The sequence below is a fragment of the Schistocerca gregaria genome, chromosome 2 (genome assembly GCF_023897955.1).
Source record: "Schistocerca gregaria isolate iqSchGreg1 chromosome 2, iqSchGreg1.2, whole genome shotgun sequence".
Taxonomy (NCBI): domain Eukaryota; kingdom Metazoa; phylum Arthropoda; class Insecta; order Orthoptera; family Acrididae; genus Schistocerca; species Schistocerca gregaria.
In genome coordinates this window covers 884,440,137-884,579,579 of record NC_064921.1, presented here as the reverse complement: position 1 = coordinate 884,579,579, position 139,443 = coordinate 884,440,137, and the positions used below count along the sequence as shown (strand labels likewise).

At 42.3% G+C, this 139,443-nt stretch overlaps 1 protein-coding gene across 3 annotated transcripts; it reads left to right on the top strand.

Annotated features, from left to right (window-relative positions):
- Positions 1 to 75,882: 75,882 nt before the first annotated feature.
- Positions 75,883 to 137,333, top strand: LOC126335309 (acyl-CoA Delta-9 desaturase-like). 3 transcript variants are annotated; one of them, XM_049998449.1, is made up of 6 exons: positions 75,883 to 75,990; positions 131,896 to 132,134; positions 132,254 to 132,384; positions 132,510 to 132,715; positions 133,373 to 133,558; positions 135,810 to 137,333. In XM_049998449.1, exons 2-6 carry the CDS (start codon positions 131,909 to 131,911, stop codon positions 136,324 to 136,326), a joined length of 1,266 nt encoding a protein of 421 aa, XP_049854406.1. In that variant the 5' UTR covers positions 75,883 to 75,990; positions 131,896 to 131,908; the 3' UTR covers positions 136,327 to 137,333. The 3 variants fall into 3 exon arrangements, with proteins under 3 accessions (XP_049854406.1, XP_049854404.1, XP_049854407.1); XM_049998447.1 differs by lacking the exon at positions 75,883 to 75,990 and adding an exon at positions 76,596 to 78,481; XM_049998450.1 differs by lacking the exon at positions 75,883 to 75,990 and adding an exon at positions 131,808 to 131,823.
- The last annotated feature ends 2,110 nt before the right edge of the window (positions 137,334 to 139,443 follow it).

Genomic DNA, 139,443 nt, shown 5'->3' with positions numbered 1-139,443 from the left:
GATCTCTCTGGGGTATCCAGAGGCCAATAGCGTGAGCCTCGATTGGCCGCTTTTCTCCGGGTCTGAACATATGTGAATTCTTTTTGTGGGGCTATACTAAAGACAAGGTGTATATCAATAACCCCAGAACCATTTCTGAGAAGAACACAGCCATTCAGGAGGTTATTGATAGCATCGATGTTCCGACACTTTAGCAGGTCACGCAGAACTTCGATATTCGTCTGCACCACATCTTCGCCAATGGTGTCAAGCATATTGAACTTGTTAGAACCTAAATCTGGATTCTGTAGCGAGGTTTACATGTTGAATGAAGTTTGTGCACGCCGTAAATTGTAACTAATTGACGTTTTTTTCATACACTTAAATAAGTATCAGCCTGTAATTTCATTTCGGATATTTACAATACACAGTTGAGCGCCAGGTCCTGGTTCCCATATGTCTCTCCCGCAATTTATGGGCTTAGGCCCATCGTTTTCTTCGTCCAGGGTCACTTGGAAATCTAAACACGCGAAAACGATTTTTACAATAGTTAGTGCACTTCACAGCTGAGCGACCACCTACATTTACGACAAATTCTTCAATACGTTTAATTTAAAATCTCCACGCCCATCGTGACTCATGTTATACAAACAAGAAAGAATATTCTATACTTTGGAGAAAACATAGCGGACAGTTCAGCTAGGGGTTTTGGAGTCTTAAGGATACAGGGTACTTATAAATGGTGCAAAAATCGAATTTTTTATGACTTTATTAAATACTATAGTCTTCCTGATTACATTGATACATACATTATAGGGTTTCAAATGAAAAATTATCTAAATATACAAAATTTTAAAGTTACGATCATGTGTGCCACCACGCCCCCTTTATTTCTGTTATTTCGAAAAGAATTGTGCGATTATACGTATGATACACTGTATATGTTGGTAACAGTGCAGGTTTATAGTGTCTGTAAATGATTATCTTTGCTAGTATTTACTTTTGTTTCGCTGAAGCAGTTTGTTCACATGTTACTGAATGTTTGTTGCCCTAGAGCTACATATATTTGTGGAAGTACACATCCTTTAGTGTGCAATAAATACAAACTACGCCACGCATCAAGAGACTCAATAAAAGGAAATTCCTTGGTAACCAGTTCACAAACAAAGCAAGCCACACTGTTGAAAGCAACCTATGTATCAGTTTTACAGGGAAGAAACTCCCACATGGCACGTCTCCTGGTGATTCAAATTTTTGCGCTAACAATGACGCTGTTTGTAGTGGAGTTGTTGTTGTTGATGTGGACATCCTATCTTCTTTGATAAAGGAAGTGGCGAAATGTAAACAATGTGATGGTGTAGGCTGTGTGGAAATAACAGAACGCCGGCCGCTGTGGACGAGCGGTTCTAGGCGTTTCAGTCCGGGACCGCGCTGCTGCTACGGTCGCAGGTTCGAATCTTGCCTCGGGTATGGATGTGTGTGATGTCCTTAGGTTAGTTAGGTTTACGTAGTTCTAAGTCTAGGGGGCTGATGACTTCAGATATTTAAGTCCCATAGTTCTTAGAGCTATTTGAACCATCTGAAATAACTGAACAACAAAGTAGCAGGAAGGTTTTGGCTCAAAATTAGTTGTTCTATGTAGATCCTGCAATAAATATACCTCAAAAATGACTTCGAACATTGTACATTATTCATGTGATGTGAATTTGAAGTTAGTGTATGCAATGCGAGCAGTAGGAAAAGGAAAAAAAGGCTGCCCAAACGTTTTGTGGTTTGATGAACTTTCCTCCTCCTCCCAGTAGGTTCAACAAGTACATAAAAATACTTTTAGGTGACTTACTATTGCACTTGAAGGGACATGGCAACGTCGAGGCCATCGTTCCTTGAATGGTGTTGTAAGTGCTACTTCTCTGGAGAATGGAAAAGATGTTGATGTTGAGTACTTATCTAAGTATTTCCACACCTCTCGTGGTAATACTGAAGGACATACTGAACATCAGTGTTCTAAGCATTATGATGGGTACAGCAGAGGAATGGAGTGAGATGGAGCTCTAAAAATATTTCTGATGCCGGTGTCCGTTTGTTGTTATTGTGGTCTTCAGTCCAGAGACTGGTTTGATGCAACTCTCCATGCCACTCTATCCTGTGCAAGCCTCTTTATCTCCAAGTATCTACTGCAGCCTACATCCTTCTGAATCTGCTTAGTGTATTCATCTCTTGGTCTCCCTCTACGATTTTTACCTCCACGCTGCCCTCCAATCCTAAATTGGTGATCCCTTGATGCCTCAAAATATGTTCTACCAAGCGGTCCCTTCCCCTAGTCAAGTTGTGCCACAAATTTCACTTCTCCCCAATTCTATTCAATACCTCCTCATTAGTTATGTAATCTACCCATCTAATCTTTAGCATTCTTCTGTAGCACCACATTTCGAAAGCTTCTATTCTCTTCTTGTCTAAACTATTTATCGTCCACGTTTCACTCCCATATATGGCTACACTCCATACAAATACTTTCAGAAACGACTTGCTGACACTTAAATCCATACTCGATGTTAACAAATTTCTCTTCTTCCGAAACGCTTTCCTTGCCATTACCAGTCTACATTTTAAATCCTCTCTACTTCGACCATCATCAGTTATTTTGCTCCCCAAATAGCAAAACTCATTTACTGCTTTAAGCGTCTCATTTCCTAATCTAATTCCCTCAGCATCACCCGACTTAATTCGACTACATTCCATTATCCGCGTTTTGCTTTTGTTGATGTTCATCTTACATCCTCCTTTCAAGACACTGTCCATTCCGATCAGCTGCTCTTCCAGTCCTTTGCTGTCTCTGACAGAATTACGATGTCATCGGCGAACCTCAAAGTTTTTATTTCTTTTCCATGGATTTTAATTCCTACTCCGAATTTTTCTTTTGTTTCCTTTACTGCTGGCTGAATACACAGATTGAATAACATCAGGGAGAGCCTACAACCCTGTCTCACTCCCTTCCCAACCACTGCTTCCCTTTCATGCCCCTCGACTCTTATAACTGCCGTCTGGTTTCTGTACAAATTGTAAATAGCCTTTCGCTCTCTGTATTTTACCTCTGCCACCTTCAGAATTTGAAAGAGAGTATTCCAGTAAACATTGTCAAAAGCTTTCTCGAAGGTTGCAAATGCTAGAAACGTAGGTTTGCCTTTTCTTAATCTATTTTCTAAGATAAGTCGTAGAGTCAGTATTGCCTTGCGTGTTCCAACATTTCTATGGAATCCAAACTGATCTTCCCCGAGGTCTGCTTCTACCAGTTTTTCCATCCATCTGTAAAGAACTGGTGTTAGTATATTGCAGCCGTGGCTTATTAAACTGATAGTTCGGTAATTTTCACATCTGTCAACACATGCTTTCTTTGGGATTGGAATTATTATATTCTTCTTGAAGTCTGAGAGAATTTCACCTGTCTCATACATCTTGCTCACCAGATGGTAGAGTTTTTTTAGGCCTGGCTCTCCCAAAGCTGTCAGTAGTTCTAATGGAATGTTGTTTACCCCCAGGGCCTTGTTTCGACTTAGGTCTTTCAGTGCTGTGTCAAACTCTTTATGTATTATCATATCTCCCATTTCATCTTCTACATCCGTTAGATATACGAAGTACCTAGGCGATGGGGAATCGAAATCTTTCAATAAAATTAATGAGTTCAATGTTTATGGTTATACCTTGATAACAAAACTGAAGTGTTGTGGACATGTGCAAAAGAAGATGGGTGCTAGATTGAGGAAACTACGAAGAGAAATGAAAGGAAAGTTGGTATCTGATGGAAAATCTCTGTCTGGCCGAGGCAGATTGACAGAAACTGAAACAGACCTTCTTCAGAGTTATCATGGACTGGCCATTAGACGAACTGCTCCTCTTAATGATGTTACAGCAATGAGAAAAGCTGTATGGGCCACCTACTTTCATAAGTTGTCCAAAGATGACCACCCTGTTCACGGACTTTGCCCTGAAGAAGCAGATTCTTGGTGTGGGTACCAAAAAGCAAAAGAAAGTGGTCAAATATACCATCATACGCATTCTCTTACTGAGGCTGTTATGAATGAAATAAAACCAATTTTTAGAGACCTAAGTGACCCTATTTTGCTTAGTAAATGTCTTCGTGGTGGCACGCAGAATACAAATGAGAGTTTCAACCATGGCATTGGGAAAGATTGGCCAAGAATGTTTTTGTAGGACTTAATACATTAAAAGTTGGTCCACTAGATGCAGTGATATGTTTAATGATAGAGTGATAGGAAGGTTGGAAGTTCTGAGAAATTTAGGCATACAATGTGGCTCTAATATGGAAGATCATCTGCTTGCACGTGGCAGACGATGGGCTAGTCAAGTTACCAAAGAAGCAAGAAGTGCGAAAAGGAATGCCAAGAGGAAGCTTGAAGATGAAGAAATGCTGCAGAATGATGACTATACTTCAGAAATGTTCTGAAGCACAACTTAATTGGATTCATATCTTCATTCACGATTTCCCGCAAGTTGTATTTTCCGGAATTCAGGTACAAGTATTTCTTAAGTTTATAAAGCGTTGCTCTAATTTTTTTCTGTAACTTGCTATAGTCCATACCCATGTAGTAGACCTAAGCTTTATTGCAGAATCAACTAAATTATAGAACAATAACATTTTTATTAGAAAAAAATTTATAAAAATTAAAATGTAAGATGAGAATTTTTTGTGCTTCTAATATACATAATAGGAGGAATTACATAGGTCTAGAACCTCAGCCATCATGTCATGCATATCTGGTAAAAATTTGGTCTCCTTCGAGTGTATAACAACGGATTAAATGGTACCCCAATTTGAGCAAGAATTTTGAAAAAAAATTGCATCAATTTCTTTGTTTTTATTAATAACCCTAAGCAGGTTCAAAAATATTCAAAATACTTCTAATTTGTTTATAAAGTGTACTGCATATCAACAAAAAATCTGTAAAAGATATACATTATAAACAGTGCCTGAAAGAAGTAGGTGTTGATTTTTACGTAATACGAGAGTAATTCCAAAAGTAAGATCTAATTTTTTATAAGTACAGAACTCTGTTTGTGTGGCAGTTGGTCACACTGTTATGAAGAGTGCTTCACGCGCTTTGTGTAAACACGCACACGCCGCACCGAGGCTTGGCAGCCGTTGAGAATGGAGCTCCCGTTGGATGTTACCGCCAAGTGCGAATTGCGCGCAGTTATTTGGTTTTTGAACGCAAAGGGCACTGCGCTGATTGAAATTCATCGCCAATTGACGGAAGTGTATGGTGAGTCGTGTATGGATTCAAAAATGTTCGTAAGTGGTGTAGAGAGTTTGCAGCTGGTCGGACAGAAATTCACGACGAACAAAGGAGCGGGAGACCGTCAATTTCTGAGGAGACAATGTTGAAGGTTGACCAAAGCATGCGTGAAGATCGGCGGATCACCCTGGATGATCTCTGCACGTTGGTTCGTGAGGTTTCCCGAAGCACCGCTCACAGAATTTAACGGAAACATTGAACTAACGGAAGGTGTGCGCAAGATGGGTGCCACTCATGCTGACTGAGAACCACATGCGGCAACGAGGTGATGCCTCCCGCGCATTTCTTCACCGCCTTGCAGCCGAACAGGACAAATTTCTGGACTCAATTGTCACGGGTGACGAAGCCTGGGCGTACCAGTTTACACCTGAGACCAAGCAACAATCACGCCAATGGCGGCATCCTTCTTCTTGAAATTAGCAGAAATTCAAATAAACAGAGTCTGCCGGTAAAGTCACGACAACCGTTTTTTGGGATCGGAAAGGGGTATTGTTGGTCGACTTTATGCCCACTGGGACCACAATTAATGCTGACAGGTACTGCGAGACTCTGAAAAAACTCAAACGGGCAATTCAGAAACGGAGAAGAGGAATTTTGAACAAGGGCGTATACATTCTCCATGACAACGCTCGCCCACACATCGCTCGGCAAACCTTTGATCTCCCATAACAGTTTCAGTGGAACATAGTCACCCTATAGTCCTGACTTGGCGCCCAGTGACTACCCGTTCCCTAGGTTAAAAGAACATTTGGCCGGAAAGCGATTCAGCTTCGACGACGAGGTGAAACGAGAGGTTCATAACTTTCTGAACAGCATGGCGGCGAGTTGGTATGACATGGCCATCCAAAACTGCCACAGCGTCTACAAAAATGCATCAACAGAAATGGTGATTATGTCGAAAAATAGCTAAATGTTCAGGCTGTAAACTGGTGTAACCGTTGTAGAAATAAACAGGTCTATGGAGACCTTACTTTTGGGATTACCCTCGTATTGAGCCGGAAAAGTAGTCTGTATCCGTAACTCAGGCTGTGACGTCACCAGAGGCAATGCCGCCGGCCCAATCCCGTCTGGCGTGGCGTGGCGTGACCCGACCACGCCAGCAAAGAACCCCCCCTCCCCCCCCCCCCCCTCCCTCTTGGCCATCTGCTCGCCCCGCCACGGCCGCTGCACTCACGCCACGCCAGGTGGGACCAGCACCTGCTAATCAACTGCGACTACCCCAGGCCGGGCTTCTAAGCGCAGGCCACCAGCGGAAAGAGCAAATCAAATCTTTTGTTGCCTCAGAAATGACGCTACTGATGAAATCGTCATCGCCAGCACCCTCCTAACATTAGTTTATCGTATGTCACTGGACCACCGAAGGGTAGCTAACAATTGAAAAAACAGCGCTGATTTTGAGCGCTTCCGCATCCGGATGGTTAGAGACGCGGCTTTCGGTGTGGAAGGACCCGAGTTTGAATCCCGGTACCTCCTCAGAGTTTTTTGGGGTAATGAGGTCTGGAACTGGGTGCACTCAACTTGCATTCCTAGGATTCATCTACTTGCAATAAGGGCCAGAGGGTCGGGCGAAATGCTGATCTCATGTCTCTCGATGATGGATCACTCCACGTACTGTCTTGTAGGCAGCAGTCATCCAGTAGGAACAGGTGTGTGACGTAATCCCTGAGTGATGTTCACGTTTACTTCACTCCCGTTCCCAATAAGTGTCAAGGAGTGGTGGTCCTCCAGAATTGGGAAGACTATCTAAAACAACTATATGATACAAATAGCAAACCAGAAATTCTGGAACTTGAATCACACAACAGTGTAAGTGATGACGAGAAAGGACCAACCACCATAATGCCATAGCTGCAACGAAAAATGGCAAAGCCGTAGGTACAGATACGATACCGGGAGAAATATTAAAATGCTCGAACCAAGATAGAATAAGAGAAATATTGAGGTTATGTAATAAAATACATGACAGTGGTGAAATGTCGCTTCCCGCGCCCGGGTTCCCGGGTTCGATTCCCGGCGGGGTCAGGGATTTTCTCTGCCTCGTGATGACTTGGTGTTGTGGGATGTCCTTATGTTAGTTAGGTTTAACGAATCTTGGGAGAAAGGTTTATTGAAAAAGGAAGAGACCTATATATGTGCATCATCGATCTAGAAAAGGCATTTACCAATGTGGTTTGGGACAAGCTGGCGACTATAATGAGGGAAAAGAGAGTGGACTGGAAAACCAGAAGACATGTAAACTCATTATATCTTCATCAAAAATCCTCAAGTAAAGTGAGAGGAGAAAGTACAAACTGGATCGGACTAGGAAAAGGAGTGAGACAAGGATCCTGTCTATCACCTACTCTTGGAAAATATGATTGACCAATGCTCATTAGATGACAAAGGAATAGAAATTGGAGGAAGAAGAGAAGAGTGTCTGAGGTTTGCTGATGACATGGTCGTTCTAGCCACAGGGGAAAAAGAATTACAGGATTTGGTGGACACCATTTAAACTAACGGAAAAAATATGGAATGAAAATTAACACAAATAAAACAAAAGTATTGACACTAGGAGGAAATAAGGAAATAAACATTACGCTGAATGGAGAAATACTAGAATAGGTGCAAAATTTTAAGTATATTGGAAGCAGGATAGACACTGACTGGAGGTGCACCACAGAAATGAAAACAAGGATAGCAATGACAAAAGAGGCGTTCTATAAGAAAAAGAGAGCTTTCTGCAGCGGTCTGGACAGAGAACTCAGGAAGAGACTCATAAAATGTCTTGTATGGAGTGTTCTTCTATATGGAGCTGAAACATGGTCTATGAGGAAGAAAGACAGAGAAAAGCTGAAGGCTTTTGAGATCTGGACATGGCTGTGGATGGAGAGAATAAGTTGGGTGCACAGAGTAAAAAATGAAGAGGTACTGAGAAGAGTGGGAGAGAAAAGACAGTTACTAGATGTAATAAAGAGAAAAAAAAAAAAGAAATTGGATTGGACATACATTGAGAAAGAATGACGGACTGATAAAAACAGTTTTAGAAGGTTATGTAGAAGGGAATAGGAAGCGAGGAAGGAAGATATTCCAGATACTGGGTGACATGGTGGACGATACAACATACAGCAGCCTTAAGAAGGAAGTAATGGATAGCAGAAAATGGAGAGGCAAAAGACCTGCTAATATAGCAGATAACTGATGATGAGTGGTGGTTAATGGAGTTATCATCAATAATATCAAATATACTGATGACATTGTCTTCATTGTAATCACGCTGGAAGGTCTGCAAGAACTACTAAACACGATTATTAAAGAGAAGCTATCTTTAAATGTCAAGCCGGCCGAAGTGACAGATCGGTTCTAGGCGCTACATACTGGAACAGCGCGACCGCGAGTAAAACCACTTTGCAACACTACCAGTGACGCCATAATATTTTAATTTACTTAAAAGAATGCTGTGATTCACACAGTCAAATGTCTTTGACAGGTGACAGAATATGACAGTTGCCTCTAATTTGTTGTCCAATGAATTAAGGACATTTTCGCTGTAAGTGTAAAATAGCTTTCTCAATATCAGAACCCTGAAGAAACCCAAACTGAGACTTTGACAGAATCACTAAGGTGCTCTCTCTCTCTCTCTCTCTCTCTCTCTCTCTCTCTCTCACACACACACACACACACACACACACACACATACACAAACACACACACACACATTCAGGCTCAGCCTATGTGCATATGTTCGTTTTTTATTTGTTTGTGTTGTCTTTCTTGGCCGGCCAGGGTGGCCGAGCGGTTCTAGGCGCTACAGTCTGGAACCGCGCGACCGCTACGATCGCAGGTTCGTATCCTGCCTCGGGCATGGATGTGTGTGATGTCCTTAGGTTAGTTAGGTTTAAGTAGTTCTAAGTTCTAGGGGACTGATGACCTCAGCAGTTAAGTCCCATAGTGCTCAGAACCATTTTAAAAGTCAAGAAAATAGAAGTGATTCCGAATATGATTACGAAGTCTTTCGCGACGGAGTCCTTGCCCCGACGAAGATGACGGAGGTGGTCATCGAAAGCTTTGATTTTATCCAAATTTGACGCGGCAAGTTAACCGAGAACTCTTATGGAACAGAAGGGATAGTGGTTAGGAGAAACCGAGGTGAAATTCAGCGCACTCAGCAAGAGATAGATCTCAAAATGGTTCAAATGGCTCTGAGCACTATGGGACTTAACTTCTGAGGTCATCAGTCCCCTAGAACGTAGAACTACTTAAACCTAACTAACCTAATGACATCGCACACATCCATGACCGAGGCAGGATTCGAACCTGCGACCGTAGCGGTCGCTCGGTTCCAGACTGTAGCGCCTAGAACCGCTCGGCCACTCCGGCCAACTAGATAGATCTCAGACGCTGTCGTTCCATTAGAAGATGGATGTAAGCAAATGTATTTTTTTTATCCTTGAGGATCAAGTGAATGAATTTTTTTTTAGTCAGGAATAAAACTGTTGATTTCCGTAAGAAATGTATGGCTCTTCAGGATGCGACTACCCTGTATGACGGACGGCGGTGGCGGCTTGAATGGTCTGCTACTATTGCTATATACATTCGCGTCTTGTGCAGTCGTTCCTTCACTAGTCAGCCACCTGCAAGGTTGTCTGCTGATCCCTGATGCTACAGCCTTATTCCCTGTGGGGGTGTCGCTTCGCGTCGAGTATCCAAGCAGACAAGTGCAAAAGACGGTTACTTGCTATATCGTCTTTTTTATTTCATGCAGGTGTGAGTATACGCTTCCTTGATCGTTTTGAATAAAGACGCGTAGGTTGAGCAGACAATGAAGGTCCTACAGAATAGATAAGATGCGAGAAATTAGGGCTCATATGGAGGCATATAAACAGTGGTTTTTCCCCTAGTTCTGTCTGCGAGTGGCGCAAGAACGCAAATGACTAGCAGTGCTACGGGGTACACTCCCCCTCGCGCCACAAGGTAGAGTGTGAAGTATCGATGTAGATATACGTGTAGATGTACTAGTTATCCTTCCTCTACTAAGTGTATTTTGTAATCCGTACAAATCTACAGTTTTTCTCCAAACTTGATGGAAGTTTGGACACTGTACCTTCAAGCTAAGAGGGGATCACTGTTTACAAAAGACATACGTAAAACCAAAGGGGAAAGGTTCTTACCAAACTTCTTTAGAGTCCTTGGCCGATTTACTTCATATGAACATTTGGGCGGACATAGGCCATGTATTGCACTACTGGCCATAAAAATTGCTACACCACGAAGATGACGTACTACAGAAATGAAATTTAAGCGACAGGAAGAAGATGCTGTGATATGCAAATGATTAGCTTTTCAGATCATTCACACAAGGTTGGCGCCGGTGGGGACACCTACAACGTGCTGACACGAGGAAAGCTTCCAATCGATTTCTCATACACAAACAGCAGTTGACCGGCGTTGCCTAGTGAAACGTTGTTGTGATGCCTCGTGTAAGGAGGAGAAATGCGTACCATCACGTTTCCGACATAGATAAAGGTCGGATTGTAACCTATCGCGATTTCGGTTTATGGTATCGCTACATTGCTGCTCGCGTTGGTCGAGATCCAATGACTGTTAGCAGAATATGGAATCGGTGGGTTCAGGAGGGTAATACGGAACGCCGTGCTGGGTCCCAACGGCCTCGTATCACTAGAAGTCGAGATGACAGGCATCTTATCCGCATGGCTGTAACGGATCGTGCAGCCACGTCTCGATCCCTGAGTCAGCAGATGGGGACGTTTGGAAGACAACAACCATCTGCCCGAACAGTTCGACGACGTTTGCAGCAGCATGGACTATCAGCTCGGAGAGCATGGCTGCGGTTACCCTTGACGCTGCATCACAGACAGGAGCGCTTGCGATGGTGTACTCAACGACGAACCTGGGTGCACGAATGGCGAAACGTCATTTTATCGGATGAATCCAGGTTCTGTTTACAGCATCATGATGGTCGCATCCGTGTTTGGCGACATCGCGGTGAACACACATTGGAAGCGTGTATTCGTCATCGTCATACTGGCGTATCACCAGGCGTGATGGTATGGGTTGCCATTGGTTACACGTCTGGGTCACCTCTTGTTCGCATTGACGGCACTTTGAACAGTGGACGTTACATTTCAGATGTGTTACGACCTGTGCCTCTACCCTTCATTCGATCCCTGCGAAACCCTACATTTCAGCAGGATAATGCACGACCGCATGTTGCAGATCCTGTACGGGAGTTACTGGGTACAGAAAATGTTCGACTGCTGCCGTGGCCAGCACATTCTCCAGATCTCTCACCAACTGAAAACGTCTGGTCAATGGTGAGCGAGCAACTGGCTCGTCTCAGTTCACCAGTCACTACTCTTGATGAACTGTGGTATCGTGTTGAAGCTGCATAGGCAGCTGTACCTGTACACGCCATCCAAGCTCTGTTTGATTCAATGCCCAGGCGTATCAAGGCCGTTATTACGGCCAGAGGTGGTTGTTCTGGGTAGTAATTTCTCAGGATCTATGCACCCAAATTACGCGAAAATGTAATCACATGTCTGTTCTAGTATTACCAAACATCTCGAAAAGTACTTGACCGATTTACTTCAAAATTTTTCGCCGATTTGCTTCAAATTTCTAGATTCAGATGCAGCAGTGAAGAGAACTGTTGAAAAACTAAATGCCTAACAAACGAAATATTTCATGGTAAGTTAACTGAATTCGTATCGCTATTGTAAATTGTATGGGAAATATTCGTCTTGAAGTAAGTCACTAGATCGCGGGACGTGGGAAAGCTCGATAATTTGACAGAAACGTTATTGCAAACTCTTATTTATTGATTAAAGTCCGTTGTTCCATATGACACATACCCTACATGATATTTTAGTCCGCCTTTCACAGTTACTTTTGTTATTAAAATCCATAATGCCATACAAACGCTAAGGCAGTTCGTCACAAGATTGCGGACCGATCAAAAGATCGAAGAGAACCTGAGATTTGCGGAACTGTTCGAACAGTTCGACTCGTGCTCAAACATCGCACTAATCAGAACAGTAAAAACTGGGCTGAAACAACAGAAGACGAATTCTCCAACGACACAATGAGATACAGCAAATGGCGCATCTAATCATCTTTTCATACAGGTGAAGACGTATTCATTCGTCGTATTCCGTTGACAACCAGTAATTCAAATATGCACTTCGATTTAAAGCGACTGCAGTTTCCCATGCGGCTTGCATTCGCTATGAGCATCATCAATAAAGCACAGTGCCCAGTTATACTGTGTGACAGGTATTACACATCCGGGGTAACATCGGGCAGTGCATCTAGAATGATAGATTGATTGCCTTTTGCTGCAACATAATGTTTCTGTAAAGATGGTTCGCCAGTTGGCTGCGTCACTTTATCTTTAACGGTAATTTTACTGCGTGAAAGAATTTTGCGACAGTATTTGTCGCACGTCTTTTCCTTAACTACATGCTCAGCATTTCGAGAAATAGGCACAGAAATATGATATATGTTTATTAATGACCAGCCCTAACAAATTATACTATTGCACTCTCAATACATGATGTTTATACTTCTGCTGTTCGCTCGCACTATTGATGTTTAATTGTTTCCCTGCTCGTTCTGGCACCTCATTTCAACTTTGCGTACTTACCTTTAATTTCCCACATACTCTCTCTCTCTCTTTCTCTCTCTCTCTCTCTCTCTCTCTCTCTTTCTCTCTCTCTCTCTCTCTCTCTCTCTAGATTAGATTAGATTAATTATTCTTTCCATAGACCCATAAAAGAGGGAATCCTCGTGGGTGTGGAACATGCCAGCCAGATAAACACATTACAAAAATGGAAATTAGGAAAACTTGAGTTTCATTAATTTTAATGTTCCTCAGTTCAATAAACAGTAAAATTACGTACATGAATTAAATTTAAACTTCTAATATTTACAGGTTTAGTACTTACATCTGCTTTCATTAAATCCATCATTCAGACATTTGCTAGTTTCTTGGCCATTACAACCAAGTATTGTCAAAAATTAAAGTAAATTATTTATTTCAGTGATCCTCAGTCAAGAACAGTCAGATTATGTACAAGATTTAAAATTAAACTTCAACTATTTAAGACTTACATCTGCTTTCCATACATCCATCATTCACACAGTAGGTAGTTACTTGGCTGTTAAACCAAGTATTGTCAAAAATTAAAGTATAATAAATTTTCATTAAAATGGTCTACTGCACTTGTTGAGAAACTCATGGATGGAATAGAAGGAGTTGGCCACCAAAAATTCTTTTAAATTATGTGTAAATTGTGTCTTGTCTGAAACTAAACTCTTAATGGTTGCTGGTAACTTATTGAAAATATGCGTTGCTGTTTACTGGTTTCCTTTCTGGGCAAGAGTAAGTGATTTTAAATCTTTATGTATATTGTTCTTATTCCTAGTATTGATAGTGTGTACTAAGCAGTTAGTTGGAAAAAAGACGTGTTATTTACAACAAACTTCATTGAGGAATAAATATACTGAGAAGCTGTGGTTACTATGCCCAACTCTTTGAATAGGTCCTGACATGATGTTCTTGGATTTACACTACTCATTACTCGTATTATACGCTTCTGTACTCTAAAAATTTTTTCTTTGTTTGTGGAGTTACCCCAAAATATGATACCGTACGACATAATGGAGTGAAAATAAGCGAAAAATGCCAGTTTTTTAATATTTATATCTCTTTAAGTCTGACATCATTCGCATTGCAAACACAGATTTGTTTAGGCGCTTTAGCAGTTCGTCAGTATGTTGCTCCAAACTGAATTTATTATCAAGTTGTAATCTGAAGAATTTTACACTCTCAACTTCTCCTACTTCCATGTCGTCATATTTTATACACACACCAGAAGAAAATCTCTTTGAAGTTCTGAACTGCATATAGTGGGTCTTTTCAAAGTTTAATGACAGTGAATTGGCTATGAATCACTTATTAATATCAGTAAAAATTTGATTAGCTGCCCTTTCCAAATTTTTATTTGATTTACTATTTATTGCAATGTTTGGATCATCTGCAAATAATACAAACTTGGCATCTAGTAACGTAACAGATGACAGGTCATTAATATACACAAGAAACAGCAGTGGACCTAGTATGGAACCTTGGGGAGCACCACATGTAATTTCTTCCCAGTCAGATGATGTCTGATTGCCTACAGCTTAAGTATTACATAATGACACCCTTTGTTTTCGATTAGTAACATATGAGTGAAATCACTTTGCAACACTACCAGTGACGCCATAATATTTTAATTTACTTAAAAGAATGCTGTGATTCACACAGTCAAATGCCTTTGACAGGTGACGGAATATGACAGTTGCCTCTAATTTGTTGTCCAATGAATTAAGGACATTTTCGCTGTAAGTGTAAATAGCTTTCTCAATATCAGAACCCTGAAGAAAACCAAACTAAGACTTTGACAGAATGTTATTTTCACTAAGGTGCTCTCTCTCTGTGTCTCTCTCTCTCTCTCTCTCTCTCTCTCTTTCTCTCTCTCTCTCTCTCTCTCTCTCACACACACACACACACACACACACACACACACACACACATACATTCAGGCTCAGCCTATGTGTATATGTTCGTTTTTTATTTGTTTGTGTTGTCTCTTTTGGCCGGCCGGGATGGCCGAACGGTTCTACGCGCTACAGTCTGGAACCGCGCGACCGGTACGGTCGCAGGTTCGTATCCTGCCTTGGGCATGGATGTGTGTGATGTCCTTAGGTTAGTTAGGTTTAAGTAGTTCTAAGTTCTAGGGGACTGATGACCTCAGAAGCTAAGTCCCGTAGTGCTCAGAACCCTTTGAGCCATTTGTCTTTTTTGTGTTATTCTTTTAATGTGCTGCACAGCGTCCCACAGCATACTGTAATTAGACGTTTATAATCTGTTTTGCTTCTGCTGTTGTCCTTTTCATATGGAATATTTCCTCTATAGTAAGCTCTTGACCTAACCTGTAGCTGAATTTTAGTATCTTTAAATCTATATCAATTTTAGTTAGGAAATGGTTGTGGACTGTAAGTTGTCGGCAAATGTGCCATGTGAGTTTCTGCTGTTTAGGACGCTGAGGTGTTCAGAATATCTTGGTTTGAAAGATCAGCAGTTCTGTCTGGAGCATCTCGAGACAAGCCTTCGACTTGGAATCTCATTGGTTGGGGTAAAATTGTCTTCGGTGATGAGTCCCCGTTCGAACTGGGCCCCGACAACTAACGAAGAAGTATTTTGAGACGTTATAATAATAGATAATAACAATTAAACAAATAATCAATCAAAAGGAAAACTACTAAGTGAAAAGCAAAATGAACCTAAATATTTCACACGCACACACACATTACTTTACGCACAATACATCGAGATTACATTTGCTCCAGCAGGGCGGACAAACTTTCGAAATTACATTAGTTACAATTTTCAACAACAGATGGCGCTGCAAGTGATGTGAAAGATATAGAAGACAACGCAGTCTGTGGGTGCGCCATTCTGTACGCCGTCTTTCTGCTGTAAGCGTGTGCTGTTCACAACGTGCAAGTGTGCTGTGGACAACGTGGTTTATTCCTTAGAACAGAGGAATTTTCTGGTGTTGGAATTCCACCGCTTAGAACACAGTATTGTTGCAACAAGACGAAGTTTTCAACGGAGGTTTAATGTAACCAAAGGACCGAAAAGCGATACAATAAAGGATCTGTTTGAAAAATTTCAACGGACTGGGAACGTGACGGATGAATGTGCTGGAAAGGTAGGGCGACCGCGTGCGGCAACCCCAGAGGGCAATGCACAGCTAGTGCAGCAGGTGATCCAACAGCGGCCTCGGGTTTCCATTCGCCGTGTTGCAGCTGCGGTCCAAATGACAGCAACGTCCACGTATCATCTCATGCGCCAGAGTTTACACCTCTATCCATACAAAATTCAAATGCGGCAACCCCTCAGCGCCGCTACCATTGCTGCACAAGAGACATTCGCTAACGATATAGTGCACAGGATTTATTACGGCGATATGCATGTGGGCAGCATTTGGTTTACTGACGAAGCTTATTTTTACCTGGACGGCTTCGTCAATAAACAGAACTGGCGCATATAGGGAAGCGAAAAGCCCCATGTTGCAGTCCCATCGTCCCTGCATCCTCAAAAAGTACTGGTCTGGGACACCATTTCTTCCAAAGGAATCATTGGCCCATTTTTCAGATCCGAAACGATTATTGCATCGCGCTATCTGGACATTCTTCGTGAATTTGTGGCGGTACAAACAGCCTTAGACGACATTGCGAACACCTTGTGGTTTATGCAAGATGGTGCCCGGCCACATCGCACGGCCGACGTCTTTAATTTCCTGGATGAATATTTCGATGATCGTGTGATTGCTTTGGGCTATCCGAAACATACAGGAGGCGGCGTGGGTTGGCCTCCCTATTCGCCAGACATGAACCCCTGTGACTTCTTTCTGTGGGGACACGTGAAAGACCAGGTGTACCGCCAGAATCCAGAAACAATTGAACAGCTGAAGCAGTGTATCTCATCTGCATGTGAAGCCATTCCGCCAGACACGTTGTCAAAGGTTTCGGGTAATTTCATTCAGAGACTGCGCCATATTATTGCTACGCATGGTGGATATGTGGAAAATATCGTACTATAGAGTTTCCCAGACCTCAGCGCCATCTGTTGTTGACAATTGTAACTTCTGTAATTTCGAAAGTTTGCCTGAAAATGTACTGTTGTCCCAAGCATATTGCAACAAACGGTGTATTTTTTTCGCTGCTCGTTTAGTTTGTATTGCCGTTTCAAATATACCGGTCATTTTTGAAACACCCTGTAGGTTCCGGTTGGACACGTCTGGTAGCGACAAGGGCGGACGTCAAGCACATCGTAGCCCCTTCACATCTGCGCATGCCATCCCAGGAAAAGTAATGGGCTCCTGCAGCTTTCTGTGTTACCTCACACCAACTGCCGGAGACTCTTTCTTGAAACTGTTGCCGTATTTTTGTGGCTGACTGCCTAATATCTTATTGCCGGCTGTTTAAGTATCTTAGCCGCTGTGCATGACAGTGAGAACTGAGGTCATTCCCGTTCCAAACTGCCACGTGCACGTTTGCCCATCCCCAGCCACGGGTAGGACATTCATATTCTGTTTTTTACGCAGCATTTATACTTAAGTTAACAAATATGTACAATTATAATTGTTTTCTTAAGGGAAAAAGTAGAGAATACGATAGAGTACGGAACAGAAATTTGTACAGCCACCTTGGCATCTGGAGGTGAAAGCTTAGGAATGTTTCATCGAGCCACTGACGTCCGGTCGCCTTTAATTTTCATATGTTGTTCTGTTTAGCCTACAAAGTGTTGTAGCCTAACTGTGTTAGCCTTTTTAGTTGTAATACGTACAATCTTAAGTGAATCGTGATTACAATTATCAGTATCTAAATCTAATACTAGTATATACATCTATATAAAGATTTATAGTGCCACTCTGGTACAATATTGATCACTACCTACATCTAGTGCAAAAACCTAGTTACATGGTTATGCAACCAGTCACTATCTACACCGCAGCGCCAAACAAACTGGTATAGGCATACGTATTCAAATGCTGAGATATTTAAATAGGCAGAATACGCCACTGCGGTCGGCAACGCCTTCGTAAGACAAGTGCCCGACGCAGATTTAGATCGGTTACTGCTGCTACAATGGTAGGTTATCAAGATTTAAGTGAGTTTGAACGTGGTTTTATAAAGTCGGCGTACGGGCGACGAGACACAGCAACTCCGAGGCAGCGATGAAGAGGGGATTTTCCCGTACGACCATTTCACGAATGTGCCGTGAATACCAGGAATCCTGTAAAACATCAAATCTCTGACATCGCTGCGGCCAGAAAGAGATCCTGCAAGAACGGGACCAACGACGACTGAAGAGAATCGTTCAACGTGACAGAAGTGCAACGCTTCTTCAAATTGTTGCAGATTTCAATGCTGGGCAATCAACAAGTGTCAGCGTGCGAACCATTTGAAACGTCCCCTTAGAACAATTTATACAAGACTGTGTCTATGTGAAACGTCCTCTTTGAACAATTATACACGAATGTGCTTAAACTGACACACAATATATTTTTGTCGCAACGCAATCTGACTTCCAACAATCCCTACGAAAGAATGGCCCTGACTAACATTAACCTATATGTTTCACAAATCACTTACCTCACAAAAATCTTCGTTACTCCAGCTACTGCAATACAACGAGCGCCACTCCTGCCAGGTAAATAAAAGATTCAAACTACGGAAGGCACTAACTACTGATAGGCATCGTTAGCAAATGAAAGATTTTAATACAGAACAAACAGTGTATTTACCTTAATAGTCGTAATATATATATCAGTTCATGACACCAATTCTTACAAATTTCAAAACTCCGCCATCTCTCTCCCCACGTCCACCACTGCTGGCGGCTCACCTCCAACTGCGCAATACTACGCGCTGTTAGCATCCAGCTGCCGCTGCCCAACACTACAATGGCAGACAACAATGCAGACTAAACACAGACTGCACACGGCACAGCCAGTGATTTTTTCATACCGAGCGCTATGAGGCGTTACCAGTAAGAAAACCTAAACAGCCTACTTACGTAGCCCCCATGCTCCCCACAAAAAATTTTTACAAATTGTTTTGGGCAGTGGCCAATAATGATTTGATAAAATTTTTCATAATTACTATAACAAAGATATCAAATACACACACTTATTCATACAATGTTGGTCAGAAGCTAAAATTTTCTCACAGTCCATAAAGACAGTCCTGATCGTTCATCACAGTAAAATTGCAGTGTTTTTCTCAGAGTCTGAGCAATAAAAGAAATTGCACTTGGAAGTACTGGATTTCTAAGCAGTCTTGAAGAAGTAGTGTTGTCCTTCCAACGGAAAGACTGTGCTGACTCTTGACATGCAGACAGGTAATGGGCCACAACAGAGTCAGTCAACGTTGAAGACTATCGATAGGTAGGTCATCACAGAGCAGACCCACTGTAGTCCTGGTAGAGATTACTATTGGTGGGCCACCAGAGGTGCAGACCCACTGCAGTCCTTGTAGAAATAATGGTATTGGTGGGTCATCAAAGGTGTAGACCCACTGTAGTCCTTGTAGAGATGGCCAGCAGCCATCTGTTTGACTGTGCAGGCGCACAATCACCATTGAAGAGTCTTGCCGATAATATAGCAAGTCCATAACCACCACTTGTGCACTCAGAAAAATTGTTTTTGAAATGTCCTTAGAACCAGCAATGCTGTTATCCAGTCCCTTACTGAGTTATTCACACACGTGCAAACACTATCAGTCCCTACTTCTCACATATTGTCCATATACTATGACCAACAGAAACGTGTGCAGTGAAATGTAATTTACAAGTTACTTAATTTGATGAACTGGTGTCAATTACAATTTTATAACATAAGAAGGCAATAACAAAGGTAAATCTTTAAATAACATAACAATACAGATAACATTTGCAGTAGTATAGGCTTTACGAAAGAATCGAAATAGCAAATACATCAGTGTTACAAAAATTACGACATGAGTACATGCATAAAAGATCAGAATAACTTTTGAAACATCAACTTCACACATGAGCATTAAAACAAAACACAATAAATAATGTCTGAACATATTTACAAAGAAAATAACATAGTACTTGAAAAATTCTACAACATAAATCTCATTAGCTAAACACATAAAGACAGGAAAAAGACAAATACACTGGGGTACATATACACATAGTGGGATATCACAAGGAAAGGGCAGGGTTTATTTTACTGCAGTATTTTGCAAACAAAACTTTCTTTACTTCTCGGAGATCTCCCTTCGTTCTTCATTATTTCCAAAAAGTCCTATCTATACCTGCTTTCTGTACTTTTCTCATCCTCTTTCAAAAATAATTTTTCTCCACTATACACTACTTTTTTTGGCCAAATCATTTTCATATAGTTTCTCAATGCTTCTCTTCCAATTCATCATAGTTAGTTTCTTATATAGTCTACCCCCTCTTAAGCTAACTTAAAATCTACTGAGCTCAGATGCTAAACTAAGGGACGACGCAATGGAGCAGCACCAAACGATTAACACAAACAGCAATGAATAAAAAATGCAAGTAAGCATAGCAAGCAGCAATAAATGTAATAACTTATACCTAAACATGACAAACCCACAAGCAGAAAAAATAGTACACTAAAGACAACAATGCAGATAAGGGAAAGTTATAATCACATCTTAATGACTATGTAATTAAAGTGGTGCACCACAACTTATTCTATTAAATAAATTACCAAGTACTTGAAAAGAAAATTATGTATGCAGTTCCTGCTACTAGTCCCTTCTTATTGTTCTTTCCTTTCCAAGTGCTCCTTTTTTTTTAAGAATGTGGATCATAAAATTATTATTTAATAGATCTGTTGGCAGAAAGTGTTCACATTAGCAAATGCATTTAATTTTATTTTATAAAATCAATGATGCAACACAGCTGGAAAACAGATATCAAATGAAATAAGCAACTATGGACAAAGCATAAAAATATCATTCAATAGTCATGTGACATTTCATAAGTTAGTAGAATTCTCTCAACTCTCGTAGAAAGACGTTTGTTATAATCAGGTGTCAGATGTAAGTATCTTTCTCAGTAATGAGAGTGTCGTATTTGCGGTGCTTTCTACAAAGGAATGTCAATAGAGAGGATAATGGCCCTTTTTTTTTACCTGTGCCTCTGAAAGGCACACACTAATGGCTTTCTTTTGTCAGGTGGTTGTCGCGCAGCTGGGTGCCCACGACGCATTACGTGCAGTTGGTCACTTAACTGTCTTAACGAAATATTTACGACACCAGTTTCCGCTACAGTGGCAGTCTCATGTAAAAAATTTCACAGGTCAAGAATTTGCGTTACACATCTGTAGAAACAAAATTCTATTAATATAACAGTGTCCAAAAATTTTTGGCGGCCTTGTGATACATTCACGCGTATACACACATTTCATTACTCTTAAAGTACGATTCTTGGTTTCCAACATCCTTTTTCACAAACCAGAGTCCCTAACCACTACTCATTATTCCTTACCTTATTACACATATGTATATTCGTCGACACTTCTTCAATATGTCATCATAACAGATACGTAGCATAACCAAATAACTCATATAGCATCAGCTTATTGATCATAATCATACCGCAACAGCGTAATACACATCGTCATCATAACATCATAAAACCTCAGCCAAATTTCAAAATCGTCGTAGCTTCTTCCAATAATTCCAAAACCTAAAAAAAAATTCTCTGCTCATGTCAAAAGTGTCATCTACCTCAAACGTACTCTAAAAATCGTGATCCCATACCAAATACATCATTCATAGCTCTCATAGTATCACAATGGTTCCGAAAAAATATGAACAGTTCACAAAATACAACTTCGTAAGTGTGAAGTTATCCAATGGTGTAATTACGTAAACATCTGTCACTGATGTAGTAAAGTAAATGTTTGTCTCTCTCAGTTAAATGATCAGATAGCTGTATAATTTATGTGTTAGAGAAATATGGTACCGATGTGTAAAGTTGTATAAACAAATACCATATTAGCTAGGGCTCCTTGTGCTTGCCAAACACATGGTACACAAAGTAAGCGTGTACCCCCCTGAGGATTAATGTAATTTTATCCTCAGATGTTACAGATTACAGCAATGGAATGAAATGCAACACGGAAAACATTTGTATCATTCTATTTCAAATATCTTTAAAAATAAATATTTTAAGTACAAAATTAGTCACTCAAATACGCGTACTGTAGCGCTAAACTGTGCGTCGTGTTGTAAGATAATCTCTGTGGAAGTGTCGTAGTTATCGTCCTCCGAAAGCTAAGTTCTACAGAAGTCAATGTACTTACCTTACTTACCTCATGATAAACGAAACTGAAATGCTTTGCGTATAGATATCTTAGTTATTACGCTTATTGCCGTGATGAAGTAAGTACTGTACTGTATGTATTGTTGTGCTACAGAAAAGGCTGTCTCATTGTATTTATACCACAAACGTTACTACTAAAACATGTTTTACTTTCCAGAAAAATTCAGAAAAACTGTGCAGATATAAAACAGATACAGTGCAAAAGCAACATTGTAAATTGTCACTCATTAGTAGCGTCGTGATAAAATCGTGTAGCTGTCACATAAACTAACCACTGAGTCATCTGGTATCTCACAGAAAGTACTTTAAATCCAGAATTTATTTTCAAGTAAACCAAAATGTTGCATTAAAATCTCATTAGCAGTACTGGTAAATGTTCTAAGTATGTAAGCCTTATAGTCGTTACGTAATCGTGCAACTAACAAGCAAGAATGTACAAATAACAACACTGTGTCGTCTGTTCACTATAACAATGCATTCTTAATTTCTGTTTAAAAATGTTCCCTAGGTTCTAGACTGGATAGTTAACTTCAAAACATTGTTGCATGTTAACAGTTTCTCAGTGTGACAAAACATACTAGAAATGTGAAGTGAAATGTTTTATGGCAAAGACAAAAAGCAGATTATCTCTTAATAAACGGTTTTTGTAAACCTTTACTCTTCCTACTATGCAAAGCTCGAGCTTCAAAGGGATTATCATGTCGTATACGTCGGTAAAGAATGCTAAAATTTTTCTCAAGGTTGGCGTCTGTGTTATTTTTCTCTGAGCTAGCCGGCGCACGCGGCTGCCTGCGGTGTGAGTCATTGTCTGTCTCTTTGTTGGCGCCCGCCCTTAATGGGATTTGGAGACCTAACTTCTACAAATTCACCTTGTCGAGAGGGCCCTGCTCTGTTTGAATCCCGCCAGTTCTGCTGCAATTCAGGTCTGTCGTTACGATCATATCGTGTCTCGTCATGTAGGTAGATTCCATAGTTTCTTTCTTGTCGGTCACGTGGTGGAGAATTTCTCCCTGAATCGTAACTGCGCGCTGGACCGTTGCGTCTTAAGTTATTCCGTCTCCCTTGATAATAATTATTTTGGTTTCTATATTGTCTGTTTCTCTGATTGTCTCTGTGATAGTCATTACTACGGAAATGCGATCTTTCTCTGTAACTATTATTACTCCGCCAGTGGTTGTCATACGGGTGGTGTCTGTTTTGGTCACGATTTGCGTTATAAGAATAGACTTGTCGTGTCCAGTTATTGTTTCTGTCGTCACGGAATTGTGACGGATGTGAACTGTAGTGATTATTTTCCTGTTTTCGCATCCCGCGACTATCTGTGTCAATTTCTAATTCTTGTAAGAGTCCCTGAAAAGCTTCAATGTTGTCTTTGCAACGTCCTGCCAAAATAATATGTCGTAAATGTTCAGGCAATTTCATTAAGCAAATGTGGATGAGTTCTGTGGGGCTCTATGGGTTTGAAAGATATTTATTCTTATGTAACATGTCTTCAAAATATTTCACAAGACTTGAAAATTCAGATTGTTCGAAATTTTTCATCATTATGATGCCATGTTTTACTCGGTCTTGTGTGGCTTGGGACCAATATGCTGAGAGGAAGGCATGGTGAAATTCTCCTTCACTGTGGCAATCGTGAATGACCGATCGCATTCTTACAGCTGGTTCATTCTGTAAGTAGCCACACATAAATTCTAATCTGTGCTCTAGTGACCAGTTGGGAGGAAAACAATGAGAGAACAGATGGAGCCACGCTTGTGGATGAATGTCGTTGCCAGAATTCTTAAATGTTTTGAATTTACGTGTAGTAATGAACAGCTTATAGTCAAAATCATCGTGTCGGCGGGTAGCATATCGTTCATTGTTACGTCGTGTCGGCAGTTCCATCTCAAAATTCGGTGTACCTTGCCAATTTCTTTCACAATTTTCGAAGTGCCCTGTGTTATTATTTTGTGGCTGTTCCGTATTTCTATGTCCCTCTTCCCGTATTGGAGCCCGAGTGTCCTCTGAAATACGTAATTGTTGTATTACCTGTGACAGCTGATCTTGTACGTCCCGGATTTCTCTTTGGTGTTGCGTACTAATTTGATTCAGACTTTGTTTGAATTTCCTAATTTGTTAGTACTCTTCTGTGTCATTAAAGACTACAGGTTTCGTGTCATTCAGATTATCATCTACCTTCGTAGATAAATTAGTGAACTGATCCGAAAGTTCGGCTACTTTCTCCGATAGTGAACACATTTCCTCAGTGTGTTTTTCTGAACCAAGTTTCAGAGTGTCCATTTGTGTTGAAATCGAATCTACTGTGTCCTTTAAGTTTTCCTGAGTTCTTGCAAGTTGCGTAACCGAATCGGTGGATGCAACTGAGTCCATTTTAGCTTGCAAGGTGTCTTGATTGTCACGAACAACAGTTTGCAATTCTTTTATGGCTGCTTCGTGATTCTGTAATGCGTTTTCATGCCGCGAAAAAATGGGTTGGAAATGCTCACAAATTTGTGTTTTTACGTCATTACAGATTTTTTGACATTTCGATTCAATGTTATGTAACTCAGTAGTTAAATCTTCACGTGTTTGTTCAAGTGTGGTGTCTAACTTCCGAAGATTTTGTTCCATTGTGTCTATCTTTTGAAGATTCTGTCCCATTTGTTTCTGATTTTGTTCAAGCGTTGTGTCTAACTTTTGAAGATTTTGTTCCATTGTGTCTAACTTTTGAAGATTTTGTTCCATTGTGTCTAACTTTTGAAGCCTTTGCTGTGTTTGTCACTGATTTTGTTCCATTTGTTACATTAATTGCAATAATAATGTATTAGTGTCTGGAATCTGTTTTTCTATGCTTTTTGGCAGTGCATTTTCACCGGCAACATTTACATTTTGACAGGAAGAAAATGTGTCTTGACTCATTTGAGAAAATGGTGAGGACCCGTAACCTAAGTCTACAGTATTTGCAATATTGTGTTCTGTCATTTCTGATTCCTGAGGCGAGCTGTTGCCGACTGATCGATCGATAATTGTTCCCTGTTCACTACTTGTTTCATTGTCTACACCATTATTTGCCGCCCGCTCCATTTGCCTATGCACAATTACCAAATTACTACTTGGAATGTCTGTTAATTCACTACACAGTGGTGCTGATAAGCGACGCTCGTCGTCACTATTATTTCTCAGTTTACTTTGGAGCCTAGTGTTACGTTTTTCACACGCCATTATTGTCACAATATTTCACACGATAACACATAAAAGCACAATTTGAAGAGCAAAAATAAGAGAACAAATTAACATAGCACTGAAAATAATATCTAGTTAATTGCAAGCGAAGCTGCGAAATACTTGGTGCAAATCTACATTCATGCCACAACTGTTTTACTGTACAACAATGAAAGACTGCAACTACAAAGGAAATTCTCTCTATGATAACGCGCTAGCAATAAACAAAGGCTACACTAACTACACAAACTACAAGAAAAATCAGAAGATTCCAGTGAGGTATCCTTGGCTAAGGGTCGACATATGAAACGTCCCCTTAGAACAATTTATACAAGACTGTGTCTATGTGAAACGTCCTCTTTGAACAATTATACACGAATGTGCTTAAACTGACACACAATATATTTTTGTCGCAACGCAATCTGACTTCCAACAATCCCTACGAAAGAATGGCCCTGACTAACATTAACCTATATGTTTCACAAATCACTTACCTCACAAAAATCTTCGTTACTCCAGCTACTGCAATACAACGAGCGCCACTACTGCCAGCTAAATAAAAGATTCAAACTACGGAAGGCACTAACTACTGATAGGCATCGTTAGCAAATGAAAGATTTTAATACAGAACAAACAGTGTATTTACCTTAATAGTCATAATATATATAGCAGTTCATGACACCAGTCTTACAAACTACAAAACTCCGCCATCTCTCTCCCCACGTCCACCACTGCTGGCGGCTTACCTCCAACTGCGCAACGCTACGCGCTGTTAGCATCCAGCTGCCGCTGCCCAACACTACAATGGCAGACAACAATGCAGACTATACACAGACTGCACACGGCACAGCCAGTGATTTTTTCATACCGAGCGCTATGTGGCGTTACCAATAAGAAAACCTAAACAGCCTACTTACATTTCACGAATGTGCCGTGAATACCAGGAATCCTGTAAAACATCAAATCTCTGACATCGCTGCGGCCGGAAAGAGATCCTGCAAGAACGGGACCAACGACGACTGAAGAGAATCGTTCAACGTGACAGAAGTGCAACGCTTCTTCAAATTGTTGCAGATTTCAATGCTGGGCAATCAACAAGTGTCAGCGTGCGAACCATTCAACGAAACATCATGGACAAGCGCTTTCGTAGCCGAAGGCCCACTCATGTACCTTAGACGATAGCACGACATAAAGCTTTACGCCGCGCCGGAGCCCGTCAACACTGACATAGGGCTGTTGATGACTGGAACGTGTTGCGTGGTCGGACGAGTCTCGTTTCAAATTGTATCGAGCGGATGGACGTGTACGGCTACGGAGACAACCTCATGCATCCATGGACCCTGCATCTCAGCAGGGGGCTGTTGAAGCTGGTGGAGGCTCTGTATTGGTGTGGGGCGTGTGCAGTTGTAGTGACATGGGACCCCTGAAACGACTCTGCATCCATTCATGGTCATTGTGCATTCCGACGGACTTGGGTAATTCCAGCAGGACAATGCGACATCCCACAAGTCCAGAGTTGCTACAGAGTGCCTCCAGGAACACTATTCTGAGTTTAAACACTTCCGCTGGCCACCAAACTCCCCAGACGTGAACATTATTGAACATATCTGAGATGCCTTGGAACGTACTGTTCAGAAGAGATCTCCACCCCTTCGTACTCTTACGTATTTATGGGCAGCACTGCAGGATTCATGGTGTCAGTTCCCTCCAGCACTACATCAAACATTAGTCTAGTCCGTGCCACATCGCGTTGCGGCACTTCTGCGTGCTCGCGGAGGCCCTACACTATTTTAGGCAGGTGTACCAGTATCTTTGGCTCTTCAGTGTATATCTGCTTTATATCTATTTACTTAGTAGTTGTTTCTTAATAAATGTCTCATATTAAGTGTATCTTCGATTCTTGGTCGTTCGCGTATCACTGTATTCACCTAGGCTGTAGAAACTGTCTCAGTGCTGCATATTTTGTTCTCAAGGGTATTGTCTTCTGTTTATGTATTCAGTGTGCAGCGGTGCAGAGATGGTGTCGTCTAGCGTATTTAGAGTGTTCCATGTTGCGCACTATATTGTAATAGTGTTTTTTGTTAGAGAGTTTCTGTGTTGGCCTGTTTGCCCTAGGTTACTGAACTGCCTACAGATCAGGACGATGTGCTCTGAGGTTGTAATTTCATGGGATGTGCTGTTTGAGACAGTTCTCAGCGGCACGTAGTTAAAGTGTGTGGAATAAGGGCCGTGTCCAGATTGGAGGTGAACCACGCAACAGCTAGGATTCATACAGTTCATTTTTAACCGCTCCTGGATATTAGGAAATATGGCCGGCCTGAGTGGCCGAGCGGTTCTAGACGCTTCAGTCTGGAACCGCGCGACCGCTACGGTCGCAGGTACGAGTCCTGCCTCGGGCGTGGATGTGTGTGATGTCCTTAGGTTAGTTAGGTTTAAGTAGTTCTAAGTTCTAGGGGACTGATGACCTCATATGTTAAGTCCCATAGTGCTCAGAGCCGTTTGAACCATTTAGGAAATATGTCGTAAACACGCCACCTCTTATCACTAATCTCCAATTATTGTTCCCATGTCTCTATTCGCCAGAGTTTAAGTTCGCGCTTTTTGTGTATTGATTCTCCAGTAATATTCTCTAGTGTCAGGTCTGACAAGTTTCAACCAGCGCGATATGTGATAGTAATGTCGACAGGACACATTCTTAACAGCACATACAGTGCTACCACTGATGTTATACCGAACGGACCAGAATGTGTTACGAACATAGTTTTCTACAGGCGCCTGAAAACAATTCCGTTCGTGGAAAGTTTTAGGCGCTGTGCTCATACAATTGCATAAAAGCTCAACACTGATTCGAAGGGTGCACAGTAGTACATTCGCAGGAATGTTGTTAGTAGTCTGTAATTGGTGAGTTTATTCGTGGTAGTTTATGTCGTACTTTCTCTGCTCTGTCCGTTGTCCGATCATATATGTTCGTCTAAGTTATGTCTTTCGTCTACATGGACCCCCAAATATTTTCTTACTGTTGTGGGTTTGTTTGTGTTCCCGAATGTAATAGAAGAATCCTTTACAGTGATGATTTCAGTACTATGTAAGTTGTTTTCTTGTTCGTGATTGTTAATACTGTAATACTGGCTGCACTACTTCTCATAGAAGATAGTTTAAGGAAAGGCAAACCCAAGTTTATAGTATTTGTAAACATAGAGAAAGCTTTTGACAATGGTAACTTATATACTCTCTTTCAAATTCTAAAGGTGGCTGGAGTAAAATTCAGGGCGCGAAAGGCTATTTACAGTTTGTACAGAAAACAGTTATAAGAGTCGAGGGGCATGACAGGGAAGCAGTGATTGAGAAGGGTGGGAGACAGGGTTGCAGTCTACCCCCGAAATTATTCATTCTGTGTATTCAGAAAGCAGTAAAGGAAACAAAAGAAAAAATTGGAGTAGAAAATTAAAGTCCAGGGGGAAGAAATAAAAACTTTGAGGTTTGCCGATGACATTGTAATTCTGTCAGAGACAGCAAAGGACTTGGAAGAGCAGTTGAATGGAATGGACAGTGTCTTGAAAGGAGGCTATAAGATGAACATCAACAAAAGCAAAACAAGGATAATGGAATGTAGTCGAACTGAACCAGGTGATGATTGGGAATTAGATTAAGAAATGAGACACTTAAAGTAGCAAATGAGTTTTGCTATTTGCGAAGCAAAATAAATGATCATGGTCGAAGTAGGGAAGATATAAAATGTATACTGGCAATGGCAAGGAAAGCGTTCCTGCGGAAGAGAAATTTGTTAACATGGAGTGTAGATTTAAGTGTCAGGAACCCCCTTCTGAAAGTATTTGTATGGACTGTAGCCATGAATGGAAGTGAAACATGGGCGATAAACGGTTTAGACAAAAAGACAATATGACCTTTTGAAATGTGGCGCTACAGAAAAATGCTGAAGTTTAGATGGGTAGATCACGAAACTAATGAGGAGGTACTGAATGGAATTGGGGAGAAGAGAAGGAAACGGTTGGTAGGACAGATTTTGAGGCAACAACGGATCACCAACTTAGTCCCGGTGAATACAGTAAGTAGATTCAGAGGAATGTAGGTTGCAATAGTTATTCAGAGAGTAACTTGCACAGGATAGACTAGCATGCAAAGCTGCATCAAAGCAGTCTTTGGACTGAAGACCACAACGACAGCAATTTGATCGTGTTGTACTTCTGCGTGATTCTGTTTAATCCGAGGGTAGCAGCAGCTGGACTAGGCGATTTCTGTTCCAAGCATAGGCTGTTATTAACACAAAGAGAGCGGCCGTGCTTGGAGTTGTGCCGTGACCGATAACTACGGACTGATGATGAGTGGCGTCGATCTACACTCATGCTCATAAATTATGGATAATTGCAGAATGTGGTGCCACACAACGTGGCACTCCACAAAACTGTCGCTAATGGCATAGGCACATAGGGAACACACACGACACAGATCTGTAAGTCCACAGTATTGGTGATAAGTTGAGAAAACCGTTCCGAAACACATGTGCTACAAAACGCCACTGTTTCCTGCGCATGTACCCCGAGATCAATATGGGACATGATCACACGTGCACAGGCCGCACAACAGATTGGCGTACTCTGGATCAGGTGGTCGAGCAACTGCTTGGGTATAGCCTCTCATTCTTGCACCAGTACCTGTCGTAGCTCCTAGGGCTTTGAAGACGTGCAGCGATATGTCGACCGAGAGCATCCCAGACGTGCTCGATGGCGTTTAGGTCTGGAGAACAGGCAGGCAACTCCATTCGCCTGACATCTTCTGTTTCAAGGCACTCCTCCACGATGGCAGCTCGGTGGGGCCGTGTGTTATCATCGATCAGGAGGAAGCTGGGACCCACTGCACCCCTGAAAAAGCGGACATACAGGTGCAAAATGACGTCCCGATACACGTGACCTGTTACAGTTCCTCTGTCAAAGACACGCAGGGGTGTATGTACACCAATCATAATCCCACCACACGCCATCAGACCACGACCTCCATACAGGTCCCTTTCAAGGACATTAAGGAATTGGTATCTGGTTCCTGGTTCACACCAGATGAAAATCCTGCGAGAATCACTGTCCAGACTATACCTGGACTCGTCCGTGAATATAACTTGGGACCACTGGTCCAATGCCCATGTACTGTGTTCTTCACACCAGGCTTTACGGGCTCTCCTGTGGCCACGGGTCAGTGGAATGCACCTTGCAGGTCTCCGGGCGAATAAACCATGTCTGTTCAGCCGTCTGTATAATGTGTGTCTGGAGACAACTGTTCCAGTGGCTGCAGTAAGGTCCCGAGCAAGGCTACCTGCAGAACTCCGTGGCCGTCTGCGGACACTGATGGTGAGATATCGGTCTTCTTGTGGTGTTGTACACTATGGACGTCCCGTACTGTAGCGCCTGGACACGTTTCCTGTCTGCTGGAATCGTTGCCAAAATCTTGAGATCAAGCTTTGTGGCACACGGAGGGCCCGTGCTATGACCTGCTGTGTTTGACCAGCCTCCAGTCGCCCTAGTATTCTACCCCTCATAACGTCATCTATATATGTCCTTAGAGCCATTTTCAACACACAGTCACCATTAGTACGTATGAAAACCTCTGCACATTGACTCGTTGCACCGTACTCTGACATGCACCTATACAGCTCTGCGCATGTGAACTGCTGCCAGCGCGAATTTCGACGACCGCAGGTCAAATGCACCGCATGGCCATACTCCGAGGTGATTTAAACCCGCAAACCGCCCACCAGAGCGTTGTTTCACCATGTATCAGCATTGTTCTTAATTTATGAGCATGAGTGTATGTTAAGCGATGAATCACTGCTCTGCAGACCCCAGACGACCGTCGTCGGCCAATATGGCGGCGACCTGATCAGAAACCCCATTCTTCCGTTGTGGAGGCAAAGCTGTCACCTTGTGGGCTGCCATCGGGTATGACTTCCGGTCATGACTGGTAGTATTTGAGGTAACTCTGACGCCACAGTTGTACGTCACGGACATCTTGCGTCCACATGCATTATCTCTCATATGCCCTAACGCATTGCATTTTCCAACAGAACAATGCTTGTCCACATACGGCACGTGTCTCTATGATCTGTCGGTGTGATGTTGATGTACACCCGTGTCCAACAAGATCCCCAGCTCTGTCCACCATAGAACATGTGTTAGTCCATGATGCCGTCAACACCGTACCAGTGCCCGTACATCAAGGATGAGTTATAACAGGTGTCTTACCGTAAAATTCATTGAACCTTTTCGCGTTTTCTTCATCTTCTGTCAACTAGATTTTGACTCAACACATATTGGTCTAAGATATATTGAACAATGCATTTGAATTTTAGTCATTAGTGCTCCACAGCTTCGTCCTCAGAGCTGTATATTTAACGTTGACTACTTAGATACTTCTGAATTTGTATTCTGTCACTGTGCTGGTCACAAGGGATGGCGAAAACCTGGGACACAGCGTGTATAAAAAACCGACACACACGGACCGATACCTGCACAAATTATCAAACCATCACCCGAGCCAGAAAAGAGGATGATTAATACGCTCGTAACGCGAGCAGGACGAATTTGTGAGCCGCAACACTTCAGACGCGAAATGCAACACCTGGGAAGTGTTACTCCGCAAGTTATAGAAGTGTAACAGAGCCAAACACTCGGCGAAGTAAGGAATCAGAAAAAGAAATGTCCGGTACGGCCTTTCTGCCATACATTTCCAGAGTGACGGACAGATTCGGCCGTATATTGCACAAACATGGCGTAAAGACAATTTTCAAACCGACAAGGAAGATCAAAGAGTGTCTTAAATCGGCAAAGGAGGAAAGGGACCCACTTGCAATGTCGGGAATATATCTTATACCATGCACATGCGGTAAAGTTTATGTCGGAATGACTGGGCGATCAATCACAGAACATAAGCGACATTGCAGGCTGGGGCTGGTGGAGAAATCGGCCGTGGCAGAGCACGCACTGTGTGTAATAAAATTCGCCGACACGGAAGTTCTGGCTGTAGAGAAGCGCTAGCACACGCGCTTGTTCAGAGAAGCTGTAGAAATCCAAAAACACGCGAACAGTTTGAACAAGAAAGAGGAAAGCCTTAAGGTAAACGGATCCTGGCTTCCCGAACTGCAGCGAATGACCGTCGCAGGTAGCAAGAGTAGACCGTCGCAGGTAGCGAGAGGAGAACCGCACCGGAAATGACCGCGGAGAAGCCCTCGGACGTCGGCGCGCCAGGTACATATTGTCTGCGGCCGCGAGCTCGGCTCTAGTTCTCCAGCGGCAATGGAGGGTGAAGCTTTGACAATGCCAGCCACTCGTGCTGGCGAAACGTCAGTAAAATTGCTAGATGAACGTCGGCCGAAGAACCCGATACAGAAGCCAATAGGCAGTTTATTATTCTGTCACTGTTGCCATTTATGACGTTTCTTGTAACACTCATAGATGCTATCACAGCCTTATGACCACTGACGCCCTTCTCTACATTAACTGTTTCTATAAGTTCGGGTCTGTTGCTAACAGTTGTGCCTCTCTCAACATGCCAATTCGTGACGCAGTGTCAGACGACATTCCCTGAGGGCTGCACCAGCCCAGTCACTCCTACGGAATAACGAGTTACGCCACAAGATACCGCTGTCGACTCTCTGCTGTGACAGATGCACTGGGATAGGCCATCGTGGCCTGCTGCGTGCGACTGTCACACCACGGCCAGTTGAAGGGTCTGAAAACATGTGAACCACGTGACATTCCCAACTCTTCCATTCGCCATGACGTCAGTGTCACGCCATCTCCAACATCGCAACTGTCTCTAATTTATTTTCTCATGGACATGATCGCTAACTCTATCAACCGCCAGTAACTTTCAGGGAATTTATTCTTGCAGTAAGGGTCTCACTTGTCAGCTTCAACCCTTGTCTGCACGCAGTCTCTCAATAGCACTGATTTTCGTTTGCAGGAACTTGAAAGTATGTCTGCATATTGTAGAGGAGATTGGTCAATGTCGCACATGTCGCCTGTTTCACTAGTGAATACGTAATGAGCGATCTCTTGTGTTCCAAGCTAACTTCCTCCCCTGTCGTCATGAATGATAAACGCAGAGATCACACTGAATACCAGACAGATGTTCTATGCACTGAGGCGTTCTTGCTGCGTGTAATCCACCATTTCATCTCATGGAGATACACAGGTGAGAAGTAAAACTTCAAACGATCGTATCATCTGCTTTCCGGCTGGGAAGTGTAGAAGGAAAGTCGCTAACAAAATTGCAGGTATGCTTCAGTTGTTGTTGTTGCGGTCTTCAGTCCTGAGACTGGTTTGATGCAGCTCTCCATGCTACTCTATCCTGTGCAAGCTTCTTCATCTCCCAGTACCTACTGCAACCTACATCCTTCTGAATCTGTTTAGTGTATTCATCTCTTGGTCTCCCTCTACGATTTTTACCTCCACGCTGCCCCCTAATACTAAATTGGTGATCCCTTGATGACTCAGAACATGTCCTACCAACCGATCCCTTCCCCTAGTCAAGTTGTGCCACAAACTTCTCTTCTCTCCAATCCTATTCAATACTTCCTTATTAGTTGTGTGATCTACCCATCTACTCTTCGGCATTCTTCTGTAGAACCACATTTCGAAAGCTTCTATTCTCTTCTTGTCCAAACTATTTATCATCCATGTTTCACTTCCATACATGGCTACACTCCATACAATTACTTTCAGAAATGACTTCCTGACACTTAAATCTATATTCGATATTAACAAATTTCTCTTCTTCAGAAACGCTTTCCTTGCCATTGCCAGTCTACATTTTATATCCTCTCTACTTCGACCATCATCAGTTATTTTTCTCCCCAAATAGCAAAACTCCTTTACTACTTTAAGTGTCTCATTTCCTAATCTAATTCCCTCAGCATCACCCGACTTTATTCGACCACATTCCATTATCCTCGTTTTGCTTTTGTTGATGTTCATCTTATATCCTCCTTTCAAAACACTATCCATTCCGTTCAACTGCTCTTCCAAGTCCTTTGCTGTCTCTGACAGAATTACGATGTCATCGGCGAATCTCAACATTTTTATTTCTTCTCCATGGATTTTAATTCCTACTCCGAATTTTTCGTTTGTTTCCTTCACTGCTTGCTCAATATACAGATTGAATAACATTGGGGATAGGCTACAACCCTGTCTCACTCCTTTCCCAACCAATGCTTCCCTTTCATGCCCCTCGACTCTTCTAACTGTCATCTGGTTTCTGTAAAAATTGTAAATAGCCTTTCGCTCCCTGTATTTTACCCCTGCTACCTTCAGAATTAGAAAGAGAGTATTCCAGTCAACATTGTCAAAAGCTTTCTCTAAGTCTACAAATGCTAGAAACGTAGGTTTGCCCTTCCTTAATCTAGATTCTAAGATAAGTCGTAGGGACAGTATTGCCTCACGTGTTCCAACATTTCTACGGAATCCGAACTGATCTTCCCCGAGGTCAGCTTCTACTAGTTTTTCCATTCATCTGTAAAGAATTCGCGTTAGTATTTTGCAGCTGTGACTTATTAAACTGATAGTTCGGTACTTTTCACATCTGTCAACACCTGCTTTCTTTGGGATTGGAATTATTATATTCTTCTTGAAGTCTGAGGGTATTTCGCCTGTCTCATACATCTTGCTCACCAGATGGTAGAGTTTTGTCAGGACTGGCTCTCCCAAGGTCGTCAGTAGTTCCAATGGAATGTTGTCTACACCGGGGGCCTTGTTTCGACTCAGGTCTTTCAGTGATCTGTCAAACTCTTAGTAGTGGTAGAAATTTCAGGAGGTGGACTGAAAACTATTCCGAATAATTATATCTGACGGTTTTACTTTTTTTTAAAATCCTTACGACTATGGACAGTCAATTTAGAGCTGCAGTCGTTTGAATGTTACGCATAAAGAGGACCTCGCCATTTGTACCAGCAAAGAGTGGGGTTCAAAACCCAATATGGGCATAAAGAATTAATTTTTCCGTGCTTTCTCTAAATTTCATGCTAGTGCCGATGTATTTCGGCGGCGGCTGATTGAGTACATTCTCTCTATTTTCAGAAAAAATGTCAAGATCCTGAAAGCGGCCTGTTTAAACTATTTATTGCTCGAAAAAAAACACGAATAATTTAGAATAGCTAACAGATCATCGTGGACTCTTAAGCACTGTTAACTACACATATAGCCGGCAGGTGTGTCCGAACGGTTCTAGTCGCTTCAGTCTGCAACCGCGCGACCGCTACGGTCACAGGCACGAACCAGCCTCGGGCATGGATGTGTGTGATGTCCTTAGGTTAGTTAGGTTTAAGTAGTTCTAAATTCTAGGGGACTGATGGCCACAGATATTAAGTCTCATAGTGCTCAGAGCCATTTGAACCATTTTTGAACTACACATATACACATCACCATCTGCAAAAAAAAGTAGAAAGAACACATGTAAGGCCTAACACGAATTCTTTACAGACGTATGGAAAAACTTGTAGAAACCGACCTCGGGGAAGATCAGTTTGGATTCCGTAGAAATGTTGGAACACGCGAGGCAATACTGAGCCTACGACTTACCTTAGAAGATAGATTAAGGAAATGCAAACCTACGTTTCTAACATTTGTAGACTTAGAGAAAGCTTTTGACAGTGTTGACTGGAATACTATCTTTCAACTAATGAAGGTGGCAGAGGTAAAATACAGGGAGTGAAGGCCATTTACAATTTGTACAGAAAGCAGATGGCAGTTATAAGGGTCGAGGGGCATGAAAGGGAAGCAGTAGTTGGGAAGGGAGTGAGACAGGGTTGTAGCCTATCCCCAATGTTATTCAATCTGTATATTGAGCAAGCAGTAAAGGAAACAAAAGAAAAATTCGGGGTAGGAATTAAAATCCATGGAAAAGAAATTAAAACTTTGAGGTTCGCCGATGACATTGTAATTCTGTCAGAGACAGCAAAGGATCTGGAAGAGCAGCTGAACGGAATGGACAGTGTCTTGAAAGGAGGATATTGGATGAACATCAACAAAAGCAAAACGAGGATAATGGAATGTAGTCGAATTAAATCGGGTGATGCTGAGGGTATTAGATTAGGAAATGAGACGCTTAAAGTAGTAAATGAGTTTTGCTATTTGGGGAGCAAAATAACTGATGATGGTCGAAGTAGAGAGGATATAAAATGTAGACTGGCAATGGGAAGGAAAGCGTTCTACATCTACATCTACATCCGTACTCCGCAAGCCACCTGACGGTGTGTGGCGGAGGGTACCCTGAGTACCTCTATCGGTTCTCCCTTCTATTCCAGTCTCGTATTGTACGTGGAAAGAAGGATTGTCGGTATGCTTCTGTGTGGGCTCTAATCTCTCTGATTTTATCCTCATGGTCTCTTCGCGAGATATACGTAGGAGGGAGCAATATACTGCTTGACTCTTCGGTGAAGGTATGTTCTCGAAACTTTAACAAAAGCCCGTACCGAGCTACTGAGCGTCTCTCCTGCAGAGTCTTCCACTGGAGTTTATCTATCATCTCCGTAACGCTTTCGCAATTACTAAATGATCCTGTAACGAAGCGCGCTGCTCTCCGTTGGATCTTCTCTATCTCTTCTATCAACCCTACCTGGTGCGGATCCCACACTGCTGAGCAGTATTCAAGCATTGGGCGAACAAGCGTACTGTAACCTACTTCCTTTGTTGTCGGATTGCATTTCCTTAGGATTCTTCCAATGAATCTCAGTCTGGCATCTGCTTTACCGACGATCAACTTCATATGATCATTCCATTTTAAATCACTCCCAATGCGTACTCCCAGATAATTTATGGAATTAACTGCTTCCAGTTGCTGACCTGCTATTTTGTAGCTAAATGATAAGGGACCTATCTTTCTATGTATTCGCATCACATTACACTTCGCTACATTGAGATTCAATTGCCATTCCGTGCACCATGCGTCAATTCGCTGCAGATCCTCCTGCATTTCAGTACAATTTTCCATTGTTGCAACCTTTCGATACACCACAGCATCATCTGCAAAAAGCCTCAGTGAACTTCCGATGTCATCCACCAGGTCATTTATGTATATTGTGATAAGCAACGGTCCTATGACACTCCCCTGCGGCACACCTGAAATCACTCTTACTTCGGAAGACTTCTCTCCATTGAGAATGACGTGCTGCGTTCTGTTATCTAGGAACTCCTCAATCCAATCACACAATTGATCTGATAGTCCGTATGCTCTTACTTTGTTCATTAAACGAATGTGGGGAACTGTGTCAAACGCCTTGCGGAAGTCAAGAAACACGGCATCTACCTGTGAACCCGTGTCTAAGGCCCTCTGAGTCTCGTGGACGAATAGCGCGAGCTGGGTTTCACACGATCGTCTTTTTCGAAACCCATGCTGATTCCTACAGAGTAGATTTCTAGTCTCCAGAAAAGACATTATACTCGAACATAATACGTGTTCCAAAATTCTACAACTGATCGACGTTAGAGATATAGGTCTATAGTTCTGCACATCTGTTCGACGTCCCTTCTTGAGAACGGGGATGACCTGTGCCCTTTTCCAATCCTTTGGAACGCTTCGCTCTTCTAGAGACCTAGAAGGGGGGCAAGTTCCTTCGCGTACTCTGTGTAAAATCGAACTGGTATCCCATCAGGACCAGCGGCCTTTCCTCTTTTGAGCGATTTTAATTGTTTCTCTATCCCTCTGTCGTCTACTTCGATATCTACCATTTTGTCAACTGTGCGACAATCTAGAGAAGGAAGCACAGTGCAGTCTTCCTCTGTGAAACAGCTTTGGAAGAAGACATTTAGTAATTCGGCCTTTAGTCTGTCATCCTCTGTTCCAGTACCATTTTGGTCACAGAGTGTCTGGACATTTTGTTTTGATCCACCTACCGCTTTGACATAGGACCAAAATTTCTTAGGATTTTCTGCCAAGTCAGTACATAGAACTTTACTTTCGAATTCATTGAAAGCCTCTCGCATAGCCCTCCTCACACTACATTTCGCTTCGCGTAATTTTTGTTTGTCTGCAAGGCTTTGGCTATGTTTATGTTTGCTGTGAAGTTCCCTTTGCTTCCGCAGCAGTTTTCTAACTCGGTTGTTGTACCACGGTGGCTCTTTTCCATCTCTTACGATCTTGCTTGGCACATACTCATCTAACGCATATTGTACCATGGTTTTGAACTTTGTCCACTGATCCTCAATACTATCTGCACTTGAGACAAAACTTTTGTGTTGAGCCGTCAGGTACTCTGTAATCTGCTTTTTGTCACTTTTGCTAAACAGAAAAATCTTCCTACCTTTTTAATATTTCTATTTACGGCTGAAATCATCGACGCAGTAACCGCTTTATGGTCGCTAATTCCCTGTTCTGCATTAACTGATTCAAATAGTTCGGGTCTGTTTGTCACCAGAAGGTCTAATATATTATCGCCACGAGTCGGTTTTCTGAAGAAGAGAAATTTGTTAACATCGAGTATTGATTGAAGTGTTAGGAAGTCGTTTCCGAAAGTATTTGTATGGAGTGTAGACATGTATGGAAGTGAAACATGGACGATTAATAGTTTGGACAAGTAGAGAATAGAAACTTTCGAAATGTGGTGCTACAGAAGCATGCTGAAGATTAGATGGGTAGAACACATAACTAATGAGGAGGTACTGAATAGAATTGGGAAGAAGAGAAATTTGTGGCACAACTTGACTAGCAGAAGGGATCGACTGGTAGGTCATATTCTGAGGCATCAAGGGATCACCAAATTAGTATTGGAGGGCAGCGTGGAGGGTAAAAATCGTAGAGGGAGACGAAGTAGCTTGCACAGGATAGAGTAGCATGGAGAGCAGCATCAAACCAGTCTCTGGACTGAAGACAACAACAACAACAACAATAAACGCTGCGTTATTGTGTTTAGTGCGCCAGTAATTCGTACAAGGGGTACAACACTATATTGTGGTTAGAGAAACGATGAAGAACTTTGCTGTTCAGAGGATTATTTTTCATGGCGACCGCGTTTGCTTTGACGAAGTATGCAAAATGGCGTAGGGAAGGAAAATGTTTGGTTCTGAATTTGTACGTAAGCGTGAAATACCTGGAGATGGTGCGCTAAACACAGAACTGCAGCTCCGTTTTTTCTTAGCATTGCCGGCCGGAGCGGCCGAGCGGTTCTAGGCGCTACACTCTGGAACCGCGCGACCGCTACGGTCGCAGGTTCGAATTCTGCCTGGGGCATGGATGTGTGTGATGTCTTTAGGTTAGTTAGGTTTAAGTAGTTCTAAGTTCTCGGTGACTGATGACCTCAGAAGTTTAGTCCCATAATGCTCAGAGCCATCTGAACCAAATGGTGTTGTGAGGGCAGCTATACGAATTTAACGAGAATGCTTCTTACAACTAAGACTTCCTGCACGATCGACACTTGTTGCTGTTCACCAAAGGTTCGTATCATCATAATTCCCTACTACTACTCGATTATTTTATGATTCATTTGTAACAAAGCATATAGTTATCTTTACCATTAATTCCGTAAGCGAAACGTGTTGTCTGTTCCGATATGCTTTCGTTTTATTATTAAGTAAGTCACGACAGAATACAGCTTATGTAGTACGTATTTAATTTGCATATATTGGGAGATACTGGCTCTAAACTATCCGGTGCGGAAGGCAGGGTCACACAATGCGAAGAACGTACGTTGGTAGATCGGGAACAACTTCTAGCCCGCGTCCACGAAGAAAACCTACTCAGTGTGTATACTAGAAGCATCTCACGCCAAGTGGGTGTATCGCACACTGTCGTTCATCGCAATTTGAAAGAGCAGCGTCTGCAGCCTTACCACATTCAACGTTTCCAAGTGTTTCGTTGGAAGAGTAAGATTGCCCACCGCGAAGAGTGGTTTTTCTTACAAAGTGTGCAGCATTATTTGTAAACCAAATACTCATCACCGTTGAAGCGCGTTTCTCTCGCGACAGAATAACCAATTTCCACAACATGCACACGTGGAGTGTACACAATCCGCAGCGCTTTTACGTAATTGTACGGACGGAATCCATGATTACAGTATTGAGCTTTACTTTTTACATGAACTAATAAATGATAACAATTATCGAAGCTTTCTAGAGGAAACATAGCTACCAAGCTTATTGGAAAGTATTCCGTGCACTCTGACCACAATCTATTGGTTATTAAAAGTAGATTAAAACTGAAGAAACTGCAAAAAGGTGGGAATTTAAGGAGATGGGACCTGGATAAACAGATTAAAGCAGAGGTTGAACAGAGTTTCAGGCAGTGCATAAGGGAACAATTGACAGGAATGGGGGAAAGAAGTACAGTAGAAGAAGAATGGGTAGCTCTGAGGGATGGAGTAGTGAAGGCAGCAGAGGATGAAGTAGGTAAAAAGACGAGGACTCGTAGAAATTCTTGGGTAACTGAAGAAATTTTGAATTTAATTGATGTAAGGAGGAAATATAAAAATGCAGTAAATGAAGCTGGCAAAAAGAAATACAAACGTCTCGAAAATGAGATCGAAAGGAAGTGCAAGATGACTAAGCAGGGATGGCTAGATGTCAAATGTAAGGCTGTAGAGGCTTATCTCACTAGGGTTAAGATAGATACTGCCTACAGGAAAATTAAAGAAACCTTTGGAGAGATGAGAACCACTTGCATGAATATCAAGAACTCAGATAGAAACCCAGTTCTAAGCAAAGAAGGGAAAGCACAATGGTGGAAGGAGTATATAGAGGGTCTATACAAGGGCAATGTACTTGAGGACAATATTATGGAAATGGAAGAGGATGTAGATGAAGACGAAATGGGAGATATGATACTGTGTGAAGAGTTTGACGGAGCACTGAAAGACCTAAGTCGAAATAAGGACTCGGGAGTAAACAACATTCCATTAGAACTACTGACAGACTTGGGAGAGCCAGTCCTGACAAAACTCTACCATCTGGTGAGCAAGATGTATGAGGCAGGCGAAATACCCTCAGAGTTCAAGAAGAATACAACAATTCCAATTCCAAATAAAGGAGGTGTTGACAGATGTAAAATTACCAAACTATCAGTTTAGTAAGTCACAGCTGCAAAATACTAACCCGAATTCTTTACAGACGAATGGAAAAACTTGTAGAAGCCGACCTCGGGGAAGATCAGTTTGGATTCCGTAGAAATGTTGGAACACGCGAGGCAATACTGAGCCTACGACTTATCTTAGAAGATAGATGAAGGAATTGCAAACCTACGTTTCTAACATTTGTAGACTTGGAGAAAGCTTTTGACAGTGTTGACTGGAATACTATCTTTCAACTAATGAAGGTGGCAGGGGTAAAATACAGGGAGTGAAGGCCATTTACAATTTGTACATAAAGCAGATGGCAGTTATAAGAGTCGAGGGGCATGAAAGGGAAGCAGTAGTTGGGAAGGGAGTGAGACAGGGTTGTAGCCTATCCCCAATGTTATTCAATCTGTATATTGAGCATGCAGTAAAGGAAACAAAAGAACAAATCGTAGTAGGTATTAAAATCCAAGGAGAAGAAATAAAAACTTTGAGGTTCCCCGATGACATTGTAATTCTGTCAGAGACAGCAAAGAACATGGAAGAGCAGTTGAACGGAATAGACAGTGTCTTGAAAGTAGGGTATAAGATGAACATCAACAAAAGTAAAACGACAGTAATGGAATGTAGTCGAATTAACTCGGGTGATGCTGAGGGAATTAGATTAGGAAATGAGACACTTAAAGTAGTGGAGGAGTTTTGCTATCTGGGGAGCAAAGTAACTGATGATGGTCGAAGTAGAGAGGATATAAAATATAGACTGGCAATGGCAAGGAAAGCGTTTCTGAAGAAGAGAAATTTGTTAACATCTAGTATAGATTTAAGTGTCAGGCAGTCGTTTCTGAAAGTAATTGTATAGCGTGTAGCCATGTATGGAAGTGAAACATGGACAATAAACAGTTTGGACAAGCAGAGAATAGAAGCTTTCGAAATGTGGTGCTACGGAAAGATGCTGAAGATTAGATGGGTAGATCACATAACTAATGAGGAGGTATTGAATAGAATTGGGGAGGAGTTCGTGGCACAACTTCACAAGAAGAAGGGACCGGTTGGTAACACATGTTCTGGGGCATCAAGGGATCACAAATTTAGCATTGGAGGGCAGCGTGGAGGGTAAAAATCGTACAGAGAGACCAAGAGATGAATACACTAAGCAGATTCAGAAGGATGTAGGATGCAGTAAGTACTGGGAGATGAAAAAGCTTGCACAGGATAGGGTAGCATGGAGAGCTGCATCAAACCAGTCTCAGGACTGAAGACCACAACAACAACAGTCGTACGTCATAGCATGTGGTTCCTCCACGACGGAACTCCACCCCACATCGTCCACAGAGCACGAAGAGTTTTGAATAGACGATTTCCAGGACAATGGATAGATAGGACGTCTTGGAGTACGTCGATGGCTAGCACGCAATTCTGATTTAAATCCATTGGACTGAAAGAACTTATTTATGGTCAGCAAATAAATAACGTGAACGAAGTTACGCAGAGGATTTCCGATGCTGCCGATACCATAAAGGCAAATGTGCCTGTGCTGGACGACTGCGACGAAACTGGGTTCGCCGTACTGAAGCATGTGTCGAAGCGAGTGGTGGGCATTTCGAACAATTTTTTAGTATTGGTGTAACAGGAAACAATGTAATGTGGGTCTCGTTTTCTTTACGGTACTGCTGCAGCAAAAGAGAATGATCTGAATTTAATTTTCGTTACGGTATTGTTGTAAAAAGAGGAAACAGTTGATTCTAATTAATGCACAACAAATTACGTGGTAACTGGTTGCTTTTGTACTAAAGGAAAGACATTTTATTTGGTGTTAGCGTTTCTTTACTATCAGGATCTTCGTTATGGTAATGTTGTCAACGATTCTCGGCGGGTTCAGGGATTTTTCTCTGTCCCGTGATGACTGGGTGTTGTGTGATGTCCTTAGGTTAGTTAGGTTTAAGTAGTTCTAAGTTCTAGGGGACTGATGACCATAGATGTTATGTCCCATAGTGTTCAGAACCATTTGAACCAATTTTGTTGTCAAAGCCGGTCTCTGTGGCCTAGCGGGTCTAGGCGCTTTAGTCTAGAACCTCGCGATCACTACTGTCGCAGGTTCGAATCCTGCCTCGGGCATGGATGTGTGTGATGCTCTTAGGTTAGTTAGGTTTAAGTAGTTCTAAGTTCTAGGGGACAGATGACCACAGATGTTAAGTCCCATAGTGCTCAGAGCCATTTGAAGCTTTTTTTCTTTTTTTTTAATCATTACCTTTTCTAGATGGACGCGAGAGGCACCAAGATCTGCATGACGCGTTCCCGTTCACAGGAGCGAGTAAAACTTAAGATGGGGTCTCAGGTAGTGAACTATTTTATATTTCTAGTTTTTACTGAGGTTAACGAAGGCGATGTTGGCCTGATATATTCGACGATGCCCTTTGGCTACAGTGACTAAAGGATTCTTCTAAGAAATACCGAATTAAGGTATTTGCTCTTTCAATAGGTGATCTGTTTGTACATGCTTATAGTTTATCCAAGTCTGCACAACGCGATCGCGATCCTTAAATAGATGTATTATTCTCTGTTTTCTATGTAGATAACCTGAAGATGCCTAAATAAGGCGAAACGCGTCGAAAACTAAAACTGCAACCAAGACTGTTTTCAACCAATACTACATATATGTCTTTTATGTTAAATAAAGAACGTGATGCGATAGTCCATTATACTTTTTTTTGTAAAGCACACCGAGAAGTACGGTCTGTATAATTTTGGCAGCTTATACCGTTTACACCCTGTATGTAAACGTAGAACGTATACCCATCTACCCTGAATAAAGTGACACAACTGGTACGCTAATTTCAGCAGTCACAGCTGCAGTGGTGCGCCAGTGGCGAGCACCTTCCTGGAAACTCGATGCTGTGAACAGCTATCGGTGTCTGCGCCGAGCCGCGCCGTTGCATCACAGCGCGGTGTGGTGTGATACCCGCTGCGGCAGCAACACGCCACTTTGCGGACACGTCACACCAGGCCGGCCGGCACGCATGCGAGTCCGCTGCTTCCTTCACACGCTCCTCACACGGCCGGCGAATGCTTCCTGCGCGCTACTGCCCTTGTTAGCGGTGATTCACCAGCCGACAGCACCACTGCCCTCGTAACGATGCGTTTCAATCACTGCCTCCGCCCGCGTGTGTCATCTCTTACTGGCTCTTTATGCGTCCGCTGCCGCCGTGCGTTCACAGGTCTCAGTAGCGCGCGGTCACAGAATATGCTGTGGTACGGTTCTACATCCACGTAAAGGCTCGTACACAGCAGGCCGACGAAAGACAAGAGACTGGATTCGGTCGCACGTTGGTCGCCAATGCATTGGCGTTCGGCTTCTCATCCACACAAACGAGCGGCTTGGGGCGAAGGGATTCGCCATCTGGAATCGCAGTTGGAGCTGATAACTTGCCAACTTCGCTCCCATTTTGTTATTGTTACAAAGTAGCTTTATAATTACAATTTAACCAGCCGATAATATGAGGGAAGTTTGTATTCTGTCTTACGGCATGTCTTGCCATGGGGCAATCCTCGTCAGAGAGGTCTACCGCTTGAGCGTCTAGGGAAATGATTCCAGTGGTGGTTTCTCATTACCTTCCACTGATGATGATGAAATGATAATGAGGACAACACAACACCCAGTCCCTGAGCGGACAAAATCTCCGACCCAGCCGGAAATCGAACCCGGACCCCTCTGCGTGACAGACAGCCCCGTTGACCACTCAGCTATTTTTTATTTTACTTTATTTTTTCATTTTGTTCGTTGTTGATCGTTGTGTTTGGTCGTTGCAGACGTCACATGACTTCCGTTCAAGTTCGTTTGTTGATCATTCCACTCAGGTTTTTATTACAGAGGCCAACCGGTTCTCTGTCCAAACAAGCTGAGCTACCGTGCCAGGTAACCAGCGGGGCGGACATTATGATGGAAGAAGAGGATTTAGCAGTCGCCGCATCTGCAGCATATGTTTTACTGCAAAGATATGATCATCAGAAAAAGAAAACGAAGAAACATACCTTGGAGCGACGGCTCTTTTAAAAAGTAGGAAGCAGAATGGTGCGGAAAAACTAGTGTATCACCTTATAGTTGACTTGGAATAAGGGCTATCTCGTATTTTTTTTCCGGATGGAAGATACACATTTCAAACTGTCACTGAATTGTGTAGGCTCTAAAATTTCCCAAAAATGACACCTCTTTTAGGAGAGCTGTGCCACCAGCAGAAAGATTAATGGTCACTGCCAGTTCAGTATCTCGATCTATGTCTTGAACGGCGAAAAGACGTCAGTTTGTTGTTGTTGTTGTCTGGTTTGATGCAGACTCCATGCTACTCTATCCTGTGCAAGCTTCTTCATCTCCCCGTACCTACGGCAACCTACGTATTTCTGAACTTGCTTAGTGTATTCATCTCTTGGTCTCCCTCTACGATTTTTATCCTCCATGCTGCCCTCCAATGCAAAATCGGTGATCCCTTGATGCCTCAAAATATGTTCTACCAAGAGATCCCTTCCCCTAGTCAAGTTGTGCCACAAATTTCACTTCTCCCCAATTCTATTCAATACCTCCTCATTAGTTATGTAATCTACCCATCTAATCTTCAGCATTCTTCTGTAGCACCACATTTCGAAAGCTTCTATTCTCTTCTTGTCTAAACTATTTATCGTCCACGTTTCACTCCCATATATGGCTACACTCCATATAAATACTTTCAGAAACGACTTGCTGACACTTAAATCTATACTCGATGTTAACAAATTTCTCTTCTTCAGAAACGCTTTCCTTGCCATTACCAGTCTACATTTTATATCCTCTCTACTTCGACCATCATCAGTTATTTTGCTCCCCAAATAACAAAACTCATTTACTACTTTAAGCGTCTCTTTTCCTAATCTAATCCCCTCAGCATCACCCGACTTAATTCAATTACATTCCATTATCCGCGTTTTGCTTTTATTGATGTTCATCCTATATCCTACTTTCAAGACACTGTCCATTCCGTTCAACTGCTCTTCCAAGTCCTTTGCTGTCTCTGACAGAATTACAGTGCCATCGGCAAACCTCAAAGTTTTTATTTCTTCTCCATGGATTTTAATACCTACTCCGAACTTTTCTTTTGTTTCCTTTACTGCTTGCTGAGTATACGGCTTGAATAACATCTGGGAGAGGCTACAACCCTGTCTCACTCCCTTCCCAAACATCTTTCCCTTTCCTATCCCTCCACTCCTATAATTGCCTTCTGGTTTCTGTACAAATTGTAAATAGCCTTTCGATCCCTGTATTTTACCCCTGTCACCTACAGAATTTGAAAGAGAGTATTCCAGTCAACACTGTCAAAAGCTTTCTCTAAGTCTATAAATGGTAGAAACGTAGGTTTACCTTTCCTTAATCTATCTTCTGAGATAAGTCGTAGGGTCAGTGTTGCCTCACGTGTTCCAATATTTCTACAGAATCCAAACTGATCTTCGCCGTTGTCGGCTTCTACCAGTTTTTCCATTTGTCTGTGAAGAATTCGCTTTAGCATTTTGCAGCGTGACTTATTAAGCTGATGGTTCGACAATTTTCACATCTGTCAACACCTGCTTTCTTTGGGATTGGAATTATTATATTCTTTTTGAAGTGTGAGGGTATTACGCCTGTCTCATACATCTTGCTCACCAGATGGTAGAGTTTTGTCAGGACTGGCTCTCCCAAGGCTGTCAGTAGTTCTAATGGAATGTTGTCTACTCCCGGGGCCTTGTTTCGACTTAGGTCTTTCAGTGCTCTCTCAAACTCTTCACGCAGTATCATGTCCCCTATTTCGTCTTCATCTACATCCTCTTCCATTTCCATAATATTACCCTCAAGTACATGGCCCTTGTATAGATCCTCTATATACTCCTTCCACCTTTCTGCTTTCCCTTCTTTGCTAAGGACTGGGTTTCCATCTGAGCTCTTAATATACATACAAGTGGTTCTCTTTTTTCGAAAGGTCTCTCTAATTTTCCTTACCCCTAGTGAGATAAGCCTCTACAGCCTTACATTTGTCCTCTAGCCATCTTGCACTTCCTTTCGATCTCATTTTCGAGACGTTTGTATTCCATTTTTGCCTGCTTCATTTACTCCATTATTATATTTCCTCCTTTCATCATTTAAATTCAAAATTTATTCTGTTATACAAGGATTTCTACTAGCCCTCGTCTTTTTACCTATTCGATCATCTGCTGCCTTCACTATTTCATCCCTCAAAGTTACCCATTTTTCTTCTACTGTATTTCTTTCCCCCATTCCTGTCAGTTGTTCCCTTATGCTCTCCCTGAAACTCTGAGACATCAGAAGAGATCCATGATCTGTTTCACATTGTTACATCATTTCCAAGGCGAAAAGACGTCAGAAGAGATCCATTTTCTGTTTCACATTGTTATATCAATTGATTTGTTACGGCGTTTTATGTTTTGTTGAAATATTATGTTTTCAGCTGATATACTATTTTCTGTTTTATATTGTTATATCGTTTGATTTGATGCGGCGTTTTATGTTTTGTTGGATTATTATGTTTTCAACCGATGTACTTTTAAATGAACTCGTCGTTTTGCGCAGTATGTTCAGTGCCGAAATGTTGATAAAGCGCTGGTAATACACTCCTGGAAATGGAAAAAAGTACACATTGACACCGGTGTGTCAGACCCACCATACTTGTTCCGGACACTGCGAGAGGGCTGTACAAGCAATGATCACACGCACGGTACAGCGGACACACCAGGAACCGCGGTGTTGGCCGTCGAATGGCGCTAGCTGCGCAGCATTTGTGCACCGACGCCGTCAGTGTCAGCCTGTTTGCCGTGGCATACGGAGCTCCATCGCAGTCTTTAACACTGGTAGCATGCCGCGACAGCGTGGACGTGAACCGTATGTGCAGCTGACGGACTTTGAGCGAGGGCGTATAGTGAGCATGCGGGAGGCCGGGTGGACGTACCGCCGAATTGCTCAACACGTGGGGCGTGAGGTCTCCACAGTACATCGATGTTGTCGCCAGTGGTCGGCGGAAGGTGCACGTGCCCGTCGACCTGGGACCGGACCGCAGCGACGCACGGATGCACGCCAAGACCGTAGGATCCTACGCAGTGCCGTAGGGGACCGCACCGCCACTTCCCAGCAAATTAGGGACACTGTTGCTCCTGGGGTATCGGCGAGGACCATTCGCAACCGTCTCCATGAAGCTGGGCTACCAACTACCCTGGCCAGCAAGATCTCCGGATCTGTCCCCCATTGAGCATGTTTGGGACTGGATGAAGCGTCGTCTCATGCGGTCTGCACGTCCAGCACGAACGCTGGTCCAACTGAGGCGCCAGGTGGAAATGGCATGGCAAGCCGTTCCACAGGACTACATCCAGCATCTGTACGATCGTCTCCATGGGAGAATAGCAGCCTGCATTGCTGCGAAAGGTGGATATACACTGTACTAGTGCCGACATTGTGCATGCTCTGTTGCCTGTGTCTATGTGCCTGTGGTTCTGTCAGTGTGATCATGTGATGTATCTGACCCCAGGAATGTGTCAATAAAGTTTCCCCTTCCTGGGACAATGAATTCACGGTGTTCTTATTTCAATTTCCAGGAGTGTACTATTTAACTGCGAGTTCTTGGGTCCATAGAGAATCGCCGTGGGATTGCAAGATCGTTCGCCGGGTTTCCAGCGTCTCTCTAAATTCTCGTCAATGTAGTTATCTGGAACTCTATAGATATTTATGATAATGTAATTGTAGAAGAATAATTACTTTCTAGTCTCACCTATTAATCATTTGGGATGAGATCTTTTATTTCTTATGATACAATACGTCTATTGAGCGGTAGTAGTTTGAAGATAATCTTCACGAGAACAATAGTCCCAAGAACAATAGTCAGAAGAATTAACATTCCAGATGACAACACAAATTATACCTAACTCAGAGATGATAGCCTTGTTCATATCCCTCTGCCCCCATGATTCCTACATACATTGCACAATGTCAGTCATTTCACTAATAAAACTATTCATATTAAATTATGACATTACAATGGCCTCCTCAGAAGTACAGAAGAGTGAGGCGCAAAACGATGATGTACCCCTGCACAAACCTTTTATACTTCACAATTTTACTAACACACTCTTAAGTTCTTTCAAGTTTTTCGATCACACGTCACTGTTATTTTGTCCAGTTGAGCATTGTTCATGTTTGACATGACAATGATGATAGTTTTATCTACATTTATACACACGTCAAAAAACGTTTTGCATCACCTCAGTTCCAATAGTCCCGGAACCGGTACTGAAAACTGGAATAGACAAATGGTTCAAGTGGCTCTGAGCACTATGGGACTTAACTGCTGTGGTCATCGGTCCCCTAGAACTTAGAACTACTTAAACCTAACTAACCTAAGGACATCACACACACCCATGCCCGAGGCAGGATTCGAACCTGCGACCGTAGCAGCAGCGCGGCTCCGGACTGGAGCGCCTAGAACCGCACGGCCACCGCGGCCGGCACTTGGAATAGACATCAACATAAATATCATTTCCGCCCTTTTTATTGCTCATGAAAACCACACAGTGTATGTTCTACAACCATACAGCGATACCTTCAGAAGTGGTGGTCCAGATTGCTGTACACACCGGTACCTCTAAAACCCAGTAGCACGTCCTCTTGCATTGATGCATGCCCGTATTTGTAGCAGCATAGTATCCACAAGTTCAGCAAAGGCACTGTTGGTCCAGATTGTCCCACTCCTCTACCGCGATTTGTCGGGTGATCCCTCAGAGTGGTTGGTGGATCACGTCGTCCATAAACAGCCCATATCAGTCTCTCTCTGCCACTTTAGATAGGGTTAATGTCTGGAGAACATGTTGGCCACTCTAGTCGAGCGATGTCGTTATCCTGAAGAAAGTCATCCACAAGATGTGCACGATGGGGGCTCGAAATGTCGACCATGAAGACGAATGCCTCGCCAATATGCTACCGATATCGTTGCACTACGGCATTCACGTATCGTATAGCCGAAGCCGTGCCTTCCATGACCACCAACGGCGTACGCCGGCCCCACATAATGCCACCCCAAAACAGAAGGGAACCTCCGCCTCGCTGCACTCGCTGGACAGTGTGTCTAAGGCATTCAGCGCGACCGGGTTGCCTCCAAACATGTCTCCGACGACTGTCTGCTTGAAGACATGCGACACTAATCGGTGAACAGAAGGTGATGCCATCTTGAGCAGTTCATTCTGCATATTGTTGGGCACATCTGTACCGCGCTGCATGGTTTCGTGGTTGCAAAGATGGACCTCGCCAAGGACGTCGGGAGTGAAGTTGCGAATCATACAGCCTATTGCGCGCAGTTTGAGTCGTAACACGACGTCCTGTGGCTGCACGAAAAGCATTATTCAACATGGTGGCGTTGCTGTCAGGGTTCTTATGAGCCATAAGCCGTAGGTAGCGGTTATTCAGTGCAGTGGATGCCCTTGGGCGGCCTGAGCGAGGAATGTCATCGACAGTTCCTGTCTCTCTGTACTTCAATGCCCGAACAACATCGCTTTGGTTCACTCCGACACGCTTGGCACAGAGCAACAATGCGGAAGCGATCGAACCGCGGTATGGAACGTCGAGACATGGTAGAACTACAGACAACACAAGCTGTATACCTCCTTCCTGGTGAAATGACTGGAACTGATCGGCTGTCGGACACCCTCCGTCTAATAGGCGCTGCTTATGTATGGTTGTTTAAATCTTTGGGCGGTCTTAGTGACGTCTCTGAACACTCAAAGGGACTGTGTCTGTGATGCAATATCCACAGTCAACGTCTGTCCTCAGGAGTTCTGGGAAGTGGGGTGATGCAAAACTTTTTTTGATGTGTATATTTACTTGTGATGATGTAACTTTATGTGTTGTGTAATGTTCAGTAAGTTGCATCACAGTTCTGAACACCGGAAAAGACTACCCTTGATTCTAACTTGCCTTCTCATTCGAGCATGGATGACAGCAAAAACCACATCATGACTTTCAGAATAGAGAAATGCAATGAATTTGTCATTGTATGTCAACAATGCATGAATGAGTTGAGATGTCTCTATACATAAATCGTGTTTGCTGACTAGGTTTCTAGATTCTCTCTCTCTCCCTCTCTCTCATTTGTTGGACACATGCCTCGTATAGCATAGAATTTACAGTCTTATAAATATATACAATTATTGTCTGCTTGTGTCGTCCTGGTGTGTAGGTTGTAGGTGACGATGAAGTTGACGGGAAGTCAACCAAATCAGGACTGCAGAATAACCGGTTCAAGATGGGCTTTGGACATGGATCTTCAGGTTGGTATGGGAATCAGCTCTAGGGTAGGACATGGAACAATCGTAATAGGCCATTAGAATTTCTGAAAAGTCAATTTCGATGCCTGTGAGAAATGGATGAGTTTTTATAGACAGTCCATTCTCGCACAATGAATCTGTGGTCCTTGCAAATTCGCATTCAGAATTTACATGTAATAATTTAATAACGGCCTGCGCAGTCACTGTATATTACCTGGTCCACATAAATCAGCGAAAACTTGAGAGGAGCTCGTACAAATAGATTTGATCACAATCAGTGACACTAACTAAGCCTTCATATGGATCACATTACATTACGTGCCAGCACTGTCTTCACAAAATTACAAAAATGGTTCAAATGGCTCTAAGCACTATGGGACTTAACATCTGAGGTCATCAGTCCCCTAGACTTAGAACTACTTAAACCTAACTAACCTAAGGACATCACACACATTCATGCCCGAGGCAGGATTCGAACCTGTGATCGCAGCAGCCGTGTGGTTCCAGACTGAAGCGCCTAGAACCGCTCGGTCACCGCGGCAGGCACGAAATTACACATTTAAAAGTCATGTAGAAACACGTTTCAATAAAATTGTATGGTAATCACTGCACAAAGTTCGTACACATAATTATGTGTTCCTGAAAGTCATTGCACAGGAAAATAGTTCTCTGTAAACACTGTGTCCGAATGTTCTTAGAAAACAGATAGTCCCTCAGTCATTTCTGTTCATGCACGTTCTAACATTCTTTAATATAAATAAGCTACAATATGAGTATGGTGCGGATACTAGCATGAGATGCAGTTGTATCTTAGTATACACATTTTCATGTGAATCTCTACTGACTCATCTCTTGGGGATTGGTTTCCTAGCACAAAAGAGGCAAGAGAGCAAATAAATACTCCCAAAGCAGTTGAATAGACACCTCGCGAATATGTACAGATTAGTAATAGATAGAAAACACTAACGTTAAAGCCTATCACCTATAAGTACTTCCGTACGTCTGTGTGTACGCCATGTAGGAATAAATCACTAACATCCTTTTCATAGCTCATCGCTTAATACTAGAAGAAATAACAAAATAACATGATATCATTGTTGCACTGCTGGTAGAAACAATAAAAATAAATAAACACACGTTAAAAAATCATAATATCTATATGTAAAAAATCATCTCAGTTAGTGAGTGTAATTTGACGAAACAGTGGTGTAAAACTGATGTTAAAATCTTTTCTAAAATTATTAGTCTCTGATTACATCAGTCCTTTGTGTAGTAAGGTTTCAAGTCGTGATGAGGGTACACTCCCTTCACTTTGTTATTGTTCGGCTGACCTAATATGTAGGTTCCAGGATTAGGTACAGAAATGATCCTATAAGGTTCTGAGTGCACAAGCGAGCATCTTTTGTTCTTCCTTTTAAACAATGATGCCTCTGGGTGGGTGTTTAGTAGTACTTTTGTGCCCACTTCGTAAGTCTGTGTTTTCTTCAGTTGTTGCTTATAATAATTTTTCCTCTGTTGAGCTTTTCTCTTCATTGTGACCAATGCTAGACGAATCTTGGCCTCCTGAGATTCTTCTGAAGCATGTACAATCAAACCACTCATTATTTTTTCCCTTATTCTTCATTAGTTTCGTAAATGAATGCATTAAATTATCAACTTCGTCAAAACTGCTGCAGGTAATCCACCCAGAACGTCTGTTTGGTGGCAATATGTCCTCATAAATCTATTTATTTCACAAAAAACTATCAATCAGGTTAGCTTCTGTGTGGAATCTGGAAATTAAAATTTGTCTAATCTCGTTGTCTCGTAAATATCTTCTTTATCTGTGTCCCATAAAACTGGCTGCATTATCAGACAACAAAATGTGTCGCTTTCCAATATGCAGAACATAATCTGTCTTGAGCCTGTGGATGATGGACTGCGTAGTACATGCCTTGATTGGATATAGTTTTACATATTTAGTTAACAGATCATAAATCCAACAATGTATTTAACATTTCCTCTAACACGAGGCAGTGCTCCCATTACATCCACGCCCACAACATGTAATAGTTCTTCAATAATAATTGGATGTATTGTCCCTCTGGCGCTGTGGTTCAATTATTTTGCCTGCTGACATATTTGACAATTCTCCATTGTGCTTTGCACAATTCTTCTTAGACTGGGAATATGACAAAATCTTCCATCATTTTCTAAGCGTCTGTATACTCCACAATGTCCCCAAACTACGTGTGGCGCGCCATGTTAAATTCTGAACATAGTCTTGTGAAATGAAAACACACCAATTGTTTGATTGAGGATGTCTCCTGTGAAATAAGGCATTATCATGCAATTGATAACACTCATTTATCCTTGTTGAATTTTCTGCCTGAAACTTCTGAATGAAACGATTCCAACGAGGATCTGTTCGTTGCAGTTGTCCCATGTTCCTGGACATTCTAAAACACACCCTTCACATCCTTCATTAGCATAACTTTAAATTCCATTGTTTGGTTTTCTATTTCCGTAGCTTCAGTTAGTCCTTCTGGTAGGCTTCACAGGGAAGCTAACCGAGCGAGGTGGCACAGTGGTTAGACACTGGACTCGCATTCGGGAGGACGACGGTTCAATCCCGCGTCCGGCCATCCTGATTTAGGTTTTCCGTGATTTCCCTAAATCGCTCCAGGCAGATGCCGGGATGGTTCCTTTCAAAGGGCACGGCCGACTTCCTTCCCCATCCTTCCCTAATCCGATGAGACCGATGACCTCGCTGTCCGGTCTCCTTCCCCAAAACAACCAACCAACCAACCAACCAACTGGAAAGCTACTGTAATGTTGTCTCTGCCATGGGAGTACAAAATTTCAAAACGGTATGTCTGTGAACAAGCGTCCAACTAGCTAATCAAGGATGTAAAAGCCTGCAGTTATTCAGAAAGCTTAGTGGCTGGTGATCACAATAAACTCTAGTATAAGCTCCTGCTACACTCCTGGAAATTGAAATAAGAACACCGTGAATTCATTGTCCCAGGAAGGGGAAACTTTATTGACACATTCCTGGGGTCAGATACATCACATGATCACACTGACAGAACCACAGGCACATAGACACAGGCAACAGAGCATGCACAATGTCGGCACTAGTACAGTGTATATCCACCTTTCACAGCAATGCAGGCTGCTATTCTCCCGTGGAGACGATCGTAGAGATGCTGGATGTAGTCCTGTGGAACGGCTTGCCATGCCATTTCCACCTGGCGCCTCAGTTGGACCAGCGTTCGTGCTGGACGTGCAGACCGCATGAGACGACGCTTCATGCAGTCCCAAACATGCTCAATGGGGGACAGATCTGGAGATCTTACACCTTCTAGAGCACGTTAGATGGCACGGGATACATGCGAACGTGCATTGTCCTGTTGGAACAGCAAGTTCCCTTGCCGGTCTAGGAATGGTAGAACGATGGGTTCGATGACGATTTGGATGTACCGTGCACTATTCAGTGTCCCCTCGACGATCACCAGAGGTGTACGGCCAGTGTAGGAGATCGCTCCCCACGCAGCTCGTGGTCTCGCGGTAGCGTTCTCGCTTCCCGAGCACGGGGTCCCGGGTTCGATTCCCGGCGGGGTCAGGGATTTTTCACCTGCCTCGTGATGACTGGGTGTTTGTGTCGTCTTCATCATCATCATCAATCATCCCCATTACGGTCGGAGGAAGGCAATGGCAAACCACCTCCACTAGGACCTTGCCTAGTATGGCGGCGCGGGTCTCCCGCGTCGCTCCCCTACGCTCGGTAAACGGAGTATGGGACTCATCATCATCATCACCATGATGCCGGGTGTTGGCCCTGTGTGCCTCGGTCGTATGCAGTCCTGATTGTGGCGCTCACCTTGCACGGCGCCAAACACGCATACGACCATCATTGACACCAAGGCAGAAGCGACTCTCATCGCTGAAGACGACACGTCTCCATTCGTCCCTCCATTCACGCCTGTCGCGACACCACTGGAGGCGGGCTGCACGATGTTGGGGCGTGAGCGGAAGACGGCCTAACGGTGTGCGGGACCGTAGCCTAGCTTCATGGAGGCGGTTGCGAATGGTCCTCGCCGATACCCCAGGAGCAACAGTGTCCCTAATTTGCTGGGAAGTGGCGGTGCGGTCCCCTACGGCACTGCGTAGGATCCTACGGTCTTGGCGTGCATCCGTGCGTCGCTGCGGTCCGGTCCCAGGTCGACGGGCACGTGCACCTTCCGCCGACCACTGGCGACAACATCGATGTACTGTGGAGACCTCACGCCCCACGTGTTGAGCAATTCGGCGATACGTCCACCCGGCCTCCCGCATGCGTACTATACGCCCTCGCTCAAAGTCCGTCAACTGCACATACGGTTCACGTCCACGCTGTCGCGGCATGCTACCAGTGTTAAAGACTGCGATGGAGCTCCGTATGCCACGGCAAAGTGGGTGACACTGACGGCGGCGGTGCACAAATGCTGCGCAGCTAGCGCCATTCGACGGCCAACACCGCGGTTCCTGTTGTGTCCGCTGTGCCGTGCGTGTGATCATTGCTTGTACAGCCCTCTCGCAGTGTCCGGAGCAAGTATGGTGGGTCTGACACACCGGTGTCAATGTGTTCTTTTTTCCATTTCCAGGAGTGTAGATAATAATGAAATTTTCGAAGACCCACATAACTGCCAATGCTTCCAATTCTGTGGTTGTATAAGCTCGTTCACAGTTAGTGAGCATTTGACTTGCAAGAGATGTGGCACGAAAGGTATGTACACCATGAACTGACTGAATCTGAAATTGGCATGCTCCTATAATCTTATCTTTTTTGGGTCCATATACATTTTATTCTATTTGTCATTACTTTTATGTTGTAATTTCATGTACTGACATGTTCTGTGACCTTGGAGATTTGCTCCTCAAATTGTTCCTATTGAACTAGATTTGTAGAATGAAAAAAAAAATACATATGGTGATGCATCTGTCGTCAACCCAAAATCTAATGTCATGACTGCACGATGTAAGGTAGGTGCATTGACAATAGTGGAGTTAATAATGTCAAATGCTATCACACAGTCATGAGTCGATTCCCATGACACATTCTTCTTTAATAGAGACAACAATGATTCGGAATTTAAGACTTTATTCGGTATGAAACAACAATAAAATGAATCCTAAGAGTGCCTTTAATTGGGCTTCATTATGTGGTGATAGTGCATTTTCTATTGCACTAACCTTTTTTGTAGGGAAAATCCCATATGATGAAATCAGATGTCCTAGGAAGTTGATATCAGTTAGTGCAAATCTTGATTTCTTGAGGTTGGCAATCACCCCTAATAGCTGGAAATTCTCCAGAACTCATCTTAATATCTCAACATGTCGCTCCCAAACAGATGTTAAAATTACCATTTCATCCACAAATGGTGTGACCAAATAATGTAGTTCAGGTTCTTAGAACTGAATTATATAATAGTCATACAGCGCTAAAAACTGAATTTCAAACACGATTTCAAAACTTTTAGAGTGAATTAGAAATCGAATTTCAGGCAACTAAAACTGCATTGCAGGATCAAGTAGTAGAGTCGCAAACTGCACTCAGTAGTACAACTCAACGGATATCTATTGCAAAAACGAGTTTAGTCATTGAATTTGGCCAGTTCCGAGATCAACAAAGCTTTTGCCAGGCGCATTTAATACTTTAAAATCGAAATTTTTAAATGTGAAATTAGGGCAACAAATGGAACAATTTACAGACTTTTTCCAGCAGTGGTTAGGTGAGCACGACACACACAGCTGACTAATACTGTTGACTGGTGCAGTAGAGAATGCAAATGAGAATCGACTCATGCACGTGTGATAGCATTTGACAATATTAAAACCACTCTTGTCATGCAATCATGACATTAGATTTTGGGTTGATGACAGATGCATCATGATATGGATTTTTTTTCACTCTACAAATCTAGTTCCATAGGACCAAGATCACCAACCCAATGACTAGTGATTCATGCCTTAGCAGATTATAGCAGATTAACACAAAAGTAACTGAATATAATTCTCTAATGCCTCAGCACAGGCGTGACTTAAACAATTATTACAGGATAATGCTATGGTGTTTAAAGAGAAACCAGGCATTAGAAGAGGATATGTCTGTCATTTAAAGATGAGACCATATAAACCATACTGTCACAGGTATTACTCCATTCCTTGGATACTAAGATCTGCCACCAACAGAGAAATAAAGTGAACACTTAGCTGGACGTTATTGAGTCATAGTATTTATTGCAGTCCATTACACATGGTACCCAAGTCAGATAGAAGCATTCACTTGGTTCGGGGTGCCATTGAAATAAATAAAATTATTCTTCCAGTATGAACAGAACCTCCTAATACAGAGGAATTAATCCCAAAGTTTCCTGCTGTCAGGATTTAAGACCCTCATTTTCGTAAGTCACATTAGACTTGGAATCAAGAAAGTATACCGCCTTCCTTTACGTACGGCGCAGTTACCAATTTGCTGTACTGCCATCCCATCTTAATTTGAGCTCAGGGGTACTCATTTTGTAAGTAGGCTGTTTAGGGTTTTGTGTTGGTAACGCCACATAGTGCTCTGTATGAAAATCACTGACTGCACAGTGTGCAGACTGTGGCTGGTTGGACTCATTGTTGGAATTTTCGCTTGTGTAGTGCTGGGCAGTTGGATGTCAACAGCGCATAGCGTTGGGCAGTTGGAGGTGAGCCGCCAGCAGTGGATATATATATATATATATATATATATATATATATATATATATATATATATATATATATATATATATATATATATATATATATGATGACTTTTGAACACTATTAAGGTAAATACATTGTTTGTTCTTTATCAAAATCTTTTATTTGCTAACTATGCCTATCAGTAATTAGTGCCTTCAGTAGTTAGAATCTTTTATTTAGCTGGCAATATTGGCGCTCGCTGTATTGCAGTAGTTCGAGTAACGAGATTTTCCTGAGGTAAGTGATTCGTGAAAGGTATAGGTTATTGTTAGTCAGGGCCATTGTTTTGTAAGGATTATTGAAAGTCAAACTGTGTTGCGCTAAAAAATATAGTGTGACAGTTTAGTGATGATCGGAATAAGTAAAGAGAGAACTGTCTTAGTACGTTGAGTTCTGCTCAGCTGTTTGAAAATCAAATGACATACACTCCTGGAAATTGAAATAAGAACACCGTAAATTCATTGTCCCAGGAAGGGGAAACTTTATTGACACATTCCTGGGGTCAGATACATCACATAATCACATTGACAGAACTACAGGCACATAGACACAGGCAACAGAGCATGCACAATGTCGGCACTAGTACAGTGTATATCCACCTTTCGCAGCAATGCAGGCTGCTATTCTCCCATGGGGACGATCTTAGAGATGCTGGATGTAGTCCTTTGGAACGGCTTGCCATGCCATTTCCACCTGGCGCCTCAGTTGGACCAGCGTTCGTGCTGGACGTGCAGACCGCGTGAGACGACGCTTCATCCAGTCCCAAACATGCTCAATGGGGGACAGATCCGGAGATCTTGCTGGCCAGGGTAGTTGACTTACACCTTCTAGAGCACGTTGGGTGGCACAGGATACATGCGGACGTGCATTGTCCTGTTGGAACAGCAAGTTCCCTTGCCGGTCTAGGAATGGTAGAACGATGGGTTCGATGACGGTTTGGATGTACCGTGCACTATTCAGTGTCACCAGAGGTGTACGGCCAGTGTAGGAGATCGCTCCCCACACCATGATGCCGGGTGTTGGCCCTGTGTGCCTCGGTCGTATGCAGTCCTGATTGTGGCGCTCACCTGCACGGCGCCAAACACGCATACGACCATCATTGGCACCAAGGCAGAAGCGACTCTCATCGCTGAAGACGACACGTCTCCATTCGTCCCTCCATTCACGCCTGTCGCGACACCACTGGAGGCGGGCTGCACGATGTTGGGGGGTGAGCGGAAGACGGCCTAACGGTGTGCGGGACCGTAGCCCAGCTTCATGGAGACGGTTGCGAATGGTCCTCGCCGATACCCCAGGAGCAACAGTGTCCCTAATTTGCTGGGAAGTGGCGGTGCGGTCCCCTATGGCACTGCGTAGGATCCTACGGTCCTTGCGTGCATCCGTGCGTCGCTGCGGTCCGGTCCCAGGTCGACGGGCACGTGCACCTTCCGCCGACCACTGGCGACAACATCGATGTACTGTGGAGACCACACGCCCCACGTGTTGAGCAATTCGGCGGTACGTCCACCCGGCCTCCCGCATGCCCACTATACGCCCTCGCTCAAAGTCCGTCAACTGCACATACGGTTCACGTCCACGCTGTCGCGGCATGCTACCAGTGTTAAAGACTGCGATGGAGCTCCGTATGCCACGGCAAAGTGGGTGACACTGACGGCGGCGGTGCACAAATGCTGCGCAGCTAGCGCCATTCGACGGCCAACACCGCGGTTCCTGTTGTGTCCGCTGTGCCGTGCGTGTGATCATTGCTTGTACAGCCCTCTCGCAGTGTCCGGAGCAAGTATGGTGGGTCTGACACACCGGTGTCAATGTGTTCTTTTTTCCATTTCCAGGAGTGTAGAATTGACCAGCTCAGTCATTCTTAGTTTTTCAAGGGGGAAGTTTCAGTTTCTGCACGATATAGAGTGCATACCGTTGTTTGACCGTTCTGCTATTCTGTTCTTAATTCCGTTTTTAATTCTGACATTTCTTCAATACGCGCTAACAGTAACGTAATCGGATCAGCGACCTCATGCACATTCGCCTGCGGAACATTTTGTTAGTTCTGTTCTGCCATTTTAGCTTGCTGCCTTGACAAACTTTCTAAAACGCTTTTCTGTTGCAAGAGGCACAATGGCCAGTCTGCAACACTTAAATACATCTTAACCATCTTTCTTAAGCTGATTCATATGGGAGTGGATGTATATAATTTTTTGTATCCTTTATATAATAAATATCAATTGAACCACTGATTTTGAGAGCACTTCAACATATGATCTCTTTCCATTAGCATATGCCACAAATTCTGATTTCTATATCTAGATTTTTTCCTATACTGTGTTTAAAATAATACATGAGTCTAGCCTGCGCATCTGCAATAGCATCTTATTTTTCCAATAACATTCTATATTTCTCTTTTGCAGCAAGTATTTTCGCCATAAACTTCAGTTTTCATTTTTTTAATTCGACCTCTTACAATTCCAGTATTCTTTTTCATACATGTAACATATTAACTTCAATAATAAGGTGTGTTTTAAGTGTGTATGAAAGATTTCTTCTTCTTCTTCTTCTTCTTTATCTTAAGTCTTGTGGAACAACAGTATTCACAGCAATCAAACCCTAATTCGCCAATATCTGTAGTTGATGGTACTACAGAGAACAACGGCCTAGGTTGAGAAAAATGTGTTTCTCCAGCTTCAATATATAACACTTATATAGAGAGAACATAATTTATAACCATTTCTCAGTGTTGATTGTGTTGAAGGTGTAATTCTGCATCAGGCAACATCTATGGGTTCCTATCACCCCTGTAGGCAAAATGCAGAACTACAATAGTGCTCCATATCGGTCTGTGAACGACAGTGCATGGTACCAATACATTCCTAAAAGCCGTGGGCGAAAAAGCAATTTTTCGGGGGGTCATATCTCGGGTTCTATTGATCACAGAGATAACAGGCCAATTGTTCTGGATGGTGAGCCTTAGGTGGCTTCCAGAAACGCCATTTGTTACGGGCGGTTCCTGAGAAAACCCTGAAAAACCATGATTTTATGGGAACCAAATGTACCAATTATGGGGACGGTCACTTCTATAGTTTCTATTCATGACTAATCTTCCAAATAGTTACCATATGTACTTAAGATAATGTTCTCAGGGAGCTTCGAAACTTTTATCGGTATCATTATCTGTTACAGAGATCCATAGTTTCTTAGTTACTGTATCTATACAAGTAAAATACGCACATAATATCCAGTATGACGTGTAAATGTAGTGTCAGCTTACGAATGACATGACAAGGGTTCTGTGGTGAACGGAAGTGTTCTGAGGGCACCAAACTATGTTTTTAGTCACCATTCTTTCACCAGTAAAACTAAAGGCGTTCTTTCTGTATTCGCCTATATAAGCTGTCTTGGCCCGAAAATTATTCGATGGTGCCACCTGGCGGCGTAACCAACTTACAAAAAGTTATTTTGTCATAGGAAATTCTTTGTACCTACAAATCAAACATCCCATTTTTTGGTACAGCTGTATAGGTGTAGCCAAAGAATGTTGTGCGTTTTCATATAAAGTATTGAAAAGTGAACTTGCGTTATATGGGAGACGATTTTGTGTTAACCTTATATTAAACATACTTATTTGTTGTTTGTCATAGTACGCAAATGTGACGAAGAATATAAGTAAACTGTCAAAACCTTACTGGCCTACAGAATTCGCTTTATATAAGCAGCACGCCCTGCTTTAACAGGGGAAAGAAGGGAACCAGCTGAAAAAAGCTACTGTCAAAGCACAAAAAAGCCGAATATGCTCCTCTTTAAAAGACTCAAGTGAGGAACCAGCTGTCTCAGTCCTCATTCTGCTTTCCTCACCAAAACTTTTGGTGCATGGACATATTCGTGTTTTTATTTCTGCTGAAAGAGAGTTTCAGAGACACAATAACGTTGGAAGAGAGGGTATACAGTGCCAGTAGGAGAGAAAGAAGAGGAGACAGTGGCGGTGGGAGAGAGAAAGCGGCATTGGAGGAGCAATAGAGATGGATGAAGACAGTAGCAGAGAGAGAGGAGACGGTGATGGTCAGTGAGACATGGGCAGTAAAAAAGTAAGAGAGATGGATGGAGATTGTAGTAGTGGGAGGAAAATAGAGAGGGGACAGTGGAAATGAAAATGTGAGATGAGTGGAGACCATAGACAGGCTAGGTGTGTGTGGGGAGGGGGGGAGCTGTATCTCCTGTATCAGCGAAATTTAACACAAAAAAATTTGTCAACTTTCTTCCATCGCCTTTAGTCATGTATTAAAGTTTGCCAGTCTGTGAGAAAACAGACCATAACCAAGGACAGAGGAGAGGAAAGGATAAAAATGGGACACAGGCAATGGTAGTGGAGCAAAGAGACAGTGGAAGTCGTAGAGAAGGAGACATTGGTAAAGAGGAAGCGAACTGGATGAAGACAGTGACAGTGGGAGAGACAGACGAGAGAAAGTGCCAGTGGGAGACAAATGGACAGAGAGGGAGAGAGACATACACAAACAGTGGCAGTGAAAGGGTGATCCTGAGTATGAAGGTTTCACTGTGAGGGACGAGTGTGTAAAAGGACTTCTGTGTTAATGTGCACGAATATGTTCACTTGCCAAAATTTTTGGTGAGAAAGGAGGAATGAAGATTGAGGCAGTTGGTTCCTCACTTTTTTGTCAGTCTAGTCAGTCTTTTAAAGAGAACCATATTTGCCTTTTTTTCTCCTCTGACAGGAGCTTTTGTCAGCTGATATACTTTATACTCGAATTATTTAATATCGAATGTCGAATGTCTTATGTCTGCTCAGTATATTGGTTCTTTTAGGTATTAGATTTCGATACAGAATTCCGATGCATGTTATATCATTTTAACAAATTCTTTGGAGCGTGAAAAAAATGTTCCCCAGCACAATATATAATATCTATGTTTCTGTATTAAGTTTTCTCCTATTTCGTAGGTGTATATAATTTAAACTACTAGCAGACAGAGCATACTCATGAACCTTTTCTTGGTACTGATAATTGTTATGGCATACAGCCTTCTATGGTATATATAGCACCATCTTCCATCCTCATGATTTTGAAATGCAGTTTTTTTGCAAAGAATAGGGAGCACTCCAGTAGAGCAACGGAAAGAGATGTGTAAGATAGATTTCCACATAGTTTACATGCAAATAATGAAAACTATAAGCAGACAGTGTAGTTATCTTTGTACTGACTGGAAGACGTACTTCTTCACAGGTCAACTTCTATGTTCTTAGTATATATATATGTATGTGTGTGTGTGTGTGTAGAACTAAATGTCTCCTCTCTCTTTTCCTCCCACTGCTACAATCTCCATCCATCTCTCTTACTGCTTTGCTGCCTATGTCTCACTGACCATCACCGTCTGCATCATTTTAACACTGGACAGTTCCACTTTCTAGAAAGAGTGTTTTTGTTTGATTAAATAATCCACTACAATAATTATTAAACATTAAAGCATGAGATGCAATAGGTGTTCGCTGGCTGTTACATAGGGCTACCACTCTGACATGAGAAGTCAGCAGCATAAAAAAGTACCTAATAATTATGAATCCATCCGTTCCAGAATTATGGGCTCAGGTTTTGTTATACAAATAGGAGCTAAACAAACAGCTAAACAAACGACTATCTTATAACGCTACGCTCCAAACATACATTCTGAGAATTTTTTTTCTTCAGATTCAGGCTGACGTTTAATACTAATACGCGTCCCTTAGCCAGTAATTTCCTCTTTGCCTGCGCGAATCTGCTTTTTATGTCCTCCTTGCTATGTCCGCCATGTTTTGATTTGTTTCTAAAGTACAGAATTCCTTAACTTCATCTACTTATTGGTCCCCAATTTTTGTGTTAAGTTTATCGCTAGTCTCATTACTTCAACCTTTATTATTTTGGTCTTTTTTCGGTTTACTCTCAATTCAATTTCTGTACTCATTGGTCTGTTCATTCTATTCAAAACGTCATGTAATTAATTCTTCATCAGTGGGTCTTATCACGGACATATTTCATCTTGAATTTTAATTCCACTCTTGGAACTTCTTTATTTCCATTTTTGCTTCTTCGATGTATGGACTGAACAGTGGGGGCGAAAGACTGCATCCCTGTCTTACACTATTTTTAATCGTTCTTGGCCTCCCATTCTTACTGCGCCTTCTTGGTTCTTATGCACACAGTATATTATCCGTCTTTCCCTGCAGCACAGTCCTCTTTTCCTCAGAATTTCCAACATCTTGCACCATTTTACATCGTGGAACGCTTTTTCCAGGGCGACAAATCCTATAAAAATCTCTTGATTTTTCTTAAGTCTTGCGAGGTGCTGGGGCTAGCAGTGTATTTAACACCAAAATCTTCTAGAATCTTCATATGGAAATGATGCTCTAAGCCCCCCCCCCCCCCCTTTTCTAACACCGACTTTTGCTGTTGCACATGGATTAAGAAGAAACGCGAACTGACTGCAACCGACCCTGCAAGTGGAGTAGAAAAGAGTTTGGCACCTGCAATAATTTCATTTGACAAAGGAAAGTTTCATTAACGTAGTGAGAAATGAAAGGGTTGCTTTACCGATACACAGAATGAAAGTTCTGTCCAAAATAACAATTTGATTTACTATGACTAAACTCAAAATAACAAACAAAACACATGAAACATTTACAATACGTCAAATTGGATACTCAAATAAATGCTGTGAAGGTGAAGTTGTCCGTAAACTAGCTTGTGACGTTTATGACCAAGTGGTATGTGGAGCTAATTCCTTGCTACTCAAATCTTAAGAGAAACACCCAGCCAACCCAACATTAATCGCTGCTACAGTAGTGAGAACTCAGGCAATGAACTTCCAAGACAGAACCACGTAAGAAAAGACGGGAACAGGTACGCTCTGCTGAGATCTGATTATCACAGAGCAAATTCTCTAATCTGCCGGTGCTGCGGACATACGTTACCAAGCTGTCTTCTTAACTGCAAGGACACGATCTGGCGTACCGGGAGCGCTGGCTGATTGCTTCGACGTCCCGTCGTGATGGTGATAATGTCGCGAGTACAGCATGAAACAAATTATCCTGGTCTGGTTGTTCCAGACGAAAGATTTCCTATCAATACAAACGCGCCTCCGAGGGAGAAGAAGAAGGCTCGCCACACAATCACTGACGGTACAGTGATTGATTTTAACAAACGAAGCCACACAGTAACTCCGATACAGTCAACTTTAGCCAAAACTGCTCAAGACGGACAACATAGGCCGCTTGTACGCAGAATGCTCAATTGCAAACTGTACTCGAAAAGTTACGTTGAAGTCGAAACTTCAGCAACTTCGTCGAACAGTTACAATTAAATGAAAGTATATTAGACAGCGAACAGAAGGCAGGCTGTCCAGAGCACCGAGAGCTCAGTCTTGTAACCTACCCCGACCGAAAGGCGAAAGCTGACTCTCTCAAGAGCACCTGTACAAGCCGAACACAGAACATTCCGCCCCCACGACAGTGGCCGTGGTTAAACGTTCAAATCAGCAACTCGAAAACCGGCGGAAAATTCCACTATATTGTCGAAGCACTACCATCCAACCAATGGAGATTCTTGGCGCCAATTTCTGCACCGATTTTGCTACGTCACGGAGCTATGCCCTGAACAAGCCAATCACAGTCACGATTTTGCAGAAAATGCGGGAATTTGCCTGCCAAGACTGCCTGGGAACACAAGTCATTCCCACGCCTCGCTGGTAGCTCGCCAGAAAGTGTTTTCACTAAGTTTCTGCGAAGTAACGGAATCTCTAGCCCAGCCGCTCCATCAGACCCCTGTGGGCATGTCACTCCCACTCTTATGAGAATGTCAACGTCTGGAAAGCATCCCTGACACCCGCCGGATTCACCCTTTGAAGTTCAGCAGAACCCGCCTGTCACCGGACCACCCGGGTGACGAGAGACGCTGCGTGGGAAGTCCGCGTGTGAAGGAATAGCGACCTTTCATCGCATGCAATTAGAGAGGAAAACCGAATTACCCAGAGTAAGATAGAAATATGAGAGGGGGCTCATGCCACCTCTCAGTCTTACTTCTATTATCAGTTCCAACGTCAAAACTGACCCTCTTGTGCGGAAGCCAAACTGATCGTCATCTAATAGAAACGAAATCCCCATCAGATATAACCATTGAAAATATTGGTTTTTCATATTGAGATTCCCGTCTGTAGCTGATTAAAAGCCTTCCAGGTCAGATACGGAAGGTGAACGCGAGCAGAAGAGTCCTGCTAAATCTACAATAAGAGGTTTGGTATTAATCACCACATTTCATTTTGCGAGTTTCTGCAGTATCAGTAAGACTCCAGGCATCAAACAGTTTTTCCTTGATCAAATTCTGGATGGTAGCATCTGATGATCATAGAGCGAACGACGTTTGTCAATAATGGCTCTGAGCACTATGCGACTTAACTTCTGAGGTCATCAGTCGCCTAGAACTTAGAACTAATTAAACCTAACTAACCTAAGGACATCACACACATCCATGCCCAAGGCAAGATTCGAACCTGAGACCGTAGCGGCCGCTCGACTCCAGAATGTAGCGCCTAGAGCCGCACAGCCACTCCGATGGCGACGTTTGTCAATAGTTTGGTTTTTGTTCCTTAGGTGAGGTAGGCTAATTCCGTAATGGGATAAATTTTCTCAGTATGGGTTGTTCTCAAATTTATCGATACACTGCGTGCAGTCATACAAACAGTAATATCTACTTCGTTGTGAGTGGAATTTCTCCAAACAGGGGGTGCGTGTCCTACAGCCTATACCAGACTGCCATGACTTTTTGTTTAACGTCATGTTTGTGAAACAAAGTTCTGTTCAGATCTACATCTACACCTACATCCATACTCCGCAAGCCACCTGACGGTGTGTGGCGGAGGGTACCCTGAGTACCTCTATCGGTTCTCCCTTCTATCCCAGTCTCGTATTGTTCATGGAAAGAAGGATTGTCGGTATGCCTCTGTGTGGGCTCTAATCTCTCTGATTTTATCCTCATGGTCTCTTCGCGAGATATACGTAGGAGGGAGCAATATACTGCTTGACTCCTCGGTGAAGGTATGTTCTCGAAACCAACAAAAGCCCGTACCGAGCTACTGAGCATCTCTCCTGCAGACTCTTCCACTGGAGTTTATCTGTCATCTCCGTAACGCTTTCGCGATTGCTAAATGATCCTGTAACAAAGCGCGCTGCTCTCCGTTGGATCTTCTCTATCTCTTCTATCAACCTTGGTACGGATGCCACACTGCTGAGCAGTATTCAAGCAGTGGGCGAACAACCGTACTGTAACCTACTTCCTTTGTTTCCGGATAGCATTTCCTTAGGATTCTTCCAATGAATCTCAGTCTGCCATCTGCTTTACTGACGATCAACTTTATAAGATAATTCCATTTTAAATCACTCCTAATGCGTAATTTATGGAATTAACTGCTTCCATTTGCTGACCTGCTATATTGTAGCTAAATTATATGGGTTCTTTCGTTCCATGTATTCGCAGCACATTACACTTGTCTACATTGAGATTCAATTGCCATTCCCTTCACCAAGCGTCAATTCGCTGCAGATCCTCCTGCATTTCAGTACAATTTTCCATCATTACAACCTCTCGATATGCCACTGCATCATCCGCAAAAAGCCTCAGTGAACTTCCGATGTCATCCACAAGGTCATTTATGTATATTGTGAATAGCAACGCTCCTATGACACTCCCCTGCGGCACACCTGAAATCACTCTTACTTCGGAAGACTTCTCTCCATTGAGAATGACATGCTGCGTTCTGTTATCTAGGAACTCTTCAATCCAATCACACAATTGGTCTGATAGTCAATATGCTCTTACATTGTTCATTAAACGACTGTGGGGAACAGTATCGAACGCCTTGCGGAAGTCAAGAAACACGGCATCTACCTGGGAACCCGTATCTATGGCCCTCTGAATCTCGTGGACGAATAGCGCGAGCTGGGTTTCACACGATCGTCTTTTTCGAAAACCATGCTGATTCCTACAGAATAGATTTCTAGTTTCCAGAAAAGTCATTCTACACGAACATAATACGTGTTAAAAAATTCTACAGCTGATCGACGTTAGAGATATAGGTCTATAGTTCTGCACATCTGTTCGACGTCCCTTCTTGAAAACGGGGATGACCTGTGCCCTGTTCCAATCCTTCGAAACGCTACGCTCTTCTAGAAACCTACGGTACACCGCTGCAAGAAGGGAGGCAAGTTCCTTCGCGTACTCTGTGTAAAATCGAACTGGTATCCCATCAGGACCAGCGGCCTTTCCTCTTTTGAGCGATTTTAATTGTTTCTCTATCCCTCCGTCGGCTTTTTCGATATCTACCATTTTGTCATCTGTGCGACAATCTAGAGAAGGAACTACAGTTCAATTTTTCTCTGTGAAACAGCTTTGGAAAAAGACATTTAGTATTCCGATGGTGTCTTCCCGGCCAAGACTGGAGAAATCCCACCTGGTGATCTTTCTAAGACTGGAACACTAGCAGACACGATGAATGTGGAGAAAATAAGGGACGGCCATCTTTGCTGCTATGGTGAGGTCTGGAGAGGAGCATTTCCTAGCGTTACCAAAACTGGATGCAACCAGGAGACCAGGCTAACAGGTGGACGATCTAAACAGAGGTAGCAAAATATCCTTAACGAAGACATGAAGATCACTGGTCCTCTCCCAAAGACGCAAAAGACAGAGATAGATAGCGTTTCAAAATCAGAAGATGCGGATGCCAGACTGCAGAACGCACCTTGGTGGAAACACAAACTCTGTATGTACGGCAGTATTGATCCATCTCGTGAACCGACTTTCGATTTACATTGTCATCTCCAGACAAGTATCGTCATCAAAAACTAAACCATAGGGATGAACAAGTTTGGGGAAGAAATTACATACGAAAAGTTTAAACACAATCTTTTCCAATGTAACTTTATTGTTTTATTTTGTTGGCTTCTGGGTACACTTACAGGGTTGCCTTTCCACAAACTGCTAAGTAATTAAAAACATGAAATGCATTAACATAAAGGATAACACTTAAATAAGTACAGTGGCCAAAATTTTCTTTATCTTAAATTAAGAAACTAGTTTCCAAATAAGCAAAATAAACACACTCGCACACAAACTGTTTGAGATGATATTTTGTCAGCTTTTAGAATGAATTCCACAGTAATTTATGTTTATAGTCACCGTTGTCAAGGGTACGAAAACATTAGAGGAAAGTTCTTTTATTTTTATTTTAACCAGCTCTGTAAACAGCCAGATTGATTCCTTTCTGCGTTTAGGGGTAGCCAAAGTATAGTGCGTGCTGAAAAGTAACCTAACTAACCTAAGGACATCACACACATCCGTGCCCGAGGCAGGATTCGAACCTGCGATCGTAGCAGTCGCGCGGTTCCGCACTGAAGCGCCTAGAACCACTCAGCCACATCGGCCGGCCTCTCTTCTCAAAAAAATGGTTCAAATGGCTCTGAGCACTATGGGACTCAACTGCTATGGTCATCAGTCCCCTAGAACTTAAAACTACTTAAACCTAACTAACCTAAGGGCAACACACACATTCATGCCCGAGGCAGGATTCGAACCTGCGGCCGTAGCAGTCGCACGGTTCCAGACTGAAGCGCCTAGAACCACGAGACCACCACGGCCGGCCCACTCTTCTCCCAATGAGACCAATTTGTTGAAACCGCCACTGCAGAATGCTTGACTTTGTTGACAGAACTACAACCTCACCTTTGATTACACCGCTTCATCACTATCAAAGTGAAGTCCTAGAAGAGGTTCTGTAAGTTTTGGAACAGATGAAAATTGATTGGTGACAAGTCGGGTCCGTATGGAAGGTGATCGACGACAGTGAACCCAAGACGTTGGATTGTTGCAAATGTCACAGCGCTCGTGCGTGGCGTGGCATTGTCATGTTGAAGGACGGGGAGAGTGTGCTCCATGTGTGGTCGAGCTCTTCGAATCCGAAACTAATCACGCTGGTTCTCACTTACCAACATACACTACTAGCCATTAAAATTGCTACACCACGAAGATGACGTGCTACAGACGCGAAATTTAGCCAACAGGAAGAAGATGCTGTGATATGCAAATGATTAGATTTTCAGAGCATTCACACAAGGTCGGCGACGGTGGGGACACATACAACGTCCTGACATGAAGAAAGTTTCCAACCGATTTCTCATACACAAACAGCAGTTGGCCGGCGTTGCCTGGTAAAACGTTGTTGTGATGCCTCGTGTAAAGAGGAGAAATGCGTACCATCACGTTTCCGATTTTGATAAAGGTCGGATTGTAGCCTATCGCCATTGCGGCTTATCGTATCGCGACATTGCTGCTCTCGTTGGTCGAGATCCAATGACTGTTAGCAGAATATGGAATCGGTGGGTTCACGAGGGTAACACGGAAAGCCGTGCTGGATCCCAACGGCCTCGTACCACTGGCAGTCGAGATGACAGGCATCTTATCCGCATGGCTGTAACGGATCGTGCAGCCACGTCTCTATCCCTCAGTCAACAGATGGGGCGTTTGCAAGACTACAGCCATTTGCACGAACAGTTCGACGACGTTTGCAGCAGCATGGACTATCAGCTCTTAGACCATGGCTGTGGTTACCCTTGACGCTGTTTCACAGACAGGAGCGCCTGCGATGGTGTACTCAACGACGAACCTGGGTACACGAACGGCAAAACGTCATTTTTCCGGATGAATCCAGGTTCTGGTCACAGTACCATGATGGTCGCATCTGTGTTTGGCGACATCGCGGTGAAGCACATTGGAAGCGTGTATACGTAATCGCATACTGGCGTATCACCCGGCGTGATGGTATGGGGTGCCAATGGTTACACGTCTCGGTCACCTCTTGTTCGCATTGACGGCACTTTGAACAGTGGACGTTACATTTCAGATGTGTTACGACCCGTGGCTCTACCCTTAATTCGATCCCTACGAAACCCTACATTTCAGCAGGATAATGCACGACCGCATGTTGCAGGTCCTGTACGGGCTTTTCTGGATACAGAAAATGTGCGACTGCTGCCCTGGCCAGGACATACTCTAGATCTCTCACCAACTGAAAACGTCTGGTCAATGGTGGCCGAGCAACTGGCTCTTCACAATACGCCAGTCACTACTCTTGATGAACCGTGGTAACGTGCTTAAGCTACATGGGCAGCTGTACCTGTACACGCCATCCAAGCTCTGTTTGACTCAATGCCCAGGCGTATGAAGGCCGTTATTACGGCCAGAGTGGTTTTTCTGGGTACTGATTTCTCAGTATCTATGCAGCCAAATTGCATGAAAATGTAATGACATGTCAGTTCTAGTATAATATATTTGTCCAATGAATACCCGTTTATCATCTGCATTTCTTCTTGGTGTAGTAATTTTAATGGCCAGTAGTGTAGTTACGTTACACACCGTCATGTTACATGCTACAATTTGGAGCCCTCTAGCGGCAGGGGGCTGCAAAAATGCATTCATGATGTTGACTGTTAATAACGTTTGTTTTATAAGAAGCTTTGAAAGTTTTGACATGAAAAACTCGGAGGCATTTGTTTTCAGGACGCCTTTGTAGTATGTCGTTAGAAGCCTTTGTAGTGTAGTATGTGGTTGAATTCTGTGTCTCCCCAAAATCGTCGTGTGTTGGTGGTATGACGAGAATTATATGGATGTGTTGTCGGCAGCAGCCGTGGTGAATTTCAGTCTGGCAATGGTCATTGCATACCGTCCCTTCTCCCTTTACCACTGCAGTTACGTGAAATATTTCACCTTTCAGGATAACCTTGTGACATCGGTTTATGTGAATGGATTTGTCTGTTCCACGTGCTATTTTTGGTCGTATTTGAGACTGCAGCTATTAAACTGCCAGCTGGAAGGCATCTCCCTTATATTACACTATATGCTGTGTTCTTTGCCAGTGGGTCGATCATGTCATTCCCCACAATCCCGGCCTACCCCATGGTGCATAAAAATTATACATTTGCATAGTTTTTCGTATTTCTGATACTGTAGCAGCTATTTGGTATGGTCAGTATAAGTCGTCATACTGTGCCATAGCGCTCTTTCAATAACTAAGAACTCCGACGTGTCAACTGAAGGCTATTTTGGTGGGCGGAATAGTACTCTCTTTTCATAGGTACTGCTAACGCAATTATATATGGACCCATAAGTACACACATATCTGTTGGCCATTGTTGTAAAGGTTTTCTAAATAAGCGCTATTCTTTACTGGCTTATATTCTATATTAATACGCAAGTCCAGTACCTGTCTGATGTTTTCGTAGTGCGTTGTTTCGACGAGATTCTGAAACTTGCTTAGCGCTGAAAATGCTTTCTCCAATTATGCTGGCCATTTGTAGATCCAGTTTGCAAATTTTATTTTTCAGTTCACCTCCAAGAATAAATTTCTGCTCCGCTACTTTACACGTTTCGAGTAATGCTGCATTTGTCAAATGGATCCTAAAGATGGTACGCGTAGTAGCAGCGCCTTATATAGGCAAGTGCCGCGCGTCTGCAGCAACTGCTGCGAAACTGCGCCTACTCGTACATCATGCAGGCATAATTTAGATGAGGTTGCATCACCATGTTATACGAACTTCAAGCTATGCTGCACCGCGCGAGGTGGCGTAATAGTTAGCACTGGACTCGCATTAGGGAGGACGACAAACCTGCATCCGGCCATCGTGATTTAGGTTTTCCATTATTTCCCTAAATCGCTTCAAGCAAGTGGCAGGAAGGTTCCTTTGAAATGACACGCCTGACTTCCTTCCCCATCCTTCCCTAATCCGTTGGGACCGATGACCTCGCTGTTTGGTCTCTTACCCCCAATCAACCAACCAAGCTAAGCCGTGATCCATGCCCATGTGTCGACCAACCCGCCATTGCAGCTGATGTCGATAGTTATTCACTACTGGCCATTAAAATTTCTACACCAATAAAAAATGCAGATGATAAACAGGTATTCATTGGACAAATATATTATGCTAGAACTGACATGTGATTACATTTTCACGCAGTTTGGGTGCATAGACCCTGAGAAATCAGTACCCAGAACAACCACTTCTGGCCATAATAAAGACTTTGATACGCCTGGGCATTCAGTCAAACAGAACTTGGATGGCATGTACAGGTACAGCTTCAACACGATACCACAGTTCATCAAGAGTAGTGACTGGCGTATTGTGACGAGCCAGTTGCTCGGCCACCATTGACCAGACGCTTTCAGTTGGTAGGAGATCTGGAGAATGTGCTAGCCTGGCCAACAGTCTAACATTTTCTGTATCCAGAAAGGCCGATACAGGACCTGCAACATGCGATCGTGCTGAAATGTAGGGTTTCGCAGGGATCGAATTAAGGGTAGAGCCACGGGTCGTAACACATCTGAAATGTAACGTTCACTGTTCAAAGTGCCGTCAATGCGAACAAGAGGTGACCGAGACGTGTAACCAATGGCACCTCATACCATCACGCCGGGTGATACGCCAGTACGGCGATGACGAATACACGCTTCCAATGTGCGTTCACCGCGATGTCACCAAACACGGATGCGACCATCATGATGCTGTAAACAGAGCCTGGATTGATCCGGAAAAATGACGTTTTGCCATTCGTAGCAGGTTCATCGTTGAGTACACTATCGCAGGTGCTCCTGTCTGTGATGCAGCGTCAAGGGTAACTGCAGCCATTGTCTCCGAACTGATAGTCCATGCTGTTGCAAACGTCGGCGAACTGTTCGTGCAAATGGCTGTAGTCTTGCAAACGCCCCATCTGTTGACTGAGGGATCGAGACGTGGCTGCACGATCCGTTACAGCGATGCGGATAAGATGCCTGTCATCTCGACTGCTAGTGATACGAGGCCGTTGAGATCCAGCACGGCGATCCGTATTACCCTCCTGAACCTACCGATTCCATATTCTGCTAACAGTCATTGGATCTCGACCAACGAGAGCAGCAATGCCGCGATACGATAAAACGCAATCGCATTAGGCTACAATCCGTCCTTTATCAAAATCGGAAACGTGATGGTACGCATCTCCCCTCCTTACACGAGGCAACGCAACAACGTTTTATAGGGCAACGCCGGTCAACTGCTGTTTGTGTATGAGAATTCGGTTGGAAACTTTCCTCATGTCAGCACGTTGTAGGTGTCGCCCCTGGCGCCAACCTTCTGTGAATGCTCTGAAAAGCTAACCATTTGCATATCACTGCATCTTCTTCCTGTCGGTTAAATTTCGCGTCTGTAGCACATCTTCGTGGTGCAGCAATTTTAATGGCCAGTAGTGTACTATCTGACGATGTCAATGTACTCTGAATGCCGATTTGCAAGATGAACAAATGCTGTAGAACATTCACAGTGTTTTCGTCGATGAATTCGAAAAAGGTTTTGCCAAAAAGGTGGAAGGTGCCAATTAAATGAGTTAGTGTCTAGTAGATACTTCTTTCACAGCTTCACTGACTCGTACCATGGAACGACGCCGTTAGGATACACGAAATTTTGCAAAAGGAACATAAACTAACCGAAGTATTCTCGTTCATTCACTAATTCATTCGTTTATTGAAATGCGTAGGATGGATTTTACTTTCCAGGATGTGTAACAAGTCAAAGTCTAAATTAACAAAACAGAGAAGCAGCTCTTAAGTTATCAGTAAACTATATTAACAATAATCTGTCACCATGCTGTTTAATGCATTCACACATTAAATTCCTTCTACTAAATTCGCAGTGAAGTCGCTAGTTTGTAAAGAAAGCATCTTAGTTTGCACCAAATCGCTGTTGTTTATCTAATAGTGATAGGTTAATATTAAGGTGAATACATTAGCAATTTTTCTAAGAAAATCATTACCTTTTCTGTGTCAACAAATGCTTAGACTTGGCATGTACATCAGACAAGCTGTTTGGCTCGTTCTGCGTTTTGGACGACTTGCTTTCGAAAGACCTGTTGGTGACAAAATAATGGAAAATTAATTTCGCTGATTTGCTTAAAGGACAAAGGAGGAAGAATGGAGAGGGACGGAATCTTTTTGACGTAAACGAATGCCATAATCTCGTACACCGATAGCAAGTCAGAAGTGCTGCCCTCTGTAATAAGTAGAGATGTTACTCTTCTTTTTGCAAAGAAGATGAGCGTCGTGTGATCAGCTCTGGATTGCATCATGTCGGTCGCGTGGTCCGGCACGACCCTTGGACTCCAGCCTGCGTTCAGCACACTTGCATTGCGCGCCCACGGGAACACAGGTGCCCCCGCCCCGTTCCCCGCCGCTTCCCCCACTGCTGTCAGGCGATGACTCGCCGCCAACCCGCAACCGCCCAGGCGAACACGTGAGCGTCGGAGATATAGACCCGGCGGTCTGCCGACCAGAGCCAGTTGAACGTCGGTGGCTTGTTGGTGCAGACAGGATTTCGTTGGAAAACGTCAAAGGAGCTAGTGGTGAGTTCGACTGCTGTATCTTCCGCAGTGTAACGTGAAGTAGTTAGTAAGACTTGTGAATATCCTATTGTTGGTGGTACGAAATATTTTGTGGAGAAGCGTTCAAGTCCAGAATTTCCTGTGCTAATTCAGAACGAGAGGAGGACTTACATTATTACCAAGATTAAATACGGAGACTTGAAGTGTAAGTTAGTATTTGTTTCTAGCAAATACATGATTGATTTCAGTGTAATGAAAAATATTCAACAACATACGCAACGGACAAAGGAAGTATACTCACTAAGCTTCTATTTGCAAAATATCGACAAAGGTACGTAACGAATCATTTGAAGACGCCAAACGAAAATGGGAAATTTCCACTAAGCTAAATAATGGTGATGTACAATATTAGTTTGTCTAAAGAAAAGTAGCATTTATATCACCCTATTACGTGTGCAAATCTACCACCCGCAGTGTAATCTGCAGGAAGGTGGCTGCGAATTTACTAGTGAGAAGAATGGCGGATCGTGAACAGAGATATAACAACTAGCTGTCACTTTTGCACTGCCCGGGAGGAAAATGAATGTCGAATCCGCTCCCTCTGCGACATCATAGATACTTACCCAAAACTTTTTGTTTGGTTTCATTGTACCTGAAAACGTGTGGTGAGAGTTTATAGTTGAAACCTTCATTGCTTTTCTCATCTATTTGGGGAAAAAAAATCGTAGTAATATAATCGGATATGGGGACACGAAAGTCCTGCCTGAAATATATCATTGCTTCTAGCGGTCATTCACCTCAAAAGGGTACAATGCGTTGTTATGTTATAATCATCATGTTGCTCGTTACGGTGTGGCGGATGAACGCCGTTTCCTGCGAAATACGGCATGCGAAGTACGTTGTGGGGAGGAACGTCGGTAAATGGTATGCCTGTTAAAAACTTGAGCTCGCTATTGTCAGAAAGTTATGTTGTTGATATCAGATTGTTAGATAAATTTAATTTACAGTGAGTGAACTCTGACGTTAACACGTTATAGACAATGTAGGTGATTCCTAGAACCTCAAAATTCTTGCTTTGTTTTCTGTGTGTAACTTGCAAATTACGTAAAGCTGTCTTTGTCAAATGCTTGGTCGGTGTGAGTTACTCTTAAGTTAAATAAGAACCATCGCTTGATTAGATAGCTTAAGATACGTCACTACGGATTTCCTAAATCATTGCACGATAACTCATAGATTTGTACTCGTTATCACCTCAGTACATGATGTTTAATTGGTCGCTAAGTAGACTACACGGGTAAAAAACTGCTAGAATTTCCAACTTCAATGAGTCCGCGCTTGAAATTCAAATCCAAATCATAGAAACACTTCGTTTGTCCCCAGTTAGTTTCGCATGTTCTAACGGATGTGCATAAGTAGCTGAATTCAAACAGGAAGAAGTTATTCTGTGCTGTATCGCATTGATTCATATCTGGTAACCTTCATGTGACTTTGATCTGCTTAATTCTGTCAAATTGCCATAATCATGGCAGATCAGTTAGGGTTTTACATAATCCGCCATAGAAAGGTTCAGAATAGTGTGCCTCCTGTCTACTGAAGAGCGGATTCCTGTCAAATCTTCAGAACGCGATCAAACTTTCTCCATTACAGTTTGTAAGTAAAATTCTTGATTGCAATTTTTGTATGGCGAAACAATAGACAGCCATATTGTTCTGCCCCATATTTAATAGAAGTAATTGCCTTTGTTTCCCTAAGTTTATTCTTATATCTGAACGAGCAACAGAGGAATCCACGTTGTACATTTGTAAACGATTCCTCGTAGGTACCGGTAAAATTTGAATTGATGTCGTGGAACGTAACTTTGGTATAGATTTTTTGATATAAATGTCGGACCACAATTTTCACCGATTACTGCAACGCTAGGCTGAAACGAAGCACTTGTTCTTTATTGGAAGTGTATACCGGACTTCGGAAACGTGTCACTGCAAACGAATGTTACTAAGCCGTTTTTAAGTATTCCCCATGTCGTCGATTTTTTGCTATTTTTTTTCCTATCGAGTGCTCGATGCTGCAGCTGGAACGCCACCTGGACACATCTTTCCAGAACGTTCTTGCCACTCCAAAATTGTAGTGAAGTGTGTTGCTTCCATTGCTCAGTTTTCCCTCTTCTAATTCCATGGGTGTTAGCCACAAAGTATTGTATTATAGGTTTGAATCTTTTGCAACTAGTTTCTCTGACCGTGCCGTAGTAATGAATTGAAGACTGCCACTTTATTTCTCCGCTACTGAACAATTGTGACATCTATTTCATATCCCTACGCCGTATATTTTTGAGAAGACTGACTCCATTTGAGAGTACTTATGAAGCCGAAGGCTGCTGAAGTTTTACATTTCACGAAGTGAGAGACGTATTTATACGTTCATGACGTAACGTTTTAGTTATATAGGAATCATTAACAAAATTTATGGAAGACAACGAAGGCGTTAATTGTGCTGCAAGTGGTGTTCGTTGCAGGTAAGCATTTCCATATTGGCCCATCATTATGTCCAGTGCCATATTTCTTGAGAAGTGACACACATGTCGCTAAAAAATCGTAAATTTCGCATTTTTATTTATCCGCATTCAGAAATAAGATCTGTCTAATGAGGTTTCAGAGCGTGAAATAGTTAAAACAACTTGATAGATATGTGATGAGTTGTTTGGTGCGTAATAGTTTCTCTCTGTTATGGTATTTTTGCTTTAACTGTGAATGGAAGCTAGCCATAAATACGTACAATGGGCGTAGCAAAGGAGAACATGTAATTGTTTCTATGAAAGCAGTGCTGATTAATTTATGTTTGTCGATTAAATAACAGAGGATAATTTAGGTGTTCGGTAATGAAAGTAATTGATTGTTGCAGTAATAACGGGGCAATTATAGCGCTTCAGCAAAAGAGGCTATCTAACGATCAATAGTCCAGATTACTGCTACTTTTGTAGGATCGTCAGATCAGGTTGTAGGAGTTTGATATACACTTCACACAGCCAACTTCGTATGAAAATGTTAAGGCATAGCGGTTTTTGACGGTAGTTCAGACAGAATCGCAAGAGGCTGCTAGTTTAGAAAGGAAAATATGTATGTAATCTGCGAAACGAGTCTAGTGATTCCTAGAGTATTTCGCTTAAGTGTAATGCAGAGGATATGCAGGAACACACATGTATCGAAATACTTGCAAGCATTCACAGCGTTTAATGCGCCTAACATAAATTCAGTTACTCATCTCCGCTTGTCATTTCTAATTTCGTAGTTGTACTCAGCGTAAACTCAAGAGTTGTCCGTTAGTTAACGTAGGCAACAATCAGGAAGTATTAAATACCGGTCGAGATCACTTGATATCTATGAATTCAGCTGGTGCCATCAGCAACCACGCAGTATTAACGGCGTATTCGAATATCGAATAGCAATGATGTTTTCCACTCTTCTTTCGGACCTGGAAAATGAGGGAGACTAATTATTGAAACTGTGTTTAATAAAATTTTCGAGGTACCATAAACCTTGTAACAAATTATAGGAAGAGTAATTTAGCTGTACAGAAGTTGCTGTGGATAGTTTTGAAATGGAACGGGCACAACGCCGAATTGAAATAAAAATAAATTTACCAGATCGTGAAAACAGCAGGCCCGTGGGACAGGATAGACATCAGAGAAGGAAGCTGTACGTCTTAAACATTATTTCCTATCTTCGGAAAATATACCATCATTTAAAACGTGCAGAGCACACTTCTTCTATAACCAGATTCCTCTCTAACTTACCTCCGAGCGTTTTACTCGTTGGACGGTAACATTAAGAACATGACGTTATTTGGAACGCCTTAACTTAGTTCATAACCAGAGGACTTTGGGAAGACGCGTTTTTTTTATTTTCAACCCGTCTATGAACACAGATTTGCTTTACTAATTATACATGAACCTATTGGAAGTTTTTTCTTCCGATTTCGAACGGTTTTAATCATACTGGTACTGTGGGAAGGATCGATCGATCAATTCCTAAAGTATCGCTATCGCAGTACACCCTGTATCGATTGCAGACGGTGTGGTATAGTTTCGTTCCGTACGGTGGAGAACGGTAGGTGCGAGCCGCTGTGAAGGCTATGTATGATATGACGTTTGGGCGCCGCGAAGCCGTGGCGGAGACGGCAACGTGAGTGGCGTTGGAAAGGTTGTGACACAGATAGCTCATGGCCCGTCAGCTGGTCGCGTGAGCTTCAAGGCCACGGCCAGAGCTGGTTATCTGGTGCTGCCTCCGCGCAGTCTGGCACCTCTGCACATACAGGCTCACAGCCAAGTGGGCGGGGTTTCCCTCTGCAACGCCGTCCATCACGTCACGTACTTTCGAGACTGGCGCCTAGTGATCAGTCCAGGTGATTACGCAGTATCTGGTCAGACACGCAGTTGCATTGAAGCCTCCTTAGCAAAATGGAACATTACAGAGGTTTTGTTAGAATCGTATATCAAGTGAACGTTTATGAAATGACAGTATTTTCTCAATACCAGATGAAATAAAGTTAGTGTAATGAAATACATATTATATAAAATGATATCAGTCACATCTTACAAATAAAAGCATTTCTCTGAACCGTAACCGAATTAGAGCATGCTTATATTCTGACGGTTTACATTCATTGTAAGTCAAAATGAATAAATAGAAAAAAGCGTTGTGTAGACATTCCAGGCGGATTGTGCACTTTCATTTGTCATACCACTATTATTCTTGTTCTTCTATTTATCTGGACACCAATCGCAGGTTTTACTTGCACATTCTCAGTGTAAGTTGTAATATACAGCCATCCTCAGAACCAGTGTCGCGGCATTAGAAATGTCGTAGCACAGAGGCACATGATTATGCTACAACATTGGAGCTGAAGATGGTTGTAGATTAGAGATGGAGCTGGTAACTGCTCAAGTAAAACCAGTGATTGCTGCCAACGTAAATGAAAGAAGAAACATTTCTATCGAACAATGTGTTTTGTCGTTGAGAAAAAAAATGGTTTTTTAAAGTTTCAGTAGTTTTGTGTGGAAGCGAACTTTCCTTGCTCTGTGTAGCGAAGTGTCGGCTTTAAGCACGGTCGCCGTTTTCAATTAGCGCAGGGTCACAAATGAAGCTGTGTTAGCCACGCGTGTGTATTAGCTCTTCGGCTGAGTAATTCTCAGCGGAGCTTTCCAGCTCCTCAACATGCTTTCGACGCAAGTCTGCTTACCAAACGTGGCCAAAGGTGTTGTTAATTATGAACTACATCGCATGGACTATAGATATCGTAGTTACGGCACCGTCCAAAAGATAATCATAAGTAAAAGTTATTACGGAATCAAATACTTTATGCTTTTTACTGTGGGAGATAGTGTACGGCGATGCACCCCTAGCAGTCAAAACTACAGTACTGTGAGCTACGTAACGCTGGCTGTAGCCAAAAACAGTTGACTAGCGACGAAAGCCATCCGACAGTTATCGACTATTACAGATTCAGGACTAGGAAGCTGATCGGCCAACTTGACTTGTATATGACAAATGCGAAGCAGACTGGAGTAGTCGACGCTGACGGAGTGATCCAAGAGGCTAAAGTCAGGAAAGCTGTAAGGTAGGTTGCTGTGTCAGCACTGATCTTTAATCTGAATACTAAAGAGATAGTGAGGGAGATACAGGACTATCGCGAATTACGAAATGATTCTTGTGGACAAAAAATCAAGGTAAGGTTTGTTGACAACAGTAGACGCCGAGACTGAAAGGGAACCAGTCGGATGGTTAATGGAATGGAATGTGCCGTAGCTGATGGCTAAATATGCACATAAACAGAAAGAAAACTTGGGTAACAACGGGCGCAGCAGGTAGACAAGCTAAGGGCTCTGTTTAATTTGGAGGAGTGACTCTTGGAAAGGGGACAAATTTAGCCATCTGAGATGTGGGATGCAGCAGTTGTGCTAAAATGAAGAGAGAAAGAGATTGATGTAAAGGAGAGCTGCATGAAACCAACCTTCAGTTTTTGACCAGAACTGACTCATCTTTTACTCACTAATCGTGTAATGTATGGCAACGCCATTGTTGAGTTTCGTGAAGTATACTACTGGAATGAGTTGCCGAATCATACTGCGGCGAGAAAACGTGGGGGATGTTGTTGCTTAGCCTATTTGTTGGAGTACCGCTAGCAACGATAGCCTAGTACTTAGCAATCCAGGATCATGTCCTTTATTACTTTCGCGCTGACCTCTTTACATTTTGTTTGCATATTTGGTAACGAGAACCTGTAACGAGTACACGTGCGTGAGCAAATATATTTTACGTTAACTATTGTGCTTCCACTTCGTTTTCAGTACAACTAAACAAATCAGCTCTCTCAAAACTGATAGTTGTGAGATACTAGAACACATCATTAATCTTGAATTACACTACTGCCATACCCTGTATTTTTCGTTATCAGTTCCATTTAGCCTTGGCAAATGTTGGTCAGTCTGTAAATTACGTTGATATTTGGCTTGGGGTTCGCAGCACCCAATCGTGTCGTGCTTTGTGTCGATCAAGTGCTATTTCCTGTTGTCTAACTATTGTGCTTTACTTTAGTGTTTTTTGTTACGTCCAATGTACTGACAGACAACGGAGGTAAATAATGGGTCTATAACTTGAACGTAGTGACATTGATGTCTTCCAGTGGTGGTATTATTGATGAGGATCCAGACCATGTTGTGGAAGAATCTCAAGTGTCTGATGAAGATAGAGGAGCAGAAGGTAATGTACACTGATCGGACAGAACATTATGACTCTCTACCTAATAGCCAGTATGTCCACCTTTGACACAGAAAACAGCGGCGACGCTTCGTGGCATGGAAACTGAGGCTTTGGTGAATCGGTGGAGGGAGTAGGCACCACCTCTACACACAGGAGTCGCCTAATTCCCGTAAATTCTGGGGACCTGACGCCACGTTCAATCACATCCCAGATGTGTTTGATCGGGTTCAGCTCTGGCAAGTTTGGGAAGGGGGGGGGGGGGGGAGGAGGCAGCAGCACATCAATTGGAACTCGCCACTGTTGCCCTCGAAACATCCATCAAACTCCTGGTCTTGCGACGTAACGCATTGGAAACATGTCATGAAGAGGTGTACGTATTCTGCAACCAGCGTACTATACTCCTTGGCCATCATGGTGCCTTGCACGAGCTCCACTGGACTCATGGATGCCGTCCCCCAGAGCATAATGGAGCCGTCAGCAGCTTGTCTCCGTGCTGCAGTACAGGTGTCAAGGAGCTTCTCCCCTGGAAGACAAGGGATTCGCACTCTCCCATCGGCATAAATAAGAAGGTACTGGGATTCATCAGACCCTGCAATGCTCTGCCACAGAGCATCGTCCAGTGCTGATGGCATGTGTCCATTTCAGTAGTAGTTACAGATTTCTTGGTGTTAACATTGGGGCCGGCCGTTATAGTCGAGCAATTCTAGGCGCTTTAGTCCGGAACCGCGCTGCTGCTACGATCGCAGGTTCGAATCCTGCCTCGGGAATGGACGTGTGTGAAGTCCTCAGGTTAGTTAGGTTTAAGTAGTTCTAAGTCTGATGACTTCCGATGTTAAATGCCATAGTTCTTAGAGCCATTTGAACTATTTGTTAACATTGGCACTTCTATGGATCGTCGGCTACGGAGGCCCATCGTTATGAGTGTTCCGGTGCACTTATACTCTGTCCAGTTAGAAGTCTGATGTTAGTTCCGCCACAGTTCGCCGCTTGTCCTGTTTTACCAGTCTGCCCAGCCTACAGTGTCTGTAATGAAGGGTAGCCGCCCATCCCTACGACGTCTGGACATGGTTTTACTTTGGTTTCGCCACGTGTTGAAGACACCGCAGCACCCCTCTAACAATGGACAAGGCGTGCAGTTTCCGTAGTGCTTGTGCGTAATCTCCGGGCCATCACAATCTGCCCTCGATCAAACGCAGATTTCGCACCTTCCCCAAGCTACCCATGGACAACACGCTCACTGAAAATACACGCACCGTGCGTGCGTCTGACTAGCAGTCATGCCTCGCCAGGGTCGGTGGTCATAGTGTTTAGTGGAAAGCTCAAATCCACTCAGACGTCTGCTGGACTGCAGCAAGATTCTCAGGCCTCAGGGTCTGGACTTCCTAATGTCTAGTGCACCTTCACAGAATTAGAAATGTGGCAGCTCGTATTGGGAGAAAAAGACGAGTTGTGGAGCATTCAAGAACCAGAAAAGATTGTCGGTCCATTAGCTAATTACCTCTTGCCAAAGGATAAGTCAGAGTTGAGTCGTGGAATCCACTTATTTGGCCTAAATAACTGGAACAGATAAAGCAACAGCTAGGGTTCTCTTTTGAGACTGGTGTCAAAGTTATCATAATGACTCACCTGAAAGCGAACTATCATTCCTAGGTTTGTTGTGTATGTATGGAGCACAGAAACTGTCATAGAAATTTAGAACAACTTTGGTTTTCCAGCTTCAGAAGTTTTGTTTATCGAACAACTATATCATGGGGGAGGGGGGGGAACGATTTAAAATTGTAGGATAATATCTGAGATTGGATTACCGGCAAATCAGCTGAGCAACTCTGGACTCAGACATATGTGCCCATTCAGGATTTACATGAGACATTGCAACTGTGTTCTCCAAATCAGAAACTCGAAAGGCTCTTTTCCATATGCCATATTTAACGTGGCTTCAAAGCTTAACATGTAAACACCACCTTGTAAATATAGGATAAAGATTGTAAAGCTCAATTCAAAGAAGTATTGCGTGTTAAATACAGCAGCATATGCCGGTAAGTGCGGCTGGTCCCGGCCGAGGTTCGAGTCCTCCCTCGGGCATGGGTGTGTGTGTGTTTGTCCTTAGGATAATTTAGGTTAAGTAGTGTGTAGGCATAGGGACTAAGGACCTTAGCAGTTAAGTCCCATAATATTTCACACACATTAATATGCCGGTAAAATGAAACCACCTAATCAAGAAAAAATACGATATTGCTATGTGAGGACCTTCAGTCAACGAAGTAATGTCACTGTTGGGTATAACAAGAGAAAATTACCACTATCTTTTATTGCCAAGAAAGCTGAAGGTGTTTCCATTCCTTGTTTGTCTTTGACGCCTATTGCATGTGACTCATACTCGCCAAAGAGAAACAGAAACATTTCGATTGATCCTTAGGCATTGCAGCAAAGAAGTTAATGAAAATGCGAATAAAGCTGTAGTGATAATGTTTTATAATGTAACTAAACGAGACCCTTGCTTTTTTGACTAACTGTCACACCTACATTGTAAGTCGAATATAGAATCGCTGGCCATTGTGTCTGGTATGATATTGTGGAGCAAAGTACTACAAATGCAGTGATTCTGTACATTATGAGCGATGAAAACCCAAAGGTGAAAAGAAAATTCGTGAAACAACTATCATTATCAGTGGTAAAACCTGTTCTGCGGCGCGAGTTGAAGTGGCGACTCATTGGCGCAGTCTTTACACAGTGATCTACGATGTATTAAGGTGTGCCTTCCGACCAAGCAGGGTGACCAGCAGAAGAAGTAGACAGGAACAAAAGAAGATGCAATTTCTGTCCCCTCAATTGTGACAGAAAAACAAAATATCTGCACTTCGTGCCCCAGAATAATTTGTGATGAACACAGTGCAGATGTTCTTTGACTGCATCGAGTGAAAAACAGTTTCAAAGAACCATGTGGCTGGGAAGCAATACTGTAAAAATCTGCAACATCATTTCGTGAGAAAATTTAACGTTGTTTCTTCGGAATGTGTTTGTCATTATAGCTACAGTGCGTTTCATAGTTGTCTTAGTTTTAATATTGCATAGCAAAGGAGCGAAAAATTTGTCTTTTTTGTATACCTACGTGTTGATTCTTATATTAATACTAATGCTAATATTTTTTTAAAAAATAATAGATTTTTAATTTTGCATTGATTTATAAACTACAGGAAAACAGCATACAGTACTTTATAGAAATAAGACATCCTGGAGTTTTATATACCCCAGAGTGTCTTTGACATTGTCGTTTAACAGGGTTAATGTCCATTTAAATGCTACTTTCATTAAATAGTTTATAAATATCATGGAATTAAAACTCTGGACTGCCACGTAACGTTAAATTTTTATTAGTTTTTCTTCAAAGCGGTGAGTTGTCTTTGTCAGAGAAGAAAGTGATGTTCATAGATATTGTTTCCATGCGCTCCCAAAGACGGATTTCATGAACGGATTTACCAATAAGGCTTCTGGTAGGTCAAGTAAACACGCCAAAATCGATTCAGGAAATCCGTTTTTAGCTCCCTGTTCACCACTTCCGCATCGATTTTTCGTCCCCATGTAAACGCACATGGAACGTTATTGGGCTGTCATTTTTTAAAAATATTCGACTAAATGGACGGTGTGACTAACTGCGCAAGGAAGGAGAAGCAGAAATATTAGACGGAGCCTGAAGCAGTCCCTAACATTTAAGTCACGAGACATTGCGACTGTGTTCTCCAAATCAGAAACTCGAAAGGCTCTTTTCCATATGCCATATTTAACGTGGCTTCAAAGCTTAACATGTAAACACCACAGCGATAATTATTTCCGAAATACGCGTTTCGTCTTGTGGAAGATGTGACGGACGTAAACAAAGTCAGTTATAGCTTAAATCGACAAAATTATTGGCTAAAGGGAGCACTACTACACCATTTGCATCTTTGGATTCACGTCATATCTTTGACAATTGTGTTCTTGTAGAATCCACTGGAGGACGATGAAAGCCTGAAATTGTATTCAAATGTATAGTGACAAGATCACCAAGAACGTTTTGTACAAGAAATGTGTTGCTTGACAGCCACGCGAGGTAACCGGGCTGTCTCGGGGCCCTTGTCACGGTTCGCGCGGCTGCCCCTCTCGGAGGTTAGAGTCCTCCCTCTGGTATGGGTTGTTGTCCTTGGCGTAAGTTAGTTTAAGTTAATTTAGGTAGTGTGTAAGTGTAAGGATCGAAGAGCAGCAGTTTGGTCCCATAGAACCTTACCACAAATTTCCATATTTGTTGCGAGACAATTCATTAAACTCCTACTTGATTTCAAGTTTTTTAGTTCTATCTGCCTTTTCAGAAACGTATTTGTTATGTAATGCAATGATTCGAATTCTCGTAGGTTTGATAGGCCCAATATCCTGTCTATGTTGCGAAGCTGGTGCCAGGTGTTATTTGACACTTTTAGTAGTGGCATGACTGTGTCATTTTTGACATTATCAACTCGTCAACTGAATCTGTAAGTAGTTAAAAGACGGAGCCCTACTAAGGAGTGGGAAAATAAAGCCAATACAAGGGTGCTACTCAAGAAATACCTTTATAGCGCCTCGCCTGCATTGTAGTTGCACCAATAAATATTGAGGTAAAGGTTTTACGATACGGCGGTTAGTCGACTGCCTCGGTGGCGTAGACTGGCAGTGTTGCAGCTTTAGACCAGTGATGGACAGCCACGTGGAAGGCGATATCTGCCGGTTTGCCCCAGCTGGCTTGCGGCTTGTCCCGTTGCCGTCACGGGCAGTGCTTCTGACGACCGCGTTTCCTGTTGGGAAGAAAGCAGCGAAGTTCTTTATTCACAGGCTGCTACAGAAATGACGTCTGGTTCAGTATAGGCCTAGATTAATTCTCAGTGACGAGTGATTTAGTAACTGAAGGAGTTTATACCTAAGTATTCAGTCTGGTAATTTAATTGAATAATGTAGCAGGTGCGACCCAGAAAAGTGTAAAGCAGAAGTTCGACTGGTATATTTCAGTCCGCACACCCGTTGGCTATAGTCGCCTCTTGGATACGGAGCATCGACCATGTGGCTCGTTGAAAGTGATGATACAGTTGTGTTGCAACTGATTCCGTAGAACAGGAGTCCTTGTGAATATGAAATACCCTATGTAGCTACATAAAATAAAGGAAGGCAGCCATAATCGATGTGTTGGTGAAAACGTTCGAGAAACTATCAAACAGAAACCATTAGGTTAGTGTTTTGTGTAACAACCTATTTCCGCAATTACAAGACGCGCGCGTGCTTTGTGTGTGTTTTTGAACTAAAATAAATAACAAGGTACTCTTCGGTTTTAAGTAGTCAAAAGATCTTTCGGACGTTCGCAGTATTGGAAAGCATTGTTCTAGAGTCATTATAAGCTTTGCTGCAAGATTCGCCCCATCTTTACAGATCTGTAAGCATACGCAGACATTTGACCTTCAATTTTGCCTTGCCTGATGTATTCTTCTCCACGTGCAGTTCGTCACGTAGCAGAGATACTGAGTTTCGCGCCATTGAACTAAATTACTGGCCTGGTGTAAAATAGTACTGAGTCTGCGTGCACTATGACACAGTTTTCCAAGTACTCGTACTTCACTGGTTCATTTGACTGTGTGTTGCGAAGGCTGCCTTCTGCATGACATTGAATTAGTCGTAACGAAATTGTTCAAATGGTTCTGAATCATAAAATAATCGAGTAGTAGTAGGGAATTATGATGATACGAACCTTTGGTGAACAGCAACAAGTGTCGATCGTGCAGGAAGTCTTAGTTGTAAGAAGCATTCTCGTTAAATTCGTATAGCTGCCCTCACAACACCATTTGGTTCAGATGGCTCTGAGCATTATGGGACTTAACTTCGGAGGTCATCAGTCCCCTAGAACTTAGAACTACTTAAACCTAACTAACATAAGGACATCACACACATCCATGCCCGAGGCAGGATTCGAACCTGAGACCGTAACGGTCGCGCGGTTCCAGACTGTAGCGCCTAGAACCGCTCGGCCAATTCGGCCGGCGTCAGTAGTAACGGTTTCGCGCGACGCGCGTTATGAAACCAATCATTATTTACTTTCCCTGCCATTCCTGGACAAAGCTGATTATGCACAGGCTGATAGGGTAGCAAATGAGAAATCATTGTAAATGATTTTCATTCTTCCACAACACAACCAGTGGTAACTAAATCACTGTAGTCTACGAAGTATTTTGATCCCTCTTACCTTATTGTTACGTCAAATTTTTCGTCATGTGTTATTGTATGCAAATGTGTATGTGATGAGTCTTTCCTGAGATCTTCTTGGACTAGATGTAGGTCACATTTAAAATTGGCAATGTTTAATCTGAAGTACCCACGGTGCCATAACGAAACTTTCGTCAATCCTTGTCGTAAGAATAGAACGTTTCATCTCCTCCATTGTGTAACTGTTGGAGTAGAATGCCATCTTCCTCGTCATTTCTACCGGCAGTAAATATAAGAATAAATCGCGATCATTATTTCATGAAACGTGCTTCCATGCCAACGAACTGCACACGACTGAAGCTAACAGTAAGAATGGCACTGACCAGTAAAATTATATGCATCACAATAGCTATGACCAATATCAACCATTAAAAAAAAAACAGCCAATTTATCATCACGCTGTGATGTGAAACAATAAGATACGGAAAAAATTCTCAAAATTGAATTTTATTATTTAGTAAAGAAGATGAGCAGCAAACCCGAAAGATTTTTTTAAAGTGATGAAAAGGAAACCTTCTATCGGAAAACTAATTCAATAGTTGATGTAGCTTTATTTCCTTTATATACAGGATTTTTTACAACGAGGAAATCAAAAAAATAATTTTCCTCGTGCACTGCCATCAGTCGCAGGTCACAACCTCTTCGTGGGAATCTATTGTGCACTTCACTCACACTGCGATGGCCGCAGCTGCAGGCTGCGCGGTAGGAACTGCGCCTTAACGATATGGAATCTACACCAGGGAAATGGGCATTGATGATATCAGATACGAAGGTTTTGAGAGAATTGAAAACTCGGTTAAAATTGCGCTGAATTTTGGATTTTAAGCAGTGTTTGTCTTGAATATCACGAAAGAGGTCCGCCATTTACCTGGAACACAATTTTGGCTTTTTATCCAAATCTCTTTCGCCGCAGTTAACTCGTCAAACTGGAACAATGCTACACTGAAATGCACTGCTTAGTGTATTCGGCTCGCTGCTGATAGCGGGTAAAGTCAATATAGCTTGTCATCGTCTGCTTCGCAATTTCCTCTGTATTCTACCAGTTCCTCGAGAAGCAGTATCGTACGACGCGCGGATCTCCGTGGTAGCTGTGACGTCATCGCCAAGAGTCGCAACCATTGGCCGAAAGAGCATGAGGTGAGATGGCGTGGCATGGTGCGATGCGGGAAGAGTACACAGGAGTTCCGCTAGCGGCGCTGGTGGCGGCTTCGTAGGGTGGCGTGAGGGGTCACCTGAGGACACGCCCAGAGCGTCTGTTCCAGTTCGCGTGCAAGTAAGTCATAGTGACGTCATCCACCCATGCGATGCTCATTGTGGAACAATACCAAGCATAACTACCAGTGAATATCTAAAGAAGATTTGTTAATCCGTCGGGTCCTTCTTTAAAACTGAAGACAGACGTGACCCACGTATTAAAATGCTGCAGATTAGCTACAGTATATAGAAAAAGAAACAATTGTTAAATAGTCGAGTCAGTAATTAAACTTACCCGTCAGGTGATGACGAAATCACAATTTTAATTCTTCAATTGCCAACGTAATTATTAAATTAATTCAATTGCCAACGTAATTATTAAATTAATTCAATTGCCAACGTAATTATTAAATTAATTAACCCTGTAAAAGATAATATTGCTCTTAAGCAACACAGATTTCCAGTAGACACTATATGAATAATAAGTCACAAGAATTGTAGTTGTCATATTACTCTAAAAATCATCCACTGGCTACGCACAGCTGGCAACTCCTATCTTTGTTCGCGCGATTTGGCGAATGTACGGCTGGCTGTAAGAGACCTAAGCTGGCACGTGTTTATTACTATTTACTATCAGTTCTACGTCATTGACCATTCTGGACTGGATTGACTGCGTAAGGGTTACATGTATCTACAATAACGTAATAATAAAAATATAGTGTCAGAATTATTGCTAGTGTCTGGCACTGAGTTGCAGTGTTCGATCATTAGAAACAAAAATTATCCACAGTCAACAATGGATCTTCGTTTTGTCACTCAAGATTGTGGCTTTAAACAGCTCCATTGGTAGATACTAAACACTGTTCGACAATGTACATGGTTTTTTCTGTTACTTTCTCACTTTTATGAAACCTAATATACACGAATATTTACGTTAATTAACGTAAAAATGTTTTATATACCGGAAGCACGTAATACCGTGCGAGAAATATCGTGTTTTTTTTTTTTTTTTTTTCAATGGGATCTCACAAATGTTCTAAGTTTAGGTGGTTGTTAGATACGACTTACACCGGCTTATGATACGGCGTAGATTATGTTTATTATTAAAGTACGATGTGTTGAATGTTGCATGGGATACAAGATGCTGAAGTATAGAGTGGTAAAATAAATTGTTACACGTCGATCCTGCAGTTCCCTTATGTGCGGATGAAGCTGCTGTCGAGTAATTTTTTGTCAGTCACTGTTTTAACCTGTTACTTTGCTTGGGTTTTACTTACATCTTGTGTGTACACACTGAAGTGACAAGTCACGGGATAGTGGTATGCACATACACATGTTAGTATTGCGTACACAAGGTATGAACTTAGAGTAGTGCATTGACGGAGGTGTCACTTGCACCCAGATACAAGAAAAAGTTTCCGACGTGGTTAGGGCGGCACGACGGGAATTAACAGATTTTGAATGCGGAATGGTAGTTGGAGTTAGACGCATGGGACATTCCATTAAGGAAATTGTTAGGGAATTAAATATTCCGAAATCCACGGCGTCAAGAGTTCGCGAGTATACCAGATTTCAGGTAGCACCTGTCACCAAGGACAAAGCAGTGGTCGACGGCATTCATTTAACGACCAAGAACAGCGGCGTTTGCATTGGGATGTTGGTGCTAACAGACAAGCAACGCTGCGTGAAATAACCCCGAAAAATAATGTGGGACATACGCGAAGATCGTATCCGTTAAGACAGTGCGGTGAAGTTTGGCATTAATGGGCTTCGGCTGAATACGACCGACTCGAGTTCCTCTGCTAACAGAACCACATCGCCTGCAGCTCCTCTTCTTGGCTCGTGATCCTGTCGGTTGGATCCTAGACGACTGAAGAGCGTGGGCCTGGTCAGATGAGTCCCCACTTCAGTCGGTAAGAGCTGATGGTAGGGTTCGAGTATGGCTCAGACTCCACGAAGTCGTGGACCCAAGGTGTCTACAAGGCACTGTGCAAGCTGGTGGTGGCTCAATAATTGTGTGGCCTGTGGGAATGAAGGGGGTTCTCTAGTCGAACTGAACCGATCGTTGACTGGAAATGGTTATGTTAGGCTACTCGGAGACCATTTGCAGCCATTCATGGGCATAGTGTTCCCAAAACACGATGGAATTTTTATAGATGACAGTGTCCCATGTCATCGGGTCACAGTTGTTTGCGATTTGGTTGAACATTCTGGACAATTCCAGCGAATGATATGTTAACCCATCGAACGTTTATAAGACATAATTGAGAATTAATTTCGTGCACAAAACCCTACGGCGACTAAACTTTCGCAATGGCTCAATATTTTTGCGGGGATTTCCAACGACTTGAGTCCATGCCACGTCGCGTTGAAGCACTATGCTGTGCAAAAGGAAGATCGACACGAAGTTAGGGCTGGCCGGGTGTGTCCCAGCGGTTCAAGGCGCTACAGTCTGGAACCGTGCGACCGCTAGGGTCGCAGGTTCGAATCCCGGCTCGGGCAAGGATGTGTGTGATGTCCTTAGGTTAGTTAGGTTTAAGTAGTTCTAAGTTCTAGGGGGCTGATGACCTCAGCATAGTGTAGTGCCATCTCAGTGTACTTAGCGAGGCACTAAAATCGTTCATGACTGGCAACACTTTGCACCTTATAACTCTGCCTGCCCTGTTCCAGTCACGTACTGAACTACCAGAAAAACGAAAGTCTCACAGCCCCGTTACTCCTACAATAATCTTACTTTATTTGCAGATTCCTACGCAGATTTTCTATTTAATTTATCTAAAAATCTCTTATTTTACACCGTCGTATTGGTGACACCAAGCCAGTGCTCCCTATTAGGCGTACTCGACGATGAGTCTTAAACACAAGAACAGCATTGCATCTTCTGTCGTACTAGCGTCGCGCATACGATTTCGATTACAGATTCACTGCCCTCTGTCATCAGACATTTCATGATGCAACAGAAATTGATATCTGGCGCAGATTATAGTGATTCGTGGTGTGTAGTATTCTAATAATACACACTACGAATCACTAGACTTAGAGAAAGCTTTTGACAATGTTGACTGGAATACTCTTTCAAATTCTGAAAATGGCAGGGGTAAAATACAGGGAGCGAAAGGCTATTTACAATTAGTACAGAAACTAGATGGCAGTTATGAGTCGAGGGGCATGAAAGGGAAGCAGTGGTTGGGAAGGGAGTGAGACAGGGTTGTAGCCTCTCCCCGATGTTATTCAATCTGTATATTGAGCAAGCAGTGAAAGAAAAAAAGAAAAATTCGGAGTAGGTATTAAAATCCATGGAGAGGAAATAAAAACTGTGAGGTTCGCCGATGACATTGTAATTCTGTCAGAGACAGCAAAGGACTTGGAAGAACAGTTGAACGGAATGGACAGTGTCTTGAAAGGAGGATATAAGATGAACATCAACAAAAGCAAAACGAGGATTTGCTATTTGGGGGCAAAATAATTGATGATGGTCCAAGTAGAGAGGATTTAAAATGTAGACTAGCAATGGCAAGGAAAGCGTTTGTGAAGGAGAGAAATTTAACATCGAGTATAGATTTAAGTGCCAGGAAGTCGTTCCTGAAAGTATCTGTATGGCGTGTAGCCATTATGGAAGTGAAACATGGACGATAAATAGTTTGGAAAAGAAGAGAATAGAAGCTTTCGAAACGTTGTGCTACAGAAGAATGCTGAAGATTAGATGGGTAGATCACGTAACTAATGAGGAGGTATTGAATAGGGTTTGGGAGAAGAGAAATTTGTGGCACAACTTGACTAGAAAAAGGGATCGGTTGGTAGGGCATATTCTGAGGCATCAAGGGATCACCAGTTTAGTATTGGACGGCAGCGTGGAGGGTATAAATCGTAGAGGGAGACCAAGAGATGAATACACTAAGCAGATTCAGACGGTTGCAGTAGGTACTGGGAGATGAAGAACCTTGCACAGGATAGAGTATCATGGAGAGCTGCATCAAACCAGTCTCAGGACTGAAGATCACAACAACAACGGTATTATAATGCAGGGACTATGCATACGCCTTGTAGGTGGTTTGTCTGACTTCTACAGCGTCCGCGGAGTTAGCGTGCGCAGAAGTTGTCTGCTGCCTACTCGAGGATTGTGGGCTTAGCCCATCTACCAGCTCAGCAGGCGGAAGAAGCACTCTCACTTTCTAAGTCTGTGCCCACTTTCTCCGCCGCTTGCCTGCTTCGGTACGTAGCAGGGAACAGGGCAGATGAAAGAACGCGGACTGTATCTATGACCTAACACTGTGATGGGCAAGCGATCCGCCGATGCCCGGATTAGTAACGTATGCACCGCTAATGAATGTCGTCTTCTTAAATAAAAGAAATTTCCTAGCTGTATGAAATGGGCATTCCAAATCGCGTATCGATAACGAGCTTGTCTTGGTTTTATTTCGTGCAAGGATTTTACATTCGTTAAATTGTCATAAGAGGCCACAGCCATATGCACACTGTCACTGAGTGAACAGTAGTCGTCAGGAAAAGCGCTTCACAACCGTTCAAGGTAGTAGCATCTTCCTCTAGAGGGCACCAAGCCTTCTCGTGAGGCTGGATTTTCTTAATCTGAAATGCAATTGAATTTCGCCGGCCGCGGTGGTCGTGTGGTTCTGGCGCTTCAGTCCGGAACTGCGGGGCTGCTACGGTCGTAGGTCGAATCCTGCCTTGGGCATGGGTGTGTGTGATGTCCTTAGGTTAGTTAGGTTTAAGTAGTTCTAAGTTCTAGGGGACTGATGACCATAGATGTTAAGTCCCATAGTGCTCAGAGCCATTTGAACCATTTTTTTTATTCTTTTAGTAAATTCCTAGAGGCTGTGGATGACCACAGTAGCAGAAAACATTGTAATTATCAGCTTTCTCCAACCGTTTTAGTACAACCTCATTAAAAAATAGCACTTTCCTTTTCTTCAGTTTTTTATTCATTCCACCGTTGCAAAGTTGTTTATATTCGTTGCCTACTTGAGGAAGTAGAAAAGCATAACTATTTCAACATCAGTCATAGTCTTGTGTGTCGAACAGTCTTTTCGAAGATACTTTGAACTCAAGAAGTCTGTGATTACCACGACATTGGGTATTCCTTGGAACCAGAAACAGTGAAGGGACTTTCTTAAGTTCAGATTTTGAAAGATTTAGAGTTTGAGATTAGTTGTTTAATTTTATGTTGCTCTAGCTTCTAGCGCCGCCACTGAGCAGAGTCGTCTAGCTGTTAGCTAAACGGAGAGAGGTTTAATTGAGGGTACGGACATGGCTGGATTTGTGCAGCTTAAGACTAAAATGTTTGTGAGTACTGACTCTCATCTTTCTAAAGACCAAATTGGGATCGTTATTTCCAAGAGATTAAAGGATGTTGATCGAAACCACTGTGTAGTAAAATGGAAAAATAATTGGGTGTATACCTTATGGTCCAGTGTTCGTGTCTAACAGAAATAGTCATTAGTTCGGTAGTGCTAGAATATAAACCGGTTAATCCTGTTTCTGTACATGAGAGTGAGGCTATTGTCCCATTTTGAAAAAAAAAAATCGCACACATCACATATTGTCGCTACAGCAATGGAAATGGCAACCATCAATCTTCCCTGCCAACTCATTTCATCCTCATCTCCGGCGATAATGTGGGTGTAATAAAATGCCAGGTCATTCTGTAATTCGAATTCCACTCAAAGAAATTAGGTCAGTCCGAGGGCAGGGGAGGACGAAAACCCCGTATGCCTAATGCTTTCTTGGCAAGTTCCAAATTAAGACAGTTTGTAGGCCTCTCCCTCCGACGTGTTAATGTAATTGGAAGGAAGAATGGAGTTTGTCTCATAGTCTCATCGGTAACGAGGTAATTGGAAACAGTAAGAGCTTATTAGTACAGGATGGTGACAGGAAATAGCCGTCATCCACATCAGGGAACTACCCTGGTATCCGATATTCATCTTAAGTGGCTTGCGTAAACCATAAGAAACTTTTTATGGCTGGAAGAGGATCTGAAGCCTGCCACCCCTACTGAAATGCCAGTCCAGCAACTTAATCACTGCCCCACATCTCTCGTGTCGTCTGAGCCAAATCTAGTGGCACCATGTAGCCTACTGATTGAACCCAGAAAGGAACCCGCCTAGTTAAAAGTCCGTCAGACTTGAGTATTCGTTGTTCGGTTGGTTGGTTTGAAGATTAAAGGAACTAAATCGCTTGGTTATCACTCCATCATTCGTTGACGTTTACGGGGCAGTGTGTTAAGACAACACAGTTCAATTGCCACAACACATTTTTGGTCCAAAAGCGTGTGATCTGGGCCAGATATTGTATATTAATTCCCGTAGTTTATGCCCCAAATGATGTATTAGTATGTTAAACGCGGCTACAGTTATGTTATATTGCTCCTATGAAATACGAAAGTAAATTCTACGACGTACACACACCACATTTGCATTTGGTAGTGGGGAGTCTTAAACACCCATTCGGCCATTTAGATCTAGGGTGTCCGTGGTTTCCCGAAATCATTTAAGGAGTTGCCGGAATAGTTCCTTTGAAAAGTACACCCTCCAAATTTCCTTCCCCATCCTTACCCCAACCTAAGCTTGCGCTCAATCGCATAACCCCGTCGCTGACAGTACATAAAAGTCTGTCCTTAAAATGTGATCTAATTATTTCTCACAGTGTAATCTAAATGTTTCACCTTACAGTGTCCCAGTGATCACCATTCCACTTCTGGTGATGAACAAGCCATTGTTCCGTCTTTAGGTACTGCCATAAATAAAAGGATGAACTTGTTAGATTGAAGGATGACCAGCTCATACCATCTCCAATGCGTTTATTAACTGTAGCAACTCCAATTCGATTATTGACTCACCGCTTTCAATACGATGATGACTATTACAGTGCTGTAGGTTTGAAGCCGCGCGGGGTAGCCGTTCGGTCTGGGTCACCTTTTCACGGCTCGCGCGGCTGCCCTCGCCGGAGGTTCGAGTCCTCCCTCGGGCGTGGGTGTGTGTTGCCCTTAGCGTAAGTTAGTTTTGGTTAGATTAAGCAGTGTGTAAGCCTAGGGACCGATGACCTCAGCCGTTTGGTCCCACAGTCCTTACCACAAATTTCCAATTTCCTGTAGCTTTGAAAACAATATCCTTGTTGGTGACTGGTTTACTTGCCATCAATCACAGACGTTACCTGTTAGGCTACGAACAGTAGGACCCAACTAAAACAGAACCTACCGCAAGGCACAGGGAAATTATTGCACAAGCTACGTACTTGGCTGAACTTTCCTCCGACGAAAGTGGAAGTAAAAGTGTAGATGGAACCGGCTTCGGTCTCAAGAGTTACGCAACGACCTGGCGTCAGACAGCTGGTCCAGGCGAGGGCACAACACGGAAGTTGCGGCCTACCGGAGTCCGTTTCTTGACGAGGAGCCGCCTCTGCGCTGAGGGCTGTGTAGCATGAACAGGAAAGTTCCAGAGGCCAAGCCCTCGCATACAGAATCGTACGAAGTGCATTACTTTGCGGCGAAGCACAAATGCACAGCGTGTACATCATCGAAGACGCTAAAGCTCATACATTTTTATAATGCAACGACACCTGACAGACATTCAGTTCGGATGTACTGCAACATTCGTAATAAATCGTGATAGGAACATTTACTTAAATAATGTGTAACACTCCCTTTTGCATTTTGGTAACGACGTATACGTTAGTGGCACAGATTCAAAGACACTGAAACACTGCAAACTTCTGTAAGTAAATACAAGGTAAGTTCAGTTTCAAAACGCTGTAGAAAGAGAACCACTGCTCAGAATGACGCCAAATTTGAACAGCATATTATTGATGCAGGCGGAAATGTCATGGAACAAAAAACGCTGTTGGCGTTAGAATGCACACTAACAGATGTGCAGGACACGGCTGTTCCTCAGTTTGCGCCCGAGACGCTCAACGTGACTGTTGGCATAAAGGATCGCGCACTGTTAGTAAACCTCTTTTACAAGAACGGTGACTGTGCGCCAGTAGCTTTGCAGAAGTTCCGGGCATTGAGGGGTATGAAAAAAGGGCACTAGTCCGACGTCTGTTAAGGATCTGGAGAACATTATTACAAAATTCGAAAAGACAAGTTTTTGAAGTGCAGTATGGCAGAGGGAGAAAAGCAGTTGATCAGACATTTGCCGAAGATGTGGCCACAGCATTGCTGGAGGGGTTGAGTGGTGGTGCGCAAAGAGCAGTGCACGGGGAATTGCTTGAACGTTCGACAGGGCTGCGAGAACAGTGCATAAAATCTTACGATGTATACTGCATTGCTAGCACATACAAAATCATCCCTCTTCAGCAGTTGCTTTCTGCTTGCCTGCCAGCAAGACTAAACGTTCGCTCTGGAATTACTTGCTTGCGCGGAAGTTGACAGTGAATGGCATAAACATTCTGTGGATGGACGCAGGTCATTTCCATCTCCAAGAACATGTTAGTGCGCAGAATTGCAGAATATGGGCAACGAAAAATCCGCACGCATATCAACTAGTGCTGCTCCATTCTGCAAAAGTGACTGTATGGTGCGGGTTGACGGCATCGCTTATCGTAGGCTTTTACGGGATGAGACCTTCACCGTCCCTGATAAACGCTATGCGCACCAACGTCATTCCAACCGTTCAACAGCTTGGGTATGTGTGGGTACGGTCATTTTCATGCAAGATGGTGCACTTCCGCACATTACAGAGGTAGTGCAGCGGCTGCTGCAGGGACATTTCGGAAATGTTAGAATCATCAGCCGTCATTTCGCTACAGCCTGGCCGTCCAGATCGCCTGATCTTAATGCGTATGACTTCTGGCTGTAGAGTTATGTGAAACATATGTTCCAATTACGAACGTAGCAGAACTGAAGGCAGGGATTGCGAAACTCAGTATAAACGTGACCCCGAGACACTCGGATCTGTTGTGGAACATACTGGTACTCGATTTCAAGTTGGGGTAGAAAACCTTGGACAGCATATTGAACATGTCTTGCGCCAGTATCACGACAGCTACAAACCGATGTCATTTTGTTTTTTATGACGTTTAGGACAATTAAAAACCGACGTAATTTTGCTTTTTATGCGAGTTTTGACCTAGGAACATTTTAAAATCAATTTTTCCCACCCGATGTCGTACGACCTTGCCGTAGTGGATGGGCTTATCTAACAGTGTGGACTATCCAACATATGCAGTTATGTACATTGAACAGTACGGATGGTGTAATGTGCAACTCAAAGAATAGCCGTTATATTGTCATTTGTAGCCGACACCATTTACGTTAAGAACCATAAAGCGTCATCTATTGGTAAAATTTTCGTTAGTTTTTTTGTTTCGTGACGGTTCCCTCTGCGTCAATAATATGCTGTTCGTATTTGACATCATTCTGAGAAGTGATTTTCAATCTACAGTGTTTCAAAACTGGAATTTAGTTATAGATAACCTTTATGCAGGTGCACGTTATTGGACACTAGTCTCCTATCGTCGCCGATGACAGTCAGATTCATCGAGGCCTCAATTGAATCCCATGCAAACACATCCCGTCATTTGCGTAAACGATCCTCTCTCAGAAAGTGGAGTATCACTTTCTGTGGACCATACAGTCGGCACGTACCAGTATGTACCGCGTCTTTCGCCGTCTCGAGCATCCGAGGGGGCTGTTCCTGCGCCTCGTGAGTCTCTTCACGCCGTGACATACGATGACAGAATACGTGCCTAGACTTCTGCATTCCATAGTGAGGTGGCAGTTTTGGATGGTTAGGCTGCCCTAAGACTGTTGTTGCCCAGCAATGAACCGATTTATTTGCTCCAATGTTGCTGTCTACCCACCGTTACAGTCGGCATTCGTCGAAAGCAGTTTCCATCACACAAATTGTTGCCAAAGGCAGGTGACCTGTCGCGTTGTCGGTTCCCAGAATCGAGGTACTCGATACACACAATGCCGTGTATGCACATCCCGTACATGAGGCGCAGAAGATGCAGCTTATATCCCGCGTCATGCCTTTCTGCGCTAGACTGCCACGCCGACGGCTGATACAGACTCTGATGTCATCCCAGTCACGCGAAACATTGATGCATTCCACTCACTGAGGCGACAGAAGGACTGTCTCTCCAACATAGCGAAACGCAGCTAAATAAAAAGGATCTTTGTCTTCTTTGAAACGTACAAAAAGTAATATAAAAAAATAAGTTAAATAACGTAGTGTAAGTACTCGAAGAAGCAATGCGGCACGTGCAACAATACGCGATTTTGTCGATGACCGTATCTGTGAGCTCGCTGTGAAAAGAATGGTGTTACTCTTGCGAAACTCCTCTGCTGTCAGTTGTAGAGGTAGCCTAAACCTCGGAGCGGCCTTCATTGGTGTGCCATCCACTGCGTATAGCGACTCCCCACTGCTCACTATCGCTTCTGTGACAGACAAAGAACGACACTGAACTACGTTGTCGCTTCGCATACGTAACATCCCATCATGCCTTCTGCGGATGGAACTCAATGACATCTTTCCTGTGGACACCAAAGGTATGGTATGGGTAACATTATACTGGGGAAGAAGAAGAAGTAGAAAAGACACTAATGTGGGAAGAAAGTCTAGACGTATGAAAGGGTATGTTGAAGAAACTGGACTGGACTGTGTTGAGCAACAGTCCTATAAGAAATTAGAAGGAAGGTCAGCGTTGGCCGTAAAATTGATAGTTAATTGGCAGCAAAATCGATTTTCAATCACATAGTGATCATCTTCAGTGCTGTGGTGTACAAATTAAACTCATAGACACTGGCGTCAAGATATTATCAGGAACGAAAGCTGTGAAACGATCACAATAATTGTGATAATAATATGACACCTGTGCCTATGAGTTTAATTTGTACTCCACAGCTCTGAACATGATCACTATGTAATTGAAAATCGATTTTGCTGTCAATAAACCATCAATATTACGGCCAACGCTGACCTTCCTTCTAATTTCACGTAAATAGTCGTTGTGCACACAGCAGTCTATGGAGTCGCCAATCAACAGTCCTACAAGAACTACCTCCTCCTAGTAAAGGAACGTTTGTTTCTTGTTTTCAGCTGCTAGATTGAACCAGTGTGTTTGTGAAGTCAAGTGAGATAACGCAACTAAAGTGTAAACAGTATTATTTTGTCTTTGCTGTTTTGTCAGTTCACTTTGCATTGATCGGAAATGAAACTCTGAAAAGGGAGTCGTATGATTGTTGCAAGCAGTGCGACTTTGGACTGCGTGTTTTTGAAGGATTTGAATTCTGTCATACAAAAAACTATTATTGCATTTATACATTTTACTTCAATATTAAGTCATGTGGACCTCAACAAACCAATAAATAGTCTAAACAATGATGAGGATTGAGCAAACAGTAGCGGAATTTGGGAATGGCGGGGGAAGCGCCAGTCGAAGTTTGACCTGGGCATCGTTTACCCTAGTCAGGCCTTAGTCTCAGGATAAGCAAGCTATTGTTGTCGTGGTATACGCGTAAGTTTTTTTCGTAAGTTACTGTAACGTTAAGAATTTTACACTAGTCAGTAGTATGCTGTGCTCAGGAATTATACACAGCCACTGTCATAAATAAATTCTTGCCATGAAAGTGTTTTCATCTCGAACGTCAGTGGATGCGACGTTAAACGGCCGACCGAATAAACTGTTGGATAAGTCAGTTCACAGGCCAGGGAATTAACACTTACAATAGCTGCATTCATAGGCAATGCGATTCTGTTGTCAAACGAACCTTCATGTGGTGGACAACCTTACTTTATGGAGGTGGCGAATGTAGTTTAGGCCCGGGTGCCAAGTGGCTACTGAGCAGGATGGGTAAGTGAGAAGAATAAGCACTGGTAATCGATGCAGAATAAAGGATCGCGAACGATGCGCCGTAACGCAGACACTGGCAACAAAACAGCTGATTGGCGCAGTGCCATTACCCCCTGCGACGCTGCCAAGGTCTCACCCGAGGCAGCTGCGCCTTCTGACCTCGAGTGAAAGAAAAAAGTTGTGCTGTAATTCTCCAGAATACCTAGCTAATGACTGCATAACTGAATAAACACGAAGTTACGTAGTATCTAATGAAGTCTCCTTTTTTTTCTTTCTTTTTTAGTTTTGTGCGCAGTCGGGAATCACGTAACTGCTCAGTTATTCGTAGAATAGATGAATAAAACGTTTAGTTGCAGCCGTACTTTTTGACACACCTGTTATTTTTCCCAACTTGACAGATAAAAAGTTATACATTCACGTGCTCAACATTTTCTTCGCTTCCACTTATAAGCACATTATTTGGACGACTGACATAACCTATCGTCTGCTGATAGAGAGAGAGAGAGAGAGAGAGAGAGAGAGAGAGAGAGAGAGAGGGGGGGGGGGGGGAGGGAGGGAGTGTACGTGAGAAAGTGAGTTTCAGGGTTATGCTAATGAGGACCCCGTATTTCTGGATTTATTTGATTTGGGCTAAGGAATTTTATAGATTTTTAACGCCACGTAGCTGATTTTAATCTGGCCTTGAGTGGAACAAAAAAGTTGTGCTGTAATTCTCCAGAATACTTAGCTAATGATTGCATAACTGTACAAACACGAACTTTCGTAGTATCTAACGAAGTCTCCTTTTCTTTCCTTTCTATTTTAGTTTTGTGCGCAGTCGGGAATCATGAAACTGCTCAGTTAATCGTAGGATAGATGAATAAAACGGTTATTTGCAGCTGTACTTTTGACACACCTGATATTTTTCCCCAACTTGACTTATAAAAAGTTATACATTCACGTGCTCAGCATTTTCTCCGCTTCCACTGATAAACACATTATTTGGACGATTGACTTGCTGATAGAGAGAGAGAGAGAGAGAGAGAGAGAGAGAGAGAGAGAGAGAGAGAGAGAGAGAGAAAGAGAGAGAAAAGAGCACTGGTAGTCCCAGTCTTCAAGAAGGGTCGTCGAGCAGATGCGCAAAACTATAGACCAGTATCTCTGACATCGATCTGTTGTACAATTTTAGAACATGTTTTTTGCTCGCGTATCATGTCATTTCTGGACACCCAGAATCTACTGTGTAGGAATCAACATGGATTCCGGAAACAGCGATAGTGTGAGACCCAACTCGCTTTATTTGTTCACTAGACAGGCTCCCAGGTAGATGCCGTTTTCCTTGACTTCCGGAAGGCGTTCGATACAGTTCCGCACTGTCGCCTGATAAACAAAGTAAGAGCCTACGGTATATCAGACCAGCTGTGTGGCTAGATTGGAGAGTTTTTAGCAAACAGAACACAGCATGTTGTTCTCAATGGAGAGACGTCTACAGACGTTAAAGTAACCTCTGGCGTGCCACAGGGGAGTGTTATGGGACCATTACTTTTCACAATATATGTAAATGACCTAGTAGATAGCGTCGGAAGATCCATGCGGCTTTTCGCGGATGATGCTGTAGTATACAGAGAAGTTGCAGCATTAGAAAATTGCAGGGAAATGCAGGAAGTTCTGCAGCGGATAGGCACTTGGTGCAGGGAGTGGCAACTGACCCTTAACATAGGCAAATGTAATGTATTGCGATTACATAGAAATAAGCATCCTTTATTGTATGATTATATGATAGCGGAACAAACATTGGTAACAGTCACTTCTGTAAAATATCTGGGAGTATGCGTGCGGAACAATTTGAAGTGGAATGATCATATAAAATTAATTGTTGGTAAGGCGGGTACCAGGTTGAGATTCATTGGGAGAGTCCTTAGAAAATGTGGTCCATCAACATTAAAGGTGGCTTACAAAACACTCGTTCGACCTATACTTGAGTATTGCTCATCAGTGTGGGATCCGTCCCCCCGTCTGGTTGACAGAGGAGATAGAGAAGATCCAAAGAAGAGCGGCGCGTTTCGTCACAGGGTTATTTGGTATGTTGTGTTGGCTGAAGAGCCAACACCGTGTTACTAGAGGAGACCGAAATGCACGCGTTACAGCTCACGCAGGCTGGCGTGAGGAGGGAAGAACTATACTAACGTGAGGTCTGGAACATGACAAGGAGTTAGAATTCAGAAAGCGGACGTAGCTAGCTAGTTTGATACTTAACTTTAATCTATTAATGATGAACGTCGCTCTTGCGGTACATGATTCACAATATTAATATCAATAGTAACTGAATATGGCGCTTTGCTAGGTCGTAGCAAACGACGTAGCTGATGGCGTATGTAGACAGTGGACCATCGCTAGCAAAGTTGGCTGTACAACTGGGGAGCGTGCTAGGGAGTCTCTCTAGACTAGACCTTTCGTGTGGCGGCGTTCGGTCTGCAGTCACTGATAGTGGCTACACTCGGGTCCGACGTATACTAACGGAACGCGGCCGATTTAAAGGCTACCACCTAGCAAGTGTGGTGTCTGGCGGTGACACCACATGGTAAGCGTGATAGCGTTACGGAAATGTTTAGCAAACTCAAGTGTCAGACTCTGCAAGAGAGGCGCTCTGCATCGCGCTGTAGCTTGCTGTCCAGGTTTCGAGAGGGTGCATTTCTGGATGAGGTATCGAATATATTGCTTCCCCCTATTTATACCTCCCGAGGAGATCACGAATGTAAAATTAGAAAGATTCGAGCGCGCACGGAAGCTTTCCGGCAGTCGTTCTTCCCTCGAACCATACGCGAATGGAACAGGAAAGGGAGGTAATGACAGTGGCACGTAAAGTGCCTTCCTCCACACACCGTTGGGTGGCTTGCGGAGTATAACTGCAGATGTAGAAGTAGAGAGAGAGAGAGAGAGAGAGAGAGAGTGTGTGTGTGTGTGTGTGTGTGTGTGTGTGTGTGTGTGTGTGTGTTGGAGTTATGCGAAGAGAAGCTCGTATTTCTGGATTTATAGCTTCAACGCCACGTAGCTAGTTTTAACTTCATTACTGCCTTAAAACTTCAGAACTAAGCAGCTAATGGTGCATCATACGTGTAAACGGACACATATACCTTATTTGTAAGTTGGCCGCTCGTAGAGCGATGACACGATTGATTGTGCCATTACTTCTCCTTAGTCCCATGCACATCACCGAAGTGACGAGTAGTTATTCTATTGCGGACCATTTTTGTGCTAGAACAATTCGTAAATACGCAAATATCCTCAAAATTGGCAGCCATCTCGCGGGTACAAGCGGGAGCTATGCTTTCTCTTTTGACTCGCCCACATGCTTAAAGGCCCAAGTTTTGCTTTCTTACGTAACCTTTTGCCCTAAGCCGACCTCAGCCGACTTAGGAAATGCTGTGCATGTAGGGTCGCCCAATCCTGTTAGAGCGCTTGACAGCGGCCGCACTCTCGGCTAGGCCAGATAATTGTTAACGCAGCGACATTGACTGGATCGTAATTACAAGGCGAAACTCCCTCAGACTTCAAGAAGAATATAATAATTCCAATCCCAAAGACAGCAGGTGTTGACAGATGTGAAAATTACCGAACTATCATTTTAATAAGTCACAGCTGCAAAATACTAATGCCAATTCTTTACAGACGAATGGAAAATCTAGTAGAAGCCGACCTCGGGAAAGATCAGTTTGTATTCCGTGGAAATGTTGCAACACGCAAGACAAAACTGACCCTACGACTTATCTAAGAACATAGATTAAGGAAAGGCAAACCTACGTTTCTAGCATTTGTAGACTTAGAGAAAGCTTTTGACAATGTTGAATGAAATACTCTCATTCATATTCTGAAAGTGGCAGGGGTAAAATACAGGGAGCGAAATGCTATTTACGATTTGTATAGAAACCAGATAGCAGTTATAAGAGCCGAGGGACATGAAAGCGAAGGGAGTGAGACAGGGTTGTAACCTCTCCCCGATGCTATTAAATCTGTATATTGAGCAAGCAGTAAAGGAAACAAAAGAAAAATACGAAGTAGGTATTAAAATCCATGGAGAAGAAATAAAAACTTTGAGGTTTGCCGATGACATTGTAATTCTGTCAGAGACAGCAAAGGACCTGGAAAAGCAGCTGAATGGAATGGACAGTGTCTTGAAAGGAGGATATAAGATGAATATCAACAGAAGCAAACCAGGATAATGGAATGTAGTCGAATTAGATCGGGTGATGCTGCGGGAATTAGATTAGGAAATGAGAGGCTTAAAGTAGTAAATGAGTTTTGCTATTTGGGGAGCAAAATAACTGATGATGGTTGAAGTAGAGAGGTTATAAAATGTAGACTAGCAATGGCATGGAAAGCGTTTCTGAAGAAGAGATATTTGTTAACATCGAGTATAGATTTAAATGTCAGGTAGTTATTTCTGAAAATAATTGTATGGAGTGTAACCAAATAAAGTAAAACGTGGACGATAAATAGTTTGGACAAGAAGAGAATTGAAGCTTTCGAAACCTTGTGCTACAGAAGAATGCTGAAGATTAGATGGGTAGATCACGTAACTAATGATGAGGTACTGAATAGAATTGGAGAGAAGAGAAATTTGTGGCACAACTTGACTAGAAGGAGGGATCGGTTGATAGGGCATATTCTGAGGCATCAAGGGGTCACCAATTTAGTACTGGAGGGCAGCGTGGAGGGTCAAAATCGTAGAGGGAGACCAAGAGATGAATACACTAAACAGATTCAGAAGGATGTAGGTTGCAGTAGGTACTGGGAGATAAAGAAGCTTGCACAGGATAGAGTAGCAAGGAGAGCTGCATCAAACCAGTCTCAGGACTGAAGACAACAACAACAAAAACAACAACAATAACAAGTTCGTGTGAGTGATTGGAATCTGTAATAAAGTGTACTTGACTGAATGCAAGATGTCGTTCTTTAAGCTCTGGTAGAAGATGCTTTCTACCGTATCGTAAAATGCTTTGTACAAGGACAGTGGGACGTAAGCTGTAGCGAAGTTACGCCTGTAGGTCTGAACTAGCAGTTAACGGTACTGAGTCAGATCGCTGCTAACTGGACTCATTTTTTCATCAGTGCCAACCTCCCCGGTAACGCTCAGAAATAGCTTTCACCCTCTGCCAGAAATTGTAGTTGCAGAAGCCTTGGGGAGTAAGAGTTTATAAGGCCCGGTCGAAGTCTGTCACGGAAATGGGTGGTCTTGAGTTGGACAGGGAGGAAGTTTTGATTAATGGTGTGTTTCCGGGTGCTCTGCCGAAATATTTTTTCCATTTTATACGCAATATTTAGACGAACCACCAAGCCGTTTTCTTCTGGTGATGAGAGTTTTGTTGTTACGTATGCTCACTGCCTCGACTCCTATCCGTAAAGTCATAGACGGAAGTCGTAATCAGAATGGCCAGGTGAAAAAAATATAAATACGTCCTCCTTCCCTCTGTTAACAAATTCATCACGTCATAGGATTGCTTTTCAGAGAAAAGTATTTGTTCTTCTTGTGGTTATGGAGAACATCAGTTTAAAATCTAAATTAGGACATAATGAAAAGTACAACTCTCATCCACATGAGTAAAGGAAACCGTTAAATTGTGGTTACACGATAAATCACACAAACCTAAAGGCTGTCAACAGAATTGAATACCTAGGGATTTCAATTGACAATAACTTAAATTGGAACGATCACATAGATAATGATGTGGGTAGGGCGAACCAGAGACTGCGTTTTATTGGCGGAACTCTTAGAAGATACGACAAATCCACTAAAGAGATGGCCTACAAAACGGTTACCCGCCATCTTCTAGAGAATTGCTGTACAGTATGTGATCCTGTCCAAATAGAATTGATAGGATTGACGGAGGACATCGACAATGTTCAAAGGATGGCAGCTTTTATTATACTATCGCAAAATAAGGGAAAGTATGTCACGGGTTGGGATGACAATAATTAAAACAAATTTTTCCGTTGCGGCGATATCATTTCATTTCAAGAAATTTCAATCACCAACTAGCAGTTCGAACTGCGAAACTATTTTGTTGGCGTCCACCTAGAGTGGGAGAAAAGATTATAGTGTTAAAATTAAGAAATCAATGCTCGCGCGGAGAGATTTAAATGTTCGTTTTTCCCGCGCGCTGTTCGAAGATGGAACGGTAGGGAAATATTATGGAAGTGGTTCGATGAATCCATGCACTGGAGCGTGAATTGCAAAGTAACCTTGTAGCTATACCGGTAGAGGTCATGTAGCTATAGATGTCATGCAGATGTAGATGCAGATATAAACGCAGTAGTAGGATAAGCGAAATAATACCGTCGATGAATGGTCGGAGTAAGATTGAAGAATGTTAAAAATTAAGTGGACAGATGAAGTGCAAAATGAAGTACTACACGGTATAGGTGAGGAAAGGGATCTATAGAAGGTTAGTGGGACAACCGCTAAAGCATTTCTGAATGGCTAACCTTACGATGGAAGGAAGGCTAGGGGGGGGGGGGGGGGAGGAATAAGAGAAACAAAGATTTGAATATATGATAAACATTTTAGAGGATGTTGAGGACAACAGAAATTATACACACTTTCTGCATATTACAGTTCCTTAAGTAATTTTTCATTAATATTGTATACGTCATCGAAGATTCGAAGATCAGTCTTGACAGTAACCTTTTTCTTTCAATTATAATTTTTCGATCAACCTACACTTCTCTGAGACGTCTTTTCGATCTTTGTCGTCTTATCCATTCATATCGCGTGGTCAGTTTCCATTACCTTTGTTGTACGAACAAAATTTAAGCAACATTGTTTTTTATCACAAGGAAAATAACGTATTTGTTGATGGTATTAAGCGTATTTCACGTGATTTTGCCGTGTATGTTTGCTGAAACCCACCTGACCACTCCTCGGAATGGATCTGAAAGAGACATGAAAAAAAATCTGTACCGTGTTTCCTGGATATCAAAATAACTGAGTTATTCTTCGATTTCGATGCAGTAGCTGGATTTTGGAAAAGTTCCGTTACCTTGGGGAATAACGGAGGCCTTTGAAAGTGACAACAATATGTTGTTATCAATAACAAAAGAATTGGCCGCGGTGGTCTAGCGGTTTTAGGCGCTCAGTCCGGAGCCGCGCGACTGCCACGGTCGTAGGTTCGAATCCTGCCTCGGGCATGGATGTGTGTGATGTCCTTAGGTTAGTTAGGTTTAAGTAGTTCTAAGTTATAGGGGACTGATGACCATAGATGTTAAGTCCCATAGCGCTCAGAGCCATTTTGAACCCAGGTACGATATGCGGCTGGGTCGGGAATTTTCTCTGCCCGGGGGCTGGGTGTTTGCGTTGTCCTCATGATCTCATTGTCATCATTATTCATGACAGTGGCGCGATTGGATTGTGTAAATATTGGACTGCGTCAAAATTGTGCTTTTGTACGGGTGTTGATGACGGAGCAGTTGAGCGCCCCACAAACCTGTCATCATCATTATCATGTACTATCAATGGGCGTTTTAATCTCATTATGTCAGAACTGAGTATCCAAGAGCGAAAGATAAAAGCTCCTACTGGCCATAGATACGCAATAAGCTCAGTTGCGAACTTAATAGATGTTATGTAACACTGAAGAGTGTTAGATTATGCGATAGTGAATCTTTTAAGCGATAGTGAATCTTTTAATCGCTACATTAGCAACTTGGGTATCGTCAAACAGCTGACATGTTTTTGTATTGGAACTGTGCTCCCCTTTATCGTGGATGCGAGCTATATCAGGCGTGCATCGAGACGTGATAAGAGTATGCTTATTGGCTGTGTGACGTAGCAGATAATCAGTATTGATTCTGTTATGTGCGCCTGTGGTTACTTCTACTAACACTTTTTGTTCTGTCTCTTCTCGTAGAACTAATGTGTATTATGGGATGACTTTCACAGACTTAACTGCTACGCAACTGTTTGTAATTTAGTGTGCCTATGACGCAAATGAGGAATCAGCCTTAAATGTGCGTAAACTGACATGGAAATGGCTTAAAAACCACTCCCATGTAAACCAAATGTATACTAGCTGTCAGGCTGCGTGTTATTTTGCTGCGAGGACTATGAAGCTCTGCGCAGTCGGAGTAGTGTCCCAGTATACATTTTTCCCTAAACGGTAATGTAAATTCCAGTTGAACCAAGCAGTCAATACTCTGGAATGAAAACACAAATCGGAATTTCTGGATTAGGCATATGTACCCGTATCCGTCTTCACGCGGTTCCGTACTTTTCTATGCTTTCCAGTGACATGCAATTGAAATAAAATACGGAGCACATGAAGAGCTCAGTATTAATAGTATTCTCATGTTTCATTCGTTTCTGTAAAACATATCCTCATAAACAGTAAAAGATATATATATATATATATATAAAGTGGTTTGTCAGGAAAGAAAGCCTCGTCGTTGGTTTAGCCCTCTCCGTTTGTTACAAGTCATTTTCAACGGTTGTGGGAATATATATGTGTTACATGTTACAGAATGTTTTTTCAACAATAATTACTTCTGAACGAAGGATTTAAAAATTAATGACGGTTGCACTATGGATTGGAATGGAGTGTTTGGGGGAAGAGACCAACCAGCGAGGTCATCGGTCTAATCGGATTAGGGAAGGACCGGGAAGGAAGTCGGCCGTGCCCTTTCAAAGGAACCATCCCGGCATTTGCCGGAGCGAGGTTGCACCTTGAACGAATACTGTTGTAACCTTTAAAAAGTTTCATGGCAACTACAGGCCGCACACACTAGTAATGTTCTTCGGTGTCAGAATCTCCGTTTTACCCGGGTCTACGTGAGTATTGTTAAATTTCTACGGCTCGCTTTTGACTAAAAAAAGTTTTAGCTGTGATAAGAGATTCCACAAAACTTAATTCCCATACTGTATTTTATTTTTAAGAGTCAGCTAAGTAGGTCTAAAGCAAGAGAGAGATGCTTCTCTCCAGAGCAAGATTTGCTGTATTCTTGTAGTTCTGTCCGGAATCTAACAGGTATGATTGTATCGTTCGAAAACAACAGTTGCATTTAGGTGCTACAAATGGTTCAGATGGCTCTGAGCACTGTTGGACTTTACATCTGTGGCCATCAGTCCCCTAGAACTTAAAACTACTTAAACCTAACTAACGTAAGGACATCACACACATCCATGCCCGAGGCAGGATTCGAACCTGAACTTTGAAAACTGTGATTTTCGCGGAACTAAAGTCGTTGCCGAGGCATGTTGAATGAGAAGTGATACGGCCAACCTAATAGTACTGGCGACTCCACCAGGTGTCAGGCCGCGCGCTGCTGGGCTGGTGACGTAATTGCGATTGCAGACGTCTGCTGTGGCATAATGCATGAGGTAGTTGGCTAGGTCTGCACCGCGTAACAAGGTCACTGTCGGGGTATTCCTAGCGCGTTCCCATGATGAGAACGTGAGCTCATGGCCGCAGCACTTCTGTATACAATGCCTTGCAGCTGACGCGGCACGGCCGTGCAACAGATGATACAAGCCATTGTCAGAGGGGCTCGCCAAAGATCTTATGCGTTACGTTACGCCTCCAGTGGACAATATAAGCAATGTGCGGGTATATTGTAGTATCATTGCCGCAGCAGTCAGACTTTAAGTAAAACAGTAGTTTTCTTGCTGTAAACAAAACGACTCCATTAAAACACTGACAGGTACGGATTTACTTGTAGAAACCTGGTACTATCCGGTGTCGTTGCAAGTGACGCGCAGCTGCACACTATTTACATCAAGCGAAAGCTTCATATTCGCCAATATTTGCCGCACTCCAATTTTGATAGGATATATACGCAGAATAGTTCGTGCGACTCTATATTGGAAAAAAAAGGTGACGTTATTGTCGCGAAACCCTGCTGTATAAACTAATACAACTGTTATCAAGATTGCGACAGTTCTGTTACCTCCTACGGGTGCCTCGAGTATGGGTCATTAGAATAGGGGCATTCTAAGCTTGTCAATCATTTTCCACAGTATGTTCCTTAAGTTTCTTTATTGAAATTGTGATTTTCAGTTGGATATAGTCTAATTTAAATTAGTTGTCATCTACGTTTAAGGTCGAAATTTGCGACAAGTACTGTCTGCAACCAGCTACCATGATGCTCCGTGGCAACAAAAAATGACTTTAATGTCTCTCTCCCACAAAAATCACAAATAAATCCTAAATTCACATATTTTACAGATCTCTGCAGCGTCACTAAGCATATTAAACAACTGTTAGTAATTTTGACCAAGGCCAGAGCTATGTTTTTTCTTGAAATATGCGAAATTTTCGCGTCTTGAGTAGTTAAGTTTTTTTGTCGAGATTTTCTCGCCTCCCGTTTGCCATTGATGGCGGGAGGAGTCGAGTCCTCTGGCTGTCAAATAACCAATTACTGTGCTTCGAAGCAGAGAAGTGAAAATAGTGTCTGTGCCAATAGAAGCTTTTCCATAGCATTCTAGCACATTGTTTTGCTGAATGTGTTTAATCATTGCAGCGTAGGTCCTGTGTGCTTCATTTGTATAAACTTGTTCCTCCATAGCTCTCTCATTTTGCTCTGTCACTCGTTCCCGAGAGCTACGTTACTTCTCAAGTTGTTTACTTTATCATGAATGCATGGGTAATACAATCACGGAAGTTAGCCAAAACTTATAACATTATTACGTCGTAAATACATTTTTTTTAAATGTCTGAAACTACTGAAGGAATTGCCCGCATCTCGTGGTCGTGCGGTAGCGTTCTCGCTTCCCACGCCCGGGTTCGATTCCCGGCGGGGTCAGGGATTTTCTCTGCCTCGTGATGGCTGGGTGTTGTATGATGCCCTTAGGTTAGTTAGGTTTAAGTATTTCTAAGTTCTAGGGGACTGATGACCTAAGATGTTAAGTCCCATAGTGCACAGAGCCATTTGAAGCCATTTTACTGAAGGAATTAATGCATTAGCCATAGTCATGGTCGTGTCGAAACTGAAAATCTAGATATTTCTGATGAATGACTACTCGTGACCCGAAGTAGTTGCCAAGAATGACTGAAAGCGAGTCCAGGGACTCGCCCTTGCCAGCTGCTGTTATTTGTATTCCGATGCAGCATTGTGGCGGGGCCGCGTGTAGCGTCCAAGTGGAGTTCGTTCTTGTAAGCGGACCCGACTGTAACGCGGCGTCGCGGTGTATGTTTAGCGCCAGCTACGTTCGTCGCACGTGAGCTATTTTGAGCACGACATGCCGATCTCATCTTGAATGGCTAACTCAGACGAATTTGCACCGTTTCTTGGCACGAGCTCTGTTCCTCGTTGGCAACCAAGGTCTGTCTGATGCCTCACATGTAAACATCGTTCAGAGCTTATCAGCACTACGTGAGCACATGCACGTATGCACAAAGGCCTAGAAGTGTGGACTTGAAATGCTGCTTGCAAATAAGACATTCAGTGCACACCTTTCGTAGATGAAGGTGTATATTTTATTAATCGAAGTTCCGACAACTGTTTTATTTTAGGCTTCTTATAACTTGTATTATTTGAGTAGCTATGCAAAGATGAAGACACTAGCACAATAAACGTCGGACAAAAGACCAATAACAACAGCACTGATTTCGGTGCAAAATGTCCATCTTTAAAGTTCAGATATTTTAATAAGGCATTCGATAATGGTCTCGCAAATCAGTTACACGAGGGCGAGCTCTGTCTTTTAAAACCTTTATAAATTAGTCTCGCCGCGGTTTCTGTCCACATTTTCAGGCTGATCTTTGGAACAAATGTAGGTTTTCACTGACAGATTGATGAGTTTCGTATCAACGCACACTCCGCTGCAGAGTGAAAATCTCATTCTGGAAACATCCCCCAGGCTGTAGCTAAGCCATATCTCCGCAATATCCTTTCTTTCAGGAGTGCTAGTTCTGCAAGGTTCGCAGGAGAGCTTCTGTAAAGTTTCGAAGGTAGGAGACGAGGTACTGGCAGACGTAAAGCTGTGAGGACGGGGCGTGAGTCGTGCATGGTAGCTCAGTTGGTAGAGCACTTGCCCGCGAAAGGCAAAGGTTCCGAGTTCGAGTCGCGGTCCGGTACACAGTTTTAATCTGCCAGGAAGTTTGATGAGGAATTTTGTGAAAGTTGCCTGTCATAGATACATAGTTCTAACATTGCGAAGGTGGGGCGGGTCGCTGGTTGACAAATAAATGGTAAAGACTCGAAGCGCTAATAAATACCGTACCTGTATTTTACGAAAACCTCCTTCGGTTTTTGTCCGTAATGAATTCCGTCTACATTATTTTTTGCTCATGCGTGTTATGACAACAAACCGACACATTACATTGGTCAAATGAGCTGGAAATCTCCTCACACATTCTTATCAAGTAATTCCCCTATACACATTTTGGGAGCAATAGTGCTGTTAAAGAATTTAAGAGTTTTTAACAATTAACGTTAGTGATGTGCATTATAAACAGGTCTTCAATAAAGATTTTTCGTAGTACACGGTCTTACGAAAATGGGGGGGCACATCGGTTGAGGAAGGGACAAAGGACAAAATAAACAAGAAATATAATTACAGTAGGTGATATTCTTTAACTCTGAGCCCCAACAATATAAAACATCGAATTTTGAAAATTTTTGCAAAATTGACTTTCATCGTCATAGTAAACAGCAGAGAGATGAAGAAAGTGGCAAAAAGTAAACACTTAATTGTTTCCAGGAGATAGATTCACTTCGGAACCACTGGGGCATACAGTTCTCAGCCAATCATCATTTCTTGAGATATATTTGAAAGCAATTTCGCGTTTTACCTAAACACAATCCCTAATATTGAAACCTCTATGAACTCGCAGAGCGTGAAATACATTATAGTCCTAAATAACAGGCAAAAATAGGCCTAAAATTTAATAAATTTATTTTAAAAGTACATACTGCTCTAATGTTTCATTAAAAAGAAACTCATGAATACAGTAGTACTAGTACAAACCCAGATTAAAAAACAGCAGTATCCCCTGATGTCACGTAGCACAATCTCCGCGCCGACGGTTGCATTGAACGCTGTTACGTGACTCCTACAGTGAATTACATTCCCAGAAATACCTTAATGTACCACTAGATGCTCCTGTCTTGCAATAGCATCGATGGTTTCATGCGAAAGGCAGTGGTACTTCTAAAAGTTAATCAAATTGTGGTTTCAGGCGTAAAAATACTGTTACTCAGAGGGTTAATTCTGTAACGGATGGCAACAATTGCATTAGTGTCTCTCTTCATGTAGAATGAGAATGTTGTGCAATTTTTATGTCTCAGATAACGAAGAATACCTAGTTCCAAGCCACTGAATAGCTACCACACCTTTATCTGCTCTAGGCGGAAGACTCCAAGAAATCGAGAGCACCACGATTTAGTTACAGATGCAAAACGGTTGGACACAGTAGATAACACCCTACAGAAACATCGTATGACTGGAGAGAGATTTGAACAACGTTCCTGTTTTTTATCACTGTACCTCCTTTGGTCAGTAAACATAATCTATAAAAAATATTCATCGTTCATGCCCCCCCCCCTTTTTTTTGACTGATTGATTTTGTGTGTGTGTGTGTGTGTGTGTGTGTGTGTTTCCTTTCCTATATAAGCTGCAGGTAAACAAATGGATTTTTCTCTCTTCACACTTCAAATGGTTCAAATGGCTCTGAGCACTATGTGACTTAAATTCTGTGGTCATCAGTCCTCTAGAACTTGGAACTACTTAAACCTAACTAATCTAAGGACTACACACACATCCATGCCCGAGGTAGGATTTGAACCTGCGACCGTCTCTTCACACTTCATTTGACTTCTGTTGCGGATGTAAAATGGTAGGAGTTACTTGTGCAGCTGCGCACTGAATTGCGCTAACTATAAGGTAACTAAAGGTAAACCTGTTTGAACATCAAGAAGCATAACCAGGCATGGGTTTATTGAAGTAGTATGCCATTGTCTTCCCGCGACATCTGAACTGGCTCGGCTTTTTCAGCCAGCTATAGGGGAACATAATTGTTTAAGCAGTTAATTATAGAATGAAAGACTTGGACCGACTGAATCACCAATTTATTAACTGGTTTGCAATTTATTAATTGGTTTGGTCTGCAGCGGAGTGTGCGCAGATTCGATGTTGACCTTCGTTATTTCCAAGCTTCCTGTGATGTGTTAACTGTAGAACATGTTTTTATTTCCACTTGTGTTAATGACTATCAATAAAGATAGTTGCTAGTGGTGTCAACCGGTTCTGTACACTTCGAGGTATAATGTTCTCAGAATAACAAAACTCGGACCCAATCTTTAAATAGTTCTGTTGAGTAGCACTGCCCGTTATTTCACCAATTATTGGCCGCGGGGATGTTAACATCTCGTCGTTGGGTGGTTGGTATCTCCCGCACGGCAGCCATAACACGGGAAGCGGGCAATAATGAAATCTTCCGCCGCCATTTCGCAGAACGTAGTCATCAGTCACTGGCCAGTTGTTGTAACAGCTAACGTCCACTAGGCAACACACTGTTTTTAGGCTGGAGCGGCGCACTGAAATGTAATAATTATCTGGTAGTATTTAAGGAAACGTTTTTTTTTTTCAATTTATTGGCTTTCGCGGGATGCCCTTCAGCCAACTCAACAGTTAAATGTCAATTATGATGATACGAACGGTAAGGACAACACAACATCCAGTCCCCGAGCGGAGAAAATCTCCGACCCTCACGGGAATCGAACCCGTGTCCCTTCGTTTGGCAATCCGCCGCGTCGACAGCGCAGCTGCCGAGGCGGACCAAGGAAATGATTGATTCTGGACAAGAAACTGGCATTTTCAAATATGATCGAAATTTATCAGCGATGGTGCACCAGTTTCATTGTAAATGAATCGTTGTTTATCGATTTCGCAGTGAGATGTGCCATTGACATTCGTGGTCCCAAAGATGACGACTTCCGAAACGACCTGTTTCATTATTATTATTATTATTATTATTATTTTGTGTAGCTCTCACTAAAGAACAGGCTTTTCAAAATTAAGCCGATGAATTCACATCTTCAGTTTTCTGTACATGAAGGATGGCGGTAGGGTGCAAACAAGTCATTAGCGAGGCTGTTTGTTTAGAAACAAAATCTTAGGATACAGATACATGTCAACAAACATGATAGAGCGACTTTGTGTTTTTTACACGTTCGGCGTCGTAGGTGCGATGGCTAAGTAAAAACCGGTGTGTGGCAAAGAGATGGCTTTTAATCAAAGATTTTGTATTATATTGATGTATGTTTTGCCGTAGTGTGAGTAAAGTATTAACGTGGTCATCGGAATAATTTCGTTTATACAGCCTTTTAAAGCAACTTCCGTGGTTCAAATGGCTCTAAGCACTATGGGACTTAACATCCCCTAGACTTAGAACTACTTATCACACACATCCATGCCCGAGGCAGGATTCGAACCTGCGACCGTAGCAGCAGCGCGGCTCCGGACTGAAGCGCCTAGAACCGCTCGGCCACAGTGTCCAGCTTCCGTTGGTCGACCAAATGGATAGTTATAAAAGTTTGCTTTATATAGTTTGTCGGCAGTGATTGTTAAGAGTAATTTTGTGAAAGTTTATAAGGAACCTATTTTGTCAGTTTCAAAAATTGAGAAATGGGCGGCTTAATTGGTAAGTTTTCTGGAAGAAATCCAAAAGTTATTCTCACTAATGAAAGAATATGATATTGGGTACGAAGATGCCAAACACATTGTCCCAACCATCTATGTTGTAATCCTGCTGTTCACAAAGAAGTGAAAGAGGATTCCTTAATTACGGATTGACAGAAGTGTGTTGACTTCGACCAGCTCATATTTTCTTTCCGGCCATTGCCAGCCTCAACGTTGTTTTACAAATTCTTGTGTTGTAGCCATTACGAAGTGTTTATTGTGCCGTGTTCTCTTTATTGCCACCATGTAAGTTTTACAGCTTACCCTTTTTCAATTTCGATTTGTCCATGACAAAGAATACGAAATTCAACGTGAAACTACCAGTTTCGGGCAGTAGATGGCATTGTCAGGTGGAGCCTTAAAAATAAAACATGAATTAATTGCGAACAGCACAGTCGTATTTCAAAAGCTGATGGCGCGCTTCCGTATCAAAATTCACTCCAGATAGCCACACAATTTGTGTAACTGTTACAGTCAAGAGTTTGAGTAATATTTAACTATGAAACTTCACCAAACAGCTTTGGAGAAGCAGCTCCGGAGCACAGAATGCTAAAGACTCGCTGGGGCGTGGCTATTGATCGCATGAAGTCGGCCTCTTGGAGCTGTGCTTAGACACACACACACACACACATTCTCTCTCTCTCTCTCTCTCTCTCTCTCCCTCCCTCCCTCCCTCCCTCCCTCCCTCTGTGTGGGAGGCCGCTTTTATATAACTCTTAGTATCAAAGTTAGTTGTAATGGGTAATCTATCAGACTTTCTCGACGTTGTTGATGAATGGTGGGTTTTCTGGTTTGTTGTCCATTTATGCACAATATTTCGCCGCGCGGGATAGCCGCGTGGTCTTGTCACGGTTCGCGCCTCTCCCCCGTTTTAGGTTCGTGTCCTGCCACGGGCATATGTGTGTGTGTGTGTGTGTGTGTGTGTGTGTGTGTGTGTGTGTGTGTGTGTGTGTTGCCCTTAGCATAAGTTGAAGTTACATTAATTAGTGTGTAAGCCTAGGGACCGATGACCTCAGTAGTTTGGTCCCATAGAACCTTACCGGCACAATATTTAAATAGCTGATCAAGTCGTCTTCATAGACTGTTTCCTTCCCCCTCTCTTTCCCTCTCTTCCGCACAAAACATAACACTCATACGATTAGTTTTGTGCTTCCACATGGTTTAAATATAAAATACTTTTCGTTTCGCTAGCGGAATGTTCAAACAGGCGGAAGTTGAGTTTAATGTAATAGATGAAAGATAACTCCGTGAGCCTTGTGCAACATTTCGTGTCTGCGTGCGGATTTCCCTTTTCCTGTCACGCTAACAAAGTTCCATCCTGCCGAAAAGATTTGTATGTTATGTAAACTGGGAGAATTTTTAATCTAGCGCAGACCAAGAGATACAAGCAAGTCGTCTTAACCTAATAAGCATAACCGTTTCGTTAATAACTGGTTTTCCAGATGCTTTCTTCCCGGCTTCTCTGTATTAGCTGCTTAATTAGTATTCTCACCTGTTGTTAATAGGGAATCTACATTTATATCTACGTCTATATTCTGCAAACCACCGTGAAGTGCATGCAGAGAGTACGCCCCATTGTACCGGTTATTGGGTTTCTTCCCGTTCCATTCACGTAAGGAGCGCGGGAAGAATTTCCATAATTCGGATAACAGTTTTGGAGGATTAAAAACCTCTGTGCATGCCACAGTTAGTCTAATGTTGTCCTCACGATCCCTATGTGTGCGATTCGTAGGGGATTGTAGTATATTACGAAAGTCATCATTTAAAGCCGGTTCTTGAAACTTGGTTAGTGGGCTTTCTTGGGAGAGTTTACTTCTATCTTCAAGACTATACCAGTTCACATGCTTCAGTATTTCTATGATGCTTTCCCATGGGCCAAATAAACTGTGACCATTCGTGCTCTTGTTTCATTACAATGAACTGTAAGTTTCTCATCTAAAAGCTTGTCCTAGGGTTTTCATTGATTTCCTCAGCTCTGTGGGACTATCCAAGGCAGAGTTGTTTATCTGGTTGTCATAATTCAGTACATGCAGCAACATTGCGCAACGGGCCACAGTTGAACTGTGGTGACAGACGTAGGTCGCTTATACAACTCATCTGGCCATTTCGGATTTATTGAAAGAATCCTAAGGAAGTGTAGTACACCCACTAAAGAAAGAGCTTGTGAAACCCTCGTTCAATCAATTCGTGACTTTTCGCCAGTCTGGTATCCTTGCTACCTTGGATTAACGGAAAATAGATCAAAAAGCATACTGCTTCCCCGAACTATTATCTCGGGTATCGGCCACGACGATAGAATTAGAGAAATTCGTGACCATGCAGAAAAGTACAGAGCTTTTCGTTCTGCGTACCATCTGCGAAAGGAAAAGAAACGGTTGAAAATGACGCTGTGACACTATACCATCCGCGACACACCGGACGGTGGTGTGAAAATGTATAAGTAACTGATCAGAAATACCAAAAAGGCGACCAAAGTTATTATTGTACTCCACCCGCTGAGAACAATGTATTTACATGTGAAATAGCTACAGGGTGAAAACACTACTGTGATACAGTTGTATCACTGTCCCTCCTGTGCTGTAAGGGTGGATGCGGATGATTTTCACGCTCTGTTTTGTTCGTCGGTTTCTTAGCTACTAGTGTTCCACCTCTCCCTACATATCAGATACCACTCTCATTACGGATCTATAACACCAGATCGGATGCGGCCAGAATCGTGGCTGTACCTATGCGTAACACTCAAGTCTTTCTCCTTTTCAGCCATTGTTGTTGTTGTGGTCTTCAGTCCTGAGACTGGTTTGATGCAGCTCTCCATGCTACTCTATCCTGTGCAAGCTTCTTCATCTCCCAGTAACTACTGCAACCTACATCCTTCTGAATCTGCTTAGTGTATTCATCTCTTGGTCTCCCTCTACGATTTTTACCCTCTACACTGCCCTCCAATACTAAATTGTTGATCCATTGATGCCTCAGAACATGTCCTACCAACCGATCCCTTCTTCTGGTCAAGTTGTGCCACAAACTTCTCTTCTCCCCAATCCTATTCAATACTTCCTCATTAATTATGTGATCTACCCATGTAATCTTCAGCATTCTTCTGTAGCACCACATTTCGAAAGCTTCTATTCTCTTCTTGTCCAAAGTATTTATTGTTCATGTTTCACTTCCACACATGGCTACACTCCATAAAAATACTTTCAGAAATAGCTTCCTGACACTTAAATCTATACTCGATGTTAACGAATTTCTCTTCTTCAGAAACGCTTTCCTTCCCATTGCCAGTCTACATTTTATATCCTCTCTATTTCGACCATCATCAGTTATTTTGCTCCCCAAATAGCAAAACTCCTTTACTACTTTAAGTGTCTCATTTCCTAATCTAATTCCCTCAGCAGCACCCGACTTAATTCGACTTCATTCCATTATCCTCGTTTTGCTTTTGTTGATGTTCATCTTATATCCTCCTTTCAAAACACTATCCATTCCATTCAACTGCTCTTATTTCAGCCATACGACTCTGGAACAAACTACCATGTAACCTGCATCTTGTCCAAAACCACTTTGCATTGAAGAATTATTCCAGGCTTTATCATTTTATTCCAGGCTGTATCATCGGCGTAGTTGCCCTCACTACATATCCATACTTTTCCTATTTGCTGTTTCTTCCTGCCATCTCTAATTCTGATCTTATCGAAGCGTTTCTCGCGGTTCCTGTAGCCAGTCAACTTTTTCTGCGTGGTGGATTCGTTTTTGCACCGACCATACATTTCTTTTAAGACGTCATTACCCACATTCGACAAGAGCACAATGAGGAACTTGATTGATACAGTGTTAATAAGTTTGGCATTCGTTGAATTCCATATAATCGCCACTATACTACTATCGCTTTGCTATATTAGTTTTGGTGATTAACAAAACGTCTGGTTGGATAGGGTGGATAGCAAAGTGCGGCTGTGTGCTGACGATGCTGTGGCGTACGGGAATGTGTCGTTGTTGAGCGACTGTAGGAGGATACGAGATGACTTGGCCAGGATTTGTGATTGGTGTAAAGAATGGCAGCTAACTCTAAATATAGATAAATGTAAATTAATGCAAATGAATAGGTAAAAGAATCCTGTAATGCTTGAATACTCCATTATTAGTGTAGCGTTTGACAAAGTCACGTCGATTAAATATTTGGGCGTAACATTGCAGAGCGATAAGAAGTGGACAAGCATGTAAGGGCAGTTGTGGGGAAGGTGGATAGTCGTCTTTGCTTCATTGGTAGAATTTTGGGAAGATGTGATTCATCTGTAAAGGAAGACCGCCTTTGAAACACTAATACGACCTATTCTTGAGTACTGCTCGAGCGTTTGGGATCCCTATCAGGTCGGATTGGGGGAGGACATAGAAGCAATTCAGAGGCGGGCTGCTAGATTTGTTACTGGTAGGTTTGATCATCACGTGAGTGTTGCGGAAATGCTTCAGGAACTTGGGTGGGAGTCTCTGGAGGAAAGGAGGCGTTCTTTTTCGTGAATCGCTACTGAGGAAATTTAGAGAACCAGCATTTGAGGCTGACTACAGTACAATTTTACTGCCGCCAACTTACATTTCGCGGAAAGACCACAACGATAAGAGAGATTAGGGCTTCTACAGAGGCATCAAGGCAGTCATTTTTCCCTCGTTCTGTTTGGGGGTAGAACAGGGAGAGAAGATGCTAGTTGTGGTACGATGTACCCTCCGCCCAGGGGCGGATCCAGGATCTGCCAGGTACCTGACTTTCAAAAAATTGATTCCAAATAAAAGCATTAATACTCTATATACGCCCGCACACACACACACACACATAATATTCTGCTTTTTAGTTTGTGTACTGCTATGTGTTAAGTGTATTTAATGAAATAACTTACTGCATTACCTAAAAATATTCTTCAAATACGACACGTGCACTTGAAAAACTCCGTGTTTGTCTGCTGATGTAAAATAATATATAAAAATGCTAATGTTCGTTTCCATTATTAAATTTTCGAAATTAGTTTACCAATTGCTTTCATATGACAGAATGTTGCCATAGAATTCGCGCATGTGTTTATACGCAGCAGTGACGATACGACTGCGAAAATTTGTAATAGGGTATTTGACTGTGTTCAGGAAATCATCTTATATTGTTAATTACCTCAGTATCTGTTTAAATCTGCTAACCGTAACATTTATATTCTTACTGTATGAGAGAATGGATTTTGAATGAATCCACAGACGTTATTTTCGCATACATTATTACATTTGGCTAATTAATGTTCACATTCCCCATCAAAGTGAGAAGAAAGCCAAAATGGGGGAGAAGCGTTCATCCAGATCGAAAACGTGCAATTGCAGAATAAAAGGGACTGTCGTAAGGTTCTCACTATTTGCAACTAATGAGAATATTTTCAAGTATTCCTTCGGTGTTCATCGCTTCATTATCAACACCATGTCTTTGCAAATTGCCACTAGAAACAAAATCTTACATACGCACTGCAGGGAAAGTGCTAAATTAGGGACACAGATCGCTAATGCCTCAGCGAATATTATCATTTTATTCGTAAGTATAGTTGTTTCTTCTGTAGTTTATTCACTAAATGGAAGAGGCTTCAAGGTCTCTTTTTTGAATTGTTCCATCAAACTGCCTGCCATTGTTTACATTTTCGACTTCAAGTAAGACATACTAGATAGGCCGACGCAATCAGCCCCTAAAGCAGTCGCAGCCCCCCCCCCCCCCCCCCCCCGGATCCGCCCCTCCGCCATCCACCGTATGATGGATTGCGTAGTACGTATGTAGATGTAGATGAAGTAAGACAGGGGCCTGAAGATCTTGCCAGGTGAATGCGAAGAAAATTTAGCCCCAGGATAGTTTGCAGTCAGTGAAGTATGTCGCCCTGGACAGGCAGCCATGCCATCGGACTAGTGGTGCAGCGAGTTGGCGTCGGCAGGTTGCGGTAGGCCGGCACGCTGGCGGTATCGATTCCGGCGGCCGCTCGCCGTGCCGGCTCCCCATTGGCCCGCGGCCGTCAGCTGAGGCTCGCGCCATCTCTGGTGTGACCGACCTCCCCGTTTTGCTCAGCAACCTCCCTGCGTGTCTAGCACTCTCCTCGGTGCTGGCCCGCTTTCGCAACATCGTCACGGGAGGCGTTCGTGCTCGCCCACGTTATCGAAGAGCAGCTCGAGGCGTGATACATTTTTATGGTTCGGCTCACGGATAAGACTTAATGTGGCGCAATCGTGTCACACAGCTGGCGTTGCTGTACCCCACCAGGCACATTCTCGCAGTCAGAAGTGAAGAATAAAAATAGACGGTTTGCAACACCTACGTATGCACACCACAGAACTGAAGAAACGCCTTAATCTGTATTTGCAATTCGAGTGTTAGCAGACATAGGCGGCATAAAAATTAAAAAGCTTGCATACTTTGCCTACTTTCATTCCATAATGTCATATGGTATAATATTTTGGGGTAACTCTTCAAGTCAAACAAAAGTTTTCAGAGTCAAAAAGCGTGTAATACGTATTATTTGTAGAGTAAATTCACGGACATCCTGTAAAAACCTCTTCAAAGAACTGGGTATACTAACTACTGCCTCTCAGCATATTTACTCCTTAATGAAATTTGTCCTAAATAATATATCTGTTTTTCCAACAAATAGCTCAGTTCATACATACAATACCAGGAACAAAAATGATCTGCAAAAGGACTTAAAATCACTTATTTTAGTTCAAAAAGGGGTCCGCTACTCAGGAACACTCATCTGCAATAATTTGCCAGCAAACATAAAAAAAATTGTTTCAAATAAAGATCAGTTTAAAAGGAGCCTGAAAGACTTACTAGTGGCCAAATGCTTCTACTCCTTTGACGAATTTTTTAATAGAAACAAATGATGTATTGTATATATTCATATTGTTACTATTGTTATTTCAGTTTTTCTAAAAAAAGAAAAGAAAAAAAAGGGTGACATGTTCCACATCCACGAGGATCTCCTAAACACGGATCTATGGAACGAAAAACTAATCTAATCTAATCTAGTCAAACCAGATGCAATTGTTTAAAAAGGAGGACAAACAGCTTCAAAAAGGAGGACAAAGGAAGAAAAAAGAGAACACATCAAACGGGTCAACTGCAGATGAGGATTCCAGCCGTTAGCTTTGGACAAGTCACGTGACTGCCGGGAGTTACCGGTAAAACTAGTAGTTAATTGTTACTGGTGGTCAGGTGGTGGTTCTCAGAGCAAGATTTTTTTATTTTAAATTAAAAACATTGATTGTGATGGCAGTGTGGCATCAAATGTTGTTATGTTTACGCGTAGTTTTATCAAAGACGGCTGCCTAAACGCCACTCCTGATTGGCTACTTAATTTGACTTGTCCAAAGCTGACGTGTGGTATCCTCATCTGCAGTATTCCACATCAAACACACGTTCAATTTTAATAAATGAGTTTATTATTTATAGACATAACATACATACATTCCTTAACAATTATTGATACTTTAAGAAAGAGCAATAGAACGGGACGAATTGTAAATTTAACTGTAGTACGCTCAACTTTGCGAAAAAGCCGGACACTGTAAAAATCCGCCCGGACCCCGGACAAAGAGCTAAAGAGGAGGACATATCCGGATTGATCCGGACGTCTGGTCACCCTGCGTATGCATTCCTCGAACCACAATGCAGTGCACAGTGGAGGGTGATGCTTACTGTTAGCAGCGATTTCATGAATAGGCCATTGGTGTCTTAAACCATGGAAAAAATCCTGCTTATCCACGCACCAAAAACACTTATCCTGCCCTGCGCGAATCACATTTAAAATGGCCCCTAGACGGTGAATTAATTGCCAATATTTCCTGGGTGCGCTGTAATGTTGAAAGTGTAGGAGTGAGATTCAGAGGTTGCGCAAGAATATTGAGAGCATCAAAAACATCGGAAACACATTGCGCTAGGTGGAAATATTGTACGTCTATGGGCAGTATTGATGATCTGCTTGACAGTCTCTCTCATTCTTCACAGACCAAGCAGGTTAGGTTAGGTTAGGTTTGTAGTGCTCAGCCTCGAAGTAGCGTACTGGTTGAGAGGCTGGACAATTAAGTGATACAAATTTAAATTTTTCGCTATATATCACTTTCAGCAAATGTCCGTATGGTTTCCGACTTTAATGTCAGTTCCCCAATCTCCATTCTTTCAGTAAGTGAAGCTGTTCTCAACCCGAAGATTGGTTTGACCACCACACTGCTTTACTAGGCATTGTACCATTGAAGGTGGTACAGGTACGCCTTTGCATTCGTTTGACATGAGAATGTACTTAGTCTGTTGTAGACTGTCGTGTACTCTAAACCACTGAACAGGTTTGCATTCTCATGCTCAAATCATTCCCAGAGGTAAAAGAATTGATAAGTGACAAAAAATCATCGGATTGAGGACTGAACGCTGCACCTATCGATCTGTAGCGAAACATTCACCGAATTAGCCGCAGAACCGCGTACCTCCTTTATAGCGGTTTCCTTTGCAAGGTACGGCATATTACCTTTATTCTGAACCAGTCTAATAGTTCCGACGCTGGCGTGCGTTTCGTTGCTTCCTTGTTTGTTTCCGTGAATTAAAAAAAAAACTATCAGCCAAATTTTTACTTTTTGGATTGCAATAGGAAGGAATATGCGACTCTGCATGACCAATCACAGTGAAACATGAAATGGTACTGCGAAAATAGCCAAAGAACCAAAAGTTCTTGAGTGAGTGATATAGATATCCATGTTTGGAGTTAGTTGGAGAGACAGGAAAACAAATCGGAAAACAGACTGGAGTGAAAAGCGCGATAGTGGCTGTAATAATGATGAAAAAGGTGTAGTGTGCCGAGTGAATGATAGATCAAGGAAGTTTCGTGATAGTCGCCAGAGTTTAGAAAAGTCAGAGAATATTAATTATTGGAATATGGGTATCCACCATCAATAAAATATACAAGAGCAACACTTGAAATCTGGAAGAGCCTCTGTTCAATAAATGGATGACAAACGTCTGATAAGAAAACGGATACTGGTTAGAGTAATAAACTTAAGTTTTGTTAATTATATAAATTGCCTCGTACAGTAAAATCTTAGTTGACAATTCTAAATTGTTTTCCACACTGCCATGAAAGAAAGGTTGCATCTGAATTCAAGACAACCCGCATATAAAAGCTGTACGACATTGATAACAAGCAAAATGCATGTTGCCCTTTCCACAATTCAGAGACGGTACACATTCTATCTCAGAAATAATAATGAACACTAAAATCTAATAATAGATGTCGTAGTGAAATCGAGAGAAGAGTAGCAATGCCCAAGAGAACCTGCCAAAATAAAAACCTTCTGCTGAACAAGTGCATAACATTATCTACTAACAAAGACTTGTGGCGACTTTTACATGGAGTGACCTGACATGCGGATGTGAAACCTGGGCATCTGCAAGGCAGGAGAAAGCTCGCCTTGAAGCTTACTTCTGGAGCAGAATTTAAAGAAATAATTGGGCTGACAGGAAAAAATAGGTGGTTCTGCAAGAAACAGGAGAGAATGGAGAACTACTGAAAGTTAAAAGCCAAAACAAACTGAAAATCATTGGACACTCTGACGAGGTATTCTTTTAAAAAAACATTTTCATTTTCGAAGCAAGATCGTGGAACAAAGCGGGAAGACGACCGAGAACATCGTCTTTAAAGGAAAATATAAGTGAGATGAGATGTTTTTTACTTGGGGATGGAAGTCTGGCGAAGAGGGGAATGTGTGGTTGCAGAGACAAAGCTGTGCTTTGAAAGAAGAGTAACTAAAAAAAAGCTGTAGGGGGAAAGTGGTCTCTTCAACTTGTAACCTCGTATAACAAGAATAAATTGGGCGTTGGTTGGGGGGAGGGGGGGGGGGGGAGAGAGACGCGGATCGATCGCATCTTTGTTTGATCAATTTGATTTATATTTTCATAATTCGGATAATAGCTTTGAACGAATGTGAATTCTACTCCTTGAGGAAGATCATCACAGCCGAAAGTATAGAATGTTTTTAGTATTTTGTATCGCAGCCCATCGGTACACACAGGACGATTTTATTGGAAGCAGAGGAAGTACAGAAGCTAAAACAATTTAAGGCGATGGATCGTCATTCAGTATGATAGTCACTAACAAATGTCGTATATACGCTACATGTGAAAGTTCATATGAATGGCAATACTTCACACTCAATAACCGTGCAAGTTATCATAAAAATTACAATTAAAAAGTCAAGCACGATGGGGATACACAAAGTCAGCAGTACTTCAGCGGCACTAGTAGTGAACGGACGAACGGTTCTCTGGCCCTTTCCACGTCACGCGAGAGCGGCATGCTGGTGATTTCGCGCATGCGCATTTGTAGCCTTCGGATCCGCAGCGTGGGCGCCCAACGACACAGCACGTAGGCACTGCCCTGCGTCACATGACCCTCGCGTGATGCAAGGGTGCGGTTACTTTGTGCCCCGCCGTAGGCCGGATAACTGTCTCTATGCCAATTCTGCCTACTGTTTTTATTTCCAGTACAGTACCTTTACATTTCGAAGGTCACCCGCCAGTAGTACAAGCTTCTCTTCTTCCGGTTTGCATTATCTTGTGTGTCTACATGTGTGATTCGTGCGAATTAAAAATTCCATTGACATATCCTTCGCGGCAATCTGGTGTTAGGCTCACGAAGAGCAAAAGGCTTTAAAATAATTACTAACGTAAAATATTTGTGCTTATTTAACTTTTAAGAAGTTTAATAGGCCCTATCTTGTCTTTTGTACAATGCAAAACTTATCAAAGAGAAAGTGTGGGAAAGTTAGGCGAGTCTAATATTATTAATTACTGTCGTATACTGTACATGAAATCGGAAACAGCTCCTCAGGAAACTTATGGAGAAGAGTAGCTCTCCCGGCACAATCAATTTTTTCCATCGTTTTAGCCGAGGCTAGACGCAGTAACTAATTCAGGGGTCAACCTTCTTCACCTACCGCCCACTTTTGAATCTGTTAATAGTATTTTCTAACTGCCCAACGGTTCCACAATAACAGTGATTATGAAGTAGGTAGATAACTTAATTACACTTGTAGAACGAAGGTACAGCAACTGAAAGCTTATAAAATAAGTACTTAACAAATAATTTTAAGTACTTTGTCAGCATTTTCTGAAAAATTATATATATATATATATATATATATATATATATATATATATATATATAAACTGTTTTTTTTCTCTCTCTTCGAGCAGTAAAATAACTGATGATGGCCTCAGAAGAGAGAATGCAACATGTTTCTGAAAAAGAGAAATTTAACATTGGTAAGAAATTTGTCTCAGGAAATCTTTTTGGAGAGTATTTGGGTAGCGAATTGGTTTCTAACCTTACTGAGATCGTCCCCCCCCCCCCCCCCCCCCCCCCCCCCCCCCCCGCCATACACTTAATCGCCACAATGAAAAACAATTTTCTTCGAAGACATCCATTTTCAAAATGACAAAAGAAATTGTTTATTGTAAATTTCTTAATAAACCACGAAGTAATGAGTTCGTGACAAAATTGGTACCATTTTGTTCCTAGCAATCCTTTTTGGAGAATGATGACGCAATTATCAGTGAAACACTAGTGCTACTTAAAAATCCTGAAAAAATAAAGCTATCTGTACTTTGGATAGACAGTTGTAACAAAATATTTCTCTCCCCGATATTTATTTCATTCATGTCCTGCACCAGATTTAAAATCATCACAAATTATAATGTTTGAGCAATAATTACGCCTAGTGCCTGTAAATCATTTGATCACTGGACTCCTTACTTCTGATCTGGCAGAAATTGCAAGTATTTTGGCTGTTAATACTTTGTGTCTGACAACTGATTGTAATAATAATAATAATAATAATAATAATAATGTGTAGGCCATGCAGCAGTGTAGTACCCATTACATAGTTACTGTTGTATTGTGCTTCATCTATTTTTGCGAAATGAATAATGAAGCAATATCTGATCACTTGTGGGGACCATGTACCACTTAGAGAAAGCATTTCCATGAGATATTTAAGTATAAGTGATGCTTAGTTTTACATTGAAGATATGTGGTACAAAATATGTGTGTAGGGGATGTACTGCGTGAGGATGATGATCCCACATTTGTTACACAAACATTAACCCTACAACATTGTTTCACACAGTAATTGTAGTATTTAAAGAAAAATGTAGTTATTGGTGCCTTTTATAATGAGCGTTATTTCCTTAACGAAATGATGATAATTGTAATCTTTCTTTTGCTTGCATCTTTATCCTGCAGTTTCGCAGGGTCGGAGTGGTTAGGTTCGGATTTGGCAACGTTAATGTTAAGGGGTGGCCGGATGCCCTTCCTACCGCCGCCCCCGTGTCTCCCCCCCCCCCCCTTCCCCCCAGGAAGGAATTAGTGTACCCCAGCTGTCTGCATCTACAGTAATCCGTGGAATAGTGTGAATGTGTGGAGAAGTCTGCGAGTCGTGTAGCTGAGGCGGAATTAGGGACCAGCCCAGTATTTATGTAGTGGGATGTGGAAAACCGCCTAAAAACCACATCCAGGATGGCTGGCACAAAGGAACGCGTCGCTAATCCGCTGGCGCGCTTACCCGAGTCTAGGAAGCAGTGCATTAGCGCTCTCGGCTAACGTGGCGGTTAAATGATGAATAATCGTAATCTGTTAAAAATAATCTAGTTTCTTAACAGAAATACATTTCAACTCTCTTGTTTTTACGCCACAGAAAAAAAATTACCACCATGTTGAAAACCACTGATCTTGTGTGTACGTAAGTGAAAAGTGGGCGATGGGCAGTTCACACTAGAATAGAATAGAAATTTTTGAAATACAGTGGTACAGAAGAATGATGAGGATTGGTTGGGTAAATACAGTAACTAATGAGATGTTGAATCGAATTGGGGGAAAATAGGAAATTCATTGCAAAACTTGATACAAGAAGGTTGATAGGACACATCCAGAACCATGAAGGAATTGTCAGTGTAGTAATGGACGTAAGTGTGAGGATAAATCATGTAGAGGGAGACCAAGGGATGAATACCGTAAGCAGGTCCAAATGGATGTAGATAGCAGTAGTTATCCAGAGATGAAAAAGTTTGCACACAGTAGCTACCGTGGTGAGATGTATCTAAGTAGTCTTACATTACTGCACATTAACCACATAATTGTGGCTACAATAACCTAAATATTATCATATGCATCTCAACGTGTTTATAGTTTTGTGTGGCGTTATCACTTTTTAAATGAAAATGTGTAAAATATTTTTGACTTATTCCCAACATCGAAGAGGATCCACTTCGCCTGGGATCTGTGGAAGTTGGCTTTTTTTTTCTTTGTAAATATTATTGTGTATTCTCGTTTTTCTAAAGTGTTCTACATCTTGGAGGATCTCCTCACTGTGGATCTGTTGAAGCGTAAAGTAAATCTAATCACTAACGACGAACCTTTTTGATTATGATCTAACTTTTCCCAGATAACAATACAATATTTTTATTCGAAACCGCAATCTCAAATTAATGACCCTGGCTACTGAAATGAAGTGTCAGCAGCGGAATTTCCGGCATCTCTGTAACTGCTAATTACAGTTGCGAAGGCGGCTGCCATGAGGCGCCACCGTCGGAACAGTAATTGGTCAATGCCGCGCAAGGCCACTGTATTCGATCTCGGCAGACAGCGGCTGCGTCATCAGCACGGGCTTGCCTGCCCAGTTGGCCTCGCTCTCAGCTGTTTTCAAGTTCGTGATTGGCGCCAGCTGGGTCGAGGTTAGCGGCCGGTCTTTCAGAATACGTCAGACGGAAACAACTGACGACGCGATTACGCGTTGATCGCGTGTGCTCTGTCATGCGTGGCGTCATTGTGATTGCTGCTGCAGTTAGTAAACACGATAGCAATGTTATAAGAAACGAGTTAAAATTCACTGTTGCGGTGCATTGTTTATCACGCAGTGAAACAAATGAGTGTCAGTGCTCCAGAGATTTTGCACAATTAAACAATGTCGTAGATGCTCTTATGTGAAATTTTAACTGTGTCCCATATCTAAATTCATTCGCAACGACGGCAAGCGTCGGGCACTTCATAACTTCCCATTTAGTAAATTAGACATGTATCTGAATGATGTCTAATTTCGCTGTTGAAAGCTTTCCGCAGAAAACATTTTTATCGTTAATAAGTAAGTTATAGAAAGGCATCTGTTAATACAGACGGCTGATTGTAAAATGAAAAATCGTATTATTTGTTGCAGAACGTCATTGAAAATGGCCCCAAACATCACATCTACGCCGACGGGCGTTCCGTATGGTAATTCGATTCTGGAATCAAAGCAGATGGATCTGAACGAAGGGGAAGAGAAAAAGCCTGCACCTGAGTACAAGAGACAGATTGTTTGGCGGAATGTGCTCCTTTTTGCTTATTTGCATTTTGCGGCATTGTATGGTGCTTACCTGATGTTCAGCTCCGCGAAAATTCTGACCAGCATTTTCGGTAAGTATCTTCTAAATGTTTGATAACAATCGTTAATTGAAAAATTTGTGTGAATGTTAAAATATAAGTGTCATTACTGTTCTTTAGTGTACTGTAAATATATACTTTTTCTTTTGTAGCGATCTTAATGTACCAAGTATCTGGCTTGGGTATCACAGCTGGTGCGCATAGACTATGGTCCCACCGTTCCTACCAAGCACGTTGGCCCCTTAGAGTCTTGCTGATGGTCTTTAACACACTAGCTTTCCAGGTAAAGTTTTATTTTTTATCTCCTTCCGAAAGTTTTTAGAGTACGTTTTGAACTGACTGTGCATTCACAAATTTTCGACATTAATACAGCATAGCATATTTATTTCTAATCTGGCATTGTTTCAGAACCACATCTTTGAGTGGGCTCGTGATCATAGAGTGCATCACAAATTCACAGACACAAATGCTGATCCCCACAACGCAACCCGGGGTTTCTTCTTCTCACATGTAGGTTGGCTCATGGTACGGAAGCATCCAGACGTGATGCTCAAGGGAAAGCAGATAGATCTGAGTGATCTGGAAAGAGATTCTGTTGTTCAGTTTCAAAAGAAGTGAGTATTAATGTTGAAAATAATTGTCAGCTAGTGTGATACTGGCACCACCACTCCCCCTCCCCTTTGAAGTCATACTTTTGGTGACAGACTGATAAGTAGTGTTCCGTTACTCTTTGTAATATGCTCCTCACTTGTCTATGGTACATACATCCACATTGCTTTTACATATTTTCTCATGTCATCTGTTCATCTCCCATCCTCCCAAAATCCTGCAAACAACTTAAACTGTGTCCCATGTATTTTCCAGACTACATGCCGTGTCCACTTCTGTTTCAAAGTTATCAAAGCTGGTTAATTTGCCAGTTTATGCACATTTCAATATGTATCATTTAAAGAAACACCATACTTGCTTTGATTTTTTATTTGGGTATAGTGTACTGTATAATCATCCTGGCAAACTGTGTTGTCATCTGACATAATTTTACTGATCTAATCGATAGATGAGTTGTGATGGTTGTAACTCTGCAGAAGCAGCAGATTTCAAGGAAAACTTGAAATTAAAACAGGGAGATTGTTTTAAATTTGCATTCCAATTCTGGTTTTTATTGTACACTAATAATTCATCACTTTTGTTGTCTCTTCGGAAATTGACTAGTAATAGATTAGTACAGTAGTATCTTCATCATTATTTACACAAAAAATTTTGGTTTGCAGGTATTATTTGATCCTGATGCCTGTTCTGTGTTTTCTGATACCAACTTGCATCCCAGTCTATTGCTGGGGAGAGACCTGGAAAAATGCATGGTTTGTGGCAACAATGTTTAGATACACTCTCACTCTCAACATATCGTGGCTTGTGAACAGTGCAGCTCACATGTGGGGGAACAAACCATATGACAAGTAAGTGTAAAGTATTATTCAAATAATTTGGTAATCAAGTAGATTCATGATGGTGGAACTTGGTTCTTTTTTTTTTTTATTTAGTCATCTGTGAACAGTTTCCATAGCACAGATGTCAGCAGGATGTAAACAATTTCAGTTGTATTTACGCTTGAAACATAACGTGCAGATATATCTAATTTAGTTAAAACTAAATGCAGTCACTCTCAGATAAGTATCCAACACACATCCAAGATTTCCTTAACACGAACTGAATGAGATAAAATGTGATTAACAATACTGATGTCCGTGTGAAATTCCCACGTCTCATTTTCATGATTTCACTACTGAGGTGCAGTTTAACCCATGCACTTGGTAATCTACACTATCTTACACTCGACAGCATCACTTTGTAACACCATGTCTTTCTAAGCACCTGGATCACAGAAATTGCCACCAGCAGCAGCAGGAACTTTTTTTATAACGAAAGTGTACGTATATTGTATGTTTATTTCCTTATTTATGTGTATTTATTTATTGTTTGAAGGAGATCCTCTCCACTGGTATGCTTATAGGCTAAATAGAAATGAAGAGACTAAATCTTAAAATATCTGAAAACAGATGCCTTTGTCAATGCATTTTGTCGTGATAATTTGTATTATAAAATGACTCCAGCAGTTGTCAGTTGGGGGGGTTTTGCTCAACTTGAACCTCGTCCTATGTAGATAATAATCGTCCCTATTTCTTGCACTGTAGTAGAAGTTTTTCCATTCCTTCAATGGAATTGATTGAAAATATTGCTAATAATTTGGATCTGTTTCTCGTCATTCTTTAAATTTATATTACTGCTGGGTTTTATGTCAGAACCTGCCCTATACTCATTTATGTGATGCGTAGTCGTAGAAATGTTTTGGAACTCGAAATTTTATTTCAGTGAAAATCGTACTTAGTTTAAATTACTATTATACTAGAGGCTCTCCTGTTGTTGTAAATTGATTTTATAATGTTGAAAATGATGCATCTCTTAGTATTTCCCATATTTAGATTTCTGGATATGGTTGTGTAGCTGTTATTCAAGTAGCAGCTTAACACACAGAGCTAAAGTCGTCCCTCCCATCACTCCTCTGTTATGCAATTAGTGTTTCTCCCTTCAGTAAGGTCAGCAGTCTACTCAAATTCTAACAGTATTTTTCAAACAAACATAGATTACTGTTATTTGATCTACGTATATAGAATGATCTGAGATTACAGCACTTATTACTTGCGCTGTTCACCTACTTTTTAGTTGTATTAGTAATTACATGATCTACCAATGTTTCTGAGATCTTATACCTGATTGGGCTTTTACTCTTAGCTGGAGATTGTTGGTATTGGTCAGATCATATAAACTTATTGCGTGACAACTATCTTTGTGTATATCAATACAGAGATTACCCACTCTTAACTATATAAGAGAATACATTTTTGGCCTCATCTAGAAGCACTTCCTTAAAAAAAACTGTCAGCTAGTTGATGAATAAAGTCCAAATATCAAAGATTTCCCTCCCTGCAACTTAGTTTGCATGCAGCTATGGAAAACATTTCTGAACTATTTTCAACTGTGCATGGAGTAATCCCCTCATCTCACTGCTTACATACATTGCATTCCTCCCCCTACCCCACAGTCTTACAGAAATGAATTAATCTTTCATAGTTCTCTATATTGCAAACACTTACTTCATTTTCCATCAGGCCACAGTCTTACATAGTAAATAAGTGTTGCCCGCTCATCTAATTTACTTGACACGTGGATCACTTTGATGCACATTTTTGAGGGGGGGGGGGGGGGGGTAAAGAAAATCATGGTTCCTGTTGCATGTGGGCCTGCAACTTTCCCACATCTTCTGTATTGCATGGGAACTTCTGTTGTTTTTTAACATGATTGGTTTCCACAGTCATACTTCAGCTAATATATCCATGCTAGATAAAAGGGTGCAGATGCTATTTACAAAGATTTGACCAAAGATCATTATTTTTAATATCCCCACACACTGCTTTATTTGTGGAAGGAGACTGGCAGTCGTGTTCCATCTCAAGGCCGATTTGAGCAGTTTTGAAAGGGTGCATATCCCTCACTGCTGCACAGATTGAATTAGTGCCTCTTTATCTCTCAGGTACAGGCATGTATTTTGCTACCCTCTGCCTCTGCTGTTACAATGTTGTTTTTTGTGTAAGTTACTTTCCATTGAGTTATCTCAGTAAGATAATTCGTACTTGGCTTCGTCTTTCGCAGGTTCATCAACCCCGCTGAGAACTTAAGTGTAGCAGTTCTTGCTCTGGGAGAGGGCTGGCACAATTACCATCACGTATTCCCGTGGGACTACAAGACAGCTGAGTTGGGTACTTACTCGACGAATTTTACGACAGCCTTCATAGACTTTATGGCCCGCATCGGCTGGGCATATGACCTCAAGACTGTTCCACTGGAGATGGTGAAGAGGCGAGCTCAGAGAACGGGCGACGGCACGCACAGCAGTGCTGCGGAACAAAATCATGGTCATGGACACAGCCATGAGGGTGGTGTGTGGGGCTGGGGAGATCGCGATATCCCGGCGGAGGACACAGAACTGATAACTGGTGTTCAAGAATCTGCCGAGCCGTCCTTAACAGCAAAGACCACTGTGACATCAGCTTTGCTGGATGGAGAAGCTGTTCCAGAGGAGGAGGAGAAGGACGACGACAAGGTCGATGAGGCAGCTGCTGCAACAGTAGCAGAAACAACTGATGGTGTGAAGGAAAAGTGCTGCTAAATATTCCAGGATGTGTGAAGTGAAAGACTGCAGGAATGCTCATCTTGTGAACTGTTTGAAAAATTCAAGAGTTGATACCTGTGAGCAGCCCTTATAGTAGACTTATTAGATGCAGCTTAGTTTTTGTTTGATTTTGGAATAAATTTTTCATTATGTATGGCACAAGTACTAGTTGAATGTGAGTAGGAGAAAATCTTACCCAAACCTCTCATGGCTGTGTTGTCAGAAGTGGCAGAAATATTTTAAATGTTTTAACTGTTTCTGGATGGAGGGAAAATGACAAAATACCAGTGACAGTATTGTTGAACTTGTTGAGAATTCCCCATTCGGCATACAGCTTATTATGTTTTGTCTTGTACAAATGGGAATCGTTTGAAATAAATATAAAAACTCTTAATGATCTGTCTTGGAGTGACAAAAAAATTCCACTCTTCCATTCATGTGGACTCCTTATTTTGCAAGGAAAGTGAGAACAAAAATTTGATGATGTTTTGCAAGTTGTTTTTGCAAGAAATTATTGTTCAGATTGTTTAAGAAATTTGATTTAGCCATTTTAAAAGTTATAAGATTAACATTTGTAGATGGCAGAGAAATTCTTATTTAATTGAACTTTGTATTTCGCTAAAGGTATTTTTTGTTTTGTTACTGTGTATGTACAATTCTTGATTATGTAATTCTCATACATTGAATGTATGTAGTAATTCATAATTGTTGCATTCCAAGAACACAGTGGGGTGCAACCATTGTGTATCTGATACAGTGGCACATATCTGTGCCTGCCAGATATTATTTTGCACTTTAAACTTGAACAACAAAAATGTTTGTGTTGTGGCCCTACCTGCACTTGGAAGACATTTGTGTTATGTTTCTCTCCTGTCTTTCTTCCTGTTACATCTTCCACTAAGTGGTTTCTGTGTTAATTTATAAGTGTGTTACATGCACTTCGCATTGAATCACATTACTCTAAAGCTGTGGTATTTTTATAAAATAAATGTGAAATTGAAGAATGCAGAAAATTTTTATTTAAAGATGTCTTTAAAGAAGATTCATTGAAATACCAAGCAAAACTTATGACAATGTCAATTTCAGCACCAAGTTATGCAGTTTTAAATGGACCAAATCATTTAGTAGTTGGCTCCTTTTCACTTAGAAAATTGTTTTATTGTATATTCAGCCTCAGGTTTCACAAATGGTATCACAACTTATGTCGAATTCTTAGCATGTCATTCTCAGATGATGTGCTCAAAAGAAAGAAAAGTGGATAGCAAAATACTAAGAAACAAAATACAAATCTTCTGCACATGCACTTGAATAGGTTATGCAGCAATCAGTCAACTACAACTGAACAAGCTGGGTGAGGCACCCAAAATGTAAATATTCCTGCTCTGTGATTGATGAAACTGTAGGCTACAGTTAACTACCTAATCAATAAATTTGTTAATTTTTAAACAGAGATTTAAGATTAAAAAGAACTTTTTCATAGTGTACTGTAAGTACTGCTGTAGGTATGCTAGATTTAAACTAGAAGTGAATCAAATGCCACCTGCCTACAGACACTCTGCAATGTGCCATGGCTGGCTACTTTTTTTAACTTGACAAGTTATTATGCAGTGTATTAAAGCGTGTGGAATTATCTACCAAAGTCAGATTTTCTGATCTCTCTTTCCTATATTAGTCCCCATTTCTCTTCTCTGTCAAATAGATATTTGTGAAAATCCTTTACTACAACCATTTTATTACACGAGGTTGGAAAACACAAAAAAATTACATTAAAAGACTGTCACTGTGATTCCATGAAACAATGTGCCTAGCATGTACATTTGTTGATTAAATAAGGGTGTTGGCTGATAGATTGTTCATAAAATCCAAACATTTTGTTCTTTCATCTGGAAATGGGGCCCATAACCAGACAAATGAATAACAATAGTAGTAGCAACAAATTCTCAAGTTCTAGAAGTAAAAACCTTAACAAGGTTCTCAACTGCTAGGAAATTTCTGAGGAGTTTAAAAAGGAAAGCTTAGCAGGGGGTCCAGATTTACAACTATCAATGGGCATGCTTACATAAAGCAGGCTGTTGAGGAGAGAAATGCAATGTGATATTATTTGACATTTTTAATTGAAGTTTTTCTCTTTCTTCAGGGCACATCTGGCGAGAAATTCCTGTCTACACAGTCTCTGATCATTTCTAAATCCAGATAATATTGTTTTAAAATACACGTTTTACAAAATGCTGACTTGCAGATAGGCACAACAAAAAGTCTGGCTTAAGCTGCCAGCAACTAGTCAAGAGTATTTTTTGATTTTAACAAAATCTATGATAATATACAGAGGTATTCCAGTTCTGATCTTCGGCTAGAGACTAGTTTGATGTAGCTCCCATGCTAATATATCCTGTGCAATTCCCTTGATATCTTAATAGTTGCTACAGTTTAGCCTGTTCACTGTGGACTAGCTTTGGCTTCTGACCATTAATTTTTCCTTGGTGCTTTGGGGCATGTCCCATTAAAAGAACTTACCCTTCTTTCAGTTAAGTTGTGCCAAAAGTTTTTCTTCCCAGTTCCGTTCAGCACTGCTTTACCAACTTGTTTGCAATGTTCTCATCTGTTCTTTATCATTCTTCTGTAGCATTGCTTTTCAAAAGCTCCTATTTCTCCTCTTCTTGTCTATAGAGTTTATTATCCAGATATTAGTTCCATATAACAGCACCCTGGACAAATACCACAAGAAAAGACTTAATGGCACATTAATATCTGATGAGAGTAATATTTATCATACTAGTATAAATTTTTCTTGCTATTGCCAGTCTGTATTTTAAATCACCATCAATTCTGCAGTGTGGTCTTAGCTTTCATAGAGGTTGTAATATGGGCGTTTGGCAGCAACGCTGCACTCCCTTTATTAAAGAGTCAAAATCTATGATCTATCTGGATGTCAAACACCAGGTGTTGGAGTGTGCCAGCCAAAATGCTCATATCTGGTTTCTTGTCTAATTGCAACATGGCTGCCATAAAATGTCATGAGACTGCAAAATAATTTTTTTTTATCCTGCCCCCACATCAACCTATTACATTGCATGTTGATGTACAGTTCAATGCCAGAAATAAGTAAAAGGAATT

Excerpts from the sequence above, each read along its gene's own strand:
- LOC126335309 (XM_049998447.1), top strand. The coding sequence starts at position 78,432 with ATGGAAGACAACGAAGGCGTTAATTGTGCTGCAAGTGGTGTTCGTTGC. Across the intron at positions 132,385-132,509 it reads TTAACACACTAGCTTTCCAG|AACCACATCTTTGAGTGGGC; the intron begins GTAAAGTTTTAT and ends GCATTGTTTCAG. Across the intron at positions 132,716-133,372 it reads GTTGTTCAGTTTCAAAAGAA|GTATTATTTGATCCTGATGC; the intron begins GTGAGTATTAAT and ends TTTGGTTTGCAG.